Source organism: Myxocyprinus asiaticus, chromosome 15 (assembly GCF_019703515.2).
Source record: "Myxocyprinus asiaticus isolate MX2 ecotype Aquarium Trade chromosome 15, UBuf_Myxa_2, whole genome shotgun sequence".
NCBI lineage: Eukaryota > Metazoa > Chordata > Actinopteri > Cypriniformes > Catostomidae > Myxocyprinus > Myxocyprinus asiaticus.
The window spans coordinates 29,268,874-29,400,856 of NC_059358.1; the positions used below are offsets into that span (position 1 = coordinate 29,268,874).

The 131,983-nt window shown below is 39.4% G+C and overlaps 5 protein-coding genes across 7 annotated transcripts; 3 read left to right on the forward strand and 2 right to left on the reverse strand.

Annotated features, from left to right (window-relative positions):
* Nucleotides 1-1,189: 1,189 nt before the first annotated feature.
* On the forward strand, nucleotides 1,190-11,128 carry LOC127452781 (28S ribosomal protein S29, mitochondrial-like). Its single transcript, XM_051718489.1, has 10 exons — nucleotides 1,190-1,337; nucleotides 1,711-1,752; nucleotides 1,863-1,988; nucleotides 3,213-3,314; nucleotides 5,797-5,891; nucleotides 6,005-6,107; nucleotides 6,769-6,877; nucleotides 7,014-7,106; nucleotides 7,198-7,328; nucleotides 10,171-11,128. Exons 5-10 carry the CDS (start codon nucleotides 5,833-5,835, stop codon nucleotides 10,180-10,182), a joined length of 507 nt encoding a protein of 168 aa, XP_051574449.1. The 5' UTR covers nucleotides 1,190-1,337; nucleotides 1,711-1,752; nucleotides 1,863-1,988; nucleotides 3,213-3,314; nucleotides 5,797-5,832; the 3' UTR covers nucleotides 10,183-11,128.
* Nucleotides 11,129-11,831: 703 nt separating this feature from the next.
* Nucleotides 11,832-22,984, forward strand: gba (glucosidase, beta, acid). 2 transcript variants are annotated; one of them, XM_051718485.1, is made up of 13 exons: nucleotides 11,832-11,846; nucleotides 11,994-12,030; nucleotides 12,139-12,634; nucleotides 17,824-18,511; nucleotides 18,612-18,809; nucleotides 19,603-19,749; nucleotides 19,974-20,107; nucleotides 20,701-20,873; nucleotides 21,059-21,296; nucleotides 21,382-21,606; nucleotides 21,796-21,959; nucleotides 22,237-22,353; nucleotides 22,456-22,984. In XM_051718485.1, exons 4-13 carry the CDS (start codon nucleotides 18,457-18,459, stop codon nucleotides 22,559-22,561), a joined length of 1,557 nt encoding a protein of 518 aa, XP_051574445.1. In that variant the 5' UTR covers nucleotides 11,832-11,846; nucleotides 11,994-12,030; nucleotides 12,139-12,634; nucleotides 17,824-18,456; the 3' UTR covers nucleotides 22,562-22,984. The 2 variants fall into 2 exon arrangements, with proteins under 2 accessions (XP_051574445.1, XP_051574446.1); XM_051718486.1 differs by lacking the exon at nucleotides 11,832-11,846 and having other exon boundaries at nucleotides 11,995-12,030; nucleotides 12,139-12,228; nucleotides 12,517-12,634.
* Nucleotides 22,985-23,012: 28 nt separating this feature from the next.
* On the reverse strand, nucleotides 23,013-39,799 carry LOC127452780 (E3 ubiquitin-protein ligase RNF115-like). Its single transcript, XM_051718488.1, has 9 exons — nucleotides 39,668-39,799; nucleotides 38,573-38,631; nucleotides 28,571-28,625; nucleotides 28,163-28,404; nucleotides 27,817-27,885; nucleotides 25,166-25,238; nucleotides 24,964-25,057; nucleotides 24,296-24,411; nucleotides 23,013-23,974 (listed from the first exon to the last, which is right to left on the reverse strand). The coding sequence occupies exons 1-9, from the start codon at nucleotides 39,743-39,745 to the stop codon at nucleotides 23,855-23,857; spliced, it is 906 nt and encodes a 301-aa protein (XP_051574448.1). The 5' UTR covers nucleotides 39,746-39,799; the 3' UTR covers nucleotides 23,013-23,854.
* Nucleotides 39,800-42,030: 2,231 nt separating this feature from the next.
* LOC127453266 (DNA-directed RNA polymerase III subunit RPC3) lies at nucleotides 42,031-53,825 on the forward strand. 2 transcript variants are annotated; one of them, XM_051719502.1, is made up of 15 exons: nucleotides 42,031-42,163; nucleotides 44,963-45,109; nucleotides 45,211-45,475; nucleotides 47,528-47,731; nucleotides 48,871-48,953; nucleotides 49,850-49,951; nucleotides 50,132-50,224; nucleotides 50,368-50,448; nucleotides 50,551-50,602; nucleotides 50,841-50,901; nucleotides 50,993-51,143; nucleotides 52,714-52,815; nucleotides 52,913-52,962; nucleotides 53,051-53,200; nucleotides 53,301-53,825. In XM_051719502.1, the coding sequence occupies exons 2-15, from the start codon at nucleotides 44,963-44,965 to the stop codon at nucleotides 53,380-53,382; spliced, it is 1,623 nt and encodes a 540-aa protein (XP_051575462.1). In that variant the 5' UTR covers nucleotides 42,031-42,163; the 3' UTR covers nucleotides 53,383-53,825. The 2 variants fall into 2 exon arrangements, with proteins under 2 accessions (XP_051575462.1, XP_051575463.1); XM_051719503.1 differs by having other exon boundaries at nucleotides 42,076-42,106.
* Nucleotides 53,826-53,977: 152 nt separating this feature from the next.
* Nucleotides 53,978-111,700, reverse strand: LOC127453265 (integrin alpha-10-like). Its single transcript, XM_051719500.1, has 31 exons — nucleotides 111,311-111,700; nucleotides 110,557-110,819; nucleotides 105,449-105,560; nucleotides 104,066-104,175; nucleotides 103,879-103,967; nucleotides 99,475-99,589; nucleotides 98,937-99,064; nucleotides 86,293-86,441; nucleotides 77,860-78,010; nucleotides 70,424-70,589; nucleotides 69,445-69,518; nucleotides 69,224-69,368; nucleotides 68,749-68,897; nucleotides 68,292-68,435; nucleotides 67,538-67,741; nucleotides 65,158-65,288; nucleotides 63,644-63,810; nucleotides 63,350-63,492; nucleotides 63,059-63,169; nucleotides 62,866-62,951; nucleotides 62,597-62,738; nucleotides 62,184-62,276; nucleotides 62,008-62,084; nucleotides 61,223-61,312; nucleotides 58,183-58,267; nucleotides 57,971-58,084; nucleotides 57,759-57,866; nucleotides 56,682-56,795; nucleotides 56,424-56,519; nucleotides 55,145-55,258; nucleotides 53,978-54,559 (listed from the first exon to the last, which is right to left on the reverse strand). The coding sequence occupies exons 2-31, from the start codon at nucleotides 110,606-110,608 to the stop codon at nucleotides 54,503-54,505; spliced, it is 3,516 nt and encodes a 1,171-aa protein (XP_051575460.1). The 5' UTR covers nucleotides 110,609-110,819; nucleotides 111,311-111,700; the 3' UTR covers nucleotides 53,978-54,502.
* Between the last annotated feature and the right edge of the window lie 20,283 nt (nucleotides 111,701-131,983).

Here is a 131,983-nt window from a genome sequence, read left to right on the forward strand (position 1 = left end):
TGTGGAAACTTAACACTGGACTTCAAGCAACTTGGGCTATGAGCTTCTCCACCCTTCCTCCAGACTCTAGGACCTTGGTTTCCAAATGAAATACAAAACTTGCTCTCATCTGAAAAGAGGACTTTGGACCACTGGGCAACAGTCCAGTTCTTCTTCTCCTTAGCCCAGGTAAGACGCCTCTGATGTTGTCTGTGGTTCAGGAGTGGCTTAACAAGAGGAATACGACAACTGTAGCCAAATTCCTTGACATGTCTGTGTGTGGTGGCTCTTGATGCCTTGACCCCAGCCTCAGTCCATTCCTTGTGAAGTTCACCCAAATTCTTGAATCGATTTTGCTTGACAATCATAAGGCTGCGGTTCTCTCGGTTGGTTGTGCATCTTTTTCTTCCACACTTTTTCCTTCCACTCAACTTTCTGTTAACATGCTTGGATACAGCACTCTGTGAACAGCCAGCTTCTTTGGCAATGAATGTTTGTGGCTTACCCTCCTTGTGAAGGGTGTCAATGATTGTCTTCTGGACAACTGTCAGATCAGCAGTCTTCCCCATGATTGTGTAGCCTAGTGAACCAAACTGAGAGACCATTTTGAAGGCTCAGGAAAACTTTGCAGGTGTTTTGAGTTGATTAGCTGATTGGCATGTCACCATATTCTAATTTTTTGAGATAGTGAATTGGTGGGTTTTTGTTAAATGTGAGCCAAAATCGTCACAATTAAAAGAACCAAAGACTTAAACTACTTCAGTCAGTGTGCATTGAATTTATTTAATACACGAGTTTCACAATTTGAGTTGAATTACTGAAATAAATGAACTTTTCCACGACATTCTAATTTATTGAGATGCACCTGTATATACACAGAAACTTAAATGTTTTACCTTTTTGATCTGTAAATGCATTATTGTTTAATCATGTAATTTGTTTCTGGATAAACCGACATTGTGCTAAAATGTAAAAAAGGATATAAGAGAGAGTTCACAGGTTTTTTGTATTAATAACTTCTTGTGTAGGATATTTGGGCGATGCCAAGTTTGGATGATATTCAGTAGAAACTGAAAGCATTTTATGTTTTAGAGTAAATAATGAATGGGTATATGAGGTATATTTTTAATATTGAGACTTAAATTACTGTTTTTGTGGTTGTAGTCAGTTTTTCATGGTGTTTATCCGTGGTGTTTTTCTATCCGCGTTTCTTTCTGGCTGTCTGCAACATTAACGTGCTGACGTAACTTCCGGGCTGTAAAAGCAAAATGGCGACCTCCACCTACCGTGGCCCGTGACAGCTCGACCTCTCATATCAACAAGCATTGCGTGGTTATCATTTTACATTTCAACCTCAAGTGAGTCTTTGTCTTTCTAAACATCGCGTGACTTTTTTTCTACTGGTAAGTAACTGTGATTAACCTGTTTTAATAATAATATAATTCATTACATTTATATAGCACTTTTCTAAGCTCTCAAAGCGCTTTACATAGCATAGGGGGAATCACCTCAACCTCCACCATTGTGCAGCATCCACCTGGATGATGCGACGGCAGCCATAGTGCGCCAGAACGCTCACCACACACCAGCTATTGGTGGAGAGTAGGGTGATGTAGCCAATTCAGGGATGGAGTTTATTAGCAGGCCATGATAGATAAGGGCCAATGGATCATACTTTGTCAACCTGATTACACCTCTCTGACCAAATGAACTGCTTTGCTTTTGTTTCAGAATATGAATCTGCACAAACTTTCCGTACGATTGCGTCCAACAGTAAGTGATCTTACTTGCTTCAGTGCACGGAAGCTTGTTATCACTAAAGTTCATTTAAATTGAACATTACAATACATGTCGCACATAAAAAGTTAAGATTGCATTACCAGGTGACACAGAAATTCAGGCACCTCCACATCAGTAGCAGCAGACAGCAGCTTGAGGCGGTTGCCATGGAGATGGCGTCAGCAGAGCCAAATCTGCTCTCAGTCTTCAGAACTTCAGAGCAAGATCCAGTATGTCCTGACAACCTCAAAGCTTACACTTATTGCCCACTGTAGATATTAATCAGGACTTTCAACCAATACCACATAGACCTTTCTTTGACATGATAGTGCTTAATTAGCTTGTGTACTGATGAATTGTGGTGCTTGCTAAGGCAATTTTAGAAAAAAAGTTTCTATTGAATTATGATTTGTCTACAAGAACTGTTTAGACAAAATCCTAAATGTTTGATCTGAGTTGCTAATTGCTGTTTAAATTGGCATTTTATGCCATATTTTCTGGTGAACTCCCCCTTTAAACTTCCTCCTTTAAAAGGATAGTTCACCCAAAAAATTGACTCTCCCTCTGGTGTTTATGACTTTCTTTCTTCACCAGAACACATTTGAAGAAAAATACAAAAATATCTCCACTCAGTAGGTCCTTAAAATGCAAGTGGATGGTGATCCGACTATTGAAGCTCCAAAAAGAACAGACAGTCAGCATAAACGTCATCCAGCGGTAACTCCAACGGTTAAATTAATGTCTTCTTAAACGATACAATCACTTTTGGTGTGAAAAAGGTCAATATTTAAGTGCTTTTTAACTATAAAGCATCATTCCGTTCAGCAGCGGTATGCGCATGTGACGTAATCGCATTGGCACATGAGACACGTAAGAACTGAGGCATGTAAGAGCAGCGCTGTTTACAACCGAGTAGGAGGAACGCTGTACAGAAGCTTCATTGGTTTTGGTTTAGATCTGTATTTGTATCTGTTTTTTTTACTTACAATGATGCGTTTGTGTGCTTTCAACCAAGAGAAGAACGTGAGATTACGTCCGTAATATGCCAACGTGAATACGTCACACAAGAGACCACGTGAACTCGGCACTTTCGTGAAGCTTACAGAAAGCAATGGTTTATAGTTAAAAAGTACTTAAATATTGATATTTTTCTCACCGAAGCCAATGTATCGCTTTAGAAGACATCAATTTAATCACTGAGTCATATGGATGAAGTTTATGCTGACTGTCTGTGATTTTTGGAGCTTCAAAAGAGAAATCTCCATTCACTTGCATTTTAAGAACCTACTGAGCTAAGATATTTTTCTTCAAATGTGTTCTGGTGAAGAAAGAAAGTCATACACACCTGGGATGTCATGAGGGTGAGTAAATGATGAGAGAATTTAAATTTTTGGGTGAACAATCCTTTTAAATTGTCTTCTTTCTCTCTCCTCACCAACACTCTTTTTCCTCAGGTGTGCCACTCAGAACAACACACTGGGTAGCTCTACACCCTCCCCCTGGCTCACATCCACACACTTTTTCCTCATGGTCTGCCTCCGCGTTTCCAGATGCAGGTAAAATAGTGCACAAAAATTAAGTATAAATTTAAAGACCCCATGAAATCAGAATTGAAGTTTTGAGGCTTTTATTCCATGTTTGTTAGCTTTGATGTCATCTATATGCAGTGCTGGGTAGTAACGGATTACATGTAATCTGGATTATGTAATCAGATTACAAACATCAAGTAGTTGCAATCTGACTGCAGTTACTTTTTATAGATTACATATTAAAAAGGTAACGGCAGTAAATTGTAAAAAAAAAAAAAAAAAAAAATGATCATCCTAATCATTCTCTTTTTTCAATCTGTTACATTTTTCATTCTAAATCAGCACACTGCTGATATACATTCGGCAAGTCTTCAAGTGTTTTCGGAAGTGAGGAGGAGGGGAGGGTTGTGTGTTTTGCACTTAGAACTGATACTCGCTACTAGCCAGCCAGGTGAAGATGGAGAGGTCTATCTCAGCATTTAACCTCTGGATCTATAGAGATAATTTAATTTTTAAGAAGACACGGGGCAAAAACATCACTGTGCAATGTAAACTCTGCCTTCCAAAAGTTAATATCCTGTCAACTGCAAAGGATTCTAAGTCAAATCTAAAGAAGCATTTGGATGTGTGTTTGCATGTTTTTTTTTAATTTAACATCGCAACTCTAATCAACTCAAATACATTTTTTTCAATTATTATTTGAATTATCACTCTCTGTGTAATATAACCATGTGTCGCAATGTCTTTGGAAGGGTTTTGTCCATCAAACGCATGAAAATGCACAAATACACGTCATTTTATATTCAATTGGATTGGCACCATAAAATTACTTTTAGTTTCTTAAATTGCTTTTGTAGTCGGCTTCAAAAATGTATATGAATGCACTTTTGGTGTCGTTTTTGTGATGCTGATTCACAAATATAACTGGTCTGACTTCTTACCACACATGGATGGTCTTTGTAAAATCGCGAAATTGCATGACCACATTTGTGTTAACGTGCCCCAGGAACCTGTCCATAATTTTAGAAACTCCAATAAGAAATGCCTGTTAAACTCAACCATATTTGAGTCTGTCATTGATGGAGGACCTAGACCTCTATCAGCATCATGGGGGAAAATATGAAAACTTAATAGTTTTACATTTGCAATCATTTATCTGAATTTGTGGACATTAGCACCACTCAAATGATTAAACCATGCAGATTTGGTTGAAAGTAATCTGATTAGATTACCCCCAAAAAAAATGTAATCTATGAGATTATGTTACTGATTGCATTTGTTGTCATGTAATTTGTAATCAGTATCTGACTGCAATTCACAAGTAATCCACCCAGCACTGTCTACACGCTAGTGCATTGCTTAAAGTTGTCAAAATTTACTTTTAGCAGATAAAGGCCTATATGCATTTAAAATATACTGTCTTCCTTTGGACAAATGGACCTAAAATTTGATTTGGTTTAACCAATCAATCGGTGCTGATAGCTGGTTCTTGGAACTATTGGTTATCGGCAAAAATTGTTGCAGGTTTTTTTTTTTTTTTTTTTTCTCCATGTTCCTCTGTGGACAAAACCCTTCATCTGGTCAATATGTAGGATACAAAAAGCTTAATTTCTTGAAAATTTACCTTTAGAGCATTGGAAAGGAGCCAAAACACTGTCATCATTGCAAACCTATTCACTATTAGTAATGCAAAATTTTATAAAAAAGACATGTGACAACTGACGAATTGAAGAAGCGATCACTGATGATCTACTGTTGATCAGCTATTTATGATTATGTTTTATGTTGTTTTATTGTATGATTTATGTTGATGAATCACTGCTTATACAGTGTTCATTAGCCCATATGAAAATGTATTACTTTATAGTGATTCTTTTGTAATACATTGTAGATGATTGTAAAAGTTCATGTTTTATTTCCCTTGTGTGTTTGTGTGAGCTGAAAGCACAGACATAAAAAAAAAAAGAGTCCCTGGTATACTTCAGGCTTGTGTATTAGGACTGGGCGATATGCAATAAATATGTTCACCCTGCCCCCACTGCTGAGGGTGTATGTAATATTTTTGCTTTATTGATTTTGCTTTCAAAATTCAATTCATTTATTGAAACATGAAAAACTTCATCCAGACATATTTCTAAATTCAAATTGCACTTTAAACAAAACAAAAAAGCAAAATATCAAAGTGGTCAAAAAATTAGTATTTTACCACTTCTCAATTGCCATCACACAAGCATCCATCTACAACAACAGGTGGAAAATTACTTATACAAATTAAGATCTAAAGAAAATTATAAATGTAAACATAATAATAATGATAATTGAAGTATAAATTAGGTGTTTTTGTATTATTTTATTATTTGTGAACCTACAGAGTTGCATTCGCAATGCATGTTAAGCTTAAACTGTTCTGTGGAAATAAAGCAATACGAACTCCGAGCACCTTCTGAGGATGTCTTCGGTCATTTGCAGCATTCTCATAGACGACACTATTCTTGCAAACTGTTTTCAGATAACTGAAATAGAGAAGAAAGAGTGAGAACTCTACATGCACGTGTTCCACAAGACACTCTTGCACTTCATGCTTCTGAACAAACAGCGAATCAGGCACGCCCATCGACAGCTTCTCTGTCATCTGATCTTAAAAATATAATAAAGTGTGTTTCTTCAAGCCCATGTCTTTGTGTTTAACAGCATTTCTTGTCATGTTTCACTCCAAGATGTCTTGCAGGTCGCCCACCACAGTGGCGGACAGACGAGCAAAATTACCTGCCTCCGTGCATGAATAGACAACCCGCATTTGGCAGGTCGCGACTCGAGCAGGTGCTAATTTCATACTCTGGGCTACTATTTAAAATTTTTGCCGATTTCCCAGCTCCATGGTTTTGTCATTTCCCGATTATTGTTGAACATCGTCTGTCAATGAGTGTTGAAATCGGCATCGGGGTATTTGTCAGATATCATTGTTTTCCAGTTACATCGCCCAGCCCTATTATGAATAATTAAAAATCCTGCGTTATGCACCAAATCTTTTGGGGTTTTGGTTGAACAACAAACACATATCTGGGATTTTACTCATTTTGGACTCTTGCTGCTTCTATGTCTGTGCCCGTCACAGTAAGTACTAAGAAATTTTTTTAACATTCAGAAAATCTATTTTAAAAACTGACAATTAATCAGTTATCGGCCGTTTCCACCACCTTAGTTATCAGTAACTAAGTTATCAAACAATCGGCAAAATCTACCATGGGTTGACCTCTTCCAAAAATATTAATGACTTATTCTGCAGTCATTACATATCCAGAATGAGAATGTCCCTCCTCGTAATACCACCTGCCACTGACAATGGCTGTAATGTAAACAAAAGGCTATTGGCGTTGATTCATTTGATATGGGTTCTTAAATAAAGCCCAAGTAAAAATTCAATGACTTTTGTGTTTGATGTTGCTTGGGGAAATAAGGTTTGCATGTGCTCTTGTTTCAGGTAAAGACCTTTAACGAAAGCTGTGTGATGGTGAGACAGCCTTCGCTTGAGCTCATCTCTTACCTTAAGAGAGCTGATTATAGCAAACCTGCCTTGTGTTACATACTTTGTATCCTCACACTTGCACAAACACATTATCCCTAGATCCAGTGAGCTGTTTTCCTTTGCCCACTGGCATCATCTTAACCATAGCATTCAGACATTAGTGAATGCATGCCAGTATTGCCCTTGACATTGTGCATTAGATGGACTGAATGGCACTGGAAAGACCATGTCTTTGTGTCACACCTTGCATTACTGCTATACTCAGGGCAGGCTGAACCTGCACATACCTGATGGTGAGTTCTGCAGAACCTCATTTAAACAAAACATAACACAAATGTAGTTTTGAGTCTGGTGAAGTTTCTCTCTCTTCTTTCCACTCTGTAGCTCATCTGTGGGTAAAGAACTGTAAAGAGCTGCTACCCTCTTCTTCCCGACCCTCACGCTTCGACCAGCCAATCCAGGCATCTCAGTGGCTGAAGAATTTCAAAGTCACCAATGAATGCTTTTTAACCAAGGTACAACTAGATATGTTTATTGTAAGGCTGCCCACAGATGGAAATGTATATTTAACTAACACCCTAACAACAATACCAGGGGTAACAAACCTTATGGTATCAAGTTAAATTTCTAGTGTGACTGTGACGATAATAAATAACATATCTATTATTTATTTATGTGTGTATATACGTTTTGTTTAAATGAACTTCTTTGTGCATGACATGAGTCATTTTTCCAACAATTGTTAACGGACAGATTGTTTCACTTTTAATTGACTATATCCAATTAAAAGTGAGTGGTGGTGGTGTAGTGGACTAAAGCACTGACCTGGTAAGCGGAAGGTTGTTGGTTCAAACCCCACAGCCACCACCATTGTGTCCTTGAGCAAGGCACTTAACTCCAGGTTGCTTCAGGGGGATTGTCCCTGTAATCAGGGCACTGTAAATTGCTTTGGATAAAAGCGTCTGCCAAATGCATAAATGTAAATGTAAATGACTTTATCACAATTCCAGTGGGTCAGAAGTTTACATATAGTAAAGGCATACTCACACTAGGCCCGGTTGCCTTGTACTGTGCCCAAGCATGATTGTCCCCACTCCCCTGCTGGCCTGCACTCACATTGCACTTAACGTTCCGGGCCTGAGCACGCTTACGCCATTACGATGCAACTTTTTGTTTTGAAGAAAACAGGAAGAAAAGCGCTCTTGCACAGCACAATGGAGTCCATCATTGTAACGCTACTTACTTTGTGGCTTATTTTGAGTCGATTGGGGCACGGTGACACACGGCCCTCTCACATGCCTAATTGTCGACAACATCGTACCACTGGAATTTATCCTTTTCGTCTGACGAGCTGCCAGATTTACCTTCAGATACTGAACCCGCAGTTCTTTCATCTTGTCACGTCATTGCTCAGTGGTTCTTTGGTATCCACGAGCACGAAGATAGTCGCAAATTTTATCAAATATCTTGTAGTTCTTATGTGTTCTTGTGTGTTGTATCCAGTTGTTCCTGTATACTCTCGTCTGCCCAAATTTCCAGTAAACACTGCACCTATGCTGTAGACCAAAGTGATCCCTTTGCCCAGTTGCATCATTGACGTCATGTTTCGAGTTCCATGCTCGGTCACGGTTAGCGATCACGCTAGATGCGTACCGTGCCTGAGCCAACTGAACTGTGCCCGAGCCCACCGCTTCAAGCGGACCAAGGCACAGTTCAGCATACCGTGCCCGGGCACGGTATGGAGTGATCACACTAGTCAAACAAACTGGACTTTGGGGGTCAAACGTGCTCAGGCACGGTACAGATTGCCTAGTGTGAGTACACCCTAAGTTAACTGTGCCCTTAAGCAGCTTGGAAAATTCCAGAAAATGATGTCAATCCTTTAGGCAATTAGACAATTAGATTCTGATAGGCTAATTGGAGTCAACTGGAGGTGTACCTGTGGATGTATTTTAAGGCCTACCTTCAAACTCTGTGCATCTTTGCTTGACATCATGGGAAAATCAAAAGAAATCAGCCAAACCTCAGAAAACAATTTTTTGGACCTCAACAAATCTGGTTCATCCTTGGGAGCAATTTCCAAATGCCTGAAGGTACCACGTTCATCTGTACAACAATAGTACAAAAGTATAAACAACATGGGACCACGCAGCCATCATACCGCTCAGGAAGGAGACACATTCTGTCTCCTAGAGATGAACGTAGTTTGGTGCGAAAAGTGCAAATAAATCCCATAACAACAGCAAAGGACCTTATGAAGATGCTGGAGGAAACAGGTAGACAGGTATCTATATCCACAGTATAACGAGTCCTATATCAACATAACCTGGAAGGCTGCTTAGCAAGGAAGAAGTCACTGCTCCAAAACTGCCATAAAAAAGCCAGACTACAGTTTGCAAGTGCACATGGGAACAAAGATTGTACTTTTTGGAGAGATGTCCTCTGGTCTGATGAAACAAAAATGTAACTCTTTGGCCATAATGACCATCGTTATGTTTGGAGGAAAAAGGGTAAGGCTTGCAAGCCGAAGAACACCATCCCAACCATGAAGCATGGGGGTGGCAGCATAGTGTTGTGGGGGTGCTTTGCTGCAGGAGGGACTGGTGCACTTCACAAAATAGATGGCATCATGAAGAAGGAAAGTTATGTGGATATATTGAAGCAACATCTCAAGACATCAGCCATGAAGTTAAAGCTCAGTTGCAAATGGGTCTTCCAAATGGACAATGACCCCAAGCATACCTCCAAAATTGTGGCAAAATAGCTTAAGGACAACAAAGTCAAAGTATTGGAGTGGCTATCACAAAGCCCTGACCTCAGTCTGATAGAAAATTTGTGGGCAGAACTGATAAAGCGTGTGCGAGCAAAGAGGCCTACAAACCTGACAAAATTCCAGCAACTTATTGTGAGAAGGCTACCAAAAACATTTGACCTAAGGTAAACAATTTAAAGGCAATGTTACCAAATACTAACAAAGTGTATGTAAACTTCTGACCCACTGGTAATGTGATGAAAGAAGTAAAGCTGAAATAAATAATTCTCTCTACAATTATTCTGATATTTCACATTCTTAAAATAAAGTAGTGATCCTAATTGACCTAAGACAGGGAATGTTTTCTACTATTAAATGTCAGGAATTGTGAATAACTGAGTTTAATTGTATTTGGCTAAGGTGTATGTAAACTTCTGACTTAACTGTGTGTGTGTGTGTGTGTATATATATATATATATATATATATATATATATATATATATATATATATATATATATACACACACACTATATTGCCAAAAGTATTCGCTCATCTGCCTTTAGACGCATATGAACTTAAGTGACATCCCATTCTTAATCCATAGGGTTTAATATGACGTCGGCCCACCCTTTGCAGCTATAACAGCTTCAACTCTTCTGGGAAGGCTTTCCACAAGGTTTAGGAGTGTGTTTATGGGAATTTTTGACCATTCTTCCAGAAGCGCGTTTGTGAGGTCAGACACTGATGTTGGACGAGAAGGCCTGGCTCGCAGTTTTCGCTCTAATTCATCCCAAAGGTGCTCTATCGGGTTGAGGTCAGGACTCTGTGCAGGCCAGTCAAGTTTTTCCACACCAAACTCGCTCATCCATGTCTTTATGGACCTTGCTTTGTGCACTGGTGCGCAGTCATGTTGGAACAGGAAGGGGCCATCCCCAAACTGTTCCCACAAAGTTGGGAGCATGGAATTGTCCAAAATCTCTTGGTATGCTGAAGCATTCAGAGTTCCTTTCACTGGAACTAAGGGGCCAAGCCCAGCTCCTGAAAAACAACCCCACACCATAATCCCCCCTCCACCAAACTTCACAGTTGGCACAATGCAGTCAGACAAGTACCGTTCTCCTGGCAACCACCAAACCCAGACTCGTCCATCAGATTGCCAGATGGAGAAGCGTGATTCGTCACTCCAGAGAACGTGTCTCCACTGCTCTAGAGTCCAGTGGCGGCATGCTTTACACCACTGCATCCGACGCTTTGCATTGCACTTGGTGATGTATGGCTTGGATGCAGCTACTCGGCCATGGCAACCCATTCCATGAAGCTCTCTACGCACTGTTCTTGAGCTAATCTGAAGGCCACATGAACTTTGGAGGTCTGTAGTGATTGACTCTGCAGAAAGTTAGCGACCTCTGCACACTATGCACCTCAGCATCCACTGACCCCGCTCTGTCATTTTACGTGGCCTGAGTTGCTGTCATTCCCAATCGCTTCCACTTTGTTATAATACCACTGACAGTTGACAGTGGAATATTTAGTAGCGAGGAAATTTCACGACTGGACTTGTTGCACAGGTGGCATCCTATCACAGTACCACGCTGGAATTCACTGAGCTCCTGAGAGCGGCCCATTCTTTCACAAATGTTTGTAGAAGCAGTCTGCATGCCTAGGTGCTTCATTTTATACACCTGTGGCCATGGAAGTGATTGGAACACCTGAATTCAATTATTTGGATGGGTGAGCAAATACTTTTGGCAATATAATGTGTGTGTATATATATATATATATATATATATATATATATAAAATTATTAATTTTTTTTGTCAAATATTTAGCAAATTTGTTTGTTCTGATAAGTGAACTTCACTGTGGCAGATAAAGACAATGCAGCATTATGTGTGGACGAAGAGAGAAAGTACTGAGGAGGGACGGCCTTTAGGGGAGCTCGTTGATCAGGTGAGTTTTATTCTTAACCATGTTCAAATTCCACATAACTCAAATTACTTGTATCTTACATTTCTTGCTGTCCATTTTTCTGTTGTTTTATTGTTATATCTGCATTGGTTGTTTCTATTTTGTTGGCCGTTTCTGCTAGTTTGTTTTTCATTTCCTCAAACAGGGTGTGAATCTGGTTAAAAGCAGTAGCGATGTGGTTGCTGTGAGAGCTGAGGTTGCAGGCAGGGGGCGCCACAGAGGGCGAGGGGGCCTTTAAACTGGCTGTGATTGTTGATTGAGTGAATGCTCTGTGGGGCAAAACATCTCTTAAGAAGGATAACAGGACTGAGGTACGTTGCTGTACATTTGCAGAAGTAGAATATAAATGCAGTTATATTTAAAATAAAAAATAATGTCTGTTGTTTTTTAAAATATATCATATTATTTTAATAGTTTCTAGTCATTTGACACCTGGCCTCCTCTTCCTTTTTATGTAGTGTGGCACAGAAGAACTGACTCTGGTAAAATGATTGGGTAAAATAATCTCTCACTTGCTATCATACTTTAGTTTTCGTTCAGAATGTGTTGTTGTTTCTGCATTCACACCTTATTGCTCTTTCTGTCCCTCTGTCTTTTTGATAGAGTGGAGGTGCCATTCTCACAGCTTTGTCTCAGACAGGGTCTCTTTTCAAGCCACGATCTGCTTACCTTATCGTAGAGCTGCTAGGAGAGGTCAGCAGACAAATAAAGGAATCATGTTTTATCATTTTTATTATTATTATTCAATTACAAAGTAAATGTTCCAGGTTAAGAAAACTTTGTGTATGTGTGTTATTTTTATCTTTTTTACATTATTTAGCAAAAGTTTTTGTTGAAGAGCTCTTTTGTTAAAGTTTGGAGGCCTCTGACGTGTTCATCTCACTGAAAAGCACAAAAGAGTTGTATTGTCTGGATTGTCAAAAGGGGCTTCAGTCTCTTTGTATTACTGTTTCTGTCTATGCCCCCATTTCTCTTTTTCAGGAGGGGTTTGACAATATGGAACCTTTTGTGCCAGTTTCTGTCTCCAACTACAGCGAAAAATAGTTTGAGAGCTGTTACCTGTGCTATATAGACCACAACTGTCTTCAGCATCCGCAGAGTATGTTTGTGGACTTAAACCTGAGAGTTGGCACTTGCTATTACTGTGAAGAGGATTCATCTATACTATATTTATGTTCCAGTATCAATTGCTTTAAGACTACACAGGAAACATGACCTCACCTTATACTTCAATTTAAATTTATAAATAAAAAAATAAATGCAGCAATGACATGAGTATCTATTTACATATATATATATATATATATATATATACACTACCGATCAAAAGTTTTGAAACACTTACTCATTCTTTATTATAATTTTTTTCTTCACATTTTAGAATAATAGTAAAGTCATCAAAACTATGGAGTAACCTAAATGGAACTATGGGAATTATGTTGTGACTAAACAAAATCCAAAATATATCAAAACTGTGTTATATTTTAACATCTTCAAAGTAGTCACCCTTTGCCTAGAATTTGCAGACATGTACTCTTGACATTTTCTCAACCAACTTCTTGAGGTATCACCCTGGGATGCTTTTTAAACAGTATTGAAGGAGTTCCCATCTATGTTGGACACACATTGGCTGCTTTTCTTTATTATTTGGTCCAAGTCATCAATTTAAAAAAAAAAAAAAATGTTAATTACATTTTAGTTTTATAATCAAATAAATTAATATGGTGGCACAATTATATTTTTGTCTACAAAACTAATTTCAAACATTTAAGCATACGCCTTCAGATCAAAAGATTTTTAAGATCATGAGAAACATTTCAGTCAAATGTTTCAAAACTTTTGACCGGTAGTGTGTGTGTGTGTGTGTGTGTGTGTGTGTGTTTGTGTGTATACAGTTGTGCTCAAAAGTTTGCATACCCTGGCAGAAATTGTGAAATTTGGCACTGATTTTGAAAATATGACTGATCATGCAAAAAAACTGTCTTTTATTTAAGGATGTTGGGCCTCATGTATTCAGATAGAAGACAAAGGCAGGCCTAACACAGTCGTAAAACCTAACTCAGCCCCCACATACCAAGTTGTAAATCTTACTGATAAAAACCGCGCCAAAATCAAACAAAGGGAGTCCAAAACAGACTACAAATCCCATGAAGCCTTGCTCACTAAAGGATCGAACTCTCAACTCCTATTGAATGAGGCACACAACAGAACGTCCCTCAAACATGACATCATCAGGAGTAGAAATACCTCTGAAATGCTTCCGGGATTTGCTTCCAGCAACTTTGCTCGCAGTGTGAAGACGCAGCTCATCGCTGCTCTCAGGTGTAGCCTCGTGGCACAAGGAAGTAACGTCCGACTTGAAACTGTGGCCATACAATCTCCATCTTGCTGGACGAGTTGAGATTACTCTGTGTTCCACCGAACACTCTAACGGATCCGACGGAGACTGCCGAGCAATCCGCATCTTCATCCGTTGGCCTACAGAAGTGAAGAGATTAAAGATTTCTCTTCCATCTTCAATCAAGTCGACATTTCTGATTTCTCCACCAGCCCGCCGAGAATCAGCAGCCGTACGCCCTCCGACAGAGCGAGGAAACGGCCTCCCGTCATCACTCGAGCCTCGAGGAACCGAGTCTGAGTTAAATGACAGATGAACACACATTCTGCATCCTCATGCGATTCAAGTAAGAGGTTTACGTCTGGGCAGAGAGAGAATATTTTAGTGTGTTATTCTTGTGTTTCAAGGTTTTTGCTTGTACAGTTTACGGACCGCCATGTCCGCTCATTATTAATACTCGGGGTATTAATTATCACGAATTTGATTTGCTGTATTGTGATCCAACCAAATTGGACTGTTGTGCATTTTCGCCATTGCGGGTGAGACAGCAACTGAGTTCATCCATTAAAGAGTCAAATAACGTGGGACTGTTTACGAGCCGTCCACTGCATCTCTGAGTGATAAACTAACAGCTGCTTTCTCTCCCACGATCGCGAAATCAGCTTTGGGGCTGTCACTTAATTCTCTCTCTCTCTCTCTCTCTCTCTCGTACTAACCACACACACACACACACACCCTCATGTGTTACAGGATTATTTTGATTTCCATATCTAATCATATCACTGTTTAGTTTGTAGTTGTAAGTCGGAAGTTTATTGACTGCATTGTATTAATTGATATTACTGCATAAATAAACTTTGTTATATTACAAAGAGAAGTGTTTTGGTTTGTTTTGCATATGCCTGTGTCATGCTGACGGGATGTCAGTGCTCGGATTCAAGCCTTCATTCATTGTTTTTTTTTTCCGAAAATCGATATTCTTCGGATGTCGATTTTCCTAAGAAAACAATCTAATATTGAGACTGTTATACTATCTGGTTATTAGTCCCTGATTCCAGGGTGGTGCCCCATCAATGTTAATCCTTATTAATATTCTGTTGATTTTTGATAATTGATAATTATCTTTGATGATTGAATTTGAATGATCGATAAGCTAGTGTTCATTTTAATTAATGTTTCATCGATGTTAACAATTGACGATTATCTTTGATAATTGTTGATTTAAAGGATTAAAAAAGCTAACATTGATTCTCATCAATGTTCTGTTGATTTTAATATTTAATAATTATCTTTGATAATTATTAATTATTGCTAATAACCAAACCCGCTCCTAAACGTAGTGCACTACATTTACTGGAGCCCCATATGAGGTTTTAATGAGTTAGATTCAATTAATTAATTTAAATGTTAATTAATAACTAAAGAAATAATTATTAATTATTTCTGATAGTAACACTGATATAAACAACCAGTAAAGCCCTACAAGGATAGAGATCATATGAAGCCATTTATGATCACATAGTTGTTTGGCTCCTTTTTAAATCATAATGATAACAGAAATCACCCAAATGGCCCTGATCAAAAGTTTACATACCCTTGAATGTTTGGCCTTGTTACAGACACACAAGGTGACACACACAGGTTTAAATGGCAATTAAAGGTTAATTTCCCACACCTGTGGCTTTTAAAATTGCAATTAGTGTCTGTTTATAAATAGTCAATGAGTTTGTTAGCTCTCACGTGGATACACTGAGCAGGCTAGATACTGAGCCATGGGGAGCAGAAAAGAACTGTCAAAATACCTGCGTAACAAGGTAATGGAACTTTTTAAAGATGGAAAAGGATTTAAAAAGATATCCAAAGCCTTGAAAATGCCAGTCAGTACTGTTCAATCACTTATTAAGAAGTGGAAAATTCGGGGATCTCTTGATACCAACCCAAGGTCAGGTAGACCAAGAAAGATTTCAGCCACAACTGCCAGAAGAATTGTTCAGGATACAAAGAAAAACCCACAGGTAACCTCAGAAGAAATACAGGCTGCTCTGGAAAAAGACGGTGTGGTTGTTTCAAGGAGCATAATACTTATTGACCCCTCTCCAAACATAGCGCTTATGGTTGTGACCATAAAGCTCTATTTTGGTCTCGTCACTCCAAATTACAGTGTGCCAGAAGCTGTTAGGCATGTCAAGGTATTGTCGGGCATATTGTAACCGGGCTTTTTTGTGGCATTGGCGCAGTAAAGGCTTCTTTCTGGCAACTCGACCATGCAGCTCATTTTTGTTCAAGTATCGTCGTATTGTGCTCCTTGAAACAACCACACCGTCTTTTTCCAGAGCAGCCTGTATTTCTCCTGAGGTTACCTGTGGGTTTTTCTTTGTATCCTGAACAATTCTTCTGGCAGTTGTGGCTGAAATCTTTCTTGGTCTACCTGACCTTGGCTTGGTATCAAGAGATCCCCGAATTTTCCACTTCTTAATAAGTGATTGAACAGTACTGACTGGCATTTTCAAGGCTTTGGATATCTTTTTAAATCCTTTTCCATCTTTGTAAAGTTCCATTACCTTGTTACGCAGGTCTTTTGACAGTTCTTTTCTGCTCCTCATGGCTCAGTATCTAGCCTGCTCAGTGCATCCACGTGAGAGCTAACAAACTCACTGACTATTTATACACAGACACTAATTGCAATTTTAAAAACCACAGGTGTGGGAAATTAACATTTAATTGCCATTTAAACCTGTGTGTGTCACCTTGTGTGTCTGTAACAAGGCCAAACATTCAAGGGAATGTAAACTTTTGATCAGGGCCATTTGGGTGATTTCTGTTATCATTATGATTTAAAAAGGAGCCAAACAACTATGTGATAATAAATGGCTTCATATGATCACTATCCTTAAATAAAAGACAGTTTTTTTTTTTTTTTTTTTGCATGATCAGTCATATTTTCAAAATCAATGCCAAAATTTCACAATTTCTGCCAGGGTGTGCAAACTTTTGAGCACAACTGTGTGTGTGTATGTATGTGTGTGTATGTATGTATATATATATATATATATATATATATATATATATATATATATATATATATATATATATATATTGTTTACATGCAATATATATTTATATAGCATTACATTTAATTTTTAACATAACATGTTTTGGTAAGTTCACTGTACTTCAAGTAGATTAAAGGGATAGTTCACCCCAAAATGAAAATTCTCTCATCATTTACTCACCCTCATGCCATCCCAGATGTCTATGACTTTTTTCTTCTGCAGAACACAAAGATTTTTAGAAAAATATATTAGCTCTGTAGGTCCATAAAATGCAAGTGAATGGTGATCAAAACTTTACAGATCCAAAAAGCATGAAGGTAATCCATACGTCTCTAGTGGTTTAATCCATGTCTTCTGAAGTGATCTAATCGCTTTTGGATGGGAACAGATCAAAATATAACTCCTTTTTCACTGTACATCTTGTTATTGCAGTATCTAGGCATGATCATGATTTCAAGCTCGATTACACTTCCTAGTGCTTGATGCATGTTAAGAGCTCTATAAGGTGCTAGGAAGTGTAATCGAGCTTGAAATCATGATCGCCAAGGAGACTGCTGATGTCAGTATTTATTGTGGATGTTTTATTTTGATATTTTTCTCACCTATAACTGATTGGATTACTTCTGAAGACATGGATTAAACCCTTATGGGTTACTTTTATGATGCCTTTATGTACTTTCTGGAGCTTCAAAGTTTTGGTCACCATTCACTTGCACCGAGCTAAGACATTCTTCTAAAAATCTTTTTGTGTTCAGCAGAAGAAAGAAAGTCATACACATCTGGGATGGCATGAGGGTGAGTAAATGATAGAGAATTTTCATTTTGGGGTGAACTATCCCTTTATCAACTGGGATGTTCCTAGATACCATTTCGTTATTTATTTTGCTTTACTCACAGGTAGAACAGAAGAAGAAAAGATAGAACTCATCTTTCTCAGCAACAAAAATCCATCCATCCTGGAAAGATGGTGTGCCTTCTTGTAGTGCACTTGCAGTTTCTTTCTCTCTCTCTCTCTCTGTCTGTCTCTCTCACCCAAACCTGTAAATCATTTGAATTCTTCAATAAACTATTATAAGCATGCAGAATTTTTCATAATAAAAACTTGTTTGAATTTGTTTTTTATTTTTTATTTATTTTATTTTTTTAATCTATGTTCTTTTTCCCCACGCCTAGTCATATGATTGTAATGGCTCCACTAAATTTTTTTTTGCTGGAGGTCACGTGGCGGAGGTGGGGTCATATGATCGCAACCTGCCCAAAGAAACACGGAACTCATAGCGCGTTGCGTGATGGACTGTTTACAACACAGATACAGTTCTCCTTAGCTGGAACACTAAAATGTCCACTTAGATAATATTTAGAACAGAGTAAAGGATAGTAATATTTCCGTTCTTGATCGTGGGCTAAACTTAAATATACAAATGCGTTTTCCTGATAGGGAATACATCGTGGTCGCACGTTTATGTTTTGTATAAACGCTGTTGTTGTTTTTAATTGTAACAAGAGGATCTGCGAGATCTCAACGACAGCATGAGAGAAACGGCTCTTTTCATATTGCTCACTGCAGTATTCAATATTACTACAGGTATGTTCAGTTATTTTGTCGTAGTACATTGGCATATGATCAGATAAACTTAATTTGTCTTGGTTGTGTTTGTCTGCATGTTTGTGTCCTGTCTGTATAGCTGACAATAACGATGGCTGTCAAGCGTTGAACTTTGGCCATGGTTCGGTTGCTTGCGAGTGCAATGCGACTTATTGTGACTCGATTGGCCGGGTTAGATTGCCTGATCCGGGCCAGTTCTTGCAATTCCTCAGCAGTAAAGCTGGCAGCAGACTCTTGAAGAGTCAAGGCCAGTTCCAGAAGAACAGCACAGGAGCAGGTGAGTGCTCTGACATTAGACTGATATCTCTTGGATATCTTGCAACTTATTCAAGCCTTAAAATTAAATATTAGCATGGACCAGAACTGTATCAGGAATGAAGGGGCGAGACCTCACAGTTTTATCCATGGATCTTGAGAACTTCTTATTCAGTTTGTTAAAGGAATATCCCAGGTTCAATACAAGTTAAGCTTAATAAACAGCATTTGTGGCATAATTTTGATTCCCCCCCCCCCCCCAAAAACTTTTCCTCCTTTTCTTAAAAAAAGTAAAAATCAGTGAGACCCTTCCAATGGAAGTGAATAGAGCAATCAGTAAACGTTAAAACACTCACTGTTTCAAAAGTACAAGACGTAAACAACGTGTGCTAACATGATTTTAGTGTGATAAAATTGCTAACTAACCTTTCCTATGTAAAGTAGTATCCAATTTTACAACTTAACTGCCATGACAACACAATGCCAGAAAATTACTACATAAGAAACTTTACAGCTCAAATTTTTTTAACTGAAGGATTAATGTTAGTGTTTTTATAAAATTACAAGCTTTAAATTTCTGCCTTTAAACCTTCCAAAAACTGGCCCCATTCACTTACATTGTAAGTGTCTCACTGCAACCTTGATTTGTTTTTTTGTTTTTATGGAAAAGGAGGGACGAGTCGAAATATTTTTTTGTGGTAATCAACATTATGCCACAGATCCTGTCGATTGAGCTCAGCTTGTATTGAATCTGGAATAGGCCTGTTCCTTTTAACTGTTGAACCACTCTCTTTTCCTTCTCTCCTGAATCTCAGCTCTCAGAATCACTCTGAATCCCAATCAAAAGTACCAGCGCATCAAAGGATTTGGGGGAGCTATGACAGATGCAGCTGCCATTAACATTCTCTCACTGTCTCCTGGAGCACAGGACCAGCTGCTCAGACAGTACTTCTCCCCAGATGGTAAGAGAGACTGAGATCTTAGAATGAAAAATATGTACAATATATAGATGAATCAGGGCACATAAACAAGTTGCGTAAAAGTAAAGGAATGCAGTGTGTATGAGGAACTGAAACATGAGCATTATATGCCTGTTTCTGCACAGTTTATATAATGTGAGTGCAGATTTTGAAACATCACCCGCTGTCTCAGGTGTACAGTACATATATCGTATATTCTGTTTCAGGTATAGAATACAGTTTTGTGAGAGTGCCGATGGCCAGTTGTGATTTTTCAACTCGCCTCTACACCTACGCTGACTCTCCAGGGGACTACGAACTCCAAAACTTCACCCTGGCAGATGAGGATATTCACATGAAGGTATGGCTTCCATGCACAAATAGACAAAATCACAAATGCTCCACAGCCTGTACACTGGTTCACTATTTGTTTATGGACCCTTTTCGTAGACTGCGATGACGCATTTCCGCCTTGTTTATTAGTGTAAATCTAGCCATGTTTTGGTATTAAAAAAAAAAAAAAAAAATCAATATTTTTTTTTTTTTGTGAATTTATAGAATTTGTGTTCTATTACTCTGACATTAAAAAAAAAAAAAAAAAACTAGGCTACACTGCCACAATGGGGTTTCTTAGGGAGTGACAGTAAATTTGGCATCTTTCTCTCATCTGACTGCTGTAATCCACCACTCTTCTATTTTCTTTCCTCTTTTGGAAAGGCATGGAAACCATAATATTGGATTTTTTTCTTTTGCTATTGAAGAAAATGATGACAACAAAATAATATTTGCTGTGGTTTCCCATTCACTGCTATAGAAGTTTACCCTGCTATAGTTTACTTGGATGTTCCAAACTCAGAAATGTGAAAAGGCTCCATTCAAATAGATCAAACAGTTAATCTTAAGCTCATATAGCCTTATCATAATATTCTTATCCATTTCATCTCTTTCTTCCAGATTCCCCTGCTGCAGCGGGCACAGGCTCTCTCTGCTCGGCCACTGTCTCTGTTTGCCAGTGCCTGGAGCGCCCCCGCCTGGTTAAAGACCAATGGTGCGCTAATTGGGAAGGGCTCCCTCAAAGGCAAGCCAGGAGGCAAAGAACATAAGTCCTGGGCACAGTACTATATTAGGTGCATGAAGTAGTCTAATTCGGCTTTGAAATACAACTATTCAGAATTACTGAGTAGCTTTGCTTCAACTTGCCTACTAAATGAACTCAAACTGACTTAATCACAGTACGACATGACTACTACAACATTGTATTTGATCTTGGTAACAAATATTCATTCCTTATCTTGTTTTTAATCTCCTTCAGATTTCTTGAGGAGTATGGCAAATATAATCTTTCATTCTGGGGGTTGACATCAGGGAACGAGCCTACTGCAGGCCAAATGACAAATTACAGCTTTCAGGCTTTGGGTTTCACTCCCGAGTCACAACGCGACTGGATTGCCCTGGATCTGGGTCCAGCACTCCATTCCTCATCCTTTGCCAAGACCCGCCTGATGATCCTTGATGACCAGCGACTTCTGCTCCCACACTGGGCCAAAGTGGTAATTTGTGAGGATGGGCGAATAGATGATTTTCACGAAGATGCAAATGGTTGCAAAACTTCTCCACCTATCCTCCTTGTTGTAGGTTCTGAGTGATGTACAAGCTGCACGCTACGTCCATGGCATTGGTGTCCACTGGTACTTTGACCATATTGTGCCGCCTGACATCTCCCTGGCAACCACACACCACCTCTACCCAGAATACTTCTTGTTTGCAACAGAGGCATGTGCTGGATGGAATCCAGCAGACCGTGGTGTGCGTCTGGGCAGCTGGGGCAGAGCAGAGGACTATGCACATGACATCATACAGGTACTTGCTAAAGTTAAAAGCACTTTAGACGTATATTTGGAAAATCAATGATTGTTTACTACTATAATGTTGATTTTGAAGATTTAAATTGAGCAAGATGGCTTTGTATTGAGCAAGAATATACAGAGTGGCTATAATATTAGATTTTCAAATTGCTTCAGGACAGTTACACAAATATTCTTGCTTTAGGACATGAATAACTATGTGACAGGATGGACAGACTGGAACTTGGCCCTTGATCCAAATGGTGGGCCAAATTGGGTGAAGAACTTTGTAGACAGTCCCATCATAGTGAATCAGAGTAAAGATGTCTTCTACAAGCAGCCCACGTTCTACAGCATGGCCCATTTCAGGTAACGCCCTGGTTTAAAGTTTTGCTTAAAATGTACTTCTAGCATCACAGCTAGAAGTACATTGCCTGAATAAATGTAGTCACTTGTCTTTTATTTTTACAGTACCTGGGTTGTATAATAGTATGCTGTATTTCTTTGATCTCTCAATGATATAATTCATACAGCATTTTTTAATAAAAATTAAGACAACTGAACTACTTATTTACCAGAGCATCGCATTGCTGTGCGATCTTGCCTTCCATCAAAGTAACTGTTTTGTGCCTTTTAAAACTGACAGCAAGTTCCTGTGGGAGGGGTCACAGAGAGTGGGTGTGTCCATGAGCCACAGCACTGTCCTGAAAATATCTGCCTATATCAGACCAGATGCCTCAGCAGTATTAATCATTCTCAACCGGTAAGAGAAGGTGTGGTTATCATTTAGTCTCAACAGGTGTAATAGTGAATGCTCCATCACATTAACTAATGTTTGATATTAAATGTTTATTAAACACTGCAGGTCTGATGAGGAGGTGCAGTTTGAGGTTTGGGATCAGACACTGGGCTTTTTACTGGGAAATGCCCCACCTCACTCCATCCTCACACTACTGTGGAGCAGACCCTGATTGATGGCAACCAAACATTGGATCAATTCCCCATTTATGCACCTTAATGAGTGACTCAGCCAAGTCATTTCAGTCATGCTTTAAGCCACTAACATTTCAAAAGACTGATTGCAGCAATTACAGTAATCAATTAAAGAGATCATTTCAACAAAGTCAACAGAAATTTACAATCTATACATCTAGCTCTGAGAGCCAAGAACTAATACATTGCCTGAAGGCACCTTGTATTGAAAATTGCTAAGATAATAGACAATTTATGGGGCAATGAAATGCATAATTATCTGTTGGGTGACATTTTAAAAAGTATCTTCAATATACTGTATAAGCCTTATCTTATCCCTGGAAAAACTTGGTTTAAAATTTCATGAGAAATATTGCACTGAAGCTAATTTAACACTTAATAAATGCAACTGTTCACAGATATTTGTGGAGTCAACAAAAATCTATAGCATTTGTTGTGTAGCAAGATCAACCTGTTCTCTGGTTTTTATTCAGTTTTATTATTAATACATCATGGTCATACACATCATATAATATATATTCATATATACCTTTTAGCGATTCATCATCATTTATCACCAATTTTTTTTTTGTCTTCCTTAAATGAGTTTTCCAACCAAAATTATTTACATTAGAAAAAAAACTGCAATGAGATTGAAAAGAACTTGGTCATTTAAAACAATTTAACAACTGAACTTATGGGTTTTTGATATTTACACCAAAAATGGAGGGGAGTAAAACAAAACTTCATGATCGATTGAATAATGAAAGATCTTGGGAAAAGGAGCTTTTATAAACTACAAAGACATGGCACCCCATCCCAACAAGAATTCACATTTAACGATAAGAGGTGCTATCCAGGGAGTACAGTTTGTCTCTAGGGGCAACAACACTGTACAATCCAATTATTAGTGGGGAATTGTGCTGTAGTAACAACCTCCACCAGCTCTTGCCCTCATCCTGCATTGTTTGTTTGTTCAATTCATGGTAGAAACACATTGCTGCAAAGAATCACAGACTTCTGGGAATATGGGATAGACTTTTAGATGTGAGAAAACTGCATTAAAGAAGAGTAAACAAAACATAGTAAAAATGCAATGGCATACTAAGATGAACATGAGACAATAGACAATCAAATAAAGATGGAAAAAAAGAATAAAGGAACTAAGAAGCTTGGGTTAAGACAGAGAGAACCAAATGGGGAAACCCTCAATCTGTGTGTCAGACACAGGGATTAGGGTAAAACGGACGTGTGTGTGTGTGTGTGTGTGTGTGTGTGTGTGTGTGCGCATCTCAGAAGGACCATCTCTCTGGTGTGCGAGGATCACTGTTTCGGGAGGAAGGCTCTGATGTGGACTGAGTGCTACTGTCATCCCCGTTCAGACTCTTCCTGCACACAGGACACGTGTCGTGCTATAAGGAGGAAGAAGAGAGAAGTGTATGTTGGAGACTAGTCATGACCTTTGAAAATGTAGCTCTCTGTTCGGTTTCTCTAGTAAGCTGTCTAATGTCTACATAGGCAGCTACTTTCTGGCAGCCTCTTAACTGAAATAGATCCTCATGACGGACTGATTCTAATTGAAACGCTCAACAGGCAGCTACTCTGTTATTGTACTGGCATATTTCCATAAACGTTCATTAATCTTGTTTCCTTCTTTAAAAGCTTATATCTAAATGCTTTTTCCAAATAGTTTTCCTCTTGTCCCATTCTGTCCTCTCCACCGTTTCTCTCACCATTTCAAGCCAGGGCACGATGCAGTCACTATGGAAAATGTGGTTACAGGGTAGCTGCCTGACTGGCTCGCCAACCATGTAGTCTTCCTTACATACTGGGCACTCCATATTGCATTCTAAGAGAGATGAGGAGGAGAAAGACAGTGTGCAGGGAGTGAGAATAATGAGATTTCAGTAGATGAGTTTTGCCTTAAATAGGAATTTTAATTCATTACCAGAAGAGAATCAGATTTGTAGGTCAATGAGTGTGTCTTAATGGTGGTGTATAATTTCTGCGCACTGGCACCAACAAATGGAATGGCAAAAACCTGTTTTCAAACATTTCCCTAACACTCTCCCTATCCAGCATTGGTTGGTCAAATAGATCAGTCCACCCCAAACTAATTCCACTGGTTGAGCAAATGTTGCGGTGTTGGGCTGGTCTTGATGTTCAAACAAACAGCAATATTTTGATAGCACAACAGAACCACAGTGCTCTACTAAACTATGAATGGCTTAATTATGGTTGCCTCTGCATGTAAATGGTTCGCACAAAAATAAAAATGCCGCCCTTTGAGCTGGGATAGGATAAAGAATTTTAACATTGAAAAAAATACACCTCTTCACTCTGTGCCTCTGACTGACTAGAACAGAAAAAAGAAGGGTCAAGAAGAAAAAAAGAGACTAACCAGTCTGTTTCTGAGTGATGTTAACTGTGGGGAGGGAGGAGATTTTCTCTTTGTCAGCAGGAGGAGGACCCGTGTTCTCAAACTGACTCAATAACTGTTTGAGAGAAAGACAAAAATTATCAGCCTTTTTGCATAGAGCCATAAAACTGATAAGGTCCCCCCTATATGTATGAAAAGCCCCCACCCCCCCTCCCCCAACTACCTGTGTGATGACTGCATCCAGACCCCCCTGTCCCCAGGCGTAGTCCCCAGGGTTTGAGTGCAGCATGCCCGTCCTGATACATATATACACACACACACACACACACACACACACACACACAAAATCAAGATGACTGGCTTTACCACATTTAAACCTGGTAAATGTAGGCAATTACGTTGTCAAAGTTAACTTGCGAGATTCATTAAACATGTTTTAAGCTGAAGTGTGTAATATTTTTTTTTGCTAAAACAGCTTTCCCTTTTTGACGACCTGCTACTTCATTATTTAAATATTGGACATGATATGAATACACAAATAGATGAATAAAAATATTGATACAGGGATCTAAAGTATTGATATATTACAACATTGTGAGAAAAAGCATCAGGATATATGATTGTATCAGCACAGCCCAAATGTATAAAATAAATCGGCCCCTAATGACACTATTAGATGTGCACATTTAATGTATTCCACTCTTTAGCATAGATAGTGTTTTGTTTTTTACTGTTTACATCATTCAAGATAGCTGGCTAATATTCATTCAGAATTTTGTCATTTTCTATAATAAACACACTTAAAGTTATTACATGACACTGAAACCATTTAAAGGACCGTTCAAATACTAATTTCTTTACATTTATTAACAAATAATAAAAAAAGTGTTTATTATAGAAAATCAATAATAGAAGATTTAAACATATCCACAAAACCACCACAAAAACTATTATTACAATAAACATCACATTTAGCTTGGTTGATCTTTAGTGGAGTGAATTAACTCCTGATGATGTTTCTCTGTATGTCATTTAACTTGTGATTCAAATCTTTAGAATTCGTTCAAAAGAGAAAATCACTCCGAAAAGAGATTTTAATTTAAATAGAATAAACCTGGTAAAATAAAGGTATTATAAATATACACATTTATGTACTGTATATATACAGTGCATTCAGAAAGTATTCAGACCCATTCATATTTTTCACATTTTATGTTGCAGCCTTATGCTAAAATGCTTTAATTTTTTTACTTTAATCTACACTCCATACCCCAGAATGACAAAGCAAAAACCAGATTTTTGATAACTTTGCAAATTTACTAAAAAGAAAAAACTGAAATATCACATTGACACAAGTATTCAGACCCTTAACTTAGTACTTAGTTGAAGCACCTTTGGCAACGGTTACAGCCTCAAGTATTTTTGGTATGATGCGACAAGCTTTGCACACCTGGATTTGGGGATTTTCTGCCATTCTTCTCTGCAGATCCTCTCAAGCTCTGTCAGGTTGGATGAGGACCATCAGTGGACAGCCATTTTTTTAGGTCTCTCCAGAGATGTTTCATTGGGTTCAAGTCCAGGCTCTGGCTAGGCCACTCAAGGACATTCACAGAGTTGTCCCTAAGCCACACTTGCGTTGTCTTGGCTGTGTGCTTAGGTTCAATGTCCTGTTTGAAGGTGAACCTTCAGCCCAGTCCGAGGTCCTGAGCGCTCTGGACCAGGTTTTCATTAAGGATATCTCTGTATTTTGCTGCATTCAGCTTTCCTTCAACCCTGACCAGTTCCCCAGTCCCTGTCACTAAAAAAAAAAAACATAGCATGATGCTACCACCACCATGCTACACCGTTGGGATGTTTTTGCGCAGGTGATGAGCAGTGCCTGGTTTCCTCCAGACATGAAGCTTGGAATTGAGGCCAAATATATCTTCGTTTCATCAGACCAGAGAATCTTGTTTCTCACAGTCTGAGAGTCCTTTAGGTGCTTTCTTCATGTGTCTTGCACTTCCGTCTGGCCACTCTGCCATAAAGCCCAGATCGGTGGAGTGTTGCAGTAATGGTTGTCCTTCTGCAAGTTTCTCCCATCTCCACACATGATCTCTAGAGCTCAGCCACCAGTGTGACCATAGGGTTCTTGGTCACCTCTCTTACCAAGGCCCTTCTCCCCTGATTGCTCAGTTTGGCCAGGCAGTCAGCTCTAGGAAGAGTCCTGGTTGTTCCAAACTTCTTCCATTTAAGAATTATGGAGGCCACTGTGCTCTTGGGAACTTTCAATCCAGCCCAAATTTGTTTGCAGCCTTCCCCAGATCTGTGCCTTATCACAATCCAGTCTCTGAGCTCTGCAGGCAGTTCCTTTGACCTCATGGCTTGGTTTTTGGTCTGATATGCATTTTCAGCTGTGAGACATTATATAGACAGGTGTGTGCCTTTCCAAATCATGTCCAATCAATTGAATTGGTCACAGGTGGACTCCAATCAAAGTGTAGAAACCTCTCAAAGACAATCCAGAGAAATGGGATGCACCTGAGCTAAATTTCAAGTGTCAAAGCAAAGGGTCTGAATACTTATGACAATGTGATATTTCAGTTTTCTCTTTTTAATAAATCTGTTTTTTGTTTTGTCATTATGGGGTATGGAGTGTTGATTATACTTTCTGAATACACTGTGTGTGTGTGTGTGTGTGTGTATATATATATATATATATATATATATACACACACACACACAGATTTTTAGGGTGGCTGAGATGGATTTGATGGCTGAAGCCCTCCTAAAAAGGGTCTAATAATGCCGATGTTATCATCTACAGACAGCCCTAGTAGTTAAACACCTTTTTATTTCAACTACAAAATACTGATACAAAATATTTTCCTTTACCATGACAGTGGCGGAGAGCCTGGTACTCCTGAATTGGCGAAAAGGCCCGCTAGAAACTGCTGTACTATTCTGGAAGAGAGCAGACATTAGTGAGGAACTGATAGTGGTGCTGGGGTATTCTGCCAACTTCCTTAATTTTTTGTTGACATGTCATGATGAGCTGTTTTATTAATCAGCCAGCTAACTCACATACTGTATATGCAAAATACAACAGTGGCATATTTTGTTCTCTGCATTTTTTTGTCATACAAGCTGTTTACTCATAGTGCTGTGAGAACACAGAACACAGGGTATGGGGCAACAGGATATGACCAAAGTATTTGAGATATTAAAAGGCAGGACTTACCCCTCAACAGCGGGAGAGCGATCCGGTCGACTGCTTCCTCTGGATCGGTATCTCCTCTGACTGTGCAGGCGAGGACGACCAGAACCCCAGTGTTCTCCTCCACCTAAAGGGCCCACCAGGGGCCCACCTGGGACAGAACCACCAAATGAACCTAATCCAAGACCACCTCCCGGGACTCGCTCGGATTCAGGACTGTCTAGATCCATACTGAATGGCCTCTCCACAAACAACAGCTGCCATAGCTACAGAAAAAAAAGAGGAAAAGAGAGACAGAGAAATGAAGGAGCAGTACAATGCACCTTTTCTTTACTCCAATCCCACTCATTAAATAATTCTTGGCCAAGCAAACAGCTACATAATCTCTACCTCAGACAGGAAATATGTTTTGGAAGGAAGGGGTCCACATACCTCAGCAAACTGTGAAGCTGTGTCATCAAGGCTATTTGAACTACTGTCCAGAAGACTGAGGAGGAAACAATCACATTCACGTCAGACCTGGCTACCGCGATAGCCAGGGACCATACTGCTGCTTCACAGAACTTGGCAACAGATATTGTACTACAGCTGATTGTCACAGTCAGTACATTTACATGGCATGTGCTTTAAAAAGTTTGATTTCAGTCAGACTAAAACAATAGTTAACTAGTAAATGTCATGTCAACGCTTTAGTCTGACTGAAATCGTACCAGTCCGATTTTTGCAAAGTCTGATTAACAGACCAAGATAATGTGATTGTAGCTTGGTTCATCAATCATGTATACATGTTAATCAGAACACAACACAACTGGTGCAATGTGTATTCCTCAGCTGATGACCTGCCTTCAAACATTCGATTATGCTTTGTTTCATGTATACTTGAACAGACAGATGAAGACTTAAGTTTGACTACACAAAAACCTGGGGCCTGTACCATGAAGCCAGTTTTGATGGCTAGCCATGTGAGTTTCAATTTAGTTTGCATCAACCCTAGGTTTTAGGTACCATGAAGGTGGGTCGGCTTTTACCGGTATTCATCACATTAGTAACTTATACTAACCTGCTCCATATCAGGTTTTGTTCTGAATCGCTCTCTTTCTCACAATGTTTCACACGATAGGCTGTTCGCTGCGTTATGTCACTCATTCATGTGCATGAACACATTAACGAATCTTAAACTCAATCAAAGTTGTTGCAGCATCATGGTAGCTCTACCAATTAAGCCTGATTAGATTTGTTTGATTTTGTCAACTCGAAACCAATCCTGGAACACAGAGTTTGTTCAACTAGCTTCATTATACAGGCCCCTGCTGTATCTCAATTACAGCTGTGCATGTAAACATTTCCCCTGATTTCCAAAATTATATTTAGACACAAACTAAGCTCAAATTGAGCTGGAATGCAGTGCTATTATTATTAACAAAAACTGCAATGAAAAATAAATGGATTATTTTTTCTACTAAAATAACATTGTTGGAAAAACTAAACTAAAATACATTTTCATGACCCCAAAACTAACTAAAATAAAATTAATTTGAGCTGATACTATAAAATTTGAGAACTACAATTTGCCTTCATTAGACATGAAAATTATGCTGTTAAACATATTTGCATGATATCAGATTTGGGTGACCATATTCTGGTTTTCCAAAAAGAGGACACCTTTTTTTGGGGGGGTGGGGGGTGGAATAACAGGGTTCAAAAGAGTGTTACTATAAATGTAAACTTTAATACAGTGAAAAAGACACTCTATTAGCATAACATAAATATATATAAATAAATAGAATAGTCCATGTACTAAAATAAAATAGTCAATTAAAATGCCATGAGTGTACCTTCATTTCCTATTACTATTACTTTGAATGGCCATGGAAAATGAAGCAATGTGATAATTTTACCTGGTTGCAAAAAGTAGTCTGTTAATTTACCTGATGAGCTTTCACCTTTTGCTTCTAAATCACTTGCACCTTTATTAGCAGACACATAAGTGCCAGCTTTACATGTCATATATTCTGCTTCCCACGGATCTCGACATGAATGAAAGCATGGGAATTTTTTGTGCAAATCTTCTGTAAATTTGCACTTTCATTTGGGCATTGTTTCCACTCAGCTATCATTTGCTGCTACTGTCAAGCAACTGTTTGATGCCAAACACAGCAGTGCTTCGCGCGTTCGCGGAGAGATTGACAGGCAGAAATTTGGCCAATAGATGCTACAAGCCTCTTATAATCATCCAATTGGTGTGCAAGAAATCGGGACTTACAAAGAGGGGTTAAAGCAATGCAAATATGCACGCATACACAATTAAGTATTAGACCAGATGCACATCATAATGCAACGAAAGCCGAATCCCGGACATATTATACATACGAAAGAGAGGACGTATGGTCACCCTAAGATTACATTAACTTTGAAAACTCAATAATACTAAACAAAAAATTAAATAATTCCAAAACTAAACTGAAACTTACAGTAAACAAAACTACTTTAAAAAAATAAATAAAAACTAGCAAAAACTAAACTAAATTTAAAGGAGAAATTGAAAACAGAACAGAACTAAAAATATTTAAATATAAATACATTATAAATGAAGTGGAATCTGATTGGAGGATACATCAATTTCCTCTGGTGACATGCTGGACAGCACACGAATAAATGATCTGCAATATCTGCTTAATTTGGTGAAGTAAAACAACACCAGCCAAAATGCCAGTCTTATAAACCTATGTTTCTGACATTTATTTTCATTACTCTAGAAGTTGCTGAAAGAGCTGCCCTGGTAACAGGACTCCAGACTGCGACTAAAATGGTCACAAATGCGACCAAAAATAATTCATTGCGACTATAATTTAAAATCTAGTCACCACTGGCGACAGTCGGGTTGCGTGCGTTCATATGCGGTTTCGTCAGATATCATCTTGTGAGTTACTGAATACATCTTTACAGCACACCCGCTTTTCACCCGTTCTGTTGTGTTGAGCTCGCTGCACCACACGCAACAACAAACCCAGCGCGAGAGAGTCATGACCAAATGACTCTTTTGAACAGAGTCTTTTTCATGAATCATACAAACTCAGGAGCTCAGGTTAGCAGTTTGAATCAGAGTTACTTTCTCAGTGAATCATCCGTCAGTGTGTTCAAAACTGGAAGCGCAGACATTTCAAAATAGGAGTCCCATGTGTATTTCGGGCTTCTTTATAATTAAAAGCCCCGCACAACTTATATATATATATAAATAATACATATATATATATACACAGTGCATCCGGAAAGTATTCACAGTGCTTCACTTTTTCCACATTTTGTTATGTTACAGCCTTATTCCAAAATGGATTAAATTCATTATTTTACTCAAAATTCTACAAACAATACCCCATAATTGAAATCTTTGCAAATTTATACAAAATAAAAAACGGAGAAAAAAAAAAATCATATGTACATAAGTATTCACAGCCTTTGCTCAGTATTTTGTTGAAGCACCTTTGGCACCAATTACAGCCTCAAGTCTTTTTGAGTATGATGCTACAAGCTTGGCACACCTATTTTTGGGCAGTTTCTCCCATTCTTCTTTGCAGGACCTCTCAAGCTCCATCAGGTTGGATGGGGAGCATCGGTGCACAGCCATTTTCAGATCTCTCCAGAAATGTTCAATCGGGTTCAAATCTGGGCTCTGGCTGGGCCACTCAAGGACATTCACAGAGTTGTCCCGTAGCCACTCCTTTGTTATCTTGGCTGTGTGCTTAAGGTCGTTGTCCTGTTGGAAGATGAACCTTCGCCCCAGTCTGAGGTCCAGAGCGCTCTGGAGCAGGTTTTCATCAAGGATGTCTCTGTACATTGCTGCATTCATCTTGCCCTCAATCCTGACTAGTCTCCCAGTTCCTGCCGCTGAAAAACATCCCCACAGCATGATGCTGCCACCACCATGCTTCACTGTAGGGATGGTATTGGCCAGGTGATGAGCGGTGCCTGGTTTCCTCCAGACATGACGCTTGCCATTCAGGCCAAAGAGTTCAATCTTTGTTTCATCAGACCAGAGAATTTTGTTTCTCATGGTCTGAGAGTTCTTCAGGTGCCTTTTGGCAAACTCCAGGTGGGCTGTCATGTGCCTTTTACTGAGGAATGGCTTCCGTCTGGCCACTCTACCATACAGGCCTGATTGGTGGAGTGCTGCAGAGATGGTTGTTCTTCTGGAAGGTTCTCCTCTCTCCACAGAGAAACGCTGGAGCTCTGTCAGAGTGACCATTGGGTTCTTGGTCACCTCCCTGACTAAGGCCCTTCTCCCCCGATCTCTCAGTTTGGCCGGGCGGCCAGCTCTAGGAAGAGTCCTGGTGGTTCCAAACTTCTTCCATTTAAAGATGATGGAGGCCACTGTGCTCATTGGAACCTTCAATACTGCAGAAATTTTTCTGTACCCTTCCCCAGATCTGTGCCTCGATACAATCCTGTCTCGGAAGTCTACAGACAATTCCTTGGACTTCATGGCTTGGTTTGTGCTCTGACATGCACTGTTAACTGTGGGACCTTATATAGACAGGTGTGTGCCTTTCCAAATCATGTCCAATCAACTGAATTTACCACAGGTGGACTCCAATCAAGTTGTAGAAACATCTCAAGGATGATCAGTGGAAATAGGATGCACCTGAGCTCAGTTTTGAGTGTCATGGCAAAGGCTATGAATACTTATGTACATGTGATTTTTTTTCATTTTTTATTTTGTATAAATTTGCAAAGATTTCAAACAAACTTATTTCACGTTGTCATTATGGGGTATTGTTTGTAGAATTTTGAGGAAAATAATGAATTTAATCCATTTTGGAATAAGGCTGTAACATAACAAAATGTGGAAAAAGTGAAGCGCTGTGAATACTTTCCGGATGCACTGTATATTCAGCTGAAGTCAGAAGTTTAAATACACCTTAGCCAAATACATTTAAACTCATTTTTTCACAATTCCTGACATTTAATCGTAGAAAACATTCCCTGTCTTAGGTCAGTTAGGATCACTACTTTATTTTAAGAATGTGAAATGTTGGATTTATGGTGACGCCGTGCGAGGATCGGACATGTGAATGGCGAGCTCTGGGCACTTTGCTAGTTTTAATACCTTTTATGACATAAACCAGTGAGATTCAATACATTCTGTTCCATAACTGTTCTAGGAGGACAATATGTCAAAGAATTCAAAATCTTCGGGCTCTGGAGACATTAAAAGACACTTACGTGCTCAAGCTGATGTTCCCGAGCAGGCCCCGAGCCAGGGAGTCAATTTTGGTCGGGGAAGTGCGGGAAATGTGGCGAGAGATGTTGAACATGTCGGCAATGCTGACGAAGGTCGTTGCTGACTTGGAGGATCTTGCTGTGATATATCGATCGCTCGCTGCCATGGAGGTGAAATTTACTAATGTGGCCACAAGAGTGGGGGATGTCAAGAAACGGATCGATTATCTGGAGTCATCGGAGAGGGAATTATCTGCTAATCCGCTAGCGACCAAGGTGGATTTGGAGCGTGTCTGGGAGAAGAACGGAGGACATGGAAAACCGTAGCCAGCGGAATAACGTCCGTATCGTTGGGGTACCGGAGGGAATAGAGGGACGGGATATGGTGGAATTCCTGGATGGGCTCTTTTCAAGTCTGCTTGACATAACAGGCCATAAGCTGGAAATCGAGCGATCTCACAGGGTTCCGGCTTGGCAATCCGCTGAGGGTGACAGGCCCCAGTCAATTCTGGCCAAATATCTGAGATCATCCAATAAAGATCTTGTCTTACGTGAGGCGAGGAGTAAAGGAAGGCTTTCTTGGAGGAACCACAGCATTTTCTTGTTCCCAAACTTTGTGAACTCGACAAGAGAGAAAGTGATCGATTCCAGGAATGCAAGAAACTTTTACATCAATGGAAGATCGCTTTTGCACTGATATTCCAGGCCAAATTGAGAATAGATGCTAAGGATGGCCATAAAACATTCACATGCCCACAGCAAGCTATGTCCTTCATAAAGTCAATGGAGTAAGTCACTTCGTGGTACTCACGTTGCAGCTGAATGGAACGGCTCATTGAACATTTGCTTGACTCTTTGAAGATTCTGCACTCTCTTTTTGTGCTGGTTCCGCTTAGCGGCTGGAGTTTAATTTGTAGAGCAACACACCTTTGGGACAGTTTTGTGGATGAATCTACACGCTCTTTGTGCTTAGTCCGCCTATCGGCTGGAGTTTATTTTGTGGAGTATTTCTGGCTAAGTCATTGGAGTGAGTAAGTAATTTGTTTGCAATCATGTTGCAGCCGAATGGACTGGCTAACTGAACATTCGTTTGACTGTCTGAAGAGTCTGCGTGCTGTTTTTGTGCTGGTTCCGCCTAGCGGCTGGAGTTTATTTTGTAGAATAATACACCTTTAGGACAGTTTTATGGATGAAGCTACACACTCTTTGTGTTTATTCTGCCTATTGGCTGGAGTTTGTTTTATAGATTATCTTTTGCGGTGTAATTCTGTCTCTCAAAATTTGTATAGAAACACCGGACTTGAGCAATCCAACAGCAAAGTTGTCATGGGGTTCTCGTAGGCATACATGGACTGTTTGAGTTTGGAGGGATGGACGCCAGTTGGCGCTGTCATGCGTGGGGTTAATGCGCACATTTTTATTTTTTCTGTTTGTTTGGTTCTGGGGAATGTTCGGGGTTTGACTGTAGCACTAATGTTGGAATGTGGTCATTAATAATCCTGTTTTTGATACACAATCTATATTTTCTTACATGTCAAAATGTCAAATGTTAATATGAGTGGATTGTCTCTCTCCACTTGGAATGTGAATGAGTTAGGGTTAAAAAGAAGGAAGGTTATTTATCTTCTTAAGCGTAAGAAATATGATATAATGTTTCTTCCAGAAACGCACCTTTCCCCGAAGGAAGCTGAAAAATTTGGAAAGATATGGGGTGGGCATTTTTTTTTATAGTGCTGGCTCGAGTAAGATCAGGGAAGTCATTACACTGATAAGTAAACATCTACAATTCAAATGTCTCAAACAGAGTAAAAATAAATTAGGAAGAGTCATTATTGTTTTAACTGAAATTCAGGGACAAAGTCTTATTTTGCCGAATATTTATGCACCTAACATTGATGATCAGGGCTGTTTTATAGATCTTGAAGGGATGTTGCAAGCTGCTGGCACCCCACATGATATAATATTGGGAGGAGTCTTAATCTTTTGATGGACTCAGTCCTTGATCATAGTGAAGCAAAAGTGTGCAAGCTCCCTAGAGCAACAGTGGCACTTCACAGGATGTGTAAAAATCTTGGTCTTACAGATATTTGGAGACTTTTGAACCCATCTGGTAAGGACTTTAAAAAACAATTTCTTCAGTCCACAAGATTTACTCCAGAATAGATTTTTTTTTTTTTATCTAAGTCCCTCATTTCATCTGATGTTGATTGCTCAATTGGACACATTTTGGTCTCTGATCATGCCCTGGTGTGTTTAGAGGTATTTCCACATACAAAGAAAAATAAATCATATACTTGGAGCTTTAATGTATCCCTTTTGCAAAATCCTGAATTCCAACAAATTCTAAAGGCTGAAATCAATGTCTATATGGAGACCAACTGGTCCTCAGTATCCTCTGTGGGCATGGTTTGGGAGGCACTTAAGGTGGTTCTTAGGGGCCAGATCATACAGTATGCCTCATTCACCAAAAAATCCAAAGCACAGGAACTAGTGGAATTGGAAGGGAACATTAAAAGTGCCACAGCAGAGCTGAAGTGCCGAATGTCATCTAATGGCCTCAGAGAATTGACCTGATTGAAATACAGATATAATACTGTTTTGTCGCGGAAGGTAGAGTTTTGGCTATACAGGGCATGACAGTCATACTTTGAATCAGGGGACAAAGCAGGGAAGCTTCTGGCTAGATATATAAAACAGAGAAAGTATTTTTCTACCATTCCCTCAGTGAAACCTGCTGGTGGTGAAATATTTACCTCAGCCATTAATATTAATAATGCTTTTAAAGAATTCTATCTTGATCTCTATAGTTCCATGTCTTTGTCTACTGATGATGATACTAGAAACAAAGGGAACCATTAGAACTACCTAAACTGACAAATGAGCAAAAAAATTATCTTGATTCTGAGAAACCTTGGAGGAGCTTGGCAAGGTAATTAAGGCTTTGCCTACAGGCCAGACAGCTTTGCCGCTGAATTTTTTAGATCTTATGCTGCAGATCTGACTCCAATTTTGCTAGAAGTTTATACGGAATCATTAAAGAATGGAAAGCTTCCACCAACCAGGACACAAGCCCGGATCAGTCTGATTCTTAAAAAGGACAAGGATCCAAGCGAGTGTAAGAGATCCGTCCAATTTCCCTGATCCAGTTAGACATTAAAATATTGTCAAAAAGTTTGGCTAACCGATTAAGTTATAAAGTTAAAGATCAGGTGGGGTTTATTCGGGGCCATAGCTCTTCTGATAACATTAGACGTTTCATCAATATCATGTGGTCAGTGGCGAATGATCAGACTCCGGTCACTGCCATCTCACTTGACGCTGAAAAGGCATTTGATATCTTAGAATGGGATTATCTTTTTAAGATTTTGGAAATGTACGGGTTCGGGAGTACTTTTATTGGATGGATTAAGTTACTTTATAGACACCTGGTAGCGGCGGTACAAACAAATGGATTAATTTCAGATTATTTTACTCTGGATAGGGGCACCCGGCAGTGTTGCCCTCTTTCCCCATTATTGCTCTGTCTTGCCCTGGAACCATTAGCAGCCGCGATAAGGAGGATGATTTTCCAGGGGTGGTGGCGGGAGGTGTGCGCATAAGCTTTTGCTTTACGCATATGATATTTTATTATTTGTCTCCGACCCTACTATATCTATGCCTTGACTCCACAGAATTATTAATTCCTTTTCTAAGTTCTGAGAATAAAGAATTAATTGGTCTAAATCCGAAGCTTTGGCTCTGACAGCGTACTGCCCGGTAACGGATTTTCAGCCAGGCGCCTTCCAGTGGCTCAAACAGGGCATTAAGTATTTGGGTATTTTATTCCCAGCAAATTTGTGTGATTTAGTTAGAGTTAATTTTGACCCTTTAATAAAAAGGTTTGAGCGATGTGGACAGGTGGGCTTCATTACATTTATCTATTGGGATTGGGAAGGTTAATGTTATTAAAATGAATTGTATTCCAAAATTCAACTGCCTGCTACAATCTCTCCCTATAGATGTCCCCCTCTCTTATTTCAAGCAATTTGAAAGCATAGCGTAGTCCTTCATTTGGAATGGTAAACGTCCCAGATTACATTTCAGTAAGACGCATAGGCCGATTGTCAAAGATGGGCTAGGCCTACCCAAGATTTTGTTTTATTTTTATGCATTCAGTCTCAGACATTTGGCTCATTGGTCGCTTCCGCCTGAGAGAGCCCCTCCCTGGTTTTGTATTGAACAGGAAGTTCTTGCCCCTCAACTTTGTTCTACAGCTTCTTTTCGGGTGTCAGATGATGTTTCTTTAGCACTAATTTTCATGTGCCATCGCAAACCGAGATGAAATATACTGTAAAGCAAGTATCTGGATGTCAGACTATTAAAAACTTGCGCATAAGGATTGGTTGTCATTACTGATAGACTGATAGAGTGTACTGTAGACTCACTGCATCTCTGATTGGCCATTGCCATTTCATTGCTCAACACACACATCTGGGATTGGTTAGAAACTCAACCACTGCAAAAACACATTCTAAATAGAAACCATTAACGCAACAGTAGACATAAACTGAATGCTGTAATTGTCAGTTTTCATGACTGCATAATCGTGAGAGCCGTAATCGTAATTGCAATTAGTTTTTCGATTAATTGGGCAGCCCTAACTTCAACCCAAGTGTATGTAAACTTCTGACTTCAACTGTGTGTATAATATATATATATATATATATATATATATATATATATATATATATATATATATATAAGATCCAGCTTTTGACACTTAAGACAACTGAGGGACTCATACACAACTATTACACAAGGTGACAGCATTCATTGATGCTCAAGAAGGCAAGACACTACTATATGCATACTATGCTTTATGTAAATATCTACTTATGTAGATTCTGAAGGGCAGTACTAAAAAAAAAAATTCTCTCTTATATTTGTATAAATTTTTAAAGTGGTGTGAACATTGATGAACGTATCTTCTCGACTACAATATATACTGTTTATTAAAACTCCGATTAATGGGTTATCAGCTGTCTTCGTTTTCTTCTGCTTTCTATCTAAATCGAGCATTTATATGATTTGGCAACTAAAAACAGCCATTTTGCTCCTTAATGTTTCAGTTAAGTCATTTTTTTAGTCTGGAGCCCTGGGTAATCAATCTAACAGTGCAGGAGTTGCAACATGCCATTGCAGACAATGAATGAAGTGCAGTACCAGTGAAAAGCTCACCTGGAGTCTTCTGTAACCTCCTCTATGAAGCCAGAGTCGCATCTGGGACAGATAAACTCCTAAACACAACCAACCCACAATCAAAACACTATATAAAATCACGCCATTGATCACACTTCCTTAACATTGTAAACATATGAAAAAACAAAACAGAAAGTTGTGTTTTTTTAAGGAAGCACATATTTGCATAGTACTAAAACACACATTCACATTCATTTGAATTCTAAAACTAATAGAACAGACACTCCCTGCAATGGGTCACGCCAATCGCTGCTTGATTCAACAGAGGCTGCTTCCCTATTGTTTCCCAAATTGGAACAGGTCAAGATAGGTCATCCTATGTGTCTATAACATAAGGATGACAATAGGTACTTTTATAGACACTATTTTGTCACATTAACACTAAAAATATAAACAGGTTGTGGCGTTTAAATAAGAGAAATGAGTAGTAAACAAGGGATCAGACACAACTCATCCTCATCAGGACAGCTCATGATGGATTGATATACTAACCAACAAGTGCTGAAATTAGCACTGACATTTACAGATCTCAGTTATACACCTACATGCCACATTACAAATAAATAAAAAAGAAACAGAAACATTTGGTATTTTGCTTTCGCTTTAACAGAGTTGGCTGACCTGGACAGGGTATATCATATTTAAAATATAAATTTCTGAGCCTTTCTAAACGGTAACATCATGAACTGAAGATGTATTTTAGCTGGAGTTGTCGTAAAATGAAGAAACGTCATAATTTACAAGGAAATACACCACAAAAACATGTCCGAACACAAGACTGTATGTTCCCTATACTTTTGCATGAGTGTAGTGTTTGTGATAATGATAAAACACGTGAGTCCTCTCCTTTTCTAGGTGGACGAAGATCAGTCTAACTAATACAACGATAAAAACATGTATTTTGCGTATGTAATACAAACAAGCCACAAAGGCCCTTCACCCACATCAGGCTGATAAACTGCTGTGAGCTAACATGCTAACCTTAGCACAACAGCGAAAACAGCCAAACCAACCGAAGAACTAAGAAACCCACTAACATGAACCGGCTGTGCGTTACAACCGATGCGGGCTTACCGGGAGTTTGGGGCTCACTTCACCCTTACAACAGTGACAGAAGAAGCGATGCGGAGAGACCGCCGCAGCCTCCGCCATATTTTCCGTGAGACTTGTGTGTGTCCCAAACAGCAGGAGCAGCGCTTGCAGTCGGCCCGCCCACTGCAGAGGGAGGCGCTCCGCTCTAACACGAGCGTTGGGAAAGTCGGATTCATTTTGGTGAGTCGATTCATTCGGACGGTTTGTTTGTTTTTGTTTTTTGACTCGGTTCAAATGACGATTTACCATCGTTCCAGTCGAGTTTTCAAGTTGTTTTATATGGTACCATGATAATTCCATGCTATCCTCCAGGCAGGGACTAAAAACAAAGCTTTTAATTTAGATTCTGAGCAGAAACAGTATTTTTTTCGTTCCTGTTCAAAGGCCTCCTTTCCCAAAGGTAACCAGTTAAAACGGAATAAAAGAACGGTTAATAATGTTCTTTTTAAAATGACAGTACTCTGTGATAAGGATAGGTTATACCTGGTTGCAGTGTTTCCAGATCTCACAAGAGAAACAAGCCTACTGTTTTGTAAAAACAAGGTCAAAATTAGGGACTTGCCTCACCCAAATTAAGCTAAAATATGCCACAGATTTTTTTCCCATGTGGGGGAATTTTCAGGATAGAAATCTTAACAAGCACAGTATACAGTTGCCTATGTAAAGTTACATCTTGTAAATAAATGTATTCTTAATCAAAGACTGAAAACGAAAAATGAAAATGAACGAAATTTTTAGCAGAACATAACCGAAAACCGGAACAAAGTGATTTTTAATTGTTCCGGAGTTTGTTCCATATTGTTCCATATTTTTAAATGCTGGTAACTGGTTATAACTGGTGAATTTTGTTCCAGTAAGTTTTTCATGAAACTGAAGGCCAAAGGGTTTATCACTGTAAATTTTTGGAACTACACCAATTCATGTTGCCCAAAAAAATGAAACATGTGCTTTGATTCTGAAGAAAACTGATGCATCACACATTTCTTTGCCTAATTGCCCATTGTGGATGTCCTTTTAACTATATATAAATATACATGCACGGTTAATGCAGATACAAAGAAAATATTATTAGAGGTAAAAATTGCATTTCTCAGTTGTTTCCAAGTCTTCACTGAATTATTCTTAGATATGATGCATTAATACCGATTTATTGCTGCTGGATTTTGACTGTGAAGCAGATCTGTAATTAAAATTATACTTAATTGTTAATTAACTGTATGCTTGTTATGATTTCTTTGCCAGTAAATCCACCACACAGGAATTTTTTTGTTGTTGTTGTTGCTTATTTCCGCTTATTTTGTTGAGGCAAGTGACTTATTTTGGGCTTGTTTTTCCAGACCAGGTTGTTTGTTTCTCTTGCGAGATCTGGCAACACTGCAATTGGTATTTTACCCACCCATTAGCATAGAGTACTGTCATTTTAAAAATTACGTTATTAACCGTTCATTTATTTTGTTCTAACCGATAACCTTTTGGAAAGGAGGTTGCAGAACTTCTGAACCGGAACGAAAAAATACAGTTTGCACAGAACGAAATGAAATGAAAAACATTTTGTTTTTTGTCCCTGTTTTAATAATAAATATCTTCCCAAAAATACTTCAAATCAAAGTTCATGCTTATGTTCTACTAAAAAGAGAGAAGCCTCATTTTTCATGAAGTGGTGTAATTCTGAAAATGTACTGTGATATAAACACTTTGGTCTTTGGTTTCATGAAAAAATTATCAGAACAATATTCACCGGTTATTAACTAGTTACCAGTATTTAAAAATAATGTTTTAACTCTGGAACAATTGAAAGGGATTTCGTTCCCATTTTCTGTTATGTTCTGCAAAAATGTATGTTTGTTTTCATTTATTGTTCCTTGAACTGTTTTTAGTCCCTGCCTCCAAGTACCATGGAAAACCATGTAATTACAATTGTATATGAATGGCAATCCTTCAGTATGGTATGAAGTCTGATACCATCTAATGCGATTGTACCATCACTATATTTCTCTCAAGTGTACCCAGTTACTAGGTGCCATAAAATATATATATTTTTTTGTTTGTTTGTTTGTTTGTTTGTTTGTTTGTTTTTGTTTGTTTTTGCGAAAATAAAATAAATTGTTTTCAGTTAAAGGTAAATTTTTTTTAGTAACTTTCTTTCGAATTAAAACTTTTTTTAATTAGGAAAAAAATAAAATACTGAGTGCACCTTTAAATACTGCTTAGTTTCTAACATGTCATCCACCTTACTGTTTTATTCCCAAACAAAGTTACAGTGGAGTGATTCACAAACACTGTGCGAATCGGTTTAACTGAATCATTAAAAGAATCAGTTTGAAACAACGATCCGTTTGCGAATCAGTGATCACACATGATCCACATGATCATACCACGGAAACTCTTCTCTGATAACCACATGCAGCCAGCAGAACACACGTGAGATTACAAAATTCAAATAAGATCTTGGAGGAGGACTGTTGAATAGTTTTAGAGGTTGGTTTATTTCTGTGAATGTGAGTTTTCAGTGTGTGCAGTGGTAAACATACATGTGTGATTTGTAGAAAGGCCAGAAGGAAACAACAAATGTTGCGTTCATGCGCAATGGTTTGTGCATCATTCAGAACTAAAATGTGAATGAGTGTTCCTTTGAAGTAGGAGCATGTTTTAAACTTCAGATGCTTATCGTATTTGCAATGTTATAATTATTATATTTAACTAATGCTTCCAAAATATGGTGCTTATAGCTACAGCTTGCAACATGGGGAGATGTGACAGCATGTTCAGTGACGTCAAGAACGTACACATCAGTCTACAAGGGTGAATGCTCATGTATTTGTGGTGATGCATGACAGATACGAGACAATATTTGGTGCTAATGAAAATTTCTTTACAGTTGGTGTAGTTAGCTTTCGAAAAATCAAATATTTAGTACAATAAATACACTGAATAAAATATTATTTACCATGCTAACCATAGTTTCTGCCAATCTTCAATAGTTACTAAACAAGAACAGTAGAAATTAGGTATTAAATAAGTCAAACTTAAAGTTTATTAAACTGTTTGAAGGACATTGTAGATTAATGTACTATTGTTTTACAGTAGTAACAATAACTGAAGTAGCTACAGTGTTTTGGTGGCAAACTATTTTCTAAGGAAAGGATATTTTCTAAGGAACATCAGGTATTGTATTGTTTAGAACTGTCAATTCAACAAGAGGTACGTTTATTTAATTAGCTGCTTGTTAAAGGGATAGTTCACCCAAAAATTATTAGTCGTTATTTACTCGCCCTCATGCCATCCCAGATGTGTATGAGTTTCTTTTTCAGCAGAACACAAATAAAGATTTTTAGAAGAATATCTCAGCTCTGTAGGTCCGTATAATGCAAGTGAATGGTGATCAGGCCTTTGAAGCTCCAAAAAGGAAATAAAGTTAGCATGATGGTAATCCATAAAACTCCAGTGGTTTAATACATGGGTGCTTCTCATTTCTGAAATTGTGCATCCTCGATTCCTTTCCTTGCTTCCTATTCTCGCTTCCTAACTCCACCCTCTTCGAATCGAAGCAAGACGCGTTTGTAAAATGAAATGTCCTTGCTCACTGGCGCGTCATTTTAGAGTGTTTTGCGCAGCTGCAGCACCTCGGTGCACTTGCCTTTATGTTATTGAAACTTTATTTATTAATATATTCATAATAAATAAAAAAAAATTCAATATGCACTGTTGAAGTATGTGACCGTTACGGTTTATTTAAACTGCAGAGTGGAAACATGAATTAAAACTATTGTGTGAGCTGTGAAGGAGGAGGAGAATTTATGTTTACGTCAGGTGCTTCGACCACAAATTCTTCCACATAGGATGCTCCGGTGTTTCCTCGCTCAAGCATCCTCGATTAGCTTCCTTTGTCCTCGATCCTCACGGTGCATTTAGAGAATTGGTATGTCTTTAATGATGGTGGACTTCAATTGGTTTCCGGGTCACGGGCTCGAGGATGGAGGAGTGAGGAAACGAGGATGCGCAATTTAGGAAACGAGAAGCACCCCATGTCTTCTGAAACGATCCAGCTGGTTTTGGGTGAGAACAGACCAAAATGTAACTACTTTTTCACTGTAAATCTTGCAATTGCAATCTCTTTGCACAATCATCATTTCAAGCTCTATTACACTTCCAGGTGCTTGACGCATGCGCAGAGCGCTAGATGGCACTATAGGAAATGTAATCAAGCTTGAAATCATGATCGCTAAGGAGACTGCTGTCATGAGTTACATTTTGGTCTGTTCTCTTCCAAAATGAACTGGATCACTTCAAAAGACATTGATTAACCCACTGGAGTTTGATAGATTATGTTTATGTTGCCTTGATCTGCTTTTCAGAGCTTCAAAGGCCTGATCACAATTCACTTGCATTGTGTGGACCTATAGAGTTGAAATATTCTTCTAAAAATCTTTGTTTGTGTTCTGCAGAATAAAGAAAGTCTGGTTGAACTAACACTTTAAAGGTGCACTCTTTTTTTTTTTTTTTTTTTAAACATACAGTATGTATAAATTCATGAGCACTCACATGAATTGAAGGCTCGAGTCATTTGAGTGACCTTACTAAAGCTGTTTTATTCAATGTGGAGAGGGTCCCCATTGTGGGGGCTGTCATTTGAGGATCACATGAACAGCTGAATACTACTCGCTAAATCTCAGTAACCACCCTGATATTGGACACTTTCACTTGTGGATTAAATTAGTAATGGCTAACTGTGAATAATGAATTTCAACAATGGCATAACTGAGAACAATTGCGTTTGAATGATGCTGCATCCACACCCCTAGGTGTCAGTGTAAGTCCAAGAAGACAAACAGACCAAAAAAATTACTGAGTGCACCTTTAACTTTAGTTAACTACATTAGTTAACATGAACTAACAATAAACAATACTTTTATAGCATTTAACTTGGTTAATGTTGATTTCAACATATACTAATACATTTTTCAAATTAAATGTTGTTTATGCTAATATTTTTTTTAATGCATTATGAACTAACATGAACTAGCAATAGTATTTTATAAACTAACATTACCCAAGATTAATAAATGCTGTAAAAGTATATTGTTCAATGTTTAATTGAAAATGGATAAAAATAAAAAAATGCAATGAAAGTAAATTATGACTGAGACAAACATACTACCCTAACATCTCCTTTGGTTTCCCAAGAAAGAAAGTCGAATGGGTTTGGTACACCATACATTTTCATTTTTGGTTGAACTATGCCTCTAACTGATTTTGTTGTTCCACTCCTTCCTGCAGATGACAGCACAGGAGGTGCGTCTGTGTGGGCTGCTGCTGCAGGAGCACTTTGGAGAGGTGGTGGAGAAAGTGGGCACTCATCTCTTCCGCAGTGGAGTTCTGACCCTACGAGCTCTCGCCCATGAAACCAAACTATCTCCTGACCTGGTAAGGTCACAAATGTCTCCCAAGTCCTAATAAGCCATCTTCCTCTTGTTCTTTCTCTGGCTCTGTCTTACATTTTCCTCTTTAATGCACTCTTTCACTAGGTCAAGAAATCTCTGTGTGTACTGGTGCAGCATGGAATGTGTACGTTTGGTGCAGGCCGTCGTGGGCCAGGGGGACCTGTGGAATACCGGATTAGCAGTGAGCACGTTCTACACATGCTTAGGTATCCACGCTACATCTACACTGCCAAGAGTCTTTATGGGGACACAGGCGAGCTCATTGTTGAGGAAATTCTGCAGAGAGGCCAGATGACTATGAGCAGCACAGTCAGGACTGTAGCAGACAGGCTTACCCACAATATGCCAGGTGAGCTATAGAGCTGTTGCACAGAACAACTATCTGAGTGCAAGCAGACTGAAGGGTTAATTCATATATACTTTGCAATACCCTGGCAGAAATTGTGAATTTTGGCATTGATTTTGAAAATATGTATGATCATGCAAAAAAAAAGTCTTTTATTTAAGGATAGTGATCATATGAAGCCATTTATTATCACATAGTTGTTTGGCTCCTTCTTTAAATCATAATGGTAACAGAAATCACCCAAATGGCCCTGATCAAAAGTTTACATACCCTTGAATGTTTGGCCTTGTTACAGACACACAAGGTGACACACACAGGTTTAAATGGCAATTAAAGGTTAATTTCCCTCACCTGTGGCTTTTTAAATTGCAATTAGTGTCTGTGTATAAATAGTGATTGAGTTTGTTAGCTCTCACGTGGATACACTGAGCAGGCTAGATACTGAGCCATGGGGAGCAGAAAAGAACTGTCAAAAGACCTGCGTAACAAGGTAATGGAACTTTATAAAGATGGAAAAGGTTATAAAAAGATATCCAAAGCCTTGAAAATACCAGTCAGTACTGTTCAATCACTTATTAAGAAGTGGAAAATTCGGGGATCTCTTGATACCAAGCCAAGGTCAGGTAGACCAAGAAAGATTTCAGCCACAGCTGCCAGAAGAATTGTTCGGGATACAAATAAAAACCCACAGGTAACCTCAGGAGAAATACAGGCTGCTCTGGAAAAAGATGGTGTGGTTGTTTCAAGGAGCACAATACAATGATACTTGAACAAAAATGAGCTGCATGGTCGAGTTGCCAGAAAGAAGCCTTTACTGCGCCAATGCCACAAAAAAGCCCGGTTACAATATGCCCAACAACACCTTGACATGCCTCACAGCTTCTGGCACACTGTCATTTGGAGTGACGAGACCAAAATAGAGCTTTATGGTCACAACCATAAGCGCTATGTTTGGAGAAGGGTCAACAAGTCCTATAGTGAAAAGAATACCATCCCCACTGTGAAGCATGGTGGTGGCTCACTGATGTTTTGGGGGTGTGTGAGCTCTAAAGCCACGGGGAATCTTGTGAAAATTGATGGCAAGATGAATGCAGCATGTTATCAGAAAATACTGGCAGACAATTTGCATTCTTCTGCATGAAAGCTGCGCATGGGACGCTCTTGGACTTTCCAGCATGACAATGACCCTAAGCACAAGGCCAAGTTGACCCTCCAGTGGTTACCGCAGAAAAAGGTGAAGGTTCTGGAGTGGCCATCACAGTCTCCTGACCTTAATATTATCGAGCCACTCTGGGGAGATCTCAAACGTGCAGTTCATGCAAGACGACCAAAGACTTTGCATGACCTGGAGGCATTTTGCCAAGATGAATGGGCAGCTATACCACCTGCAAGAATGTGGGGCCTCACAGACAACTATTACAAAAGACTGCACGCTGTCAATGATGCTAAAGGGGGCAATACACAGTATTAAGAACTAAGGGTATGCAGACTTTTGAACAGGGGTCATTTCATTTTTTTCTTTGTTGCCATGTTTTGTTTTATGATTGTGCCATTCTGTTATAACCTACAGTTGAATATGAATCCCATAAGAAATAAAAGAAATGTGTTTTGCCTGCTCACTCATGTTTTCTTTCAAAATGGTACATATATTACCAATTCTCCAAGGGTATGCAAACTTTTGAGCACAGCTGTATAGTGGGACAAAAAAAAGAAGCTTATTAGGTTTCAAATTATGATACAATTGATATACTGTTCAAAATGTCTGGTTGTCAAACATTAGTGGAATGTGCTGAATTACACATGTGGTTACTCAGCTAGGGCACATCTCTAGCATAATTAGTTTTCAGATGCCACTTGGTTTAAAATGTTTTATGTAATGCAATGCAGTTCATACATTTTTAAGGATCATTGAAGTGTCCAAAAGTGTCCAAATACCTAGCTTGAAAGAGTAGACCAGAACAGAACCTTGAAATGACGTCTGAAATTTGTTTTACAGTCCATCCACTTTCTTGATTTCTTTTTTTAAACTTCCCTATTTCAAATCTTGTGCAACAGAGGGTCAAAGTATGGAATACAGTGAGGTTGTCACTGCATTCTCCCGATTAGTGGAGACTCATTTCCTGCAACGCTGTCCTCCAGTGGCCTCATCAGGATCATCAAACTCTGCAGTAGCTGACACTCCCACTCCTGCAGTGACACAACCCTCTGAACCAGAGAGCAACCCAGACTGCTACAGAATTCCCTACATCAAACTTACTGGTGAGTTTCTTCAGTCAAGACACCGATCAAGCACTTTTTAGTGGTTGACCAATATGGTATACAGTACAAGTCAAAGGTTTGTACACACTTTGTTTGATTGCATGCTTTTCATGAACTTAAAGAGATTTTGTTCTAAAAGTTAATGCATAAATGCTTAAATTTAGTTTTGTAGACAAGTATAGGCCTATGTTGTGCCAATGAATGAAGTTCTTTAAAAAGCTTTAAAATGTCTTAAAAATTATATTTGAAAAGAAAGTATTTGTTAAGCTGGATGAGTTGAACTAGAGTGTGAAGGAAAAGCATTCAATAAATGCCCAGTGTTTATGAGAACTCCTTGAACACTGTTTAGAAAGCATCCCAGGTGGCTAGCTCATGAAGTTGGTTGAGAAAGTGCCAAGAGTGCAAAGCTGTCATCAAGACAAAGGCTGGACTTTAAAGGAATACTTCACCCAAAAATGAAAATTCTCTCATTATTTACTCACCCTCATGCTATCCCAAATGTTTATGACTTTCTTTCTACTACAGGACACAAACAAAATCTATCAGCATGATATAATCCATAAGACTCCAGTTGTTAAATCCATGTCAGAGCTGAGATATTCTTCTAAAAATCTTTGTTTGTGTTTAGCAGAAGAAAGAAATTCATACACATTTGGGATGGGTTGAGGGTGAGTAAATGATGAGAAAATTTTTATTTTTAGGTGAACTATCCCTTTTTAGGAAAATACAAGAGCTTTTTTATTTTAGTTATGTATACAGTGTATATATATATATATATATATATTTCTCTTTTTTATTTTTGGTCATTACATAATTCTCATACCATTTGTTTTATTTCATTGTAATAAAGAGTGAATAGGTGTGTCTAAAACTTTGACTGATAGTCTACAATCAGATTATGATTTATGTACATACATATTTACCTAATATGCGTAAACACGTACATAAAAACTGCTCAGTGTGTTTCTTAAGTTGCAGAAATAGTTTTCATGTTCATTAGTAAAACACAATGAGGAAATGTTCATTTCTGGACATCATATCCACATTGTTAGGATATGGGCATACATACTGTTAGGACATCATATCCACTCCTGTTGAGCTTGAAACTAAGTGTTTGATTGTGACGTTTGTTTGTTCAGGTAAGGGAAAACGCAGACGCTCAAGTGATGATGGTGAAGCTGACCAGAGTGCGGCAAAGAAAGCCAAGACAGACATCACTGAGGTATTTCAGTCAAGATACTGAGTCTGTTTACATACACTGCAATAGGCTGATAAATCCCAAAAATCGTCTTCTTTAAGAAATCCAACATGGCAAGAGAACCACGTCTATATGAAATTTGAAATAATAGTGTTATTCTCTGCTTTTGAAATCAAACTGTGCTGAGGCATGCGCACTGTCATGTTTTGATTTCATGTCTTTTATTTTAATAGTTTAGTTCCTGTTTTATAGTCATGTGTGCATGTCATGTGATTTCCTGTTCCCTCATGTGATCCTGTCATGTGTTTCCCCTGTTCATGTTTCTTGTTTTCATTGGTTCATTGTTTAAGTATCTTGTTAGCAGTCTTGTCTTTTCATTGGTTAAATTTATTAGTCTTGTTATCTTGTTTACAGTTCTGTCTGTTGATTGGTTGTCATCATGCATGTTCATGTATTTATGTCCTCATGTTTGCCCTTGTCGGATGTCAGGTATTGTTTTGTTGTAATGTTGTTTTCAAGTCAAGTCGTTTGTTCTAGTTTATGTTGGATGTTCATCTTGTAAATAAACTGCACTTGGGTTCTTCACACTTCATCGTCTTCATCTGCCTGTCACTGCTAGCAACGTTACAGCACAATACTTGCATACATTGGATATGCCGGTAAGAACGGCAGTAAATGTGTTTACATGCAACGCGAAAATCAATGTAATAGACAAAAATATACCCGTGTCAATCAGGTTTATGATCTTACACCAATAGGTAAGTAGTTTAGTGCGTTTACATGACCACACACGTTGTCAGCTTATTAAGCATTATTGGTGTAAGAATGTGCATGTAAACGCGCTCAATGACAACACACACTCACATGTTTGTTAACTATCTTTTTGCTTCTACTTTAATTCTCTCTCATGCTTTTTGCAGTGTGGTGATGAAGGCATCTATTGGCAGGTGAATTTTGACCGGTTTCACCTGTACTTCAGGGATCAGGCCATCATAAATGCTGTTTCCAGTAAACTTGATCAGGTAACTGCAACTACTGCTCTGTATATCATATAATTAGACCCGTCAAGATCTGCTGTGAGATATAATTAGACTGTGAATGTTCTGGATTCTCACATTTAAATTTTCTCCTCCAGGGAAATAATGAGAGGGTAGAATGTAGGTCTGTATCGGCTAAATTTCTCTCTTCTTCTCCCCCTGTAGACCAGCAGTGAGATTGTTAGGACCATTTTACGGATGAGTGAAGTTACAACGCCAGCTAATGCTGTCTGCACACAAGCTCTTTCAGCCAATGAGGTAACGAACGGACATGCACATTTTTGTTTTGTAACAGCCTTGCTGAGAAACATTTATAGTGATAAAGGGTGTTATTATGTTAGGATCACTGGAGTTTTATTTTAGTTTCTGTTTGATTCCGTTACATTTTGTTTTCCATTTAGATTTTCCGAGCTCTTCCATCCACTTATAACATTGCCAGGCAAATTTTTGACCAATACCTCACTCTCCTGGTTGATGATCCGGTAATACATGCATACACAAATACAACTTTATACATGCTACTTTTCCAAGTCCAAACAACTTTTTTAAAAAAAATCTATTTTCTTTCATCTCTTTTTATTTAGATGGAATTTGTGGGGAAGACAGGTGACAGTGGAGGTGGAATGTTTGTTGTCAGTATCCCTTTAAAACAAACAAACCATCTGAAGGACAAAATTAAACTTTTCCATGTCTAACAGCAAATCATTTTACTTTAAAATGATGTTTTGTATAGAACAAGCAGGCAGCCGAATGGCCTCGAGCTAAAAAACAATCTGCAAAACATTTGGTTTTACCGTTTTCTGTGTTTAATTAAAACTTATAACAAAAAAGTAGAAAAGACAATGAAATGGCGGTGCCTTGACTCTGTGGTAAGACCTGCACCGTGCATTGGCTAACCTGGCCAGGGCCACCCTGGAGTCTGTGGTCCAGGAGAGGTTAGTAGAGTCAAAGTGTTTTATTTTAACTTTGAAGTCTTATGTTGGTTATGTTCTGCTTGGGTTTGTTTCATGCTTTGCTTTGTTTCAGGTTTGGTTCCCGCTCAGCTCGCATCTTTCGTCTGTTACTGCGGAAACGGCACCTGGAACAGAAGCAGGTGGAGGATTTTGCCATGATTCCTGCCAAAGAGGCCAAAGACATGCTGTACACACTACTGTCTGAAAACCTGGTCCAGCTGCAGGTACCACACTCACAGTTCTTGTTTATACCAACAAAAAAATGATAATCTGACCAGCATCATGGTCATACAATAATTTAGTTTCATTCTACCTCGCTTTCTATGTCTGCCTGCCTGACATTCGTCTCGAGTTATACAATGGTAAGTGGTGAGGTGAGACATCAGGAGATGTCTCCTGTGACCTCTTGTGATTGGATTTTAAAGGGATAGTTCACCCAACAATGAAAGTTCTCTCATCATTTACTCACCCTCGTGCCATCCCAGATGTGTATGACTTACTTTCTTCTGCAGAACACAAACAAAGATTTTTAGAAGAGTATCTCAGCTCTGCAGGTCCATTCAATGCAAGTCAACAAGCCAGCAGCCATATCACCCTGTAGCTCAAGACTGGTTACCTACAGAAGCTAAGCAGGGCTGAGCCTGGTCAGTACCTGGATGGGAGACCTCCTGGGAAAACTAAGGTTGCTGCTGGAAGAGGTATTAGGGAGGCCAGCAGGGGGTGCTCATCCTGCGGACTGTGTAGGTCCTAATGCTCCAGTATAGTGATGGGGACACTATACTGTAAAAAGGCACTGTCCTTCAGATGAGATGTTAAACTGAGGTCCTGTCTCTCTGTGGTCATTAAAAATCCCAGGACACTTCTCAAAAAAGAGTAGGGGTGTAACACCTGGTCCTGGCCAAATTCCCCCCACTGTCCCTTATCAATCATGGCTTCCTAATAATCCCCATCCATTAATGGGCTCTATCACTCCACTCTCTCCTCTCCACCAATAGCTGATGTGTGGTGAGTGTACTGGTGGCTGCTGTTGCATCATCCAAGTGGATGCTGCACAATGGTGGTGGTTGAGGAGAGTCCCCTGTTCACTGTGTAAAGCGCTTTGAGTGTAGTGTCAGAAAAGCGCTATATAAATGTAACATTCATTCAACAGGGTCCAAAACGTTAAAAAAAAAAGCACAAAGGCAGCATAAAAGTAATCCAATTCTGAAGTGATAGGTTTTTACTATAAATCTCCACTTTCAAACAGCACTCCTAAGATCTCTTCTCTCCTAAGAGTTCTTTTTTTTTTTTTTTTGGTGATTCACAGTCTTCATGCATATTGCCACCTACTGGGCAGGGAGGAGAATTTATAGTAAAACATTACATAAATATTGATCTGTTTCTCACCCAAAACTACCATATCGCTTCAGAAGACATGCATTTAACCACTGGGATCATATGGATTACTTTTATACTGCCTTTATGTGCTTCAAAGTTTTGGACCCTGTTGACTTACATTGTATGGACCTACAGAGCTGAGATATTCTTCTAAAAATCTTCATTTGTGTTCAGCAGAGGAAAGAAAGTCATACTCATCTGCAGTGGCATGAGGGTGAGTAAATGATGAGAGAATTTTCATTTTTGGATGAACTATCCCTTTAAGGAGAGGGCCTCTGATTTCATGACTACATACATCACATCACTCATCACAACAGATTGGCATTTACACTACAAATGTGTTATGATCAAGCATTTCTCTGAGTACCTCTGTTGGTTTAAATGATAAAATCACAAAATGTGAATGTCTATGTGCAGGAAATCCCAAAAACACCAGACCACGCCCCCTCTCGCACCTTCTATCTGTACACGGTTAATCAGCTTCCCACAGCCAGGCTACTGCTGCAACACTGCTACAAGGTATAGAGCTCACATGAACATTCTTCAAGTGTTTTCTAATGCTGTTGAAATATGTTGATGTAATACACATTGGTGTGTTTGTGTGGACCCCATACAGACAGTCGGTAATCTAATCGAGAGAAGGCTGTATGAGACCAAAGAGAACAAGTAAGTCCCTCCCTTTATTGACAGTGAGAATTTAAAGCAAGGAGTGTTTCTTGATTGTGTCATCATTAATATGTTTATTGATTGACAGGCGACTTTTGGAAAAGTCTCAGCGGATTGAGGCCATCCTGGCATCCTTGCAGGCCACAGGGGCAGAGGCAGCACAGCTGACAGAGGTGGAAGAGATGATCACAGTTCCAGAGAGACAGCAGCTCGAGTCCCTACGACATCACATTAATAAGTACTACATCAGCCAAACTGCACTATACATACCAATCAGACTCATGAACAGCAAACCATTAATCTCTCTTGGCCTCTTCTCTTTGTGTTTATGGTGGTAGGTTGGATTCCAGTGAAAACCAGGTGGATGAGACCATATTTCTTCTTGAATCCTACATTAACTCCACAAAGTCCTCTCACTGACTGTTTCTTTAGACACGAACAGGCTAGTTAAAGAAAACATCATGTCTGTATGAAAAAAAAAGGGGTGGGGGGGTGGAGTGTGGAGATGATTGATGGACAAAAAGGGTAGATAGAGGAATGAAGATGTAGAAATAATGCTCTTTTCAAAGACAGATCAGTTTGTTGTTTCTTTTGTAAAAAAGAGAGATTGATCTTTATGTGTAGGTATTGAAAGGGAACATATGATTTCATTTGTACTTATCAGTGTGAAAGATTTTGTGACATTTTTTCATTAGGGAAAAACAAAGATGGAATTCTGTTTTATCTAACAGTTAGAAACTTTATTTGTCTGAATGTCAAAAGAAAAAACTATTTATAAACCTGTGCATTGGCCATGAAGACTGAAAAGACAATGTAATTTCTGTTAAAGAAAAAATTTAATAAACTGATTGCTTGTTATTATACCACTTGTTCACAACTTAAATATGCATTCCATTATTTCCATTATCACCAATAGTGCATTTGCTTGTCTTCTTGTCTGTTCAATGCAATGCAATTGTAAATGATCTAGCTCTTTCAAGCCAGAGAATCTCCCAAAAGTAACCATTCTCTCATTGACACGATTTAAGTGCTTTTTTTTCCTCAACAGAATCCAAATGGTACATTAAACCTGAATGAATGTATGGTTGCTGGGCCACACTAGGTGTGCAACCCATCAGTCTCTGAGCCCATAGAACATGATACTGTGTAATGGACATGCCCAACCGGAATCTGCGCCTGTAGATGTTCGTCGATTTCCACAGAATTAGAACACACATCATTCACAAAGTTCTCCTCCACCCTTGCCTGTTCATTTACTACATATTTTGGCAGTTTTGATTTTGCTTTCAGCTACCTATAAAATTGTAAGATTGTCCATTTAAGACATTATACCATGTTTAAAACCATTCTGCAGATCTTCCCATAAAATCAGCGCAGAAAAGGTAAAAAGTCCACAGATTCGGTCTGGGCCTGATTATGGATCATTTGTGGTTCTGGAGCAGAAGTAAGAGTCATGTCTCAAAGAGAAAGTAATTGCTGCAAAAGGCACATTTTCTGATTGTAAAGGAAACCGTTCACTCTGCTGCAGTGATTTTAGAGCTCAGTTGCCATCGTTCCCATCCTCATCCTTCCTCTGTTTCCTCATGAAAAAGCCCAACTGTGCAGAAACAACCAACACAAGAGTACTTGTAAGTCATAAAAAAAGATACTCTGATATCTGCTCTGCTGTATTTGTAGTTAAAGGGATAGTTCACCCAAAAACAAGTGTGTATCAATATTTAAGCCCTTATTGTACTCTAAAGCTCCACTTTCACATCTGAAATTGAAAGTTAAAGTGGATATTTAGAGTAAAAAAAGGACTTAAATATTGTTCTGTTTCTCACCCACACCTATTACATTGCTTCTGAAGATATGGATTAAAACACGAGTCATATGTTTTTTTTTTTGTTTCCTTTGTGATTTTTGGAGCCACAAAGGCCTTGTCACCATTCACTTGTATTGTATGGACCTACAGAGCTGAGATATTTTCTAAAAACCTTCATATGTGTTCTGCTGAAGAAAGAAAGTCATACACACTTGGGATGGCATGAGGGTGAGAAAATGATGAGAGGTGAACTATACCTTTAATAACACCCATACTGAATGACTTGTCTTGTGCTGTTAAGTTGTGTTAAGTCAAGAGTAGTAAACCATGCTGTAAATTTACATCTGCCTATGTGTAAAGTTTTGTTGTGTACCATACCTTCCAAAGGATGAACACTAAGAGTGCTAGAAGCAGCAGTCCTCCAATGATGCTACCAATGAGAATCCAGAGAGAGATCGGGATTGACCGCCCTTTCAGAACTTCTAAAACAGTCTACACAGAGAGAGAGACAGCAGGAGAGTATGGAGTTGTAAGGAAGGAATTAATTTTTGTGTCAACAAACCTGCCTATCTTGGTGTTACTGCATGATACAATTTAAAAAAAGCACAGCTAACACTGCAGAAAATACATTAACAATGTGTATTCATCATGTTATGTATGCTATATACACAACATGGCCAAAATTATGTGTAGACTAAACCCATATGTGCTTTTTTAACACTTAATTTCAAAACCATGGGAATTAATATACTGTAGAGTTGGCATTCCCTACTATAACAGCTTCTACTCTTCTAGGAAGGCTTTCAACTAGATGTTGAAAATGGCTGTGGGGATTTGCTTCCATTTAAACACAAGAGCATCAGTGAGGTCAGGCACTGACGTTGGGTGATCTGACTTGCAATTGTCGTTCAGTGGTGTTCAGGTCTAGGCTTTGTGTAGGCCAGTCAAGTTCTTCCACAACAAATTCTGGTGGCAAAACATTTACTGATGGCAAACTGTGACAGTATTACATTGAATATAACTGAGCTCTCTGGTACCACCCAATCTACTGTATATGTTTGTCTAAGGAGATTGTAAAGCTGTATTCTTTTTTTTATTTATTTTATTTATTTATTTTTTTCAATTTGGAATGGCCAATTCCCAATGTGCTTTTAAGTCCTCGTGGTCACGTAGTGATTCGCCTCAGTCCGGGTGGCGGAGGACGAATCCCAGCTGCCTCCGCGTCTGAGATCGTCAACCCGTGCATCTTATCACGTGGCTTGTTGAGCACGTTGCCACGGAGACATAGCGCGTGTGGAGGCTTCACGCCACCCACCGCGGCATCCGCGCTCAACTCACCACGCGCCCCACTGAGAACGAACCACATTATAGCGATCAGGAGGAGGTTACCCCATGTGACTCTACCCTCCCTAGCAACCGGGTCAATTTGGTTGCTTAGGAGACCTGGCTGGAGTCACTCAGCACGCCCTGGGATTTGAACTAGCGAACTCCAGGGGTGGTAGGTAAAGCTGTATTCTTGATTTTAGGCACCTGTTGGCATTGGGCATAACTGAAATAGCCAAACTCATGATTAGAGTGGGTTTCCACACACTTTTGGTCATGTAGTGTGTAAAGTCCTTCAGTGGTTTATGAATTTATTACTGTTTAGTTCTCTCACCTCCCTCAAGAGGGCAGCATTTCCCATTGATATCAAGCTGGACTCCTGAGCAGACAGCTGGAAAGAGCCCACTATCCTCACTGCTTTAAACTTGGCCTGACACAAACACAGTGGTTAGGAGTTAGCGACTGAAGCACAAACAGATCCCAGTAAAGATATAGTGCAGTTTTGTGTGTACTGTCCTTTTTGATCTGTTACTATTTGCCTGTGTGTACTCAAGTGCATGTTAATCTGTGTGTGAGAGAGATATACACTTACCTGTCTAAAGAAGCTGTCGTGTATTCTTCTCGTGATGCGAATCAGAGCTGTCTCTCCCTTCAATAGCTGCTGCACTAGACACACGACCTCCACACACCATGAAGAACTGCAATTCTAAAATTGAAACAATAGTTAACATAGGTTAACATGAACTAACAATGAACAATACTTTTACAGCATTTATTAATCTTGGTTAATGTTCATTTCAACATACAGTAATACATTTTTTTTAAATAAAAAAAGTTGTATATGATAAGATTAGTTAATGCACTTTGAGGTAACATGAACTAACAATTAACAATTGTATTTTTATGAAGCAAAATTAATTATTAATAACGATTAATAACGGCTATCAAAAATATATAGTTCATTGTTAGTTCATGATAACTAATGCATTAACTAATGCAAACGAATGGAATATTGTAAAGTGTCACTGTGATGTTAATAATTTGACTTAAACCAGTTCATTTAGATGTTACCACATGAAGTTGTTAGGTTAACTTTTTTTAGTGGGGGTTAGGCTTAAAGTAAATACTGTTATGATAAATAACGTATTGGTACTTTACAAGGCTGTAACCACATATTTAGTGTGAGAGGTAATAGTTTAAGAATTGGCCATTGAAAAAATATATTTGTTGAATATTGGTGGGTGAATATTCAACCCCCAATATTCAACACATTGTAATTGTAACTTGCACATTTAGAACCTGTATATTATTTGTACTTTCTGTATATTGTTATAATGTCCATTTTTGTATAGTCATTCTTTTATGTATGTACAGTAACTGCAATGTGTGGACAACGCACCACCCAAGTTTTTTACTTATCACTACAGTTCATCATTAAACCCATCATTACATCATTCATTATACGCGTACATGATGAAGTAATGCTAAAGTGATTTAATTGTGGGTGGGAGCAGCCTAAGGTGGTCCCCCAATGTTTAATGGAGTTATGGCCAAAACTAAACACATTAACACTTTGACTGACCAACAGAGTTTAAAGAGAGAATTTCACACAGTATTGAGCTCCTGTAAGTGTCATGTGTCGTAGGCCTATGAGGGTCTGTGTTCTCACCAATAGTTCAGCTTTCTTCATGTCCTCCGGGTGAAGTGGACGAACATGTCTCTGACTAGCCTTCAACTTAGAGAGATCACTGACTATACTACAGTTTACACCTGAAGCCTGCACAAACAGATAGACATAAAATGTCAAATTAAATGTCAACAGAAATGTAAAGATGCACAGGAATTACAGAAGGAATACACAGTGATACAAACGATACTAACATTGTGAGAGAAAGCATCAACCACAGTCGTGAAAACTCTGTCTCCTGAAGCCGCTGATGGCAAATTGACAGTAAGCTCAAGATTACTGACTACGTAACAACCTAAATTCTGCACCTGATAACAAGAAACACATATTTGCATGAAGTCATTGGATTTCTGTTTAGTTTTCACACACACACACAAATGTATCAATCAGGTTTACTTAAACCCACCCTGAAATGTGTGTAGAACTCGGGCCCGCTTCCCTCTGACACAGTCCTGGTCGGGTGGACCTCATAGCGGTTTAAATTGGAGTCACTGTAGTGGATTGAACCAAAACAGGAAAGGCACATAAAGTGGGGTTAAAAACAGATTACAGGTAATCTGGATTATGTAATTAGATTACAAAAACTGGGTACTTAATTATTATAATTATATTACATTTTATAAAATGTATAATCAGACTGCAGTTACTTTTTATGGATTACATTCTTGATTGAATTACCAACCTGCCAACGTCAATAACTATTGTGTAATTTACTGATTATTATCTCCTAAATTTTAAAAGAGCTTTCTGAGCCAAAGCCTGAAATATGTGCGACAGGCCTAACCAGTTAGAACTACATACATTGAAGACAGAGCCGTCCCATTCCTCATTTGACCTCATCTAGAAATAACTTGACTTTCAAAGAGAGTTGGGGGGAATAACTGCAATGTGATCTTTGCCTAACAAAAATTATATCTATTGAACAAGACTCCACATCCAATTTAAAAAAGCACTTGTAAGTTCTGCTTATATGTTTATATACTGTATGTGTATTATATATGTTTTACTAATGTTTAATGAAAGGAGTGTTCATTTGTACTTAACACATTTGGGGCCTTATTTTTGTGACAGTGCAAGATGCAGCGCTAAGTGTAACGCCCCCGCACTACATCTTATCCAATTTCCGTGAGAGCGCTAATTCTAAGCACAATCTATCTGTGTATGAGCACAAACTGTGGGTGTATTGTATATTTGTGAAGTGGCACAAAGCCACTTTCATTGTGTCATTGTACTAAGATGTTTCAAAAGCATATCTTTTTTCAGTGCAAAGTCTAAACTCAGTTCCTCCACCAGCAGTTGATATCAAATAGCTGTCAATCCCTTTTAATACTGCCATTATTTGAGTGTCAGCAGATCAATATGATTATTAATAATAATAATAATAATACGTTTATTTTGTATAGCGCCTTTCCAATGAAATTGTAGAGAAATTAAACATAAAACATTAAACAGCTATACATTACAAAACAATGAACAATGGCAGAGAAGCAAAGCATATTTAAAGCTGGTGAGACACGGGCATGCAGGACGAGAGCCAATAGTCCCAGAGAGGCCAATAGAGACCATATAAAACACATACTGTACATCGGGGTCCGGAGCAGTGCATCTGACAATACAGTCACAAAGCAGGGGATGCATTGCATACAGCCCATTTACACTACCAAATCCTTATGAATGGGCTGTCTTAATTTATATCGACACAGCTTGACATGATAAGACGCAGACGGTGCAATAACCGGAGAAGAACCTCTTAATTAAATTGCACTTGACCAAGCCCATTAGCATTTTGTGTGCGCGATTTCACCAACCCACTTTGCGCCAAGACTTAACGAATGCTTGCATGAAAAACTATCAAAACTTACCCACTGACTTTGCGCATATGATGTATCGCATAGCGCTGAGCATAAGGCATAGTGCTCTTAAAATAGGGCCTCCTTAAAATTAATAGGCACTTTCCCACTGGAGGTACTAAAGCCCGTTTTAGGTACTTTTCTCCGGGGCTAGTGCTTTTCGTCGTTATTGCACCTGGGGAACTATATTTCCTCAAAGTCGTTTTAGGGGACATTTTTAGCTCCTACTCCGGGGTAGATACTTTTGGGGTATATAGGGACTGTGGGACTGTGGGAGGTGCTGTAGCCTGTGATTGGTCAAAACCTATGACACACAAATCATTGAGAAAGAGAGGAGTCCACAGCCGCCATTTGTAAACAAACTAGCTGCTAGCCTTCTACTTAGAGGGTTGCGCTAATTTTAAAATTCCCTTAACAGAAATAACATATAACAAACAAAGTAACCAAAGAGAATCACCCGTTTCACGTGTGTGTGTGTGACTTCATTGGGAGACACGCTTTGAGTTTTCATCGCATCTGTACTGTTTGTACTGTGTGACAATACAGAAAATAAAGTGATTTCTGGATTACTACATAATATTTTCTTGGGATGATGGAAAAATAATCAGATGTTAATCGAGAGTGGGTAACTGAACTTTATTATACACTAAACAGTCATTAAAATCTATTTTACTTGAGGGAAGTATTGCTTTGGGGAGATACTGCATTGTTAACTTGCATCAAGACGTCTTTTTTAAGACAGTGAATTAGTATTTCAGTACAGTAGTTTATGCTGAGTCATCAAAGCCTTTCTTTTAAAAGACTGTGTTGATAATTAGGTTTATAGTGCAATTTCAACATGTTGTCTGCTGAGTTCAGCATGTGCTGTGTGGTTAAAAAGCGCCTCAGCTGCCTCGTCTGATCTCTCACTCCGGCTTCAGGGACACCACACACGCAACTCATGAGCCCAGTTTCAACTGTAACCTGAAGACACAAATTGCGTCCGAAAACTGGAAAATGTTGCCTTCGGAGGCTGTATATAAGGATGGATGAAGGTAGGATGAAATAAGCTGCTTTTTAAACTATTCAGAGAGTTCCATCCATCCAAAAATGCTGTTGTTTAAACCATTAACTGATTAGGCAGTTGCCTATGTTTTCCGATGCAGCCAAAGTTCGTATAAAACAGCCCTGAACAAACAAAAGTGTTGCTCCCATCCCAGCGTCTTCCATCAGTGTTGTTGATTTTGCTGTTGTTGCTATTGTGCAAATAATGTCACAGGAAAAATTATCGATACTAGATGACGTCGAGAGTAGTATGAGGGTTACTTTTGTTGTCGGAATGCAACTGGGGAAACATCCTCTCGGGTGTCCCGTTCCTCTTAAGAGTTCTCATCAAGAAATTTTGTAAGGGAAAAGTCCCAGAATTGTAGGTGGGAAAGGGCCAAATGATTCGATTTTTATTAGAGTATGCAATATGTAATCCAAACGTAATCAGATTAGATTACCTAAAAGGTGAAATCTAAAAGATTATGTTACTAATTACAATTTAAGTAGTCTAATTTCTAATCACTACCAGATTACATTTCAGAAGTAATCTACCCAGCACGGGTGACTCACCTTGTGATAAAGAGATCAGGTTCATACTGAACAACACTCTGTAACTGAACACTATTGTCCGACAGCGTGTCTTCACTCTCCTTACTGTCACTGTGGCAACACACACATAAACACACACTCAGTGCACCTTTAAGCAATATCACATGAGAGAGAGAGTGCTGTTGTACTCTGACAAAAGTGGTAACCTGCACTTACCTCAAGGATCTACCCATAAAAATGACTTTAGTTAACTTAACTTAATTTAACTTAACTTGTAACTTAATTTGTCAGTTTGATTTCATCAGATTGAATAAAATTGTTTACTTAAATAAAATCATTTAGTGTAAGTGTTACCACATGAAGCACATTCTTCTGGTTACCTAACAAAACATTTCTTTACAGTCTACCTTAAACCATCATCATCAGTCATCGCAACTCTGTAAAGTATCGGCAAAGTTTTTTTATTTGGCATTTTTTACTAATTTAATAGACTAACCCTTACATTATCTGCTAAAACATATGCAGATGAAAGTGAAAAACACTGGAGACTGGAAAGTGGAAACAGGCTTCTGTTATGATTCATGGAACACTTCCGCAATCAGGGAAAAGGTGGATATGAATTATCAGTAAACTTGTCCAATCAAATTGGGAGGACAGGAACATGTGCATACACATTTTTTTTGTATATCAAACTGTAAATGTGCATTTGAAAATGCATTAAGATGAAACTGAAATTGTATTTAGATGCTGGTGTACTGGGAGTACCATCTGCTAATGTGTGTGTGTGTGTGTGTGTGTGTGTGTACCTGGAAGCAACAAGTTTAATCTGCACCTTACTGATGATAGATGTACAACTGAACTCAAATTCCAGCATGAAATTCACCTGAGAAAAAGTGAAGCCATTGGGAGAGTCACTGGTCAGTGAAAAATAGACTCAATGGTGGTTTAAATGAATCATAACGACAAAGAAAACTTTTCTTACCTTTGACTGAGAGCGAAACACTGGGTAACTGACATTACAGGAGTGACTGTTTGAGCTCAGAGCTGTACATTCAATCTTAAACTGGGCATCTTCCTAAAAAGAAATAAAAGGGGAGAGACAAAGATAATATCTGAAGAGAAATGAAGCAAGAGAGTGTGTGATTCACTGGACAGGCAATTATACTGTGCTTTTAATGTACTTTAATGTACTGTGCTTTACTAGTAAACTGTCCACTATAATTGCGTATTTGTCATGAGAGAATCACATTACCAGATTCAAGACAACTGCTGATGTGTAAAGGTTGCTGTGTGTTTGTGCATGTGTTCAGGAGTATCAAAAAGTCCAAAAGAAAATGCATCCTGCCTTGTGTTTGTGCATGTGTTATGCGTTAAGGGGAGAGATTGTGTTGGTACCCGTATACTCAGGCTGCTGAAGTGCAGGTTTTTAGAGTAATAAAGAGTAAGACTGGTGTTGTAAGCATTTTCTAGCCGGTTTTGTAGCTGCACCTCTACTGCCAGCCGTCGTCGAGGGCTGCGTATCACATATGGTTGCTGCCTGCATGCATTGATAACAGCAATACTTATGCATCATTTACATTTTTTTAACACTCACACTGCAAATTGAATTATATTATTATTAACTTTAGTACTTGCAGTGTTTCTACTAGGCATTGTTAGGTTACCTTGTTCCATGAATGTCCATATGGGCCTGTAGAGTCAGATCGGTAACACACACATCGTCCTCCCCACAGTCTTTAAAGAATGGGATCTGAAACAGGTAAAACAGAGACCATCTTAAACATAAATTTTTTACATTTCTCATTCATTTACATTCTTCGATTCAACATGGAGGAATTGAAGCAGTACTGCACTCACAGACTTCTTGACTGTTGTTGGCCAGCCCTCATCTAGAACTGGGCCAATCTCTGTGTCATTGATTTTGAAGCGCAGGGTGAAGATGATTGGTCGAATGTAATCAGCTGTGTCCTAGGGGTTATAAAGGATGTGATAAAAAACAAAATGAGAAGAATACTTTTACCAAAACAATTAGGAAAAATGGAAGTTCATCGATTCTATATTGACAAGGGAGACAGCTGAGAGGACCTAAACAATTTGCTTTGTACTTCAGATTGGATAAGCTATTTTTGTCTTCATTTGTAGACTCACAAAAACATGAAATGGCAGCGTGTAGCACATGGGATATCCAACACGAATGCTGACCCCCATCAGGGTCTGCCTTTGGGAGTTGTAGTCAAACAGAGCACGGGCCAAGATCTTTCTGTCATCCAGCATGGCCCACATCTGCATATCTTTATTAATAAGCAGGAGTGGAAGTTGGACATTTATCAGATAGTTACTATTAATAGAGTTAACGTGTATGAGAGGAATTTACTGTGTGGGTACAGCAATAGAATAAAATGTTCCAAGTGTTAAAAGCTGGTTTGTTGTATGAGGTTTTACCAAAATATGTGCCATAAGAGCTAGGAGAGCGGGACAGGGCCAAGAAGCAAACCGTGACATTAAGGCATGCCGAGTCTCGGCCAGCCCTGTGGCAGTTCTTCTGGATCACATTTATGGACTGTGGCTGAAACAACAAGCTCACGTTGATCTGGACTATACTGCGTGACCTGCAGAGTGGAGAGAAACGTCAGGAGGGGAACAGGGTTACTACTATTTTATTTTCAATTTGTGCTTTCAATTTAGGTTAGTTTTCATTTGTTTTTTCACTCTATGACTGTTAGTTTTAGTTTTGTCTGTGTTTTCTAGTTTCAGTTTAGTTTCCAGTTTATTTTAGTTTGAGCATTTTAGGGCTGCCAATGTTAATGCATTAACTGATTTAATTTAAATGTTTCACACCGTAAAATTTCTCAGTGCCACCACAGAGTTATCAAGTGGTATTTTCACGTATAAAGAAGGCGAGTAATTGTTTCACATTTTATTATAAACTGTCTATCAAAAACTAAAACTAAAATCAATTAGTTGCATTTTTATTCAATTTTAGTAAGTGTAGGAGTTATGAAAATGTATTTTTAGCATTACATTGTTTTGTAATGTATAATTAGTTGTTTCCAAATTACATAGTTTTTAATGATTTTTATTACAGTTAACAAAAATGTAATCATTAAGTTTTCCTTAAAGGGATAGTTCATCTAAAAATGAATATTCTCTCTTCATTAAATCACCTCCCACTTGCCATCCCAGATGTGTATGACCTTCTTTCTTCTGCTGAACACAATTTTTATTAGGATATTTCAGCACTGTGGGTCCATACAATGCAAGTGAATGGTGGCCGGAATTCTGAATTTCCAAAAAGCACATAAAGGCAGCATAAAAGTAATCCATAAGACTCCAGTGGTTAAAGCCATGTCTTCAGAAGCAATATTATAAATGTGGGTGAGAAACAGATCAATATTTAAGTCCTTTTTTACTGTAAATCTCCACTTTCACTTCCACATTCTTCTTTTTTTTTTTTTTGGCGATTCACATTCTTCGTGCATGTTACTACCTACTGGTTGGGGCTGGTCAAAGGTGGAGGTTTATAGTCAAAAAATGCCTTAAATATTGATCTGTTTCTCACCAACACCTATCATATAGCTTCTGAATACATGGATTTAACCACTAGAGTTGTATTAATTACTTTTATGATGACTTTATGTGATGTTTGGAGCTTCAAAGTTTTGTTCACCATTCACTTGCATTGTATGGACCTAGAGAGCTGAGATATTTCTAAAAAATCTGAATTTGTGTTCAGCAAAAAAATAAAGTCATACACATTTGGGATGGCATGAGGGTGAGCAAATGATGAGAGAATCTGCATTTTTGGGTGAACTATCCCTTTAACAAGAGTAACACTGGAGGGGAGAACAGCAAAGGTGCTGACCATGGGTCAAATCAAACCTGAGTTTCCTGCTGTTTGATGCTAATGCATTTTTATGGTGCATAAAAAAACACAGCACTGTAAGATGCATGTGTACCTTAGCAGCACTGCAGTGCCATGTGCTCCCACAGACAAATCCAGCAAATCATCCCCATCCAGATCTAGCAGAGCGCTCAAGCTACGGCCGAAATACTGCAGCCCCACAGAGAGAGAGGAGCCCGGAATACGCTAGAAAAAGAGAGGGAGATATAGTGGTAAGTATAAATTACATGTACTGTATATTGGGGTCCAAACGTCTAAGCACGCTGGTAAAAAAGCTTCTACTTTGCATTCTTTTCTAATTTAATACAAGTACAAATGTCTTCATTATAAAGCATTTTATAAGAATAACATTTTTGTTATTTTGTTATAACAACTGAACTATATACAAGAATTTCAGAATTTCTTTGTAATTGTTTTGTCCCCCTTTTGCTTTAAAGACAACATGCACTCAAACTGGCATGGACTCTACAAGTTTGTGCAAAACTTGATCATCCATGTCATCCAGCATGATTTGAGAATGTTCCAAAGAGCATCTTGTGTGCTTCAATGGAAGCAACACCTGTTCCTAAAACATTCTGTTCATTAACAGGTTTAAATAATAATAATAAAAATATAGCTGCAAGCAGTGATGACGGGCCCAAGCACCATGGGTCCATTTCCATCTGGTGGCTTTCAGAAAACAATGCAAGGAGGACATGCATTTGGCATTTGAAATTATTCTAAACAATTTTGAAGCAATTTGGGTAAATATAAGAGGACTATTTTAAAGTCTGTTGTAAGAGCCACACTTTCTGCTGCTAGGTGGTGGTGCTATGACCATGACCCAAAATAGTCACATCCATGTGATTAGCCCCAAGACTAAACATACATCTCAATTTTGATCTAAATCACACATTGCACACAGAAGATATGAGACACTTCCTGTTTCCCATTTCTCGCCATTAACTTAATGCATCACCATGTCAACAACGTTTGATATATCAAAAATCTGTTCACAATTTAGCATCTTCAATATCTTGGCATAATATTGCCTAAATGTGGTGACGGTCTCATGAATCCCCTAGGAGGAGTATTTAAAAGTTCAGAGACTGCAATATTCAAAAAATCCAAAATGGCCAACTTCTTGTTGGGTGGAGCTAATAACTGGAATTATGAAAGTTGTCCGGCTTGATGAGAACTATATTTGTACCAATTTTGGTGACTGTAGGTGAAAATGGGGGTGCTACAGAGGCCGTCTTACATGTGCATTTTAAAGGGGGCGCTACAAAGCCACCCCGCCACGTGTGAACTTTTGACCAACCCTAATGGCCAACGGCTATGATGTGTTTGCAAAATTTCATGAAATTTTAAGCATGTCAAGTGCTTCAAAAACACCCAAACATAGGAAGAAAGGAATAATAAAAATATATGTGTTGCCATGGCAACAATATTTAAGATATCAAATATTCCTTTTCAATTTTACATCAGCAGTGTCTTGACATTATTCTAAAGAATCTTGAAGCAATTCATGTAAACACAAGAAGGCTATTTCAAAGTCTGTTAAAAATACCATACTTCCTGCTGTCATTTGGTGGCACTATGACCGTGACCCATAATAGCTGCATAAATGTGATCAGCCCCCATTACCAAACATACAGCTGAATTTTCATCAAAATCATACAATGCACACAGAAGATATAAGGAACTTCCTGTTTAACATTTTTAGCCATAAATGTATTGCTTCACCATGGCGGCACCATTCAAAATATTCAAAAAATCTGTTCACAATTTAGCATCTACAATGTCTTGGCATGATGTTGCACAAATTTGGTGCCAGTCACATGAATCCCCTACCCTAGGAGGAGTATTTAAAAGATCAGAGACTGCGATTTTCAGAAAATCCAAAATGGCTGACTTGCTGTTGGGCGGAGCTTATGACTGTCAGCGTGAAAGTTGTCCGGTCTGATGAGATCTATATATGTACAAAGTTTAGTGATGGTAGCTCAAAAGGGATGTGCTACAGAGCCCCCCGAACATGCCCATCTTATAGGTGGTGCTACAGAGCCCTCCCTAAACGCCTCCCCCTGCAACTTTACCCAGCCCTAATGGCCAGCGACTCTGATGTGTGTACAAACTTTCAAGAGTTTTCACATGTTAAGTACCCCAAAAGTACCGAAAACCTTGAAAAGAAGAAGAATCCTTAGAAGAACAATAGGGTCTCCGCACTTTCAATGCTTGGGCCCTAATAATCCTTAGAAGAACAATAGGGTCTCCGCACTTTCAGTGCTTGGGCCCTAATAATCCTTAGAAGAACAATAGGGTCTCTGCATTTTCAGTGCTTGGGCCCTAATAATCCTTAAAATAACATATTTTCCCTATAGTCTCAGACTTTTGACCCCACTGTATGATGGAAACAAGTTCATGCGACTGTACACATTACTTAGTGCCATGTTTACTTGTTTGTACTGAGGAATGATGTAGTATTCATCGCCGTGGTAGATGTAAAGAGCTCCCTGGTGGTCATCCTCTAGTGGAGCTCCCACGAGGAGGTCGGCGTATCCGTCATGGTTTAGGTCAGGAGCTACAGCCATGGCGTAACCAAACCGTGCATCCTGTGCCTTCTTTTGAGAATGCAGGGTACCATTAGGTGCAAAACCATCCTGGACAGATACGGAAAGAAGATAGCAGAGAGAGAAGATAGGTGGGGAGCAGGTTTCAGATAAAGATTTACAGAAGTAGACATTTCTATACATTCAAGTCGCATTTGTTTTAAAGAAATATAACACAAACACTCATTTCAAGCAAAACATTTCACAAAAAGAAGTGTTATGTTTCATATTATAAAACTATAATGTTCAAAATCAAGAAAACTATTTGGAGACTTTCTGGTTGTCACATATTAGTGGAACACTGTATGTCCAAGGCAAATTCCCTTCGGGACAATAAAGCATAATCAAAATCAAAATCAAACATGTTCATAGTTAATGTGATTAACTACACCAGTGGTTACTCTACTTGGACATTGTGTGAACTTGAGGGAAATAGACTTCATACAGCCACTAAAAATCACCTTGAGACCGGCTGGTTAAAAATAACTGAAATAAAAAAATAAGACTCAAGTCTCCAAAAGTGTCCAAATACTTTTTGGTGGCCACTGTACATCCCGAAAATTACAATTTCTCTGTATGTCTCACACAAACAGGTTCTCACCCCATCCAGACAGTAGATATAGACTTTGCCTGTTTCTTTGTTTCCTGCTCCCAGGAACATGGGAGCAGCTATGAGCAGGATATCTGTTATCCCGTCCTGATCCACATCCACCACGCACACCTCACTGCCAAAATATGAGCCAATCTGAACAGTGAGAGAGCAAAAGAAAAAGATGTTAAGATTTTGTCTTAGATTTTGTTTTGAGTATCACTTTGATTATAGGAGGGGTCTGAGAAAATAAAGCATGTTTGCTTTAATGGGGAAAATAAACTCTTAATTGTAAGAGAGGAGGAATGTAGTTTGAAAGTAGGGCTTAGAGAGGCAGTCAGAAAAGACATGGTAATGCAAAACACTGAGAATCAGACATCATGCAAAGGTTTAGTGGAGATCTCATCTGTGCTGTACCAGAGACAAAGTGTGTGAAAAGTGAGGGTGTATGCCTTTGTCAGTTCTCCACCTGTTCTCCATTTAGGGCCTGTGTGATTATGACATTGCCCTCAGAGGTGAGATCAAACAGAATGACCTTTCCTTTGTGTTTGAATCTGGGCGCACCAGCAACATACAACCTCCTCCAGTCACCTACCATCACTGAGGACACTGTGTAACCTGAAACAGATGGATATACATACAAATCCATGCAAATTGTGCTTATATAATGATAAATATCTCTTATATTGATAAAGATTGATAAATAAAAAAAAAAAAAAAAACTGTTCCGGTATTCTACTGGTACTTTGACTGAGTGAAAAAGATTGAGTGAGACCACAATTGGCTGGAAACTTTGAGGTCATTTTTCAGTGTGGGTGAATTTACTGTTTTGGCTCTGTAGGACAGAAAGCATTGTATATAATACAACACTGTACATGTAATATTAAAGCTGAACCAAGGGAGAAAATTTACTTGGGTTCATGGAGAACTGAGAGAGACATTACCTAGGTAGGCTGCGTGGTTCTTTAGCTCCAGTGGAAACTCCTTCTCAAACGCTTCTCGTGAGGGCATGATCTGCCCCTCTGTGCTCTCCTTCAGCACCCCTCCCTCCCAGTCGTATGCACCCACCATCCCAAACAAGATGCCATCCTGCAGTGCAACACAAGACAATGTCATAGAGTCCAAAATAATACAGCACACTACAATATGATATGATGAAACTCACATCCAATTTGTGTGTTGAAAATCCAATCTGAGACATCTCCATTAAAAAGGCACTTTCATTGTATCCTAAGGTCCCTGCGAAAGCACAAAAAGGCATTACACACTGTAAATGAATACACAATTGTCTCAATGAACAAACAATACATTGTGATTTAAACTTGCAATATAATTTACATTGATAACATTTAAACCAATTGCCTTGACCACAAAAGTTCAATAGATTTGTCCACTTGTAACAGTACTGGAAACCAATCTTATGCATCTTTCTTAGTGTACAAAATCAATTAAAAAAGGTATTTATCCTTAACGTGGCAGAAAAAAATAGCTACAGGTTTTTAGCAATATAGGAAGGTAACCCAACATATTTGTCTGTACAACAAAATATACATACAGTACAATGTGAATTCCAGTTGATACATAGCCTTGGCTAGTTGTAATTCTTCCTGTACATCTAACCTATGTATCCTGTGGGTGACACATTTGTGCCCATTTCTTAGGTCATTCCTCTCCTCCCTTCCATCCTTCCATCCTCTCCTCAATATCGAGATGGTACCTTAACACCCTGTTCTAACAGGAATGCAACATCTTTCCTTTACATGCCTCTCTTTCTATTTTGTCAAATAGTTGCTTGTCTTGCCTTAGATAACCATTCCTTAAACACAAAATTCACAGTCGCTTTGAGTCTACCAAATTTCTGCTTACTAAGAAGACAGGGGAAAAAATTTGCTAGTGGTATCTTTAAAAGAAATGACACTTGGTTTGATATTTTGTTATTATGCAATTACATTTATAAATTTTTAAGTAGATGAAGTATTCAAAACTTTTTGGGGCCCCTGTTGCAAAACAACATCAACATTCTCAATGGAAGGTTTTGTAGTAAATCTTCTGATTTTTCTGTTCATTTTAGGTCACTGTTGTTTTTCAAGGAAAGGGAATCTGTTTTTTCCATGGTCATTATGGAAGGCTGTTCTTTCTCTTACCCTCTAGACTAAAAATGCGATCCCCCAATGCATCTACAATGTCATTCAGTGCTGCCTCATCTGTCACATTGAAGAAATATTTCTCATCAGGGTCACTGGCAATGTATTTAATCTCATTGATAAAGGTCTCTGGATCCTGCTGTCTGCGGATGTAGTGACCTAATACCTGTGAGAGCAAAAGACAGAGAAAGTGAGGTGGAAAGAAAATAGTTAATACTTAAAGAGATAGTTCACCCAATTACTCACCCTCACACCAACCCAGATGTGTATGAATTTCTTTTTTCTGCAGAACACAAATTAAGATTTTTAGAAACATATCTTTGTAGGTCCATACAATGCAAATTAATGGTGGCCAGAACTCTGAATCTCCAAAATCACATAAAGTCAGCATAAAAGTGATATGATAGGTGTTGGTGAGAAACCTATCAATATTTAAGCCCTTTTTTACTATAAATCTCCACCTTCGACCATCCCCGACCAGTAGGTTGCGATATGCATGAAGAATGTGAATCGCCAAAAAATAAAAGAAGAATGTCGAAGTGAAAGTGGAGATTTATAGCAAAAAAGGACTTAAATATTGATCCGATTCTAACACGCACCTATCATATCGCTTCAGAAGACATGGATTTAACCACTGGAGTCTTAAGGATTACAATTTATTATGCCTTTATATCCTTTTTAGAGCTTCAAAGTTCTGGCCACAATTCACTCACATTGTATGGAACTACAGAGCTGAGATATTCTCCTAAAAATCTTAATTTGTGTTCTGCAGAAAAAAGTAAGTCATAAACATCTGGGATGGCATGAATGTGAGTAAATGATGAGAGAATATTATCTTCTTTGGGTGAACTATCAAAGTTTGCATATACTGCGGGCTCCAAAAGTCTGACACCACTAGTAGAAATGCAATTTCGCTATAATTTTTCATTTATACATTTTATTCAATTATATTATCAGCATAAAAATTTGAATGAAACATTTACATGAATTTCAGAATTTCTTTGTATTTGGTATACATGCATTCAAACTGGTATGACCTCCTCAAGTTTGTGCAATAGCTGATAATCCATGTTATCCCAACATGATTTAATATTCCTAAGAGTATTTTGTTTACTTCATTGGAAGCAAGAAAGTCTAATCTTTTGCACAAAGAATTTTACATGGTCAATGTCACAAATTAGCATTTGATTTGTGACCTTGAAATGGTTTTATATTATTTTATTTTTAATTTTTACGTCAAAACATTTCTTTGATTTAACTTTCTCAAGATCCTAAAACTTTCTATTTATTTACAGGTCTCAGATTTTACATCCCACTGTATATATGATTTTTACAAAGCTATCATCCCATACAATGAATGGACTCAAATATTTCAGAAATGTTGATTCCTCATACTCTAAGATTTAGACAAGACTTTTGATCACAAGTCTTGTCTGACAGAGAGGATAAACAGAGATATTCTCATCCAGAGAGCCAGTACCTCTTCCACACTGTAAGGATGAGAGCAGATGATCTGATAGATCAATTAAAGAAGGGATACAGGGCTCACAGGAACAAAGAAACACATCCAAGAGACAAAACACCTACGCAGAGCAAGCAGAATATCACTCACAGCTCTGTGCATCGACTGGCAGCACACCCCCTGAAAATTATCTGTGCCAAGGGTTCAGTCTCCACGAGCATGTGCCTAAATCGCTTAACTTTTCCAACAAAACTTCAGCTGACTGGATATGATGATTGGATTGGTCCAGACTGTCCAGTCAATATACTTTTCATCTTTCATATTTATGAACAAGGTCTGTTTTTTTAAGGTCTGGAACAATTGGGATAATGATCGTGCCTTACATAAAATTACCTGAAGAATGATGGAATAAACCAGAGGGTGTGAGGAGTTGTGTGTGTTCCCCAGATTTTTGAGCTAAGTGGGTTTTGAATGCAACTTCCAAAACATTTTTTGTATCCAACTTAATATCACATAATAAAATTGCATGGTTATTGTGGTAACTCATCAAAGAACAGACCGGAGGGGAATGTAGTTTATGCTCTTTTACTAATCGCTTGTTTATTCTATAGGGTACAAACACAACAGCTCTGCTTCACAGGAACTCAAAGGTAAGTTATTTTACTTTGTATAACCAAGTAGTGCCATCTAGTGGCATTTCTTAGAACTACCATTTTTGTCAATCAGTGCCTGTTGTCAGACACTAGAATTTGTGGCAAGCCGAATATACTGAAACTTTGAATTTCTCAATGGTTACTTGGGATGTTGCGGATGTTGTAAGATATACATTCATCCATTTAGAATCTGAGTCCACTATAATCAGAAACATCTTCCCTTGGACTGGTCCAGCATAGTCAACATGTATTCTTGACCAGGGTATGGCTGGCCACTCCCAGGGGTGTAACGGAGCAGGAGCCTTTTGCTGTCGCTGACATTCTTCACATAGTTGAGCCTCTTTCTCCACTTCTTTGTCCACGCCTGGCCACCAGGATATACCTCTTTTGGCCATCCTCGCTGGACATACTCTGGACAATGTCACATCTCACAAAGTCCAGTGTCTGATTTGGTTGGTATCCATAGGTGCATCCTCCAACACATCCAACATCAGAACCTGTTCGGCTTCCTTGACTTCCTTTATATACTCTTTAATGGGCAATCTACTCAATGCATCTGCATTGGCATGGGTTGCTCCAGGTTTGTAGACTATGGTGTATTCATAGGCACTTAGGAGCTGCACTGTTTGCGAGCCCATCTGATGTATGGGTTTCTTCTTGTTAAAGATCAAAATCAAAGGTTTGTGATCAGATAGTAAAGGGCCTTCCATAAAGGAATTTGTGGAACTTCTGCTCTCCAAACACTACAGCAAGTCCTTCTTTATCCAGTTGAGAGTACTTTCTCTCTGCAGGCATGAGAGTGCGGGACACAATCCCTAGGGGTCGTTCGCTACCATCTTCCATTATATGAGATAACACAGCCCCCACTCCGTTCCGTACGGTGATGCGTCATATACTAGTATGAGATCTCTGTCCGCAGAGTAATGTACTAACTAGAACACTGGCAGACTGCTACAACTTTTTGGAATGCTGCTAAGCCTCTTCTTGTTCAGACTTCCACTCCCAATGCTTCTCTTTCTTTAGGTGATCATGAAGTGGTGCAAGGAGAGTTGACAGATGAGGTAAGAATTTTCCATAGTAGTTCAATATTCCAAGGTAGGCTTTTAACTCTAACATATTTGTGGGAGCTGGTGCCTCCACTATGGCCTTCACCTTCTTTTTCACAGGGTGGAGCCCTTGTGCATCCACATTATGTCAGAGATACTCAACCTCATCCTGCATGAACACACATTTCTCTCTCTTCTGTCTCCATCCTGCATCGGCAAGTCTTTGCAGTACGGAATTCAAGCTCTCCAGATTTTCTGCTGTATCAGCATCAGTGATCAGGATGTCGTCTAAATACATGGCTACTCTGGGGATTCCTTGCATTAACCCCTCCATAATTCTTTGAAATATGGCTGGTGCCAATGCTACCCCAAAAGGTAACCTCTAGTATGTAAACATACCTCGTTGAGTGTTCACAGTAAGGTATTTCTGCGTCTCGACATCTACCACCTGCTGGTAAGCATGACTCAGGTTTCCACCAGAGAGCGTGGCAAACAGATCTTCAAGGCGGGGTATCGGGTACTGCTCCAAGGATGCGGCTCTATTTACAGTCAATTTATAGTCGCCATAAAGCCTAATAGACCCATCAGCTTTCAGAAATGGAACCACTGGGACAGCCCAGTCAGAGTACTTAACCGGCTTGATTATGTTCTCTCTTTGCAGATGGTTTATTTCCTCATCTACTTTTGTGCACAGAGTTTATGGCACAGATCTGGGTCAGAAAAATCTTGGTACAGCATAGAGGCAACATGAATTTTAGCTTGCACTCCTCTCAGTGTACCCAATTCCTCTTTAAAGACTTCACTGTTTTTTGCCAGTAGTCTGTGTAACAAGTCTTCTTCTGTTTGTACTTGAAGCACTTGTCAGTCATACTTAATCTGATCCCATGATAAATTCAGCTCTGCTTGCTATTCTCTTTCGAGTAGATTTGGACCATCTCTTGTCACTACCACAACAGGCAGCTTTTTCTTTTACGTTTGGTATTCCACTTCAACCTTGGCAGCACCCAGAACACCCGACCAGCCACAACATTAAACCCACCTGCCTAATATTGTGTAGGTCCCCCTTGTGCCGCCAAAACAGTGCCAACCCGCATCTCAGAATAACATTCTGAGATGCTATTCTTCTCACCACAATTGTACAGAGCGGTTATCTGAATTACCACAGACCTTTTCGTTTCTGGCACCATTCGGAGTAAATTCTAGATCAAGTGCTTTTTTATTAGCTGTTTATTAGCTGGAGTGTGCAGTTTGCAAGGCATTATCGAAGGTCAAGTTATGCTCCGATACCACACGTACTTGGATCCGCTCATCATTAATCCCGCACACAAGTATGTCCCTCAGCATCTGTTGTATTGTTTCTCCATAATCTTGGGTCCAATCTCACTCAGCAGTATCGCCCTCTGTTTCTCGGCATTATCAGTGTCATTTGCCTAAAACAACTGCTCCAAAGTTTCACAGTATTCTTCCCAATTTTTCATCGAATACTGCCACAGTTCCAATAGTAGCCATTTTCCCACTTACTCAGATAGCAGTCAGCAATTTTTCAGCTTTATTTTTCACTCGTGCTTTCACACCACAAACTTGTTTCTTCACGACATCCACTGACTCCATCTGATAGATCAGCATCAATTTGTTTCCTCGTTGACAAAACACATGTGGTAACTCATCAAAGAACAGACTGAAGGTGAATGTAGTTTATGCTCTTTTACTAATCACATGTCTCTTTTACAGGGTACAAACACAACAGCACTGCTTCACAGGAACTCAAAGGTAAGTTATTTTTACCATTTTAGTCAATCTATCAGTTACTGTATGCTAAAAAGTGTTTGTCTAAAACAACTGTGGCAGAAATTCGCATGTCTAAATTTGGTCAGTCAAATCGAGTTGCACTGTCAACAGATAATTTGCTTTTAACTGAAAATTCTGTCATCGTCTATCCACCCTCATATCCCTCCAAAGTATAGGTATAATTCTTTTCCCCCACTGGAACAAAAAAATTAGTTAATATCCCTTGATCGCTAATCAGAAACTCTACCACTAGACTAATAGGTCTTACACATTAACATAGAAGTTCTACATTTACATTGAATCATTTAGCAAACACTTTTATCTAAAGCATTTACAATTGCTAAATATAACAAGCAATTTCTCATACATAATCTACCAAATTAAAAAGTATTGTTTTTTTCTTTTTCTTTGGTCATATACTGTATATCTTGCCAAGAGCACCAAGTGATCCAGGACTGCCACTGCTGCCCCCCTCCAAAAAAAAAAAAAAAAAAAAGAAAGAACGAAAGAAAAAAAAAGAGATGCATGACACCACTGGCATTCATGCTACCAGGAGATGATGGCACAGCTCCCTGAACAGAGATCAGGGGATCTCTCAGTGGGACTGCAGTGGTCATCCTAAGCTATGGCACATTCCTGCTCTCGAAACCATTCACAGAACAATTGGGTTTAACAGGTAGTAATGCAAAGTGAAAGGGGGAGATTTGGGTTATGGAGGAAAAAAATAAAACCTATCTTCAACATAGTTTAGGAATCAGGGGTGTGACAGTCATTATAACTAGGGGGGTACACTCCAATTGTCCCCCCGCTTTTTGGGAGATTTTGCACTGTAGCCAAGCACTTACTTGAAAAAAGAAATAAATTGTGCCAGCTATGTAAGATGTATCCTTTAAAACCTATACAGCGCCAATATAGCTATGATTTAATAACATGATATATTACATATAATTTAAGCCATTAATTGTCATATACATAGTTACTGTAAAATGACATCCATCATGAAGTGATTTTGTAGGGTTTCTAATTAGTCACCACAGCGGGATGGGAATCTGCGGGGGCATAAAATCTTGGTAATCCTACCATGACAAGCACCTACTTACTGACGTCTGCCTTTCAGCAAACCAGATAGGACGACTGGGCGAATGTCTAGTCACATAATTATTAATCATGAGCACAGCTGAGTTACTGTAAGTTTTATATTGTGAGAAGTTCGTTCCTATGCCCTTGATAGGACTTATCTGCTTTAATTTACACACTCCTAGTATCTTGTTCTGAACTATCCTGTAATGTCTAAAACATATCCCAGCTGAACCACACGACCAATGCTGAAATTCTTGTGATGTTTTTTCTGTACTCTCCTGCGAGTGCTTTACTTTTCCATCCATCCCCTCATTCTTTACTGAAGGAAGAGGACTGAGAAAGGGAGAGGGAGAGGGAGAGAGAGAGAACATAAAACACATCAAAACATGAAGGCTATGCTTTAGCTGGCGGGGCATTAAAACCAGCTGTCATAATTTTATTCCACAGTTCCTCTGAGGAAACTCAGAATGACATATTACCCAGATGACTCTGCAAATCCGGACACCATTCTGGCACTGTTTGTCTAAGAGAGGAAAACATGGGCTCATTCAGGAGCAGGTAAACATGCTGTGCTCCGTTCCAATGAGTAGAGTACAGTAGAAAAGTACAATCACTCAAGACAGCCATTGCCATTTGCCACAAGTCCATTGAATAGCTACACTGACACTCCTCTCAGTATGGAGTCAAATAAGGGACTTTTGTACTTTGATTCTGAAAAATAGAAATGTAAATGAAAGTGCTTATTTTTCAGCTACATGTCTTCAAGTTTCAAGTAGTATTTTCTTTATTTAGTTATACATATTTTTTTTCAGTGCCAAATCTCCGGTTTTAAATTTTAAAGTTAAAGTTTTATTGCTGTTACAATTTTAAAGCTTTACATTATTTTCACTCAATTCTTTGGTCTCATTTTGATGTGGGGGGCGTAGATATAGTAAATAGAAGCCACACTCCATTTTTGACCCTTTTGGTGGCAGCTTCACTTCGTCTTTGTCTTTGTCTTGTGCTGTTATTGGTTTAGGGAGGTGGTTAAGGAATGCAGTGCACCCCCTGACCCACCCACAGGGGCAAAGCATTGGTGTAGAAAGGTTTAGGGTGTGGTTCACTCTGATGGTAAAGAGCCCTGTTTAAATCTATTTTTGAGCAGCAATAATGTGGTTATGATTGTTTAAAGAATGAGGGAAGACAGCTTTATCATTCAAACAGAGACAGAGAGCAAGAGAACCGGGTGGAGCTGAGCAGAGACACTGAAAATAGAGCAGTGCCAATTATGGTCAATTTAAGTGGAGATGTGATATTCAGGCACATGCTCTGATGCTCGCTGGTTTTCTTAGGAGGGGTTGTAGGTTTTTCCAGTGTACTTCAGGGGTCAGGTTGAATTATGCTATGAATGTGTGTGTTAGCACTCACAGCTATGGCGTATCTGGTGATGTTACGTTTCTCACACTCGGCCAGCACCTCAGTAAGATCTTCACCATCATGGGATTCTCCATCTGTCACGACTATCATCACTTTAGTAGCTCCTTCCCTCGCTCCTCTGTCTGGACTGAAGGCTTCTGTGCTAGAGAGAGAAAAAGATGTGAGTGAGAAAATATTTGTGTCAGAGAAATTTTACAGACCCCATGAAATAAAAATTGAAGTATTATGACTTTTAGTCCATGTCTTTAAGCTTTGAAGCCATCTTTAAGCTAGTGTACTCTTAACAGTTGACTAAATTAAATTTTAGCACATCATTTTCAGTCTTTCTCCTCCTTGAAAATACACAAAAAATATTGATGACTCATCTTGCACTACACAGATTTTTGTCCAATCAAATTCTCTCTAGAATGAGAAAGTCCCTCCCACTAATACCAACAGCAACCGACCAGCAAGTAGCAAATATTCATGGCTTTGATGGAAACTAAAGGTTATAGGCTTTTTCAAAAAAGGGACAATCCATTCAGTATTTCCTACCCAAATTTCATGTTTGAATAAGAAATAATCCCTTAATCAAGGAGTAATATATCTTTATAACAGAGCAAGACAAACAAAACAAGGCTTAATATTTGTTCAGGAGATTACTGTAAAAATCTTGTAAATTAAGGTCTTGTATCAGTCTGCCTGTCTCTCCAAACCATGTCTATCTGAAAACCATCCTTGATTTCTGCTTATACTTAAATACACATAAATTGTATCGATGTAGCACATGTAACTGCTGTGTGTGAAACACCAGACACATACATCAGGTTTCTGTGCTGTTTGTGTGAGGGTGACCTGTTTTTTTCAATATGCAAGTTGCGTGGCACAGCAAGTGTTAGTCAACGTAATGATTTTCAGGCGGTTGTTCAGACTCGGGCTAAATATAACTATGTGGCTCCCCGCAAGAGTGCAGAGTTTAAAAACAACCTGCAGCCTTCTGCCTAATTACATCCAGTGAAAGCAGTCCTTTGCTCTCCTCTCTTCTAAGCAGAGGAGAGGAGAGCAGTGGAGAGGAGAGCAGAGCAGAGCAGGGGAGAGGAGAAAAAACCAGAGGAAAGGAGAGCAGAGCAGAGGAGAGGAGAGGAAAACAGGAGAGCAAAGGAGAGGAGAGCAGGGCAGAGCAGAGAAGAGGAAAGCAGAAGAGAGGAGAGGAAAATAACAGTTCAGGCATAGAAAGGAGTGAGGGGAGAAAGCAAACAATAGCTAAAGGTTATAGAAAGAATGAAAATATTTCCTTTGAATGAGATGGGGATGGGAGGGGGAAAATATAAAATGATGAAGAAAAATAAAATACCACTCTGATTTTCCACACTAAAGAAAAGGGGGACTGACAAGAAAGCAATGGATGGACTTTTTGATGTGGTCTGTAAAAAAAAGAGGGCATGTTTTAATGGTGGAGAGAAATGTTGTTCCATAAAGATAGTTGTACACAAAATGTTTTGAGGGAGAGAACAAAGGCTTGATTATGAAGTATGACATGGGGTGAAGAGAAAGACAGAATGTGTTTACTGACGGTATTGACATGGATGTTTCAGAGTGAGATTTTGATATGAAGAAAGAAAAGAATGACAGACAGACAGACAGACAGATAGATAAGAAACACAAAAGGCACACCAAAAGCTCATAAACAATCAAACACAGAGCAGAAAGACCTGGTAGAAACAAAAAGGTCCCAAAAAACCCAGCAATACCATCGGAGAAGAAAGACATTATGAAGGATTGTGTATTTGTGTTGTCACTAAAAGGATTTACTTCGACTGTTACAGAACAATGATATTTACTTGATATTACTAGTTTGCTACTATAGGGTACAACGAGGCTAAAGGAAATTTAGCTTTTTTCTCGTCACAAAATGTATCAAGGTCAACATTTTTTATTAAATTTTATTGAATATTGATGGAGCAACATATTTAGTGTGAAAAGAAATAAATGGAAGATTGTTTAGATTAAAATTCAGTTTTTAAAAAAAGGTGGTGAGGGAGCCTTTTACTCCACACCTGGGGTAAAATGCCCCTAGGGGGTTTAAAGTGTAGATACTGGAGCAATAGTTATAGGGCAAAATTTGTCAACTAGTGCAAATAATTTTGAGACACCAAGATGCTTTGAGTAATACATTAAGATGATGCTTACTCAATAACTACTTCAGAAAAAGTCAACCATTTCCTGTAAATTTCAAACACATTTGGCATTTTATTACATCAAGTATTCCATGTACCCAGTGGGTTGAAAATGATCACCACAGGATACAAAAATCTCTTTTGTAGTTTTATTCTGATGGCTGTTAAACAACAAAAGAGAAAGTACAAACATCCAAAATTTCTCCAACTGGTGCCTAATAAAAGTAAAAGGTTTGAAAATAAAATGAGGAAAATCCACACACTGTTTTACTCTTCCCTTTTATTTATAAAAAGCAACAGCAACGTTTTGATCAGGGAGGTCTTCGTCAGGCACACATCAATAGGCAGCACTTCATTAAATATCCTTGTTTCAAACACACACCTCATTGTGTACACCGGTTAACAATCAGAAGCAATTATCTCATAATCATTCAATCACACTCAGTGTGAACAATAAATTAGGGACAAACAACAGTACATGCGTCATTATCATAGAGATTCAAACAATGTAGACAAACTCAGAAATATTCAGTGAATCACGTTTTAAAGACAACGCAGTAATTTGAATAGAAACATTTAGAGTAATAGAAAAAATTGGGACATAGGTCAGCATTAAACACATACAGGTACAAGAAACAAATCTCATCCAAAATTCTCAGTAAAACAAAAATATGGGTAATACAAATTCATGCCTTTAGGATTTAGGTGACTCTCCGAAAACATCATTAACAGCAGGATCAGATTTTAAAATGTACCAATGTTTGTTTAAAAATCTTCTTTAGATCTGAACAAATCTCAAATCTCTTAACAGCGGACTATATCCAGTTTTCATTATAACCTCTCTCTCTCTAAATCTATTCGCCAGATGCTTTGTTGTGTATTTGATTCATTAGAGCTACAAATACGACGTATCCGACTGAATTGGCTGATAGGCAAACTACGCTTCAGAGGGATGGGATGATAATTTTGTCCATGTAGGAGTGTGTTACTATAGCCGTTCCTTTGGTTTGGAGAAAAAAAATTATCTTTATATCAGAAATTTTTTTTGTTAACACCAATTTGGTTAATGTTTTGATACAATCAATGCTCAGACTTTTATTTTGATGTGGGTTTCTTAGAAAAAACATTGACTGCCTCAATTCCTCCCTCATGTGGCATATTGGTGTAGAGAGACTCAACATCAAAAGTGACCAAAAAAGTTTCATCAGGTAATTCAATAGTTTTTAAAATTTTGATCATATCAATAGAATCTTTTACAAAGGATGGTAATGAGGACACAACAGGCTTTAGAAAATAATCAACAAAGGTTGAAATGTTCTCAGTGAGAGACCCAATTCCAGATATAATATGCCTTCCAGGAGGTTTTTTTAAGATCTTTATGTATTTTTGGAAGTATATAGATGACTGGGGTAATTGGGTAGTCAAACTTCATGAAAGCAAACTCCTGTTTCGTGATCTCACCTACATCCACACAATGTTGAAAGTATTCACGAATCTCGGTCTTAAAAGTCTTTGTGGGATCAGAGTTCAATTTTTGATAACCCCCCCCCCCAAAAAAAACCATTGCCACTTAGTTGTCTTTTCACTTCTAGGTCATAATCAGAGAAGTTCATTACTACAACAGAACCATGCTTGTCTGCCTGTTTAATTATGACAGTTTTATCAGAAACTTCTCCAAGATGACAATATGTTTCGAGTGAAGCATTTCTATTCCTGGAAGGAACAAATTATGATTTATCTCGAAAGTTTGTGGTTATTCTCTTGGGTTCACAAGGGGAATAAAGATCAGGAGAAGAGGTATCTTCACTATTAGAGGATAATAGATGGTTCCACATTAGGTCTATTAGTGAAAAATTATTTGATATGCAAAGTTCTGAAAATTCTTTGAAGGTCCACATAGGTGATGAATTCATCATAATCGGTTGTGGGAGCAAAGTACAAACCCTTACTCAAAGCAACTATGCCAGCAGGGGAAATGGATTTGGACAAATCCATTTGTTGGACAAATTAATCACATTGGATATCTTTTGCTCCGGGTCTGATATTGTCTGGGAGAGTAATTTATTTTTCTTACTCCTGCATTTCCTCCCATTCCTTCTCTCAGGTTGGCTTTGGATGTTTGTCACCTTTGAAACTGAGTAGCGTCTTCTAAAAAAGCTGGTGAGGAGATTGAGTTGGGTCTCAGAATCTGTATCCATAGAAGGAACAGGAAATCTTTGTTGGTGAGAAGATCTTTTCAGATCTCCATCTCTAGGTGGGGCATTCCTCCAAGAGTACACCCTTCCAAGATGATAGTCCTCTACATCTCTTTCAAACTTTCTCTTTTTGATGATTCTGGTCTCGGTTTTGATCTTGTCTTTATATTGATCACACTCCAAAAACCAGTCTTTTAGTTTCTCCTTATCAATACAATCCTTCTCCAAAGTCGCTTGTGTCTCTCGTATACGTTGGCAAATTTTTTCAAGCTGGCTAGTTGTTTCTTGAATTAGCAAGACCATTAGATCAAAAGAGCATTTGTTGGTAATTTCACACCAGCGTTCACAAAATCAGGGTTGTCGGATCCAATAGTGGGTGATTTCTGTATTCGGAGACCCCGAGGAATTCTGTTGTTTTGAAGATAATTACTTAGAGTGGTAGCATGTAGAAAAAAATCTAGTCTATTTACTGTGTACTTTTTTAGCTACTTCTTCAATATCATCATGATTCACATTAGGGATCGACCAGTTGTCATCAAACAAGGAATCTTTAAGGATAATTCTCTGAAAAGTTGTGCTCCTTTCAATATTCTCCCATTTGTTCAGATCTAAAGAAGATTTTAAACAAACATTGGTACATTTTAAAATCTGATCCTGCTCTTAATGATGTTTTCGGAGAGTCCCCCTAATGTGCGCAATTTTGTTGTGAGAGCTGATGTACCTGTGGACCGACCTACTCATTTCTAATCATCTATTAAACCAGTGTCTTTTCTCATCCTCATTTAGGCAAAGAATTTAAAATCAATAGTGTCATCACATGTACCACTTAAAATATCATTTACATGATTAAATGTCCTTGTGGGTTAGCCTACATTGAAAAAACTGAGAGTTGTCTACATCGTTTGAATCTCTATGATAATGACGTTTGTACTGTTGTTTGTCACTAATTAATTGTTCACATTGAGTGTGATTGAATGATTATGAGATAATTGCTTCTGATTGTTAACCGGTGTACACAATGAGGTGTGTGTTTGAAACAAGGATATTTAATGAAGTGCTGCCTATTGATGTGTGCCTGACGAAGATCTCTCTGATCAAAACGTTGCTGTTATTGTTGTTGTTGTTGTTGTTTTTTTTTTTAATATAAATAAAAGGTGAGAATAAAACAGTGTGCAGATTTTCCTCATTTCATTGTTAAACAACTCCCAAAAAGAAAAAAAAAAAAACACACACACACACACGGTCAATGGTGTGTATAATATATGTATGGAAATGAAGTACAAAAAATGGAACATGGAAATGAAATACAGTAGAAGCCAGTCCTCGCATGTGCACAAAACATGGTCAAAATCCACACTTGCAACCCATTCACATCCCAAGAATTCTCAACCGATGAACAAAACTGTGAGCACTCTTGCACAACATATGCTCACACATCTCCAACCAACACACATGCGCAACACGATAAAGTGCCGGAAAGCAGGTGTCACAAAACTCAGGTTCTTAAATAGGGCCACGTCCAATTTATGACTAGAGTTACATTATGAAACGAATGAAATTTCTCCACTTGCCTACATCTATAAACAAACTAAGTATTATTATGATTAGATGAGTCAATGTGAGCCCACTTTAAAAAAAGTTCATAACAAATCTGTTTGCCCCAGTTAAAAAAAAAAAAAAAATGTGTTTAATAGGAGCCTTTAGCACATGCAACAGGGGGGCTTTTTACCCCAAATACCATCCTTATTGGACAGTTATTAAAAAAAAACTGAAGATTATAAATATTTTGCCTAAAAAGAAATGTGTTAATTTCAGGGATTTTCATTAGCAACATTTTAAAAAATATAAAAAATTTGATCAAATTGCCTCAAAATCATCCTTTAAACATTACATGCAATGATCTCATGGATCAGGAAAATGTTCCAGTGTATAGTGAAGTGTTTAGGAAAATACTGTGGTAATTATTATTACTATTTAATGTTTTGGGAGAAAATAAAATCAATGGAGCCTTTTACCCCACAGGGCCTTTAACCCCGTTGTTCCCTACCTTTAAGACTTCTGTATGTAAATATCCTCTGTTATTGGCTAACCTCTGCATACTGTCATAGTTCACAATGTCATTCGTCAATGTTCAATGTTGATTTTCCATTAATATGCTAATGTAATGTTCTCATGATTGTGATATAACAAACATGAAGATCTCTGAATGACCCCATTTTTGCAGTATTGCAATTTAAGTATATATGGTTTGGGTGGACTTGGTAAGGGGGTTTGTGTTGCTGTTGTTTTTTATTTCAAAATAGCATGGATTATGATATGGCTCTTTAAAGGTGTACTTAGTATTTTTTCCTTATTAAAAAAAGTTTTACTCCAGTTTTACTTCAAAGTTTTACTCCAGAAATTAATAGTAATTTTGAAACATCTGTACAAAATCATGACCACTCACATGAGATGAAGACTTTAGTCTTACCAGTAATATTAAAGCTGTTTACGTAATTCCACATGGAGAGGGTCCCCTCATGAGGGCTGCCATGTTGAGATCACATGACCAGCCGAATACTACTCGCTTAATCTCAGTAATTGCCCTGTTATTTGTTTCATTCATGGATTAAATTATTCGTTTGATTCAAACGATTAATTATATGACTCTTCAATTATTCAACCGATCATTAAATTAATCGTTTGAATGATGCTGCATCCCTGACACTAGGTGTGTGTCCAAGACGACTGCCATATTCACCAACATACACAAAAACGTACTGATTGCACCTTTTAAATGCATTGCTTGATTTACATCATAGCCCCCTAATTAGGTGCAAATGCAACAAGTTTCCAACGACAAGCAATTTGTCAGTACACACTGAATTGTGCAATGGGACAATCAGAACACACTTGATGTTCAGAAAATTCTGTCATAAATAATTCTGTCATAATCCTCAAGTTGTTTCAAACCCGTATGAAACAACTTGAGGATGGAACAACAAAGGAGATGTTTTAATGAAAATCACTGTCTATTTTTTCAGTACAACTGAAGTAGATAGAGATTCTTTTTCAAGCTTAGAAAGAATGCAAGAGTGTAATAAAAGTAGTCTATGCAACTTGTGCATCAAATTCCAAGTTTTTTGAATGCAAACAATAGGTTTTGGTAAGAAAAAACTAAAATGGAATTTTCAGTAAAATGGTCATTTTCTGTAAAAACAATCTTGATGTCTGTTTGCCGTTCAAGAGCGCTATGAGAGAAGCTCATTCATTGTGGCTAAAAACAATGCAATGCTCATGTGATTTTCACTGTGAAATTGATAATTTGGATTGTTTCTCACCATAACCTGTCATATGCCATCAGAAAACTTGAGCCGCTTTTTAAGCTTTAAAGCGAGGGACTATCAAATGCCATTGTATAAAAAATCAATGAATGGAAAGTACTTTAAAATTTCTCCTTTTGTGTTCCACAGGTCAAAGAAAGTCTTACGGGTTTGAAATAACATAAGGGTAAGTAAATGATGACAGAATTGTCATATTAGAATTAACTTTTCCTTTAAGAAAAAGAGGAGAAAGAATTTTGAGGAATTTCCTCATTTTCAGACATAAGTGTATCTCCTGCATTCACAGTAAATCTGGGTAGAATTTCATTTTGTGAGCCTTTGCTTTTGCGGTCAGCAAGTGCCAGCTATGGGCGTGTATGTATGTGTGTGTTGGAAGGATTTAATATTGAGACACCATAAAGAAGAATAGCAGAAACAGACATTACAGGAACAGACAGAGTATGAAAGGGACACAGAGAACAATGAATATGAGTCTCTTTAAACATATTTCTGCTCATAGAAGTCTCTGGGGAGGAAATGGAATTACAGTTCTGAGGAAGCACCTTCAAAGCATCAACACAAAAACAAAGGGACTATTGACCAGACAGACTCAAGTGTGCTATACACTTTACATTATCTCTGGATGTGGTGGGATCAAGAAAAGGGTAAACTGTACATATAGAAATACACTTTGGTGGGAGAGACTTTGGTGAGAGACAGAGGGCTGAACTAGGTTTGTTTTGAGTTTGAGAGAGTGGTGAGTCATCATACCAGGCCATTTGGATGGCGTGCGCAGTACGGGTCTCTCGTCCCCCCTGACGACTGATGTTCTTGGCCGCTTCCACCACATTCTGTGTTGTCTGATAGTCCCTGAGAGACCACTCGTGGACTGAGATCTCCCCGTACTGCAGAACACCCACCTGCACACCCACAGCCACATACAATAATTAAAGTTAATGATGATGTGTGTCATTTTTCAATGTTAAAATACTTTATCCTATCCCAGTTTAATATGAAGAGACACTAGTAAGCAATTACTGTAATAGGCTGATTTCTTCAAATGTGTAAACACTCTGGCAACATTTATGGCACTAGAAAAATATTGCTCTGCTTATTTAAGTAGACCAATAAAGCAACATTGGCTCAAACAGTGGCATGATTCTGGGGTGGGGATACTTGTTTATTCGACCAATGGGGACATAATTGTCAAAATCAAAAGTTATTTTGGGCTCTTAACACTTTTGTGTGAATTGTTATTTTAGGGCCATCAAGCACCCTGGAATAATGTAACCCTAGGTTATCATACTTTACCCAGGGTTAGTAGTTAATTTGGGGTATTCAGGTTTCAAGATTTCACACTGTACATTTGTAATCCCTGAGTTAACATTCTTTTTTGTATTTTAATGATGTCAATAACATTGAATATTAACGAATACAGCTTGTAATGGGCACACAAACGTTTGTAATAATTGCTATTCTATTGGTGAAAATTTCACCACATAAATTTGCTCTGGCTATTTTATGTGTCCTTAAGTGTACAAAAACAAAAAATAAATAATAATAATAATTATAATTTTTGTCTCTGATCTCTCCAGTTAACAGGTTTGCCGTTACTCTCAGATGCTGAAACTAAATACAGCATATGAAAATTTCTCCAACTGTACAAAGCGCATGAATATTTAATGAGGAAAGCACTGTTTAGTTTATGTGTCTGTTATGTTACTGTTTAGGGTGGCTATTACTAAACTGCTTGCTGTAAAATTCTAACATTAACAATTAAAAAATTTACAATTTACATTTTAAAAGACAAAAGTCTAGGAAATATTTGTGGTCATTTGCTCTAAATCATACAGCAGCAGAAATCTGTGCAGAGTGAGTAACTCTAGAATGAGATGGAGATTGGCATCTCTACTATGCACTCTGCCCCACCAACAAAACACATGAAAGTCCAAAGCTGCCAGAGCAAGAAACAATCCACAAACCAGAGGAATTTCATTTTACCTCCTGTTGCCCTCAGCCTTCCTACCACATTAAATAACTAACATTGACGAAACACATGACAGGAACTGTCATATGTATACAATATGTATACATATGTATACACATATTCATCTATTCATCTTCTCTCTCTCAATCCATCCTTTCATCCACACATCCATCAGCACACCTCTCTCTCTCTCTCTCTCTCTCTCTTTCTTTCTCTTCTTGTTTCACACAAATACTCTCTATTCTAGAAACCACAACTTCTGTCTGTGCACATTAATATTGCCAGAACTGTTTCAGTTTGGGCTCAGTTCGCTCTGAGGAGTGGCTTGCGGCTGTGTTACACACACTAGCTCATACCAGCTCAATGCATCACAACTAATTCTGTGTTAGAGCAGCTGCTGACAGCATTTAAGGTTAGAAAGCAGGTCTACACATCTGTTAGAATTTCAGCTAGGTCTCTGCTACTTACAAGAGGACACAGTGTTAGAGCAAAGATTTTGTGATCTAAAGGACCTGTGAGAGCAACGTCCGTTTGAATCATATTTGGCATTTGTGTCTTTATAAGAAAAAGCTTTAACAAATGTTTACTCAATTTTTCGATTTTAGCATTTCAGAGATAAGGTACATGCAAAGTTGTAGCAGATTCTGCTAGTACTGTAAAAAGTGGTAACCTACCTGACCTAACCCTTCAAAATTAGTTTTAAAGGTGTAATCTAGTCAGGTTGATTCAAATTTGTTAAATAATATTTTTGAATTTTCAAATCAGTTAATTAATTTAGCCAAGTGGATGTACATATAATTTAACTCTAGTAATAAACTGGACATGGCCCTTTTAAGAACCAGAGTTTTGCGAAACCTGCTTTTCGGCACTCTCTTGTATTAGAGACGTGGGAATATGTATTGTGCAAGAGAGCTCCCAATTTTGTTCATCAATTAAGAATTCTTGGGCAAATATAACATTTTACACAAAATGCTTATAAATTGCATGAAATATGTGTTCAAAAGAGTTGTATGTTAAAACTGAGTGTTTCTTATGGATTTTTGAAGGATGCATGTGGATTGCATGTGTGGAGTTTGACCACGTTTTGCCTACATGTGAGGACTGGGTATGTAAACTTAGAATGAATCATATCTTATTTAATGATATATAGCCCAGATTGTTTTCCAGTAAATAAGTGTAATACGTGTTATATGTGAAAACATGAGTGGTATTGTTGAAACTGTCATACATGTCCTTAAAGTCTGGATAAATTCATAAAAAACTTTGAGTGATTTAAGCATGTGTTAAATGCATAAAATGCTGTGAATGATTTAAGCAAGTACTTACATGCAAAAAATGCTGTGAATGTTATAAGCATGTATTAAGGTGATGTATGCTGAAGCATATGGGTAGGCTAATGCCCTGTTTGTATTTTCATTTAACATTTGCCTCTACTGTATTTCATTTTCATATTTCATTGTACTGTATTTCATTTTTTGTATTTTCTTTATTCTTTTTTTATATTTTATATATATGGCCCCATCGACCACTGGTCTTTTCTTTTTTATAAACAGATGTCAGAATAAAACTCCAAAAGATATTTTTGTATCCTGTGTTGTTTTTTTACAACCCACCGGCTACATTTAGATGTTACCACATAAAGCACATTTTTAGGTTAACAATTATATCAGTATGTGATATGGCCGTGCCAGGGGCAATCCATGAAGAGTGTGTCCTTAGAATGAGTGTGTGCGTTGTGGAAGTCAGGAATAGGTTCATGGAATCCTCTGTTGAAGCTTAGTGAGGTGTAGAACAACGCCCAGCAGGGTAGGGCGATCTAGCTCCCGACATGCGGGCAATAACGTGGTATCCTCAGCTGACACACAGTGAACTGGAAGGCAACCACACACCCGACACGTGGGCAACCAACAGATACACGAGACAGGACCAACTAGAGAGTGAGGTTAGTTACTTCACACCAAACAACAAACTAGACAAAGATTCTGAGAACACGAAGGGTTTAAGAAGGGAGTGAATTAAAGGAGAACAGGTGTTGCTTGGCACGCTAATATCCAGCCCGCTGGGCACGTAGCGGGGGGTGCGGTGTTTCATAGCACAGCACGGACTTTAGCCTCCACCTCCCAGGATACCATGCCCAACACGCGAGTGGCGGGTAGAATGGTATCCGGTGGGAGATAAGGAGTTGGGCTTGATGTTTTTAGAGCCCGGACGGTAAGACAGGACGAAATTAAATTGCGTGAAAAATAGTGACCAGTGAGCCTGTCTAGAGTTGATACATTTGGCGCTACGAATATACTTTAGGTTCTTATGATCTTTCCAGACCACGAAGGTACCCCCGAACCCTCTAACCAATGATGCCACTCACCCAAGGCCAACCGGAAAGCCAACAATTCTCGGTTGCAGACGTCGTAGAAAACACGGCCTCAGCTCGCAGGGACCAACAAAAGTCAGTGCGTGTGGAGGTGAGGTCCATCAGAGGTACGGCGAGTTGGCTGTAGTTCCTAATAAACCTCCGATAAAAATGAGCAAACCCCAGAAACCTCTGCAATGCCTTGCGAGAATCTGGGGCTGGCCAATCGGAGACAGCTCTATCCTTAGCGAGGAACTCCAGGAATGGAACCGACTGTCATGTCAAGTCAACCTTTATTTATAGAGCACATTTAAAAACAACAGAAGTTGACCCAAAGTGCTTTACAGATCAAACAAACAAAATATATAAAACAGATTGATTTAAAGTTAAATATAAAACATGATAAAATAAATAAAAACATTTAAATACAACATCATGTATTAAACCATTTCAACCTATTCAATGATCTATTCAAATGCCACAGAATAAAAATATGTTTTTAAAGAAGATGGCTAATGATGAAGCTGACCTCACATGGAAAGGGAGTTTATTCCATAGATTAGGATCTATCACAGAAAAGGCATGGTCACCCTTAGATCTATAGCGGCAACGAGGAACCTTCAATAGGAGTTGATCAGAATACCTGAGCGCTCTGGTTGGGGAGTAAGGGTGTAGAAGGTCACTGATATATTGGGGTGTGAGACCAGATAGTGCCTTGTAGACAAAAATCAGAATTTTAAAATTTACCCTGAATTTCACTGGAAGCCAGTGTAGAGATGCTAAAACTGGGGAAATGTGATCCCTCTTTCTTGACCCTGTTAAAAACCTAGCTGCTGCATTTTGAACAAGCTGTAGGTGGGCAGTTTGGGGCAGACCAATGTACAATGAGTTGCAATAGTCTAACCTTGATGAAATAAGTGAGTGGATCACAATTTCCAAGTCTTTATGGGAAAGAAAATGTTTTATTTTAGTGATAGATCTAAGGTGGAAAATGCTACCCTTGACAACAGCACTGATCTGCTTATTGAAAAGTAATGATGAGTCTAAAATCACTCCAAGACTCCTCACATGATCTTGTAGGATCTAACTGGGCAACCAGGCCAGATAAGTAGGACATGGAGGAACCTAAAATCAGAAGTTCAGTTTTGCTTTCATTTAATTATTAGAAATTGTTTGCCAGCCAATGTTTAATATCTTTGAAGCAATTTAGGCATTCTCAGATAAACAATTCTTGTCTACACTCACTGGGAAATAAAATTGGGAATCATCAGCATAACAGTGATAAGATATGCTGTACTTATTAAAAATAGAGCTCAGAGGAAGCATATACAGTGAAAATAACAAGGGTCCTAAGATTGACCCTTGAGGGACACCACACTGTAATTGAGACGAAGTAGAAGAAAAATTACCTAAATTTACAAATGTTGGGCCTCATGTATTCAGATGGAAGACAAAGGCAGGCCTAACACAAGTCGTAAAACCTAACTCAGCCCCCACATTCCATGTCGTATATCTTACTGATAAAAATCGTGCCAAAATCAAACAAAGGGAGTCCAAAACAGACTACAAATCCATGAAGCCTTGCTCACTAAAGGATCGAACTCTCAACTCCTATTGGATGAGGCACACAACAGAACGTCCCTCAAACATGACATCATCAGGAGTTGAAATATCTCTGAAATGCTCCCAGAATTTGCTTCCAGCGACTTTGTTTGCAGCGTGTGGACGCAGCTCTTCGCTGCTCTCCGGTGCAACCTTGTGGCACAAGGAAGTAACGTTCGACTTGAAACTGTGGCCATACAATCTCCATCTCACTGGACGAGTTGAGATTACTCTGTGTTCAACCGAACACTCTAACGGATCCGAAGGAGTCCGCTGAGCAATCTGCATCTTCATCCTTTTGCCTACAGAAGTGAAGAGATTAAAGATTTCTCTTCCATCTTCAATCAAATCAACATTTCTGAGTTCTCCGCCAGCCCGCCGAGAATCAACAGCCGTACCGCCCTCTGAGAATCAACAGCCGTACCGCCCTCTGAGAATCAACAGCCGTACCGCCCGCCGACAGAGCGAGGAAACGGCCTCCCGTCATCACCCGAGCCTCAAGGAACCGGTTCGGTGTTAAAGGACGGAGGAAAACACATTCTACCTATGTCCTCATGCGATTCAAGTAAGAGGTTTACGTCTGGGCAGAGACAGAATATTATAGTGTGTTATTCTTGTGTTTCAAGGTTTTTGCTTGTACAGTTTACGGATCGCCATGTCCGCTCATTATTAATACTCAGGGTATTAATTATCACAAATTTGTTTTGCTGTATCGTGGTCAAACCAAATTGGATTGTTGTGCAATTTCGCCATCGCGGGTGAGACAGCAACTGAGTTCATCCATTGAAGAGTCAAATAACGTGGGACTTTTACGAGCCCCACTCGTAAAACCGCATCTCTGAGTGATAAACTGAGAGCTGCTTTCTCTCCCACTATCGCGAAATCGGCTTTAGGGCTGTCACTTCTCTCTCTCTCTCTCTCTCTCTCTCTCATACTAACCACACTGACACACACACACACACACTGTCACACACACACCTTATGTGTTATAGGATTATTTTATTTCTAATCATATCACTGTTTAGTTTGTAGTTGTAAGTCGTTAGTTTATTGACTGCATTGTATTAATTATTAATTGATATTACTGCATAAATAAACTTTGTTTATATTACAAAGAGAAGTATTTTGGTTTGTTTTGCGTATGACTGTGTCATGCTGACGGGATGTCAGTGCTCGGATTCAAGCCTTCGTTCATTGTTTTTTCCCCGAAAATTGATATTCTTTGGATGTCGATTTTCCTAAGAAAACAATCTAATATTGAGACTGTTTTACTATTTGGTTATTAGTCCCTGATTTCAGGGTGGTGCCCCGTCAATGTTAATCCTTATTAATATTCTATTGATTTTTGATAATTATCTTTGATGATTGAATTTGAATGATCAATAAGCTAGTGTTAATTTTAATTAATGTTTCATCGATGTTAACAATTAACGATTATCTTTGATAATTGTTGATTTAAAGGATTTAAAAAAAGCTAACATTGATTCTCATCAATGTTCTATTGATTTTAATAATTAATAATTATCTTTGATAATTATTAATTATTAAAATCAATAGAACATTGAATAGAACATTAATCTTTGATAATTATTAATTATTGCTAATAACCAAACTTGCTCCTAAACGTAGCACACTACATTTACTGGAGCCCCATATGAGGTTTTAATGAGTTAGATTCAATTAATAATTTAAATATTAATTAATATCTACAGAAATAATTATTAATTATCTCTGATAGTGACACTGATCTAAACAACCAGTAAAGCCCTACACAGAGAACGTCCTTTCTTTTAGATAGGAGGAAAACCACTGGAGGGTCATCCCCTGGATGCCAACCATACATTTTAGAAGATTGAGGAGAATATTATGGTCGATTGTGTCGAACAGGGAACGAGATCTAATAAAACAAAGACGACAGGTGAACCTGAATCCATGGAGAGTAAAATATCATTAGTGACCTTCTGCAATGCAGATTCAGTGCTGTGCAAGTATCTGAAACCAGACCAAAATGTATCTAAAATGTTAAATGTATTTAAATAGGAGTAAAGCTGCGAATAAAAAACTCTCTCCAAAATCTTGGAAATAAAAGGCAGTTTGGAGATTGGTCTGTAATTGTTGTGTATTGCTGGATCTAAAAAATGTTTTTTTAACAAAACAGCTGTAGAATTGCATGTTTAAAACTACTTGGAACAACTCGACTTGCTAATGAGCTATTAATTATAGCTGTCACACTGGAACTGATAATCATGAAAACGTCTTTAAGAATGTGTAGAGAAAAAATGTCCAGCTTGTAACTGGAACATTTCATCTTAGAGACTACATCTGCTAACTGTTCTGATGTAACTGGTTCAAAGTGAGTCAGGGAGCTGGACAGGGAAGGAATTAGTGGTTGATCAAATTGTGAAGGTACAATTGCACCTTTAATCTGTTCAATTTTGTGAGTAAAGAAGTTTAAAAATGTTTCATAGTTCTCTTGGGTGGTGTCCAGAAAAGCATTTTTAGTTGGATTTAAAACAGAATCAATTGTTTTGAACAAAACTTTTGGTTGATTTGAGTTATCAGAGAATAATGTAGAGAAAAACTTGGCTTTAGCTTCCTTTACAGCTCTCTGATAGTTTGTTAAACTCTCCTTTAAAATATCATAAGAGACCTGAAGCTTGTCTCGTTTCCACTTGTGCTCAGCTTTTCTGCACTCTTGTCTGAGAGCTCGGGTGACGTCATTTAACCAAGGCTGTGAAACACCCTTAATCCTCCTTGGCTTAAGCGGAGTGACATTATCAAGTGTAAAAGTACAAGATTAATTAAAAGCTTCAATCAATGATTCAGTGTCGAATCCAGCTAAGACATCATCTGTGAAATGCGTTAGATACAATTCTGAAAAAAGATTGGCAGTAGACGAGTGAATGGACCGGGAGTAACGTAAGGGCTGAGAAAAAGTAGGGAGAGGACACGTAGACACAGACTCAAATATTATTGAAAATGCCAATATCTAAGACCTCTAAGTTGGACACAGAAAGACCATACGATAACACCAGATCTAATGACCCATATTGTGAGTAGGACCAGTGACATGTCATACAAAATTTAAAGACTCAGTGAGGGAGATAAATGCATTTACCAGCGGTTTCAATGGACAGCATACATGAATATTAAAATCCCCAAGATTCAGGAGTCTGTCACCACAAGACACCAGTCCAGAGAGAAAGTTCGATAATTCTTGGATGAAGTCCTTATCAAATCTGGGAGGTCTGTACACAAGTGCACAGAAAGCAGGACCCAAGATGTCAGTCTTTAACAATTGGACCTCAAAACTGGAATACATGTCCACAGGCAGCATTCTGCATTTAAAAGAGTTTTTAAAAACAGTGGCAATGCCACCTCCTCGTCCTGAAGTCCATGGGGAATTTAAAAAGTCACAACCTGGCAGTGTTAGATCCCCCAGGGCCATTTTTATGCCAGGATTCAGCCAGGTCTTAGTGATGAAGAAAAAGTCCAATGATCGTGATATAAAAAAGTCATTCAGAATAAAAGACTTGTTCGATATTGAATGTGCATTAATAAGGGCCGTCTTAATAGTGGCGACATCCATGTTTAGCGGTAAAATAAAAGAGCAAACTGAGATTATCAAAATTGACACCCCACTTCATATCACTTTCACCAGTCGGAGGGAGACGGCGTAAAGACCAGATGGCCGGTATGTGGTGGTTGTCAGGGTAATTAGCCGGTAAACTGCAGGGATGTCGGCATGACCCTCGATGGACATACCGGGGGCGCCGCACAATTCCAAGTGCAGCGCAATAATTATATACTCTGTCTGATAGGCGGTCCAAGGAATTCAAACACCATAAATCCAGAGATGAGTAGAATAAAACCATATCAGAAGAAAGATGATTGCATGGACTTGCAAACAAGCAGGGGGATCTCCGCTGAAACTGGCGAGGGCAAACAGTAAAACTCCAGTAGGCCAAGATGGGCAACAGAAGGCAGAACATCCTCAGTGCATCCACCAACATGACTCAAATTCAAAGTCCATGTGCTCCAGCCCCACTGAACGTCGAATGCTGGACAGGGAATCAAGCAGCCTATTTAAAACTGCATGTAGCAGTCCCGGCAAAAACCATCGTTGAGTGCAGCGGTGTTAATTTCTTTGAAGTAATCCAGTCAGACGTAAGGTGTAGAGTAGATTTCAAACAAACTAAAAAGTCACTAGTCCATAAGACTGTCCATAAAAGAGATGTATAAAACTCGATTTCCTGAGGTCGCTCATACAAAAGGCCACTAAAACATAAGCATTTAAAAACATTGAAAAAAACCCGGAGAGCAGCAGCAGACAAACACGCCAGTGTTCACTCTAACGGAAGTAGTGAACATCCTCAGTCAGTCAGGGTTAAAGAGAGATCTTTAACAAGAGTGCATGAAAAGCGCGCTTCTCTGCCTTGATGAACAGCTGATTCTCTAGCAGTCGCTGAAGCACCTGCCTGATGTGCTGAACATGGTCCTGGATATTCTGGGAGAATAGCAGAATATCATCAAGATAGACAAACACAAAACGATCAACCATGTCTCTAAACACTTCATTTACGATCCCCTGGAAGACGGTTGAGGTGTTGACCAAATATTCAAAGTGCCCCCTATGGGTGATAAAAGCCATCTTCCACTCATCCCCCTTCCTAATCCGGACAAGGTGATAAGCGTTGTGTAAGTCCAACTTCATAAATACGGATGCTCCCTGCAAGAGTTCGAAGGCTGAGGACATCAACAGCAAAGGATAGCAATTTTTCACCGTGATGTCATTCAGCCTCCGATAATCTATACAGGGTCTAAGCGAGCCATCCTTCTTCTCCATGAAGAAGATCTCTGCCCCTGCCGGCGACGAGGAAGGGCAGATGAGACCGGCTTCCAGAGAATCACTGATATACCCATTCATGGCCTCCCTCTCGGGAGCTGAGAGCAAATACAGCCATCCCACAGGCAGCGAGGTGCCAGGAAGCAGTTCAATCGCACAGTCATACGGGTGATGAGGAGGAAGGGTCATGGCGTGGGACCGGCTGAACACCTCCCTCAAGTCATGGTATGTCAACGGTAATCCGGACAAGTCCGCCGGTTCATCCTGCAATGAAACACAAGACTGGCTGGGGAAACAGCAGAGTTAAGACTGTGCGACAAACAATAAGGACTCCAAGCAAGAACAGTGTTGGTTGACCAGTCTATGTGTGGGTTGTGTGTTACCAACCAAGTATGCCCCAACACTACCGGTGCTGAAGGAGACTGGATCAGATAAAAGGACAACTGCTCCATATGATTCCCAGAGACGAAGGTGACCAGCTTTGTGGATTGAGTGATGACAGACAGCGGCATGCCACTGAGGGTGTTGGCGGTGATGGGTTTATCCAACTGGGTTTATCCAAGCCGCCATTTAGAAGCCAAATCGAAATCCATAAAGTTCCCTTCAGCTCCGGAATCATAATGAAAACATAGTCCATTAACGAGGCGTTGCTGTTTCTCCCTACTTGATATTTGAGTTCTTTTGACTTGCATCGGCTCAGTGTTTGGCCGTGATACTGGTGAGTTGGCTGAAGACACAGACCGAGAAGGAGGATCAGCCACCCATGTAGGTGGAAAGAGGCATTGACGGTGACGACGGCATAGGGTCAGGCATCGATCGACTCAGATAGCCAGATCCACCAAATCATCGAAGTGTGGAGGCAAATCCAAAGAGTAAATCTCGTCCAGGATGTTGTCGGAAAGCCTATGCAGAAATCGATCCCACATGGCGTGGTCATTCCACTCACAAGAGGCAGCCAGGGTGCGAAACTCGATCACATAATCTGAGACTCGTCAATCACCTTGAGACAGTCCAGATCTATGCAGAAATTGATCCCACATGGCGTGGTCATTCCACTCAAAAGAGGCAGTCAGGGTGCGAAACTCGATCGCATAGTCTGAGACTCATCAATCTCCTTGAGACAGTCCAGATAAGACCCTCGCCGCCTCCGGACCTTGAGCTGAGGGAAACTTGGTGGAGCTCCAAAGAAAAGGTATGATAGGAAGCGCAGCAGGGATGTCTGTTGTCCCAAATGGCAGTGCCCCAATCACCAGACCTTCTAGTGAGGAGCGTGATTACACAAGCCAACTTCATCGTATCTGATGTGAAAGTAGAGGGCTGTAACATGAAGAACAGGGAACATTGTGAAAGGAATACACTACAGGATTCAGCCTCACCTAAATACGGGCTAGAGGGGGAATGCAGGCTTCAAAGTGTCCAGAAACCATGAGAACCACCGGAGCCGGTAAGGATGCTTCCTGAGAGAGGCCAGCATTGGGAGATAGGCGGAGCCAGGGCCGTAGCTAGAGGGGTGAAAGGTGGTAATGATTCTAGGGGCCCACAGGTCCAGGGGGCCCCACAACAAATTCTAAACTGTATTTTTAATAGGAAAGGGGTCCAAAGCAATATACAGCCAGGGGCCCCAGAATACCCAGCTACGGCCCTGGGCCGAGCTGCTGCATGGCAGAGATGAGCACGGCAAGCTGTGAAGCCATCATCTCCAGAGCCTGATTAGATGCGTAGATATGATCCTGCTGATGTCCCAGCAAAGCTCCCTGCTGAGACAGCGCGGAGCAAAGAGTGGATTCCTCCGCTGGGTCCACACTTGTAATGAACGATAGCGAGACAAACAGTCCCAAATGCAGAGGAACAGTTCAAAGGATTTATTTACAATAAATGTGAGCAGTCACTGTGGATGTCGAGAATCCCGGCACCGGCTGCAGCAGCGGGGAGAGATGACTGAGAAGCGCGCACGCTGTGGCCGCACCAGGGGCAATCAGTGAAGACAGTGTTTGTAGAATAAGTGTGTGCATTGTGGAAGTCAGGAATAGATTTGTGGAATCCTCTGTTGAAGCTTAGTGAGGTGCAGAACGATGCCCAGCAGGGTAGGGTGATCTAGCTCCCGACACGCGGGCAAAGACGAGGTATCCTCCGTGGAAACCCAGCTGACACGCAGCGAATTGGAAGGAAACCACACACCCGACACGCGGGCAACCAACAGATACACAAGACAGGACCAACTAGGCAGAGAGAGTGAGGTTAGTTACTTCACACCAAACAACAATCTAGGCAAAGATACTAAGAACACGAAGGGTTTCAGAAGGGAGTGAATTAGAGGAGAACAAATGTTGCTCGGCACAATAATCAGTGGCATGATCAGCGTTCAATGTTCCCATGGAAACACCGATCATGCATGCTGGCCATGCCTGTGAGACATGAGGGAGAGAAAATAACAAAACATACAAAACAAACCGGCAAACTCACCGGAGCTGTGACAACAACAACCACAAAAAAAGCTAGATTAGTTTATATCAGTTACAGTTTTGCTTGAGAACTTGATCTTGACGAAACATGCACAACATTTCACATGCTAAAATTCTAAAATAAAAAATAAATAAATAACTGAATCATTTACAAACATAAAGACATACCTGCATTTGCTCAGGGCTTATGTGGAACTTGCTGAGGATGTTGCTAAGGAAATTCTGCACCTTGTACCAGGGGTAGATACTATTGGAACCATCTAAAACAATCACTATGTCCATATATGTGGTGCATCCTGTGAGACATACACACACATGAAATTCAGGTTAAATGTCATTATTGTCCTGTATTAATTTAAATGTAATGCTACTTTATAGTTTTTGAGCTGTTATACTGTTTTAGTCATGATTACTCTTTTTTTTTACAATTTTTTATTTTATATTTTTAATTATCTAATTGTTATTAAATAAACGTATTATTAAATATTTTCCTATTTTTTAAATACATTTATTAAAATGCAATACATTTTAATAAATTATTTAAATGTATTAAATATTTTTTGTTTTAATAATCTTTTTTATAATTAATTTAAATAACACCAAACATAATCAGCCACTTCCCTGACAACGCCACCCTTATGTTTTCAATAATTAAGCTCCTTCCTAATGCTGCTTTTGACTGATGCACTGAGGATATTTATCTCACTCTGGGCGGTGGGTGCAATGATTTCTTTGGGCTCCATGTCATGGGTGACGGATGCACAGATTCCTGTGCTGAACAGAGATGTTCCACATTCCTGGGACCACAGTGGAGCGCAGGCCTGAAGATAAGAGAGAGACTTCTGTAATTATGCCTCATTCAGCATCTGGATTGCTTTACACTATGGTATTCAACTGATGCATAACATATAATAGTCAGTGCATTATCTATAATGCTCTGTGGTGTCCCTGAATTTAAAAACACTTGTTGTGTCATAGAATGTGTTCTTGCTATGAACATAAATCTAAGATGTTGTTAATATTGCAGGTTAAATTCTCTGTGTAAATGTTAAGTCTGGTATGTGGAAATTTGATGACAAATGCCTTCTGTTTAAAAGAAGGAGGAAACCATTGTTTGCTGTCAGGACTACTGGTCAGACCAATAAAATCTACTGAGGCTAAGTGAACCAGGGAAAGTGCGAGAGAGCCAGAGATACACAGAGAATGAGAGAAATAATAAGGAATGGAAAAGGACATAAAAAGCACATAAATAGTAAAATGGGTATGAGTCAAAGACAGAATGAGACTGGGAGCAATAGTGGAAAAAAGAGAGAGATCATTGTCGAGAATTGTTGATAAGTGTTTGTTGTTGTCATTAATACTTCAACAGAGTTGGAAGCAGCCCTGTAATGAGGCAATTTAAGCTTTCTTTGTTGAAATGGAGGAAGGAAAAAAAAACATACAAATATTAAGTCTTCAAAGCGTACCATTTAGATTCCTGTGAAACCATTGTGAAGGAAAGAAGAAGGGAATGGATGAAGAGAACAAAAACATACAAAACGATGAAAGAGGGACAACGATCCCTTCAGAACGAGACAACAGAAAGAAGGGTTTGGTTAGACTGAAGGGGGGTAAATGAGGAGAGGTGCTATGGCTTTTCTGAGGCCTGTCATTACAAAGGGCTTGAGTCACATTCCAATCCTGTTATAGAGCTGACCAAAAGGAACAGTCATTCCAACAAACATAAACACAGACAGGCTCACAAACAGGTACAATAGGTTAGATGTGCAGTGATTTTGAATGAATGTGAAACACAGGGATCATTAAGCCCACACAGAGACTGCTAGTTTTAGTTGGCATGCACCTCAGTTAAATATGTGTGACTCCATCTCAGAAGCAGCGCTCACTTTCTCTCTCTGTTAAACTCCCATTCACACACACACAAACACATTTTGTTGTTTGAACATACAAACTCTGACTCCCTCCAGCAAATCATGCACTCACATACATAAAAAGTCTGACTACTGGCGATAGTCACCCAGCAATTCCAGCAACCCACAGCGGAGAAGGCCCAGAACTAGACAGATCTGGTTCCCTGCATTCTGCCCAACACAAAAAACCTTGTGTATGTGGAAGCGAGAGTGTGTGTGTGGGAAAAAGAATTTCAGAGGATAAAACCATGAATATGTTAAGAAAAGGACTGGCTGCTTTGGTCGTGTCTGGTTCAGCTTAGGTTTTCGTTAAGGCCCATTCACACCAAGAATGATAACTATAATGATAACTATAAAGATAACGATATTAGCTTTTACACCAACAGATGATAATGTTCTGTTTATTCTAAGTGCACGCTGCAATTCTGTTCACAGTCAAGACAATTGATGTAGATGACCTGCCACTCTACATTTAGCAAAGAAACCAAAAGAAAAACAGACAGATACAACTTCAAAGGAGAAAAAACTATGTTGTTGACATTAACACCAGATACCTGAGGTTATTTTATGCAACCAGCTTGCGTTAGCTTTTCATTATCTCATCTCCATTAATACTGAAGAAAAAGGCAGAAAAACATTGCCGGTTCTTGAGCAGGAGTTTCCATTGCATTTGTGTGTGTAATAAAAGTGGTGATCCTGAGCTGGAATGTGTTATTTTGAAGATGAATGCATGTTGCGGCTCGAGCCCTTTAAAGTTGGATGGATTTTGATTGAGTGTCAATGTTTTTATCGTTCATCAGCTGGAAACAAAATCTCTCTGAAAATGATCCCAACGATATCTTTCCACGGTGTCATTATCGTTATGTGGTGTGGACACTGCTATTTTCTTACAGTAAGAAAGATTTTTAAAACATTATGGATATAGTTATCGTCAGGGCCGTAGCAAGGTATTCTAGGCCCCCTGACAGTATATTGCTCTGGGCCCCTTTCCTATTAATAAAACCAATTTAGAATTTGATGTGTGTCAACATGCTCAATCAGCTGAAAAAAGCAGATGGGGACCGACTTCAGCTGACGGTGCGGAACACACTGCAAAAACTAGCCCGACAGATGCTCACCGACGGCCCGACATTGGCAGACGGCCGACCGTCGGCTTGGTGTGTCAGGGCCTTTAGTGTTCTATCTATCTATCTATCTGTCTGTCGGACAGTCGTCCATTCGTCCGTCCGTCCATCTATCTATGTCATGTCCATGCCACACAAATAGATGGCAGCACCACTGCTCAGTTACCTTCAGCTCCACTTCCACTCAAAAGACATGAAGAAATGTGTCACACCTGTCCTGAGTTAACTGAGTTTACTTGTCTATCTTAAAGCTGGAGTATGTAATTTACATACGACACTAGCGCCACCGAACCTTTGCAAAAAAAAACGTTGTTTTTAAAACAACTTTCTGAATACGCTCCTTGCCTGCAGTTGTTCAAACAGTCAGATAGTCCCGCCCCAACTCACAGCATTAAAGTGCACGGGCAGAGTGTGCAGGGATAGGCAGGTACGTAGTTAGACAGGCAGGTAGGCCATCCAGTCATTGCATTCGGGCCAAATAAAATGATTGGACAGGCCTTTTACAGGCCTGTGACTATCGCAGATAATGGATTTTTTTTTTTTTTGTATCAGAGCACTTGATTCATTGATTGCTGTCAGGATGCAAAGAGACTTCCAACCAGTATAACAAAAAATGCATCTGGTATAAATTGCATACTCTAGCTTTAAACCCTGTGTATTTGGTATGATTTGCTTGGTCAAGTCATTTTTATTTGTATAGCGCTTTTCACAACACACATTGTTTCAAAGCAGCTTTACGGAAAATCATGCTTTAACAGAAAATGAAGCAGTAATATCTAAGTCTTAGAGTCATCATTGTGCAGTTTGATAAAAACATGATTGCAAATTGTGTCTAGAAATAAATAATTAAATAAATAATGTAAGTAAATAATATAATATAATAATAAAATTGTATTTAGAAGCCCAGTGAGCCAGCTGAAGGCGACTGTGGCAAGAAACACAAAACTCCATAAGATGTTGGTTAATGGAGAAAAATAACCTTGGGAGAAACTAGGCTCACTGTGGGGGCTAGTTCCCCTCTGGCTAAACAGCATGAAAATAATGCTAATATTAGTTATTTATGTGTAGTGCAAGTCATGGTTTGAAATGAGTAAACTAAGTAAGTGTTAAGAGCCAATGTTTAAACAACAAGATTTTGTATGAACTGTAAGATTAATGACTAATGTCTTTGAAGTCCAACCTGGATTAACTTCAGAAATTGACATACTGTAGATGCATTGTCCTTTGTTGGTTGACTGATGTAAGCTTTTGTTGGCAATTAATTGAAAAAATTCTATGTATTCCATTTTAAGAGTGTACTCCATCATTAAACTAAGGTGATGCAGGTAGAGAAAAGTGAGGTGCATCGCAGTTCAACCGGCAGGTCATTTTGGTGAGGTTCGGTGGGGTCCATCCTAAGTCCAAGGTTCAGGAAGTGGCATATGAAGTATCCCATGTCTCACGGTTGGAGTTGGCATCAGTTCATCCTCTATGAAGTCCATCGTAGTAGACTGAAGTGATATCTGGCTGGCACAGACTGCAGTTAGTTGTCATCACTCAGCGACACATAGCTTGGTCTTTATGAACTTTCTCTGTATTCTAAGTAAGATTGTTTACCTACTAAGTTATCTAGTTTTTAGTTTCTAGTCCTGCTTTTGATGATTCCTGCTTTTGATTCTTTTGTGTTTCAATCCTTCTGGAGTTTGTATCTTCTGAGCATTGTCCTGAAGTAAAGAAGCTTTTTTGTTTTGACCTTGCCTTGCACGTGGATCCTCTTTTCATCTATTCTGGTGAAAACATTACTATATATCTATATATCTGTTCGTCCTTCCATTTGTCTGTATGTCTGTCTGTATTGCAGGCTGTTATGTTCACATAGACGATGGTCACAACAGATGGTGGTGGTTGGATGAGACACTAAAGGGGATCTCAAAGCCACCCATATACAAATGCATACTCACACATATAAAAACATAAACATGGCTTAATCATTTCTAAGAAGCATTCTTGTGATATTAGTGTTCAAATGATCAAATGCAATCTGTTTATACTTTAAATACAATCTCTCTCCCAAGGTGGTTTCAAATATAATCTCACCAGGAATCCGTCTGAAGCAGCCGGGGTCAGCGTCATCCCCAAATTAGAATTTTTTAGATTTCGAGACACATTCTGAAATGCATTTTGACCTGTACACAGAATAACACAAGAATATGCTTTGAAGACTTCAAATTCATACACACCAAAGAGACAATACTGAATGAAAATTGAGATGATCAGGAAGTACCTAGGTTAACTTTTGAGCAATTGGAATTCATTTCATCTCCCACAATGCATTTGTAAATATCTCCCTTCCTGTTATTGGATGGTCCATCCCATGGAGCACCAACCAGAATTCTGTAGCACAAAACAAAAAGACTAGTGCAAGACCTTAAAAGCAGACTCAAAAAATGTATGTATTAATGCACTTAAGGCCTTGATATACTTCCTACAAAATCGAAGAACAAATGGGTGTGGCGTCATTTAGAACAAATAATGGCCAAATAGAAGGTGTTTTTGCGTTTTTTTCAGTGGTTCGTAACAGCTCGCTGGGGCGAACTTTTAGGAAAACTTCTGACTGGCTGCTAAACACCTTACTGTCATTAGTCCACATCATTGGTAGGTGTGACCTGGAGCTCCACCTACCTTGAGCCCGATGGCTAATTTTGTTTATGTTGTTCAGTCAGTAAAAATCAGTCAACATGAACACATCGGCGTGAAGTGTTATTAGAGAGCTGGTGGAAATGTACCTACATCTGTGCGATCGTTCACGTAGAGACATTTTACAAGAACATGCCATGCGATTTTTTTGTTTGTTTGTTTAATTAGTCTACAAAAGGAATGAAATCTACTCAGATACTCTCAAGTGCCCATTTACTCATGTGCCATCTGCAGCGAAAGCCATTCACACATCTGTCTAAAGTAAGGTATGCCTCTATCATCATTCTATTGTCTTTATTCTGCACATTAACACTTTTATACACTCATCTTTGCAATAGTATAACTGTTATCATAAATCACAATAACAAAGTGTAATCATAACATATTATGGCTGCATTTAGCGTGTTAGTGCATTAGCATCATTAATTCCAAATTTAATCAAGACAAATTAACAATTTTCTACTGCATATACAGTATATTACTTTAAATCATCATCAAGTGGTTAAAACAACTTCTTTTACTGACCTCATATGAATTCTAAAGTCATTGATAACACATTTTAATGTCACATTAGTTAAGGTTTTACATGTCTTGAGCATCCTCATATTTGTATGTACAGTACATCTAAATGCCGTACCACAGCGGTGTGGCAGGTGTCTGAATGATCGGAAACAGTATACTGTTGCTCGGCTGTTTAGAACTTTTTTTTACCCCTGAACAAAAAAAGAAGAAGAACTTCTATGGAAGTATGTTGAGGCCTTTATTCTGTTATTGTTTGTGATCACCTCTTGACACCGCAATATATTGAAACATACAAAATTTCAAAAATACAGTGTTCTGCACAGTACAAGTTTAAGGGCAATATTCACAATTCACTTGATACTCAATAATCAGGAGCTTTTTAATGTGTGAAATTTTCATTATCAAATCACCTCATTACCTGTGCTCTAAAGCTTTTACAAATACTCACGATTTCTCTCCATTGTCCTCATGCTGTAGCACAGAGAAACCAAATAGAGCATCTTCAGGCCCACTGAAAATTCGTGGTCTCTTCACATCAATGTTAAAACACTCACACAGCCCTAAGAGAGAGAGATCATGGAAACATTTTAAGGGTTTTGATTACTTTGTGTCACAGTTTTTCTATTTTCAGACTTTAACGTTCTAAACCTTTAAAACCTTGAATTAACTAAAAAAGGATTGATTCCTTGGTCAAAATGATGATAATGCAAAGATAAAGACAAATTCACTGTTCTATCTCAAGTGTATCTATAAGACACATTTCAAGATTATTCATATTGGTATATCAAGTGTCCTGCAGAGTAAGAACAATAAAGAAGAGTGATCGCTGCAGTTGATGAATGAAAACAGGGATGGAGTATCAGACAGGAAAAGGACAGAGAGTAAATAAAAGACAAGGGAAGATAGGGAAAAAGAGAGCAAAGGGCATCAGTTGTAATAACTAATGAACATAGTGGTTTCCTGTTATGACATACAGACCTGCCTTTTATATGACTGAGAGAGAGGGAAGGGAGAAGTTCACATGCAGATTTGATGATTTGTAGCTCATGGTAAGTATAAATCAAAACAACCTGAACAGCCTAAACTGTGCAACACAGATGATCAGTCAATCAGACATAAATCACTGAAACCCATATGAGGGGAATTCTCAGTTTTCTGAACACTGCAGTGTGTGATACAGATTTAAACCCACATGCACACTGAGGTCTTATTCACTGTGGATGAATTTGTGCTCTGAGTGGATTTCATTGGATTGTTTACCCAGAGAGCAGACTGACATAAAGGGGGAGGCTTTCAGAAAGGGAGCAGGCAGAGAACCAAACCGCACAGACCTCAAACAGGGTGCCTGCATTTCTCTCTCTCAGTCTCTGATCCTCCTCATTTTTCCTTTTTCCTTAACTGTTCACAAAACCTAACTTGCCTTCCCACAATTCTCTCTTGTGCTTTCCTTTCCCTGTTTTGTAATCTTTTTCCCTCCATGTTGTAGTTGAACTCATGAGTTTTACCCCTCATAAGTTTCTACCCCTTACTTACTGTAAGTTTAAGTATGCATACTGTGTCAAAATCTATCTATCCAACATTTGTACATTTACTTTAACTGTACTTACAGTAATGACAGACAGACAGACAGACAGACAGACAGATAGATTGATAGATAGATAGATAGATAGATCTGCTAGAGATATGTGCACTAAATATTCCCCTCTTTTAATATACACTAGTCTTTTGCTCTCATTATTTATAGGGTCAGAAAACCTCAGAACACATTTTGTGAGATGTTAACATATACAGTAAATGTAACGGTAGCCAGGTGGTCCGTGATAGCTGTGCAGTGTGTAAACCTCACTCTCCTGGCCTTAAGAGATGCACTAGCGAACGAGGCTAGAGGCCATGGCTTTTATATGGGTCAAGTAGGATCGGTGACATATACACAGATTGCACATCACTAAAAACAATGATTGCACAAATTATGTTTATTAGTAAGAAGAAAGTTGTTAATTTTTGGCTATATTGGGCCATTTCTTTCTTCCACTTTAAAAAGTTGAAGCAATGCCACAAAGATGAGGTTAATGCGTAAACTCTGAGTTGTGATTGGTACGACAATACACATATACAGTATGACACCAGATTCTGAGCGTTTCTCCACATTATTCACTCATGCATGAGCTCACATTACAGCGGAGAATTCAAAATACACTTAGACGTGACAGAAATGCTTGGCTGGAACAGATATGGGAGGGGCTCCGTGGTGAGCATGCATTACAGCAGAGAATTCAAAATACACATGAATGTGACTATGGCTCTGGCAGGGTTAGGGAGTAACAGAATACATGTAACGGGATTACGTATTTAAAATACAAAATATAAGTAACTGTATTCCACTACAGTTACAATTTAAATCATTGGTAATTAGAATACAGTTACATTCAGAAAGTATTTTGATTACTGAAGAGATTACTTTGCATTTTATTGTCATTTGCTTCATTTAATATTTAATCCTTTCAGATGGAAAATATTTGTACATATAAATGATGCGATCCAAAGTGCATTTGATCAGCGGTGAAACACTTTCTTATGATGTGTTACATTCATACAACAGAGAAGTAAGTTTGAAGTAAGTTTGGAGCACAAGAAATAGAAATAAACCTTGTGTAAATTGTCAGCTTTACGCTAAGCTAAAATGCTATTTCTAGCCATTTTACATGCATGTTACCAGGCATGATCATATATTTTTATCAAGAAAATTCACGTTAGATCATAATTTCTTCTTTTCTAGTAAGACTCTGATATTAGGGCAAAAATCATATTCTTGATAATAATTTATGTATTGTTTTCCTGTAAAAATATCTAAAATCAATTAGATTTATCTTGTTTTAGAAACAACACTACATAAGATATTTAGGTTTTTCAGAGAATGTATTTTTAACATGTGTATTTTGTCTTATTGTACTGGCAGAGTTTTTATAGTCAAAACAAGTGAAAAAATCTACCAGTGCTGAAGAAGTAATCCAAAGTATTTAGAATACGTTACTGACCTTGAGTAATCTAACGGAATACATTATAAATTAAATTTTACAGCATGTATTCCGTAATCTGTAGTGGAATACATTTCAGTAAACATGGTTTACTGGCATTACGTCATCAAGACAATGGAGTTGAAATACTGGATAACTTTACACAGACAAAGTTAGTAAGCGATTTTATCACACTAGAGTCATGTTAACACATACTCAGCAAAAAAAGAAACGTCCCTTTTTCAGGACACAGTATTTTAAAGATAATTTTGTAATAATCCAAATAACTTTAAAGATCTTTATTGTAAAGAGTTTAAACAATGTTTTCCATGCTTGTTCAATAAACCATAAACAATTAATGAACATGCACCTGTGGAACGGTCGTTAAGACACTAACAGCTTACAGACGGTAGGCAATTAAGGTCACAGTTATAAAAACTTAGGACACTAAAGAGACCTTTCTACTGACTCTGAAAAACACCAAAAAAAAGTTGCCCAGCATCCCTGCTCATCTGCGTGAATGTGCCTGTGAATTCTGCATGGAGGCATGAGGACTGCAGATGTGGCCAGGGCAATAAATTGCAATGTCCATACTGTGAGATGCCTAAGACAGCGCTACAGGGAGACAGGAAGGACAGCTGATCGTCCTCGCAGTGGCAAACCATGTGTAACAACACCTGCACAGGATCGGTACATCCAAATATCACACCTGCGGGACAGGTACAGGATGGCAACAACAACTGCCCGAGTTAAACCAGGTATGCACAATCCCTCCATCAGTGCTCAGACTGTCTGCAATAGGCTAAGAGAGGCTGGACTGAGGACTTGTAGGCCTGGTGTAAGGCAGGTCCTTACCAGACATCACCGGCAACAACATCGCTTATAAGCACAAACCCACCTTCGCTGGACCAGACAGTACTGGCAAAAAGTGCTCTTCACTGACGATTCGAGGTTTTGTCTCACCAGAGGTGATAGTCGGATGCGCGTTTATCGTCGAAGGAATGAGTGTTACACCAAGGCCTGTACTCTGGAGCGGGATCGATTTGGAGGTGGAGGGTCCGTCATGGTCTGGGGTGGTGTGTCACAGCATCATCGGACTGAGCTTGTTGTCATTGCAAGCAATCTCAATGCTGTGCGTTACAGGGAAGACATCCTCCTCCCTCATGTGGTACCCTTCCTGCAGGCTCATCCTGATATGACCCTCCAGCATGACAATGCCACCAGCCATACTGCTCGTTCTGTGTGTGATTTCCTGCAAGACAGGAATGTCAGTGTTCTGCCATGGCCAGCGAAGAGCCCGGATCTCAATCCCATTGAGCACATCTGGGACCTGTTGGATCGGAGGGTACTTGTCCGGGAACTTGCAAGTCCATGAGGAGGAGATGCACTGCAGTACTTAATGCAGCTGGTGGCCACACCAGATACTGACTGTTACTTTGGATTTTGGATTTCTAACTCTCTTGTTTCTGTCAGTCTGTTTTCACTACTGAGTTCAGACAGGCACATGTTTATGCTCACATTTTGTGTAAGGTAAATACATAGAGCTTCTATTTATGTTTTACCTCCAAGAGGTGGGGGTGGAAGGCATGAGAGTGAGAAACGCAGGGAAAAACGAAGATGAAGGGGCAAGGGGGTGGAATTCCCAAAGCCCAGACCTGTGTTCTCAATCTAAAGCACAGCAGAACATTGCTGAACACCAGAGAGCTTGCTCATCACAGAGTATCTGCAGAATCCATTAGCAGCAGCATACATGCTCAAAAACATACACCAACAGTATAATACTATACCTAAATCACATTCTGTTATGCATTCACACAGATGCATATAAACACATATACATCAAGGCAGTGAAGGCACTGTGTGTGTACTATGACTTGTATGTAATACTTAGCGAGCAACTAGTGGCATTACACTTGACTACAGTCTGGCAATACTTCAGTGACAATGTTGTGGTCCATTAAAGTAGTATTTCTGGCGTTTACAGTAATTTTGTCCAGACGTGTGATGTTTTATACCTAATAGTGCAACGATAAGTAGGCTACATTTCATCTAAAATCTTACAGCTTCTTACAGTATTGAATTTGAACAAAAGTCTCCCTAACAACCTCCTTATCTTGACCTGTTGATGTCTTTGTGAAGTCTTTTTAGAGCCGTACAGCAAACCACACTTAGGGTCAGGCTTGTAACAGCCAAAGTAATTCCAATGAAAATATCTCAGTGAGAAAAGCCGTGTAGTTATGACAAGATAAAAAACATTTTCATGCTCTAGTTTAATTTAATCTCATCATCATGTATATACTATATAGTAAATAATAATAATAATAATAATAATAATAATAAAATAAAAAAAATGCATACAACCAGAATCTGTGGTGAGAAAGTGTTTATACTGTATCTAAACAAATGAATAATGTGCTTCTGCCAAGATTCATGACATTAAAGATGTCATACCTCGAAACATAATTTCATGTGTCAGAAAGCATGACTCATAATCAAATGAATGACAATAATTAGACACATGCCCCAAAAAGGTTAAACTCACCTCTGAGAAGAACTGTGATCTTCAATAATAGCAGGTACTTCTGAATCTCCATTTTTTTTTCTTCAGTTAAGTGATTTAGTCCTTTTTCCTTCTTTAATTTGGAATTCTGAGCAGGGAGTTTAAAAGCAGCGCGTGCACGTAACCAGGCGCGCACATATGCGTGCGTGCGCGTGTTCTCTCAGGTAGAGATGAGTTTTTCTTCCAGTGGCATTACTCACGCGCTCATACTGGCGTACTGTACACACGGGCCGCTCTCACATTACCTGCGCATGACATTAGACATTACTGTACAGTATTCTGGCCTGGTCGCCTGATCAGCTACCAGTTATAGCTAAACATGTTCGACCACGTTTCATATGGGTGAGGGGCCGTTCACTCCGGACATGTCCTTGCGCAAAGCGAGACGCAGCGCCACGAATAGAGCAGAACGCATGTGTCTCGAGAACCATTTTATCTAGTGGAGTATGGCAGTCAGCATCCAGCGCATGTTTACATAGGAAAAAAAACAATTGATAATTGGCGAGAGCAGACGCAAAAACGCCTTAGGTGTGAACGGCCCCTAACACTTGATATTACCAAGTAGGCTATACATGTTGCACAGTATTTGAGATGTTTCTATAAATTATTATTTACAACGACAATGTGCAATTGCAAGCAGGTATTATAACAGAAAATAATAGCACATACTAAGTATCAGCTTCATTAGTGTCAGGCAAAATTAGATTAAACAACATAAATTAAACACTGACTTTACCTTGTCGTCTTGTCCCCGCCAAATAAATAACGTAGCTAATTTCAAAATCCAGATTTGCGCAGCCGTAACACCTGCTGTAGTTAAAAGAGCCCGTCCAAAGTTTCGTTAAGTCCTTATAGTTTATAATGAACAGCTTCCACATTAACTATATTCGCAAAAACATCACAAAAAGATGCTTTTCCCCCTCTGATTTTCTGACAAAAAACTAGTCAATGCTAGAGACGCCTTTGCATACCCTTTATATACTGTATGTGGAAATGGCCATAAGCTTTATATTATCATTGAGTTAAAGTTTATCTCAAGTTTCTGGTCCCTTCCTTTCGACCGTAACGCGTCTCCAATATATAGACGGGAAATTGAAAGAGTCTTTATTCTGCAGAAAGTTCTTCAATCTCAGTCTCCCTCAGTCAACTGGACCAAATCTCTCTCTCTCTCTCTCTCTCTCTCTCTCTCTCTCTCATCATACCGCTGTAGGACATCAGACGCGGTTTTGTTGGAAAGATTTTGTGGGAAAGAAAACAGTATTACATTTTCCATCGAATAATAAATATATTATGAAATTGGCAACTCCATAAAGATTCGGGTGATAATAACAGTCAAATTACCTCTTTTAACTTTTTTTTGTGTGCCAGAATCATAACAGCATTTCAAGCACATGAAATGCAGACTGACCTTCTCTATAAACAAACAAGATTTGGTTAATTTCTTCTCTCCACAATCGTGCCACAGATATTATCAGCTTTATTATGTTAAGACTTTGTCAAAACATTACAGTGGCTTGGGTCATGTCTGGATTCACCTTCACCTCAACCCAGAAAATTCATTTACTCTTGCTCGTTAAAGCTATGGAAATCACAACAATTGTCTCTAATTTCTATTTTACTTATTTAAGAACATGCTTTGGAAAGTCCACGCACGTTTTTGCCTGTCTACTCTTATTACACTATAGAAAACACACCGAAATGAAGGTAACACTTTACAATAAGGTTCCATTTGTTAACATTAGTTAACAACGTTAGTTAACATGAACTAACAATGAACAACCGCCTACTTATTAAGCATTTATTGATTTTATTTAATGTTAATTTCAACATATTCTACTAAATTTTTAAAATAAAATGTATATGTTAACATTAGTTAATGTACTATGAATCAACATGAACTAACAATGAACAATTGTATTTTTATTAACTAATATTAACAAAGATTAATAAATGCTGAATACAAATATATTGTTAATTGTTTGTTTATGATACCTAATGCATTAACTAATGTTAATAAATGGAATCTTATTGTAAAGTGTTACCTAAATTAATTTTATAATCACCATTTTAGCTACAATTTAGATAAAGTACAGTATGGTTTACACTCTAAATTTGACTGTGTTAAAAACCACCCAACGCAATGACTCAACAGCCTTAACACAGCATATTAGGTTAAATAATAGGCTAACCCACCCAAACATTAGAGTGTAGAATAGGTCATTCTAGCTACTGGGCCAGTTATTCAGTAATATACTGCACTTAAACTGTTTATTGACGAATAATTGAAAAAAAACTGTTATATTCCATCATGATATTAAAATATCAAAATAAATATTATGTCCTATTTTTACATGGCTGACTTTTTCTTAGAGAGCTTTACTAGATGGCAACAGGCACGGTTATGAATTTCAGTCGTGCAGGTAATATTTGTCCACCAGAGGGCGACATAGTAACACTTTGGCATGAGTCAATGATTTTGAGACGTTTCCGCAAGAATCCTCAAGGTGGTGCTATAAGAGCGTTTCTCAATACCAAGTACGCCAAGTTCGGACTTGGCAAGTTCGACTTAGGAGTACAAACTCCCGAGGACGGGAGAACGCAGTACGGTCATTCTGCAAGTGGAACAGCAGCGTACTTGTTGACGTCACCATGTCAACTGGTCTTGGCAATCCGTGCCTACTCTGGTTATCTTCACTGTGATGTATATTTACAATAAAACGAAATATGACATAAAACACAACCCTGCCTCTTTTCGTTTTCATTTTATGATCTATATATTTTGAGTGTTCCTAGATCTGTAGCCTACATATAAAAAGCCAGTGTCTGGAAAAAGTTTGTTGTTGTGGACGTTGGTGAATGAATGAGGAGAAACAAAATTAGACATCAGACATTAGAAAATGAGACAAAAGCATAAAAATGGATCAGACCCAGATTGCCATTGGTATGTTTTATAAAGAAGCTGAAGATGAGGCTGCCCAACTGAGGCGAATCTGTCAAAAAAGAGTCAGGATGCGGTGGAGGATGGAGAGGAGACGTGCCATATTAGCATGTCTCTCTAGCTTTGTACGTTTGTCTAATCATTATGCTTTTTTGTTAACATGTCTACGCATTTATATGTAGACTTAACAGTTTACTTGGTATAGCCTAACTAGATAAACACACACACACACACACACACACACACACACACACAAAAACAACCTCAGCAAGGTTATAATGTTAACATTTATCGCAGAGCTGTTTTATTAGACTACATTAGATTTATAATAAACTGACAAGTACAGGGGAGGTTTGACAGTTAATAGTATTTAAATGGATTAGAATACATTCCATATTCATACCTGCCGTTTGTCTTCTTGGTGCTCAGACATCAAGAGGCTGACAGGCTTTGTACAGTTAGGTGCACAAACATCACTATATATCAATGCAAGAAGTACCTGTACCTCATCATGTACATTATTAGTCATTAACCAGGACAGACTTCAACACAAACAGGGCATTTCATGTCTATGATACAGTAATCATGTAGGCTACAGTAACTTTTTAACTCAGAACCTGGGAAGACAGGTTTGCTCTTATACTGCCTATCAAGCAATGAAAGAAATAGAAACCTTCTCAAGCACAAGTACCTGACCAAACAGGTCAGATGTTAGAGGGAAATTTAATTCTGGTAGACTTCAACAATTCATATCAATCAATATATTTATAATACAGTTGAATAAATATTAAATAGTAAAGCACATAAATAAGCAATAAATACATAATAAATATAACAAAAATTAATAAACAATGTTGAAAAATTCTAAAAAGAGATTTCTTTTTTTTAACAGGACCAAAGTCCCTTACAAAGGTATGCACAAATGAATGAGCATGTGCCTATCCTTGCCATGTTCTTTTCTGAAGAATTTCACCTACTGGTGAAAATGCTCTAATTGGCCATCCGCCAGTCAATGAGGGCCCAGGTTTCCTCAGTTATCCCTTGATTAAAATATTGCTTAAATGTTAATTTTAATGCACAATAATAGCCAAGTATAACAAGTTTTACAATAGGGAATAAAGATAAGCAAACAATTCAATCAAAAGTACAAAGGCAGCGCTCTAACTCAATCTTAAAGTTAAATAAAAATATAAAGTTATGAACCTTAACTTTGTCCTCAGCCAAACCGATTTGTCCGGGAACAAATAATAGATTTAGACTCTGAGACCAAAGATTACCCGTTAGATATACCCAAAACGAATTATTTCTCATGTTTAACCACGACTATAGAGACATCAGAGCCAGCGGCAAATTTCAAAAGGATTTGCTGAGATAACGCTGTTCTCAGCGGGGTACCATGAGCGCTGACCGCCCAGTCATCTTGATAGCTAGTGGGACTTCACATCTCTGAAAACGTCGGAGCACATTTTTAAGTAGGCTCTCTCTTGATAAATCAGATTTGAAGTTTAAACAACGAAATTCTCACCTAAAAAAAAATCTATTTTGAAAATTATAACATACAGTTGTGCGCCTTCTCCTCTGCCATTGCCGCTGGTTGGTGCGAAATGCATTCTGGGATACTTGGCTCTCCCAAGTCCACACACAAGTCACCTCCTGATGCGTCCATGATAAAATGGGCAGAGCAAGAACACATCAGGGCATTTGGACTGTACTTGGCTAGATGCAGACTTTGAATTGGAACAGTACTTGGGCTGCGACTGATGACGTTTCACAAGTCCACAAGAACACAAGTACAGACGAGGGCTGCGTTCCACTTCACTTTTAATATCCACTTGCTAACAGGGGGCCTGGGTAGCTCAGCGAGTAAAGACACTGACTACCACCCCTGGAGTTGCGAGTTCGAATCCAGGGTGCTGAGTGACTCCAGCCAGGTCTCCTAAGCAACCAAATTGGCCCAAATTGGCCCGGTTGCTAAGGAGAGTAGAGTCACATGGGGTAACCTCCTCATGGTCGCAATAATGGGGTTCGCTCTCAGTGAGACGCGTGGTGAGTTGTGTGTGGATGCCGTGGAGAATAGTGTGCAGCCTTCACACACGCTATGTCTCCACGGTAACGTGCTCAACAAGCCACGTTATAAGATGCGCGGATTGACGGTTTCAGACGCGGAGGCAACTGAGAATCGTCCTCCGCCACCTGGATTGAGGCGAGTCACTATGCCACCACGAGGACTTAGAGCGCATTGGGAATTGGGCATTCCAAATTGAGGAGAAAAAAAGAAAAAAAAGAAAAACACCCAGTCGCTAACTTCCCTAAGCACTTCCCCTCAGGGGAATCCCCGCCACCATTTTGGAAGTCCGTTCCACTTCGTTAAGTGAGCGAGGGAAGTTTCTGTTGACAGACCCTCAACCCCTCGATTTTGACAGAGGGAGTGAACCCACTCTGATGTACACTTCAGGCAGCTCCATATCCCACTATACAACTCGATTGTGACATGACAGCAGATTGCACTTCATAAACCTCACCCCCACACAACTCTAATGAATGATGGAAGTGAAGTTAGGTCAATTAAGCAGTTTAGAAAAGTTTTATTGAGATTTAACAGCATAATATTTGTAGTTACCTTAAACTGTTTATCACACAGTTATAGCCTATGTGTTCATTATTATGTTAACATTTTCGTTTGTGTAAATCTTAATTAATCCTTTCTAACAATTCATTCTAATGAAAAAAAAAATTAAACATACAATATTTATACATAAGCCTCTGAAATCAATCTCCGAAAACATTGTTTTCTCAGGTGCAAAAATTGCTAAATAATTCCACAAATTGACATCAGCCTTCAACATGCTCCAAGTGATCAAGGGTTTAGGGTGTTCCAGGTAAACCCATTGCACGTCAGGAGTCGCGTGGCGCCATGCGGGAGTCGGACGTGTGAACGGCGAGCTCTGCAGACTTTGCTAGTTTTTAATTCTTTTTGTGTCTTAAACCGGTGAGATTCAATACACTCTGCTACATAACTGTTCTAAGAAGTCAACATGTCAAAGAATTCAAAATCCTCGGGCTCTGGAGATATTAAAAGACACTTATGTGCTCAAGCTGATACCCCAGACAGGGCTGGAGACCAGGGACTCGGTTTGGACGGTGGGTTGGGAGAAATCCAGCAGCAACTGTCCAGCATGTTGGTGATGCTGACGAAGGTCGTAGCAGACCTGGAGGATCTTGCTGTAATACGTCAACTGATTACAGCCATGGAGGCAAAATTCTTTAGTTAGTTTAGTTACAAGAGTTAGTTACAAGAATCGGGGACATCGAGAAATGGATCGATTATCTGGAGTCATCGGAGTGGGAATTAGCTGCTAATCCACTAGCGACCAAGGCAGATTTGCAGTGCGTCTAGGAAAAGTTGGAAGACCTTGAAAATCGTAATTGGCGAAACAACGTCCGAATTGTTGGAATTCCTGAGCATAAGGAAGGCAGAGATATGGTGAAATTCCTAGACGAATTCTTTCCGAGTCTGCTCGACATAACAGGCCATAAGCTGGAAATCGAGCGAGCTCACAGAGTTCCTGTTCGGAGATCCGCTGAGGGAGACTGGCCAAATTTCTGAGATTATCCAATAAAGATCTTGTGATACGTGAGGCGAGGAGTAAAGAAAGGCTTTCTTGGAAGAACCACAACATTTTCTTGTTCCCAGACTTTGCGAATTCGACAGGAGAGAAACGGGATCGATTCAAGGAATGCAAGAAAAAAAGATTGCTTTTGCACTGATGTTTCCGGCTAAATTGAAAATAGATACTAAGGATGGCCGCAAAATATTTACATGCCCACAGCAAGCGATGTCTTTCATAGAGACAATGGGGTGAGTAAGCCATTTGGTGATTTTCATGTTGCTCCCAAGTGAGCTTGACTCGTTGAACATACACTTGACTGTCTGAGGAAGCTGGGGTGCCTTTTTGTTCCTTTTTGTGTTGGTTCCACCTAGTGGCTGGAGTTTGTTTTGTGGAATAACACTCCTTCAAGAAACTTTTGCATCGACGGAAGATCGCTTTTGCACTGATGTTTCCGGCTAAATTAAGAATAGATACTAAGGATGGCTGCAAAATATTTACATGCCCACAACAAGTGATGTCTTTCATAAAACCAATGGACTGAGGAAGTCATGGTGTGTTTCTCACATTGCCCCCAAGTGAGCTTGACTCACTGAACATGCACTTGACTGTCCGAGGAAAAGGGGCACCTGTTTTGTTTCTTTTTGTGCTGGTTCCGCCTAGCAGCTGGAGTTTGTTTTGTGGAATGTCACTCCTTCGGGACAGTTGTGGATGAAACTGCTCATGCCTTGTGTTTTTGCCACCTATTAGCTGGAGTTTGTTTTGTGGAGTATATTTTGCAGGACATTGGAAGGATTAGGTCATCTGCTGCACTCATGAAACAGCCGGCTCACCGAACATTTGTTTGACTGCCTGAGGAAACTGACTTTTTATTACTATTATTATTTTTATTTTATTTTAAAATTTTATTATTTATTTATTTATTTATTTATTTATTTTTATTTTTTTTTGTGCTGGCTCCACTAGCGGCTGGAGATTGTTTTGTTGAGGAACACACCTTTTTTTTTTTTTTGTTCTGGGGAAAGTTTGGGGATTGACTGTTGAACTAATGTTGGACTGTGGTCTTTATAATTTTATTTTTGACACACAATCTATTTTTTTCATACGCCAAAATGTCAAATGTTAATATGAGTGGATTATCTCCCTCACATGTAATGTGAATGTGTTGGGGCACCCCATAAAAAAAAGGAAGGTTATTTCTTTTCTTAAACGAAAGAAATTTGATATAGTAGTATGCCTCATTCATCAAAAAATCCAAAGCTCGAGAACTCGTGGATTTGGAAGGGAATATTAAAAGTGCCAAGGCAGAGCTGAAGTGCCGAATGTCGTCTGATAACCTCAGAGAATTGACCCGATTGAAATACAGATATAATACTATTTTGTCGCGGAAGGTGGAGTTTTGCCTATTTTGTCTAGATATATAAAGCGGAGAGAATCTTTTTCTACCATTCCCTTAGTAAAATCTGCTGGTGGTGGAATTTTACCTCGGCCATTGATATTAATAATGCTTTTAAATAATTGCATTAAATCTTGATCTCTATAGTTCTATAGAACCACTAGAACTCCCTCAACTGACGACTGAGCAAAAAAATTCTCTTGATTCTGAGATAACCTTGGAGGAGCTTGGCAAGGTAGTAAGGCCTTGCCTACAGGCAAAGTTCCCAGGCTGGACGGATTTGCCGCTGAATTTTTTAGATCTTATGCTACAGAACTGGCTCCACTTTTATTAGAAGTTTATACGGAATCATTAAAGAATGGAAAGCTTCCATTAACCATGACACAAGCCTGGATCAGTCTGATTCTTAAAAAGGACAAAGATCCAAGTGAGTGTAAGAGTTACTGTCCAATTTCCCTGATCCAGTTAGACATTAAAATATTGTCAAAAAGTTTGGCTAACCGATTAAGTGAAGTTATGACATCTCTTATACATTTAGATCAGGTGGTGTTTATTCGGGGCCGCAGCTCTTCTGATAACATCAGGTGTCGCATCAATATCATGTGGTCAGTGGCGAATGATCAGACTCCGGTCGCTGCCATCTCACTTGATGCCGAAAAGGCGTTTGATATGGTAGAATGGGATTATCTTTTTAAGATTTTGGAAATGTATGGGTTTGGGAGTACGTTTATTGGATGGATTAAGTTGCTTTATAGACACCCGGTAGAGGCATTACAAATGGATTAATTTCAGATTATTTTACTCTGGATAGGGGCACCCGGCAGTGTTGCCCTCTTTCCTCATTATTGTTCTGTCTTGCCCTGGAACCATTAGCAGCCGCGATAAGAAAGGAGGATGATTTTCCAGGGGTGGTGGCGGGAGGTATGACGCGTAAGCTTTTGCTTTACGTAGATTATATTTTATTATTCGTCTCAGACCCCACTAGATCTGTGCCTTGCCTCCACAGAATTATTAATTCCTTTTCTAAGTTCTCGGGATACAGAGTCAATTGGTCTAAATCCGAAGCTTTGGCTCTGACAGCGTACTGCCCAGTAATGGCTTTTCAGCCGTGTGCCTTCCAGTGGCCTAATACGGACATTAAGTACTTGGATATTTTATTCCCAGCAAATCTGTGTGATTTAGTTACAGTTAATTTTGACCCCTTAATAAAACGGTTTTCGAGCGATGTGGACAGGTGGGCTTCATTACATTTATCTATGATTGGGAAGGTTAGTGTTATTAAAATGAATTGTATTCCAAAATTCAACTGCCTGCTACAGTCTCTCCCTGTAGATGTCCCCCTCTCTTATTTCAAGCAATTTGATGGCATAGCGAAGTCCTTCATTTGGAATGGTAAATGCCCCAGATTACATTTCAACAAATTACATATTCTATTGGACCCCATCTAGATTGTATAGACTTGGTTTAAAGACACACCCACCTGCTGGCGATGCCAATCGGAAGACAGGGACACAACCCATGTTTTTTGGTGGTGTGTTAAGATTCAAGAATTTTGGTTGAGGGTCCAGAATTTTATTTGTGATGTGTTGGGTGCTCGGGTTTAATTTTGCCCCAGGCTCTGTGTTCTAGGCGATGGGACGGAGCGCCCTCGTTTCTGGAGTGGTGCATGGAGTTGGGCAGAGTAGCGGCTTTTGAGGGGATGGTATGTAGAAGGCTGGGCAACATGGGATTATTTAATAAAAAATGGGGTAGATATTTTGATTTTTTGGAGGGCTCTCGGGGGGAGATGGTGGAGGGAGATGGGCAATGTTGAATGTGTGTGTGCATTCTTATTGTTTTTTTTGTTTTTTTTTCTGAATACTTTCTGTTGATTTATTGTTTATTTGTGTGTCATTGTTGGTTTGCTGTCGGGCCACTGGGGTGTGTGTTTGTTTGGAATTTGATTTGTATCCACTTCCCTCGCAAACTTCACTCCATCTCATGGACTCGGATGTACGTCACTGCTTAGTGTCCACTACTGGGGGAAGATGTGCAATGGGTTTTACTGGGCCACCCTAAACCCTTGATAACTTGGAGCATGTTGAAGGCTGATGTCAATTTGTAGAATTATTTAGTGATTTTTGCACCTGAGAAAACCATGTTTTCAGAGATTGATTTCAGAGGCTTAGGTATAAATCTTGTATGTTTATTTTTTTTTTCTTCATTAGAATGAATTGTTAGAAAGGATTAATCAAGATTTACAGAAACAAAAATATTAACATAACAATGAACACATAGGCTATAACTGTGTGATAAACAGTTTAAGGTAGCTACAAGTATTATGCTGTTAAATCTCAAAATAACTTTTCTAAACTGCTTAATTGACCTAACTTCACTTCCATCATACATTAGAGTTGTGTGGGGGTGGGGTTTATGAAGTGCAATCTGCTATCATGTCACAGTCGAGTTGTATTGTGGGATATGGAGCTGCCTGAATCTTACATCAGAATAGACTCGCTCCCTTGGTCAAAATCGAGGTGTTGAGGGTCTGTCAACGGAAACTTCCCTCACTCACTTAACGAAGTGGAACAGACTTCCAAAATGGTGGCGGGGATTCCCCAGAGGAGAAGTGCTTAGGAGAGTTAGCGAATGGATGTTAAAAGTGAAATGGAACGCAGCCACGGACACTTCTGTGTTTTACTTCTGGGGCACACATCCAGCGCAGCGCCGACCAGAAACTATTTCTTCCTACGCTGAAAAATGCTGTCAAGACGACTCGGGGGGAAATTACTTTTAACACGCATTATTTACACAAGTTTCTGCGGATGACATTGGACAATATCCATTGCACATTAAGACACGGAGCTGTTGCTCCATCCAGTAAAAAGAAGAAGTGGTTTAACAACATGTATTGTTAGTATATTAATTTGGATAAAGTAACAACGGAAGCAGGAGTGTAGCCTACGCTTGTTATTCTGAAACTGAGCAGAGGCTTCGACAGTGCAGGCATTACAGGACAGTTTTACATTTCCATGTAACTGAACTTAAATGTCCAGCTGCTTCAGTGTTTGTGATGTTGGATGTGTAGAAGTACACCATGCTAGCATTGCAGTTGTGGATAATCTGTTTGTGTAATGTGCATTGTGGGAGGAGGGACACAATGTCTCGTTCCCTCCATCAGGGAACGGAGGTTACGCAAGTAACCAGGATGTTCCCTATCTGTCACTCACTCAAAGTTGTGTCGATGTAGTGACACTAGGGGTCTCTATACAAAACGCCGCAACTGGCTGAACTGTGTTATGTGAACTGGCAGTGTGTGATGGGCAGACAACTGTGTGCCTCGTAGCCAGCGCACCAGGCCGACACGTAACCTCCCCTAACATAGTTATGAGTGTCAAATGACCCTTTGGGGACAAGTCGACTACCCAAAAGATAGAGACAGACTAACCTAGTTGTGGCCTCTTTTCCCCTGTTTTTTATCCACTCCCTAAAAAACAAGGGGGATTATCCGACTGGGCCACCAGGTCTAGTTGGGGGGTGTCCCTCCCAAGGGGAGGACACTGCGGAGACCACACCTCGCCCAAAGAGAGGGGGGGATATTTAAGTGGAAATTACGTCACATGGTCTTGCCGACCATGTGGAGAAGTCTCATGGTAGATCCTACCCAACGGGGGAGGAGATACTACAAACATGGAGACTGTGGTAGAGGGGGCTCTGCCCAAGGAAGACACAGTTTGCCAACGGGGAAACGAATTAGCAGAAGATATACATCGCATGGGGTTACCTTACAGGGAACCGCCACATGCGGAGCACCTACCCCAGAACAGGGCTCTTAGTTAGCATGTGTACTGGGCCGGCAGCGAGTCTCTCCGAAAACTCGACTGCCACAGGGCTCGGAAGAAGTCAACCAGGGAACATAGTTTGTGAACACTAATGGGAATTAATGGTGCACGTCTTCAGCTCAGAGGAGGTGAAAGGTGCTATGTGCAAGCGATACACCCGGCCGGCTGTCCCAGGCTTATATGGCGTGCCACTACCTGGGACGAAACTGGTTCCACCCGGAGGTTGTAGAACCTTGCAAAGGTGTTGGGTGTTGCCCAGCCCGCTGCTCTGCAAATGTCTGTTAGAGAGGCACCCCTGGCCAGAGCCCAGGAGGCCGCTACATCCCTGGTAGAATGGGCTCGCAGCCCTACCAGGGGCGGCACGTCCTGGGCGTGATATGCCATAGCTATGGCATGAATGAGCCAGTGGGCGATCCTCTGCTTGGAGACAGCGCTTCCTTTCCGCTGTGCACCAAAGCAGACAAAGAGCTGCTCAGAGATCCTAAAGCTCTGCGTGCGATCCAAATAGATGAGTAAAGCACGCACCAGACCCAGCAACGACAGGGCTGTGTCTGCCTCCTCCTGGGGCAGTGCTCGCAGGTTCACCACCTGGTCCCTAAAAGGGGTCGTGGGAACCTTGGGCACATAGCCCGGTCGGGGTCTCAAGATCACATGAGAACCACGTCTGGGTGGGCCAGTAGGGTGCTAACAGGACGACCTGCTCCTCATCCTCCCTGACCTTGCACAGAGTCTGTGCAAGTAGGCTTACTGGGGGAAACGCATATTTGCATAGGCCAGGAGGCCAGCTGTGTGCCAGCACGTCCATGCCGAGAGGTGCCTCGGTCAGGGCGTACCAGAGCGGGCAGTGGGAGGATTCTTGGGAGGCGAACAGGTCTACCTGTGCCTGTCTGAATTGACTCCAAATCAGCTGGACCACCTGAGGGTGGAGTCTCCACTCTCCCCTGAGGGTAGGGTCTGTGTCGAGGTAGAATCGAGACGTGAAAGTACGCGTCCTTCAGGTCTACCGCCGTAAACCAATCTTGATGCCGGACGCTCGCCAGAATGCGTTTTTGTGTCAGCATCTTGAACGGGAGTCTGTGTAAAGCCCGGTTCTGTACTCACAGGTCCAAGATTGGCCGCAACCCACCGTCTTTTTTCGGTACGATGAAGTAGGGGCTGTATAACACCTTCTTCAGGGACAGGTTCTATCGCACCCTTCCGTAGGAGGGTGGCGATCTCCGCGCGCAAGGTAGCAGTGTTTTCGTCCTTCACCAAGGTTAAGTGGATACCGCTGAACCTGGGCAGATGCCTGGCAAACTGAATCGCGGAGCCGAGTCGGACGGTCCGGACCAGCCATCGCGACGGATTGGAAAGCGCAAGCCACACATCCAAGTTCCGCGCGAGGGGGACCAAAGGGACAACATCGTCAGACGTACTGGCAGGTGGGGCCTCGCGGTGGGGCGGAGCTACCCACGTGCTACACCATGTCGTGGCCGTGCTGAGTCTAGGGACATCGAAGCACTTACCTGGCTCCTTGTGACCACCCCCGGAACAGCCTGGGACGGGGGAGGATAAGGCCTGTCCTCGCAACCCGTGGAGACTGTCACATCAGGGGTGGATGTGTGCCACAGTTGGGGGCGCAGGGGCAGGGAGACTGCCATTGGAGCGCCAATCCTGCAAGGGAAAAAAGGTGGACAGTGGTCGTGATGATGACCGTGCACACTGGGTATGTGACCCAGGAAACCGCTCTCTTGCTGAACTGTTGGGTACTGCAGCCACTTGGGCAGGCGGCAAAATCAAATGAAAAGGCAACAAAAGATTCTCCACCCGGCCCTCCACTGGGGGATGGAGTGATCTTACTACCAGCTCCAATGCAGTGGGTTTCGTCGACCCTGGGTCGACCGTATCAGGGGCGCTTTGACGACCTTCGTGGGTAATTGGCGGCCAGCCGTGAGATGGGTGGCGTCTGCTTCCTGCGGTGGGCTCCATGCCAGGGCCGGGCCGAAGGGGCGGGCTGCGGCGGAGCCAGTGCAGTCACCGCAGGGGGATGCCCTTGGCGATGAGCAGACGGGGTGCAGGATCTTGAGCCGCACCGGGGCAGGATATGCCGGATAACCTCCGTCTGCTGCTTCACCGTCGAGAACTGCTGGGCAAAGTCCTAGACGGTGTCGCTGAATAGGCCAGCCTGGGAGATGGGGGCAGCAAGGAACCATGTCTTGTCGCCCATCTCAACCAGGTTGAGCCAAAGGTGGCGCTCCTGGACCACTAATGTGGACATCGTCCGCTCAAGAGACCGTGCCGTGACCTTCGTCACTCAGAGAGTGATGTTGGTCGCTGAGCGCAGTTCCTGCATCAGATCTGGGGCGGAACTACTCTCGTGCAGTTCTTTTAGCGCCTTGGCTTGGTGGACATGCAGGAGAGCCATGGCATGCAGGGCAGAGGCGGCTTGTCCAGCAGTGCTGTAGTATGCTTTGGCCATCAGGGATGACGTGAACCTACAGGGCTTGGATGGGAACTTTGGGCATCCGCGCCAGGTGGTGGCGCTCTGCGGGCATAGGTGCACCGCGAGCGCCTTATCCACCAGGGGAATCACCGTACAGCCCCTGGCCGCCCCGTCATCGAGGGCAGTGAGGGCAGGGGAACTGAGAAATCAGGACCGGGCAGTAAAAGGTGCCTCCCACGATTTTGTCAGCTCCTCATGCACTTCCGGGATGAAAGGAACTGGAGCGGGGCGCGGTTGCTTTGAACGGCGCCATGAGCCCAGGAACCAATCATCGAGCCGCGAGGGTTCAGGGGAGAGCGGAGTGTTCCCGGGAAAGCATGTCCGTCATCTCTGCATCAGTCTGTGCAATCGTCCCAGCTTCGCGGGCTCCAAACAAGAAGTCGAACTCGCCGTGAGACGAGCCGGCGGACTCATCCGGAAGCCGATCGGGGCAGACGAGCGTGCTGGGGAATGGGAGGTCCGCAGGGGGATACCCGGTGGAGGCGGTCCCATTGGGTTCCCCAAATCGCCCCCAGTGCTAGCCGCGCTGGCCTCAAACCCATAGATAGAAGGACCGAGGCGGGGAGCCACTGGGGTGGCTTGCTTTCTTATGAAAGCAAGCCGCGACCGCAACGTTGCCATGGTCATGTTCTCGCAGTGAGAATATGAACCATCCACGAACGCTGCCTCCGTGTGGGTCACGCCCAGACACGAAAGACAGCGATCGTGACCGTCTGAAGTTGAGAGGTAATGACCGCAACCAGGAATAACACACAATCGGAAAGGCATCTTTAAAAAGACGTATATTTAAAAAGACGTATCGTGTGTGCCGCTCTTTAGAGAAATATACTCTTTCAGGAAAATATTCTCTCTTTTTTCTGCCGAAGCACCCAGGGGCGTTCTCTGCAGTGCACCAGTACAGAGGAGGGAGAAGCCGCTGAAATGCGCCGTCAGATCCAGCAGAGGTGAATGAACAGTAGTGAGAATTCAGCTCAGTGAGCAAATCTGAATGAGTGGTTGCATACCAGCTCCTTTTATACCCGTATGTACGGGGGAGTGGCATGCAAATACCACTCGCCAATTTTCATTGGCCTTTTATCAAAGACCAGGGGTGTCTCGGGCTCCTAAGAGTGACCCCTAGTGTCACTACATCGACACAACATCGAGTGAGTGACAGATAGGGAACTTGTGTATATACAACGAGAACGTACATAAGAGAGTAAGTAATATATTGTTATAGACAGTAAGGCACACAGACAAATCTGACAATGGAAGTGAATATATGAGGGTAAGTTAAATAAGTGAGCCAGTATGTTTGTGGATGGCATACTCACATTTTCACCAAAGGGGAAAGGTAGATCCCCAAATTGCTAAAGGATTTAATGATTTTACTTTGTAATATACTAAAACATTTATTCCCAGTAAATTAATTAATAAATTAAAGATTAATCTTATCTGTAATACCAATTTCCTTTTGCTATAGCATATCAGTTGTAATATCCTTTATCCATAACAACATGGGCAGAATAATTTCGGCAATGTCATCTGAACACCTGCTAAAATTATATTGCTCTCCCTCAACTCAGCATTATGAGGTCACATCACATTTACGCTGGTGACATATCTTCATATGGAGGCTGTGTCCTCAAAAGCATTTGATTGTAGCTTTAATAAAATGGGTTTACCAGGGGGATTATAATTTTTTCAATGTTATAATTACACCTGCCAAAATTGTAGTGCCCTCCCAATCTCAGGATTAAAATATCACAGAGACATCACATTTACACTGGTGACAAATCTTCCTATGAAGGATGTGTCCTCAAAAGCATTTGACTGTAGCTTTAATAAAATGGGTTTACCAGTGGGGATTATAATGTTGGCAATGTTATCATTACACCTGCCAAAACTGTAGTGCCCTTCCAATCTCAGGATTAAAAGATCACAGAGACATCACATTTACACTGGGGACATATGTTCCTAATGAGGCAGTGTCCTCAAAAGCATTTGACTGTAGCTTTAATAAAATGAGTTTACCAGGGGGGATTATTATTTTGGCAATGTTATCATTACACCTGCCGAAATTGTAGTGCCCTTCCAGTCTCAGGATTAAAAGATCACAGAGATATCACATTTACGCTGATAACATTTCTTCCTATGGAGGCTGTGTCCTCAAAAGCATTTGACTGTAGCTTTAATAAAATGGGTTTACCAGGGGGGACTATCATTTTGGCAATGTTATCATTACACCTGCCGAAATTGTAGTGCCCTCCCAATCTCAAGATTAAAAGATCACAGAGACACGCTGGTGACATATTTTCCTATGGAGTCTGTGTCCTCAAAAGCAGGTTATTCAGAGGGCCTGTGTAGCTCAGCGAGTAAAGATGCTGACTACTACCCCTGGAGTTGCGAGTTCTGAGCATGCTGAGTGACTCTAGCCAGGCCTCCTAAGCATCCAAATAAGCAATCAAATTGGCCCGGTTGCTAGGGTGGGTAGAGTCACATGGGGTAACCTCCTCGTTGTTATGCTATAATGTGGTTCGCTCTCAGTGGGGCGTGTGGTGAGTTGTGCGTGGATGTCATGGAGAATAGTGTGAAGCCTCCACATGCGCTACATCTCCGCAGTAATGCTCAACAAGCCACGAGATAAGATGCAAGGGTTGACAGTCTCAGACATGAAGACAACTGAGATTCGTCCTCCGTAACCTGGATTGAGGCGAGTCACTACTCCACCAGGAAGACTTAGAGCGCATTGGGAATTGGGCATTCCAAATTGGGGAGAAAAGGAGGAGAGAAAAAAAAGCAGTTTATTCGGTTTTCAGTGAGGATTTACACTATATTTATGCTGCTGACATCTGTACCAATGTGAGATTATGAACACTGCCTTCCAGATCCTTTCACTCACAAACAGACGGGTGACAGATTAAAGGAAAAACTAACATAAAGTGTCTTAGTAAGGTGTGGGCCACCACGTGCCACCAGAACAACTTCAATGCGCCTTGGCATTTATTGTACAAGTCATCATAGGAGAAAGGTGATCATTCAGAACAACTTTGTATTGATTTGCTGAAAATGTATCTCTCTAAGGGGACAAGTGGACCCAAACCATGCCAGGAAAATTCCTCCCACAGCATAACAGAGCATCCGGATCCCCTCACTCAGGTTTTTCCTTTAATTTGTCACCCGTCTGTGTCTTTAAAAAAATACTTTGTAAATGCATATCTCTTTGCATCCTTTAGCCACATCTTAGTCAATTGGCTTCCATATTATCTGAGACCAAAACTGAGAGCACTAAGAAGGATGAATGATCACCACCTTTTCAGTTTCTTTCCCCAAGCCTTATCTTTCACTAGAATGAAAATTCTGCTTATGGCCACATTCTGAATAATTAATTGTATTGCTTAATTTCTTCACTTGTACTGCATGTACATTTCTGACAGAAGATTTTAATTTAATTTTTTTGCAGTTAAACTATGTTTTGTGTCTTGCTTTTAATCGTCTTTTGTGTATATCAGTAATGTGATTCCATACACACCAAGACAAATTCCTTGTATATTATAAAGATAAATGAAGATGTAATGTCTAAACAATAATGTGTGAAGTAAGAATGAAATGGAATTAAACAAATTTGTTCACATCTTCTTTGTTATTTTTACATTAAATTATGTGGTCTATATATACATTACAGCCCATTGTTCAATCTGCTGCCTTGGTATTTAATTGTTCTTGTTCACATTAAATATGTCATTGACCCACTAAAACAAAGTGAAAATCATAATTTATTATTATTTACATGTGTATGAATTATTATTATTATTATTTTACTAAACATTGTTTTCTGTTAACTTGTAGATTCTGTAGATTTTCAGTTTTATTAAACTTTCAATAAAAATGTTATTGGAAACTGTGCAGCGGGTGGCTGTCATCCTTTTAATTTGTGGTCTAAACAAGCAGACAACAACTTTTCAAGATAAAAAACATTCACACTCTAGTATTCAGCAAATTGAGAATTAACAAAGAGAATATATATATATATATATATATATATATATATATATATATATATATATATATATATATATATATATTATATATACACAGTGCATCCGGAAAGTATTCACAGCGCTTCACTTTTTCCACATTTTGTTATGTTACAGCCTTATTCCAAAATGGATTAAGTTCATTATTTTCCTCAAAATTCTACAAACAATACCCCATAATGACAACATAAAAGAAGTTTGTTTGAAATCTTTGCAAATTTATTAAAAATAAAAAACGAAAAAAATCACATGTACATAAGTATTCACAGCCTTTGCCATGACACTCAAAATTGAGCTCAGGTGCATCCTGTTTCCACTGATTATCCTTGAGATGTTTCTACAACTTGATTGGAGTCCACCTGTGGTAAATTCAGTTGATTGGACATGATTTGGAAAGGCACACACCTGTCTATATAAGGTCCCACAGTTAACAGTGCATGTCAGAGCACAAACCAAGCCATGAAGTCCAAGGAATTGTCTGTAGACCTCCGAGAGTTTGGAACCACTAGGACTCTTCATAGAGCTGGCCGCCTGGCCAAACTGAGCGATCGGGGGAGAAGGGCCTTAGTCAGGGAGGTGACCAAGAACCCGATGGTCACTCTGACAGAGCTCCAGCATTTCTCTGTGCAGAGAGGAGAACCTTCCAGAAGAACAACCATCTTTGCAGCACTCCACCAATCAGGCCTGTATGGTAGAGTGGCCAGACGGAAGCCACTCCTCAGTAAAAGGCACATGACAGCCCACCTGGAGTTTGCCAAAAGGCACCTGAAGGACTCTCAGACCATGAGAAACAAAGATTGAACTCTTTGGCCTGAATGGCAAGCATCATGTCTGGAGGAAACCAGGCACCGCTCCTCACCTGGCCAATACCATCCCTAGGGTGAAGCATGATGGTGGCAGCATCATGCTGTGGGGATGTTTTTCAGCGGCAGGAACTGGGAGACTAGTCAGGATCGAGGAAAAGATGAATGCAGCAATGTACAGAGACATCCTTGATGAAAACCTGCTCCAGAGCGCTCTAGACCTCAGACTGGGGTGAAGGTTCATCTTCCAACAGGACAACGACCCTAAGCACACAACCAAGATAACAAAGGAGTGGCTACGGGACAACTCTGTGAATGTCCTTGAGTGGCCCAGCCAGAGCCCAGACTTGAACCCGATTGAACATCTCTGGAGAGATCTGAAAATGGCTGTGCACCGACGCTCCCCATCCAACCTGATGGAGCTTGAGAGGTCCTGCAAAGAAGAATGGGAGAAACTGCCCAAAAATAGGTGTGCCAAGCTTGTAGCATCATACTCAAAAAGACTTGAGGCTGTAATTGGTGCCAAAGGTGCTTCAACAAAGTATTGAGCAAAGGCTGTGAATACTTATGTACATGTGATGTTTTTCGTTTTTTATTTTTTAATAAATTTGCAAAGATTTCAAACAGTCTTCTTTCACGTTGTCATTATGGGGTATTGTTTGTAGAATTTTGAGGAAAATAATGAATTTAATCCATTTTGGAATAAGGCTGTAACATAACAAAATGTGGAAAAAGTGAAACGCTGTGAATACTTTCCGGATGCACTGTATATATATATATATATAGAACACCAAACAACACTTGATAAAATTATAAACATATGAAAAGAAAATTTAACTGATTACCTCAAGAACTCAATAATACTGAAATTAACAAACTATGATACAGTCTGACACAGATGTTTCTCTTCAGTTTTTACAAGCCAAGCAGATGAAGCTTGTCACCTTCGCTGTTATATTGATGCAGTCACAGTGGAACCACCGCAGGCACACATCACAGCAAATCTTAACATATTGATGCATACAGTTATTTAGGTTTCGATAAGCAGACTTAACTATTAAGTCATTCATATAAACATATTTTCTCATTAACTCTTGAAATAAATTATGTTTGAAAACAACCTAAAACAATCAATGTTAAAATTGAATAATTACCCAGTCAGTTCCATATTCTTTTTCTCCACAGAAGTAACACAGGTCTTTCAGGTCATCTAGAAAACAATGATGTTAGAGTATTACAGTAAATGTAGTGTTATGTTATAGTATGACAACAATAACTTAAAAGGGATTTTTACAGTTACTACATACAGTGTATGCAAAAATATGGACAATTCGAGCCAAATTACAAATAAGAAAAAGACCATACAATTCAGTGGGCACACTTAAACTAGACATATTTCTGCAAATTGATGTGCACAGTTTGTTGTAATATATTTGCTAACTTTAACATATGAAATCTACTGAAATCTCTGGATAGATCTAAAACATGCAGTGCATGCAGACGCTCTAAGAATATTGTTGAACTATAAGCATTCTGTAAGGAAGAGTGAGGGAGAATTCCTAAAGTAAGACTGTTAGAAGGCTACATAAAACATTTGGAAGCTTTGGTTTCTGTCAAAGTTGGGGTTACTAAGTACTGACTGAAAGGGTTTCAAAACTTTTCACCTGCCACATATATACAGTTTTAATTTCTTTTTAATCTGCTAAATTATGCAATTAAATAATAAATATGCTCAACAGTTTGAAGAAATATATGTATTTTAAGTGTGTTCACTGAAAAGATTGTGTTGTTTTTACTTTTTAACTTTTGCATACAACTGTAATTACAAACTGCAAGACCAGCATTGTTACCAGTGTTCTGTAGGACGGAAGTTGCTATCACCATCCTTAGATCTTCAACACCACTGGTGGATGTGGACAATTGTATTGATTTGTCATTTAAGATGCATTCAGCAAACTAAAAAGGAAATCAATTAACAAATAATGATGTGGTTTTAAGGCAAAAAGTTGTGTCCATCAAAGATAAAGCTTGCAGTTTATAATGATAAATCACAGTTTAAGCTTATCAAAATTCCATGATTCATCATTCGTCCTAAACTACTTACTTTTAGGACAAAGGCACCACAGGAACGGTTGTCACTTTGGCATGGGTGTGACAGTGTACCACATGTCCATCTGGATATGTGCACTCCCTTTTGTCTCATGAATGATCTGTAATACATTAAAATAATCAAAAGTGTGAAAGTGCTCTGCGACACCGTCTATTTCATGTTTATTCATCATGTTCCCTTTCATAAGACTTGCTGAGAATGTTGGTTTACCTTGTCACATCCTGACATCTCTTTA

Bases quoted from the DNA above. Each gene is read 5' to 3' on its own strand.
- LOC127452781 (XM_051718489.1), top strand. From the start codon at position 5,833: ATGCACGTGTTCCACAAGACACTCTTGCACTTCATGCTTCTGAACAAA. The intron at 5,892-6,004 runs GCACGCCCATCG...TTTCACTCCAAG, and splicing joins CTGAACAAACAGCGAATCAG to ATGTCTTGCAGGTCGCCCAC. The intron at 6,108-6,768 runs GTGCTAATTTCA...CTCTTGTTTCAG, and splicing joins GCAGGTCGCGACTCGAGCAG to GTAAAGACCTTTAACGAAAG.
- gba (XM_051718485.1), top strand. From the start codon at position 18,457: ATGAGAGAAACGGCTCTTTTCATATTGCTCACTGCAGTATTCAATATT. The intron at 20,874-21,058 runs GTGCATGAAGTA...AATCTCCTTCAG, and splicing joins TGGGCACAGTACTATATTAG to ATTTCTTGAGGAGTATGGCA. The intron at 22,354-22,455 runs GTAAGAGAAGGT...TAAACACTGCAG, and splicing joins GTATTAATCATTCTCAACCG to GTCTGATGAGGAGGTGCAGT.
- LOC127452780 (XM_051718488.1), bottom strand. From the start codon at position 39,745: ATGGCGGAGGCTGCGGCGGTCTCTCCGCATCGCTTCTTCTGTCACTGT. The intron at 27,886-28,162 runs GTAAGTCCTGCC...GCTCTCTTCCAG, and splicing joins CGCTCTCCCGCTGTTGAGGG to AATAGTACAGCAGTTTCTAG. The intron at 25,058-25,165 runs GTAGTTGGGGGA...TCTCTCAAACAG, and splicing joins TGGATGCAGTCATCACACAG to TTATTGAGTCAGTTTGAGAA.
- LOC127453266 (XM_051719502.1), top strand. From the start codon at position 44,963: ATGACAGCACAGGAGGTGCGTCTGTGTGGGCTGCTGCTGCAGGAGCAC. The intron at 50,902-50,992 runs GTTAGTAGAGTC...GCTTTGTTTCAG, and splicing joins GAGTCTGTGGTCCAGGAGAG to GTTTGGTTCCCGCTCAGCTC. The intron at 52,963-53,050 runs GTAAGTCCCTCC...ATTGATTGACAG, and splicing joins TATGAGACCAAAGAGAACAA to GCGACTTTTGGAAAAGTCTC.
- LOC127453265 (XM_051719500.1), bottom strand. From the start codon at position 110,608: ATGGAGATTCAGAAGTACCTGCTATTATTGAAGATCACAGTTCTTCTC. The intron at 103,968-104,065 runs GTACTTCCTGAT...TTCTGTGTACAG, and splicing joins TTGCTCAAAAGTTAACCTAG to GTCAAAATGCATTTCAGAAT. The intron at 62,739-62,865 runs GTAACCTAACAA...CAATGCATGCAG, and splicing joins ATGGACATTCATGGAACAAG to GCAGCAACCATATGTGATAC.